This window comes from Chaetodon auriga, chromosome 11 (genome assembly GCF_051107435.1).
Source record: "Chaetodon auriga isolate fChaAug3 chromosome 11, fChaAug3.hap1, whole genome shotgun sequence".
Classification (NCBI taxonomy): domain Eukaryota; kingdom Metazoa; phylum Chordata; class Actinopteri; order Chaetodontiformes; family Chaetodontidae; genus Chaetodon; species Chaetodon auriga.
In genome coordinates this window covers 25,580,962-25,724,847 of record NC_135084.1, presented here as the reverse complement: position 1 = coordinate 25,724,847, position 143,886 = coordinate 25,580,962, and the positions used below count along the sequence as shown (strand labels likewise).

General features: G+C 42.6%; 6 protein-coding genes across 6 annotated transcripts; 5 read left to right on the top strand and 1 right to left on the bottom strand.

The window, feature by feature from the left end:
• Positions 1-36,174: 36,174 nt before the first annotated feature.
• kif20ba (kinesin family member 20Ba) lies at positions 36,175-82,349 on the bottom strand. Its single transcript, XM_076743927.1, has 35 exons — positions 82,276-82,349; positions 81,573-81,678; positions 80,618-80,707; positions 80,161-80,283; positions 79,241-79,379; positions 77,419-77,603; positions 76,846-76,900; positions 76,316-76,522; positions 75,853-75,964; positions 75,462-75,533; positions 75,115-75,261; positions 74,396-74,558; positions 73,819-73,968; positions 73,622-73,720; positions 72,712-72,851; positions 72,496-72,616; positions 71,811-72,009; positions 70,928-71,112; positions 68,847-69,323; positions 67,403-68,595; positions 65,827-65,965; positions 65,254-65,376; positions 64,992-65,052; positions 64,729-64,854; positions 64,043-64,173; positions 63,615-63,770; positions 62,939-63,115; positions 60,725-60,850; positions 59,587-59,694; positions 58,952-59,161; positions 46,490-46,531; positions 41,029-41,103; positions 40,791-40,908; positions 38,173-38,330; positions 36,175-37,695 (listed from the first exon to the last, which is right to left on the bottom strand). The coding sequence occupies exons 2-35, from the start codon at positions 81,675-81,677 to the stop codon at positions 37,615-37,617; spliced, it is 5,793 nt and encodes a 1,930-aa protein (XP_076600042.1). The 5' UTR covers position 81,678; positions 82,276-82,349; the 3' UTR covers positions 36,175-37,614.
• Positions 82,350-88,296: 5,947 nt separating this feature from the next.
• LOC143328460 (high-affinity choline transporter 1-like) lies at positions 88,297-93,439 on the top strand. The gene is made up of 8 exons (XM_076743608.1): positions 88,297-88,480; positions 88,726-88,842; positions 89,173-89,328; positions 90,809-90,957; positions 91,068-91,211; positions 91,553-91,706; positions 92,461-92,678; positions 92,879-93,439. The coding sequence occupies exons 1-8, from the start codon at positions 88,297-88,299 to the stop codon at positions 93,437-93,439; spliced, it is 1,683 nt and encodes a 560-aa protein (XP_076599723.1).
• Positions 93,440-96,684: 3,245 nt separating this feature from the next.
• Positions 96,685-101,272, top strand: LOC143328470 (high-affinity choline transporter 1-like). The gene is made up of 8 exons (XM_076743621.1): positions 96,685-96,868; positions 97,876-97,992; positions 98,318-98,473; positions 98,666-98,814; positions 98,924-99,067; positions 99,408-99,561; positions 100,294-100,511; positions 100,712-101,272. The coding sequence occupies exons 1-8, from the start codon at positions 96,685-96,687 to the stop codon at positions 101,270-101,272; spliced, it is 1,683 nt and encodes a 560-aa protein (XP_076599736.1).
• A 5,433-nt stretch (positions 101,273-106,705) lies between these two features.
• Positions 106,706-114,850, top strand: LOC143328400 (high-affinity choline transporter 1-like). Its single transcript, XM_076743515.1, has 8 exons — positions 106,706-106,889; positions 108,209-108,325; positions 108,653-108,808; positions 109,009-109,157; positions 112,548-112,691; positions 113,065-113,218; positions 113,871-114,088; positions 114,290-114,850. The coding sequence occupies exons 1-8, from the start codon at positions 106,706-106,708 to the stop codon at positions 114,848-114,850; spliced, it is 1,683 nt and encodes a 560-aa protein (XP_076599630.1).
• Positions 114,851-117,760: 2,910 nt separating this feature from the next.
• On the top strand, positions 117,761-123,195 carry LOC143328469 (high-affinity choline transporter 1-like). Its single transcript, XM_076743620.1, has 8 exons — positions 117,761-117,944; positions 120,087-120,203; positions 120,311-120,466; positions 120,668-120,816; positions 120,927-121,070; positions 121,412-121,565; positions 122,218-122,435; positions 122,635-123,195. Exons 1-8 carry the CDS (start codon positions 117,761-117,763, stop codon positions 123,193-123,195), a joined length of 1,683 nt encoding a protein of 560 aa, XP_076599735.1.
• Positions 123,196-129,085: 5,890 nt separating this feature from the next.
• LOC143328500 (high-affinity choline transporter 1-like) lies at positions 129,086-133,667 on the top strand. The gene is made up of 8 exons (XM_076743674.1): positions 129,086-129,269; positions 129,946-130,062; positions 130,170-130,325; positions 130,527-130,675; positions 130,786-130,929; positions 131,403-131,556; positions 132,691-132,908; positions 133,107-133,667. Exons 1-8 carry the CDS (start codon positions 129,086-129,088, stop codon positions 133,665-133,667), a joined length of 1,683 nt encoding a protein of 560 aa, XP_076599789.1.
• Positions 133,668-143,886: the final 10,219 nt, after the last annotated feature.

Genomic DNA, 143,886 nt, shown 5'->3' with positions numbered 1-143,886 from the left:
TGTGGGATCATGCACGATGAAGAATGAAGGGGTATCCAGTCCTTCAAAAGTGACGCCGAAGGGTCCTGATCGAGCATAAGTGGGGACCAGTGCAGGTGCTGTGGGCGGAAGACGTTTTGTCGACTATATGTGACGATAATTTTATAATTTGTTGACAGATTTTAATGTCATTTAAGGGAAAGTTAGCACACACAGGGGAAAAGAGATTAGCTTCAGGTGTAATCCTGGTCTGGATGTATTTAAAGGTTTAGTGTTCGCTCATGAGTCTGGACCATTTCCTCCAAGGATTAGTGCCGTGAAGTGATTGATGAATGCAGTGAGTGATTGATTTAATGGCTGCCAGACATAATTATTGTATTACAGGCATTACGTACTTGTTTGCTGCTGTCACATCATGTCACACTGAGCTACAGAGTTTTGATTTTAAGGGCTTTTGTAGCTGAAGGAATTTCAGACTGAAGCTGAAAGCTGACAGAGTTCCATGAGCAGACGAAGCAATAATTTGGAAAACATACATAATTAATTATGTGCTTTGAAAGACAGCCCAGCACAAATTACCCACAGTGTCCCGTGATGTCTGCTGGGGGGGGGGGGTTCACGCACAAATTAAACATCAGCCATCATTTATTTTCAGTTTCTTTTCCTTCTGAACGGGATTCCCACCTTCTCCGCTGTCATCAGAAATCTTGACAGCAGCAGAAGGAGTGAAGGAAGCTTTTGTGTGAACTCAGCTGCTGCATCACAAAGTCACAAACTGTGAGATCCGGATGTCTCGAGGCCCACGTTAACACGTCCTGTCTGGATGAGCCTGAGCTCACCTGCAGACCTTTCACCTGCTGCTTACGGAAAGTGAACAGCAAACTCACTTGCTCATTACTCTTTCCAAAAATAATTGTTGCTTTCCACGTGACGGTGTGAGAGCAGAGATTTGTTCCATTCCTTGTAGCGTCAGGGTCCGTGCTCCATGCGCTTCACAGGCTGACAATTTATTCCATGCATTTCCATCCAACTCAGTGCAGCTATTTCATGGTGGCTTCTGCTGCGCTGATGGATTCACACCTGTACTGCTTCCAGCTACTGCATGAACACAACCTGAATACATATCATGGGGAAAATATAGGTGTGGAAGGAACAGAGTCCTTAGACTGCACATGAAGTTGAACTATGCCTCTGTCATGAGACGCACCTCTGATTGCGGCTTGAAAACTCCAAATCTTCAGATTTTTTTCAGGATATTTGAATTGTCCCCACTTAAAGAGCCGCGGGGCGATCAAATGAGGCAATTCCACAGAGCTACTCAGATGCTTTAGATTGCTTTGCTAGTTTGGGATGTAAACTGAGCCGTGGGGTGGTTTCTGGTAACGATGACAAGAGTGATGGCTCTTAATGAGCGTGGGCCGCAGGGCTGGACTAAAGACGCACAAACAGCCCCCGAGCTCAGGGACTCTAAGAACCTTTGAAAAGCTGGAAAATAACATTGTGCAGTTTGAAGGGTTGTTTGACACTGAGACAACACACCAAACTCATTTTAGCCTTCAAAGATTGAGCCTTTATTGTCTGCAGTGAAAGAAAAACAGAGCTACTGATCCTGAGCTGGAGCCTCACGGTCACACTGCAAAAGAAAAACCTGCAGCGAGCAAGAAAACAGCTCAAGTTGAGTTGGATTTTCTGGTTTCACTCACGCTCACTCATTAAATCCTCCGTAGATGCTCCATAGTTTAGTCAGTGAACAGTAAATTTCATTCATGACTCGTCCGAATTTTGTGGGTGACTGAAGTTTTAAATGCTGGTATTAAAACCCCACACGGGCATTTAGAGCCTTTTCCCTCCGTCTTGTCCATCTCTCCCTTTTCTCACCGTCTTTATCCGTCTCTCTCTTTCTCTCAGGCTAAATCAAATGGGCATCCGGATTACTGGATCTAATGACTGCTGCTGACTCCATCCAGGGGGGAAATGGAGGCTGAAACTCCCTCAGAAAGTCTGTTTTCTCATCAACTAGAATCAATCACCAGCTGACATCTGTAGCTGCTCTGCATGACGGAGATTTACAGCTAAATTTCAAATGTGAAAGCACTTAAGTAGCTGGCATTTGATGTTTTGTCCATTTCTGTCCTTAAGTGAGATTTTTTTATTCTACTACTACTCATACAAAAAGGCAGTATTGACCACTGATGGGTCAGAGCGCCAACATGTTGACCAGCGTTTCTCTGTGTTTAACGTTCCTGCGACTGCTTCCCCATGAACTCCACCTCGTGTTGCGCCAGTTAGGTTAAAAGCTTTTAGCATCAGTAGGAAATGTTGTTCACAGGCTGCCTGTGAACCGTAGTCCGTGAACCCCTCGTGAAGCCACACTTGGTGATTTTGGCTGATTTCAGCAGCGTTAACATTGTGCTGTGGGACGCCGCGGTGAAAAACTACCCGGCTGAGAGAAGCTGGCAGAGTCACAGAAACGCTGAGATGAGCTGTCCCTGTTCAAATAAACTCGATGAAGGAGGCCTAAAGTGGTGAAAATGTAAAAATATAATGACCCGGGCGTAGAGGAGTCTTCATCATCTGTCTGCTCTCTTCCTCTCTCCTGTTCATTATTCTACACTTCTTTCTCCACGTCCTCTCTTTCACTCACTCCCTCATTATTCAGCCGGAGCGATATCACAGCCTCTCATCTCCTCCTTTCCACTCCCCCCCCGGCCTCCCCTCTCCTGTTGCCGGGATTATTTTGGGATGACAGGAAGCTCGATGGGACGTCGGGGGGTTTAGGCTCAGAGTCCAGCTGAGAATGAGAAAGAGAAGAAGAGCGTGAGGACGAGGAAGAGGACGAGCATGAGGAGGCGGGGATGGACTGGATAATGAGATTGATGCCATGAGAAGAGGATGCAGTTGGCCTAATGGGATGATCAGTGAGCTAAAGGAAAAGGAGGACGAGCTAATGATGAGAAATGGTGTTAATTCAATCTGGATGGAAGGGGAGGAGACAGAAAAAGCGTCTGTTGCTTCATGACGGTGTTTCCTCTCTGTGTCTGAGGCTCTCTCACTGACACCAAATCAGAGACTCTTCTGCAGTATTTTCCTCTTCTAATATGTTAATATGAGCTTTTTAAACCAGAACATAAAGAATATTTCACCAACAAGCAAAAATGATTTCAACATTTGAGCATCAGGCGGCGCTCACAGTGGGCCAGTACACGCAGTACTTCTACACCTCTTCTCACGAGCTGCTGGTAGTCTCGCCTGCTCCCTCCTCATCAGCCTCTCTGGGCGATTCATTACATCCCTGAATAAACTGCACTACCAGAGGGCACCAGGTGACGCTCACCTGTTCCCGCTCTCACCTGCCTGCTTTTCTCTGTCGGTGCTTGAGGTGTTTTCGTTTTGTGTGACACTAAAACAGAGAGAAGAAAATGTACTGAGGCATTTAAATCGAGGCAGAATACAAGGAACTACACACGAGGACGGCTAAAGCTAATTATTTTTGAGTCCCCCCGGTTAAATAAATGCATGTTGTGAACATCAGCAGCATTCCTAATGTCTTTTATTCATTGTGGAAATTCAGAAATTGAGCTAATACTTAATGATTTGCATACCGGCCTATGCCAGCGTGGTCTCCTCGGCCCACCGGCACGCCAACACGTGACTGAAGGGAGAACTGCCACTTGTTTTTTTCCACTTCAAGCGCTGCAGGCAGGCAAACAGTGAGGTCTGGCAAATCCAGAGGTAAACTGGGGCAGAGGTCAGAGGTCAAACCCAGGAAGGAGTGAAGCCAGAGAGCAGCTGGCAGAACACAGACAATGTGACCAGACGCCATTTTATCATCTTTTTGAACAGAATATGTTATATTCAGAGCTACATTATTAGCTTGGATCCAGCAGGGCTCGGTGAAGCTAAATTTCCTGGTAAATGTAATAAATCCCTCAGACTGGAGCTGTAGCTGCTCACTGACCATTAGCAGTCAGTGGTCAGCTCCAATGACTGTATGCGACACCGTAGAAGTCCCATGTTCACTGTGAAACTTCAGTTGCTCAAGAGGTCCGGTAGGCGGTACCGACACCTGTAAACAGGCCTATGAGTGAAATCAGTGTGGCTCCTCTTCAGGTAACATTTACATAACGTGGTGTTTGTTAACTTTGTACATAAGAGGTGATAAAAATGATCTGTCGTCATTTTTAGTAAAAAGGTTTTAACAAACATAGATTTCTCTTTTTTGGTTGGCTGTGTGTGTGTGTGTGTGTGTGTGTGTGTGTGTGTGTGTGTGTGTGTGTGTGTGTGGGAAGCACACATCCAAGCTCTCAGTTCACAGCAGCATGTGTGTCGCATCACTGGGATCCAGCTGAGAGATTAGGGGAGCCCACACAAGGCAGACTGCCCGCTGTGGTAGCACACACACACACACACGCACACACACGTACACACGCGCACACACGCACACACACACACACACACACACACACACACACACACACACAAATAAAAGGAGGATTTTTTTTTTGTGTTTCATGTGTGAGTGAACAATGCAGCTGTGGGCTTCTGAGGAACAAATCAAGAGAAGACTTTGTTGTTGTTTGTTTGTTGTTGTTGTTGGTGTGTGTGTGTGTGTGGGGGGGGGTGCGCGCCCACTTGTATTTGCTACATGATGAGGACCGTTTTCTAACAAACAGAATGGGGACATTATAGGAACATGAGGACATTTTGGCCGTCCTCACAATTTCAAAGGGCTGTTCGATGGTTGGTTGCGAGGGTTAGGTCAGGGTTAGGGTTTGAAATATGTCAACGAGGGTCCTCCTAAGGATAGAAATACATATATTGTGCGTGCATGCATGCAGCTCGCTGACTGGATGGCACCATGCTTGGCAGTGACTACATTAAGGCGTTCACACACACGTTGTTCCTGAGATAATGAAGCAATCCTCATCATCATGTTCAGGGTACAAACATGGCAGGTGAATCCAGCAGCCCGTTATCTTCATTCTGTCGGTTCAAAGAAGTAATATCAGTGAGGATAAGGAAGCCTGAGTGTCTGACGAAGATTAATTAGCCTACTGATAAAAGATGATGTTTTTGGTTGGGTTTAATTTTAGTCAAGTAGAGCAAAACTCAAGAACACACTGTGCCTTAATGTATTATTAGTGCTTCAGCTGATTATTGAGCTGTTGGACAAATTTAATTAATCACAGTTCGGCTTCAACAGCATGTGATGAGCAAAGCTTTTTTCTGTGCAGGCCAACTAATTGTGTAACTGTAGAAATGGCACTTCCATCCATTGATAACAGCTCTCTGGATAACTGGCTGTGCTCCCTCCTGTGTTTAGCATGCGGTAACACACTCCTCAAGGAACCTACCCAACCTTCATCCTCTTCATTCAAGAGGAGTTAGACCCACTTCTCAATTACCAGTTTTATCAAAAGTTTAAGAGAAGGTTGTTTACTCAAAGTTGTACTTCTTTAATGAATAATTAGAATATCTTTGATGACTGTGCATTGGGTTTCTGTTCACATCATAGCACTGAACGTGCTCTCATTAAAAGTAGCGTCAGCTGTAAGACTTTTAGCTCACAGCTGATTGAGTTGTTTGATTTTAATTATTATTGATCTCAGCTCAGCATTTGACTCAGCTGATCATTTCTATTCTACTGAGCGGGCTCGAAAAGCGGGCGGCCATCAGAAATACTGCGTTTAACTCTTTTTTATCAATTCCAGAAGTGAAGGGTCATGATTCTTCTTCTGCAGCCCCTCTGAGCAGCGGCGTTCCCCAAGGCGACATCTTTGGCCTCCTGTCGTTCTGTGTATACATGCTGCCACTGGGACATGTCATACATACATAATGTATGTAATGTATTAATAAAGTCTCTGAATATCTTGTAGTATTGTAGTATCCCTTTGATTCCTTTGTGCTTTGAGATCGAATGTTTGTTTAATGTGACTTTCACCTTTTTTGTATTAATATCAGTTGTCCTCCATTTATAATTCAAAACAAACAAATTTGGTGATTAAAAGGTTCAAATAACAAAAATATGGCTTGCATGTTCTTCCAGGTTAGCTACTTTGTTAGCTGATGGATTAATAAGGTCACCACCATCTAAAATGTAATTATACTTTGAGCAGAGTTCCTTTCATGTTGCTCAGGTTTGCCAGGTGTCCACGTTGGCCGAGATTCAACGAACTCTGTCTAATGAGGTCTAACTCAGGTAATTGATTTCTGCCTCCAGAGCCGCTCTGCTGCTTCGGAGAACTGTTCAACTAAAACTCCTCGTGACGTCGCCCGATGTCAAGGATCTGAAGAGGAGAGCGACGACCATTACCTGATTTATTTAAACGTAATTTGAATAATCATTAACAACAACAAGCTCCACGGAAAACAAACTCCAAAGGGAGCAGAATCGACTAATCTGCCGCAGTAGACAGTGAAAGCAGGTGCAATTTGACTTTCACGTGTCACTTTAATCTGTTTGTTTATCGGTGTGTTGTTGGACAGATGAGTCATCTGTCGCCCTGATCTGCAGTGAAAGAGTGCATCCGTGGCACTCGCCAAGAGAAGTCAACAGACCTGAGCTCTTGTTTCCCGCAGAGAGGAGATCTGGCAGCGCCGTCGTGATCCCGGCTGTGTTTTCTTGGCGTGGTTCAGGTCAGAGAAGAGCACGCTGGGTTTCATTCCAACCAAACGCTGCACTGATTAACAGCCCTCTGGTTCAGCTGCTGCAGTGTTTCCCCATCACGAGTTAGGGCCAGCAGCCGGATGATGATAATGAAAATGGTGTAATGCATGAAGGGATCATTTCAGCAGTTGTGGGAAATGTCAGTCAGGCCTCAAAGGAACATCTGTGTGTATTTCACCTGGGTCTTATTCTAAGATTGGGAACGTTCTGACTAAAGGTTATCTGAACTAAACAAGCCCCCTGGATTCAGTGCTGCTGCTGCTGCATAGGGATCAATTCACAGGGCGGGATATTTGGCTGTCATTCAACCTGAACCAGCATTTCCCTTAACCCCGTCATTCTTGTGCCACTTTAACCACAGCGTTCTCACATCAGAACTAAAACTGGTTCATTTTTATGATCTGTAAAGGTTTTAGGAAGGCACAGACAAAATGATGTCACCCTGCAGATAGTGGTGTCAATCAATTCTTGCTTCAAAGGACATGGTCATTTAATTTGATGGACTTTTTGTCTCAGTTATTTTTGGTCAGGTGAGACACTTCAGCTGAGAGTCTTTGCTGTAAGGTTTTCCTCCTTGGTTGGCTTTGGAAAGCAGCACTGTGTTCCTGATGTACGCTGCTTTGCAGGATGATTCACTTGATGATATAAAAAAAAAAAAACTCCTACTTGAAACTGCTGTTTTGGTGAAGGCAGAGGTCCCCTGAGCTCCTCTGCGAATGAAACCTAGATTTCAGGTGTAATTCTGCACATTTTTTGCTTCATTTATTTCTTCCTCCCTCCATAAAACCCAGAGGCAGACTCTCTCATGTATAGCGGAGGGTGTTAAAGGAAGTTCCGGTGCTGACTTCAGGTTTTGCTGAGGTAAATCAGGAGATTGTAAAAATCTTGACCTTTTAAAATTGTATCTGGCTTACCAGCGACTTCGCTGATCCTCAGCTCTCCTCTAATATCAGATATCATTTTCAGGGCGCTGCCGTCAGAACGCGCTCCTCCTCTGCCTCATCTCTGCAGCGGAGTTATGGAGTGAAGACGGGGTGTATTAATGCCTTTAAATCCTTTTCATTCCATATCAGCCAGTTCCAGTGGAGAATAGAAAGTGTGACCTGAGTGATCGAGGTGAAGCTGAAATTGAAATTAATTTCGTATAATCCATTTCAAGTTAAGCTTTTTCTGAAAGAGTCTGCAGAGTTTCCTGATCTGCTCTACGTGGGGGGTGAAAGCAGTGCTGTATGTGTTTACATGCATGCTGATGTCGGATGGATTTCTGCATGTGCGACCTCTCAGCTCCGGCTCAGCAGTGTTTCTGTTATTTTGGACGGTGTGAAAATCCTGATCAGGACCTTGTGGTCTGAACCCCCGCGGGCTCCTAACTGGCACAGAGATGGTGGTCGTCCTGTTTTTCTCTGTTCGACTTCCCGTTTGCTTTTGTTTGTTCTTCCCACTCGCAGGGCAACGCCGAGGGTCTCCATGTAATTTCTAAGCAAACTTCTTCCCGTGAACCAGATGACCCAGTGCTAGCAACACGAGCTGTGTGTACGCTGCTACAGTTTCTTCAAGAAAATTAATTTTCATTCATCCCGAGGCCCAAAATCCCTTTTCAAGCCACTGAAAGCTTCAAATCAAAGGTGTTTTTCTATAACATCACTAAAGATTCACACAGGACCACATGGTTCATCGAAAGCTGACCCGCCTTGCTGTTTTATCACTGCAGATCTAACTGGATAGAAGAAGAAATCTCGTGATTTACAGACGTTTCTTGATTGTCAGTTTGTTTGCATTAGTGTAGGTGACGTCGCTGACGCTGAAATGAGCCAAACAGCCTTGTTGGAATGAACAAATTCCACCAACCCGGCTCGTGTGCTCTGAAATACAGTGAAGAAAAGTGATGTGACAATTTCAGGTATTTACAGGAGATTCGGTCACATCAGGGTTTAGATGGAGGATACTTAAAGGAACCATTCAACAGTTTGGAAACGCACTTATTTGCTTTCTGGTTAAGAATTTGATGAGAATTGACTGATACACCTCTCAGGTCTGAAATAGGTATCGATGTTCTCATTGAACTCTCCCCCAGAAAGCATATTTCCCAAAATGTCAAGCTATTCCTTTAACAGGGGTTAAACTGAGGGTTCGTTATCCCACTTTGGAGATTTCAAAAATCTTCATCTCTACGCTCTAAAAAGTAGAAACACGAGTATTGATGTAGTTTTCTCTTCAGTGAATCAATGATGGGGGAACATCGCTGGACAGAATTTTAAGCAGCAAATTTGTGATTTGGGGCTGTGTGTGTAAAACGGACTTGACGCCTCAGCCAAGCTCCGGTTTAGTGAATGCATTTCACGCCTTGTCCATAGACTGCTGTACTGCACTGCACTTTCTACTGTCTGAATATGGCATGTTCATCGACACGGCATACAAACACATACTCTTTTAATTTTTCCCTCATCTAACTGAGGCTGTAAAAGGTAACTTCAAAAGAAAAGTGCAGCGTTTGGTCTCAAATGAAGACGCGTGGCAGCACTGAGGCAGCAGCTCTGTGTGCACAGGATCTCTGCAGAAACCATATTTATACATCAACTTTCTCATCACAGTGTGGCTGCAGGCGGTGTGACTTGCAACAGAGTTCACTGCACCAGCAAACTGTGAAGGAGTTGCAATGTGCCAAAAACACACACTGGGAGTTAGTGATGAAGACCGAAGTGAGGAGCAGTATCCGGAGTGTGAAATTGTTATTCAACATCGACAGGACATTTGTTCCGGGACTAAAGATAAGCTTCGTCCTGGCAAATAAAACTCAAATTTATATGTAAATCCACTTCCTCAGTGGAAATTAAAGTGATTCCTTCGTGAACGCTCTGAAGTTTACTGAAATTTATCTCATTAATGTTCCACGTTGGGTGTTTTTAGCTGACACTCGTGCTATCGTAGACAAGCTGAGGGGTTTTTCTGATGTAGTTTTTAATTGTATCTGTTTGAATTATTTTATAGTGAGAACAATAACTTTATTATAGCTGTCAGTGTGAAATGAATGCTTACTGCTGCTTATTGTCCAGTTCTGTTCCTGGCTGTAATTATCTCATTATTCAATTAGTCTTTCTGGGAACAGAGTGGGAAGGGCCCACTCACTCGTCTAATGTATAATTATTGATGTATTATTTGGTGTTTTCCTTGCCATTTCTCATATCCTGCAAAAATTTCATGGAGTGAAATTTCCTCTGCTGATTGGATCTCATCTCACAGTTCATTAACTGAGTCTTGTCGAGATAGCGATGAAAACATAGAAAGAGGGGAACAACTTTAATCCTGTTTGTGCAGGTTAAGATTAAAAACGCCAAAGCTTCTGATCAAAACAGCACCGCGAGCAAATGCAAGAAAGAAAGAAAGAAAGAAAGAAAGGAAAAAACTGCATTAAGATAAAATGAGAAGCATAAAATCAAATGACAATAGGGGACATTAGGGTGAAAACAGAGCAATGAACGAGGAGGAAAGAGGATCAGCAGATACTTAAAATCCGACTGCAGTGAAGGATCGACTGTATCAGCAGATGGTTCTGTCCTGCGTGAGTAAAAATTTAGGGACACATTCCAGATGTGACCAGATGTTCGAGTGTGTCACAAGATCACTGTCTTTCCTCTCAACACATAAAGTCATGAAGCTGTGCTGACTGTCCTCACACGACCTTTCTGTTCTTCGCTGTCCGTCATTTCATGTGTTCAGAGAGAGAAAAATCAGCCATCCTTAACAGTGTTTTCTCTTTTTTTGTATGAGCGACAAAGGGGAGGCAGGCCCTACGGACCAAATACAAGAGTGTTTAATTCAGGCAACAAACAGCTGATGACCTGCATCAAACAATCCTCGTGGTTTTCCCTTCCCTCCCCTGAGCTGCACAGCCAAGACAAATGCAAAATAAATTAACTAATAAATCTCATAAAGTGCTGTGACAGCTCTTTACCGCGCTTACATCCACAATCACTGAAATGAGCTGCATCTTACTTCACTATATGCTTCAGTTTAAAGCCCACAGTTTATTTAAGTCTTACTCAAAACGAAGTGTGTGCCGCACATACTGTAAACTCTTGGGAAAAGTGTTGTTCAAGCAATTAACCTGAGCTGAAAACAGCTGAGGGGTATTATCTCCAGCTTCCCGTGAGTGGCTGACTGCTGAATGGAAACGATGATGATGTATTTAAATCTGTGAGCATCAAGCTGCCAGCAGGTTTCTATCATCTGAGAACGGAACCGAGGCTCAGGCTGCGTCGCAGACATGCAGCATCACATCTTCTTCCCCCAGTCTGTTTTTCTGCCTCTACTTTCATCCCTGACTTGACATGTGTCCGTCATTCAGCCGCTGCATTTCTGCTCCGGATACCTGAGTCATTTTCGCTCCACAGGCTCGCCTCCTATGGAGCGCAGCTCTGCGGTAGGTGTGATGTGGCTTAAGCTGTTACGGCATGAATAAGGGTGCTCTGGAGAGTGTCTGTGCTGTGATAAGGCTGTAACTGGCACACGGACTACCTTGTAATCAAAATCTGAGGAGCTTGAGATGAAGGCGCTGGATCCTGGCTGGCAGCTCATCTAATGCTTTCGGTTTGTTAAGTCAGGAGTGGCTTAAGATCTGCCTCACGAGGGAAAAGTAGAAATGTTAAAAACAAGTCGTCTCTCACACAGCTGCTTTCGGCTTTGGCCTCTTTTTCTCTGCGCTTTATCTCCATTATCTCTGTGGTTAAGCATGACTCTCTAGATAAAGGAGAGGGAATCTCCTTTAATCTTGTGCTTCTATACTATGCCCACAAAATGGCTAATACACGTCAGCTAAAGTCCCAGTTTGTCCACACAGCGCTGCAGACAGCTGGTCTGTTGCTGTCAGGTCCCAAATTGTGGTTATTTGGAGTAGACTGAAAAGTACACCCCCACAATTCATGCAGTTCCACTCACATCACTGTGTATATATCAGTGTCTTTTGGTTCAGTGGACACATCAGGCAGCAAATTCTAATCAGCAGCTACAAGCCTCTTAAACCAGGTAAAAACACCAGCATGGTGCCAGGAAACGGCTCTATAAACAGCAGAATTCACCGCCAAGGCTTCTAAAATAAAGATGTTTGGAATAACAAATCCTATCAGAGCAAGATGGCGCGTACGGCGAACAGCTCCTGCATCCCAGAGGGTCGCGGGATCAGCGCCGCGGACAGCGGCCATGACACACAGCTGCAGTGCTGTCAGGAGGAGGGTCCACGCTCAGCTGGTCCGCCGTAACACAACCGTCCTGCAACGAATCCTCCCGTCATGAGGGGTGCAGCGTTCAGAGAGGTGATGATTCAACTTTATGGCTCTTTGAGAGTCCGTAGTTTGTTGTGCTGTTCAATTGAATTGTGTTACACTGAGGAGTGTCACTGATACAAAGGGGCTTTTACACACTTTGGTAAGTCGTAACGCTGCTGGACTACATGTCTATCAACAATGCACACAAAAATCAAGTGATTTTAGTCCTAAGAACTTCACTTTGGATGCACATTTAGGTTTGATGACGCTGCACGAGATCTGAGCTGCATTTCCTGCAGTTTTATGTATATAAAGAGCAGAAGTGAACATTTAAAATCATGTTATTGCTCTGTTGTACAGAAGCCAAGCGTCGGCTTGGCGGCAGCATGTTTAACTTCATAACACTGTTCACTTTCAGATTTTCTTCTGCTGCAGAGGCGCGCCATCAGACTAAAGGGATTTGTTCTTATTTGCTCCATTTAGTAAATTTCCACAGGGTTTGGAGGTGCCTGTGATGAGCTTTAATGTCTGACAACCTTAAGAAAGTGCAGCATATCTTTCATAGTTTTAGGCAACTGGATTTTGGAGAGTAAAATCTGGAACGGAAAGCCTTCGCTCACCTTTCATCTTCTTCCTCGTTCATCACTCCCTCTGCTGCTAAGCTACACCTCTGGCTGATTGCCCTCCCTGCTTTATTATAATTCAAATAATATCCTCCAATTTCAATCATCCAATCAGTAAGCCAAGTATTTCCCAGCATATTGTCTCTTGTACCTGGGATTCAATCACTTGTTTGTCCGCTCTCATGCTAATCGTCTCATTTGTTCCCACATTTGCTCCCCGACAGCAGCGACCAAACCTTTTGTGTTCTTCATGCCACTGAGGGTCTGGATATGTGTAAATATTTAACACATCACTCTCACGTTTGCGTATTAGATGGATGCTCTCTTCTGTTTGCCTGTTTGCCTTTTTCCACTGTTTCCTGTGGATCTTTACTCTCTCTAGCCAGTGATATTAATATTAATATAAGCTACTCATCCACCCACTTCCATCCCCACCACTAGCAGCACGGCTCAGATGATGATGGGGGCGTATATGTTTTGCTTTCCAAACTGTTTTTTCACCCATAGTCACGCATTAGGCTGTGATAGGGTGTAAGACAAAGTCTGCTCAGGAAACTTTAAATTCACAAACTTTGTGATTTAAACTCCTCTTTGGCCCTGACCTGATGAAGCCTCTTCAGTGCTTCTCTCCGTCTGCGGAGCCGTCAACATCGTGTTGTTGACGGCTCCTCCACTCTACACGACACCTTACACCTCGCGGCCCATCTGAGAGCGATGACACCTGACTTTGGAAATCTTCAGGTCTTGATGATTTTCCTAAAGGGAGAACATTAAAGCGGCGCTTGCCAAATGGGGTCAGAACAGCGCAGACCAATCAGAGCTGGCGTCTGCCAACAAACCTTCGCAAGCACCTTGCGAGTGAACACCTTTGAACCACTCGACTGTGCCAACAATGGTTCTGCTGAGTCATGTTCCCGACACACAGCGCAATTTCACTTTGTTGTGTCTGCAGATCGTCTGTTGTTGCTGCAGGGCACTGGCACCACGCATACGCAATCTTCTCCCCCTTTCTGTTTAGTCTTCACTTTTCTTCAGCTCGTCCTTTAGTTTGTCTCAAGGCGGAATGAGGATTCCTCTCCAAGCAGCTTTGTCTTTCATCTCTGTCTTATAATCCGTCTTTGGAGCACTGACTGCTGCTTTAGCCGCTGTTTTAACCAGATACATGCTAACAACACGGAGCAGGTTTTGCTCCTCTGCAGCAGATAAGTTCAACTTGGCCAGTTTCTGTATAACATACAGTAGTTTGCTGTCTTCCAACTGCACACAGAGCGTTTCATCATACATCATGTCCATTCAAGACAGAGGGTGTGGATGGAAAAAGGATGCTGACACCGTGCACCATGACGTTATAGACCCGTTAAAACTCACACAACTCGTACTTCTTCACAACGGTTAGAAGAGAAACAGCAGCGACAGCACTTTCTAATAATCACAATCCTGATGAATTATTAGCTCCAGAGCAAAAGGAACTTGGCTTGATCCACTGTAATCACTATATCTTTAGAAAAAAAAAATCATAATTCATCACAACGAAAAGATGAACAAATTTACATTAAGAAAATAGTCGGTCGCACTTTAATATTTCTAAATATTTCCAACACATTATGACACACTATAGTGTAGCAGAGATTTTATTATACATTCATGGATTTGTCAAAGCTGTTTTAATAAATACCTCAAGGGGGTTAAATTAAGGGTTCAGCCAAACTGATTGAAAAAAAAAACACAAAAGTTATAGGATGGAAGCACAAACTAAAAAAAGGAAATCAAAGTAAATAAAATAAAACCTGTGTCCCTGCTGTCCGTCAGGCACTTTAACTGTGACACAGAAACAGGCATCAATAATGTCGTCGGCGTCTGGAGTTAACGCTGCTTCGAGTGAAAAGAGGGAAAAAAGACGGCTGAGAGACGAGCTGAGGAGGATGAACTCATCATCCCACACGGAGCACATCTCAGCCCTGCATGCCACCAGCCGCAGCGACATTTTGGAATCGATGTGAACTTTTTAGATCAGAAGGACACTCTCTAATAAACTGGTGGTAAGTTATTAGCTCTGATTTCCATACTGAACCTCCCATACGCTGCTGCTTCCTGTGGCTGAGACTGTCCATGCCCTGTGCAGGTAACCCCTCTCAATCAATATTCCACTATAACTCTATTCTGTGGATCTCCCTCCGGTCCCACAATCATATTACCACACAGGAGCGATTACGTCATCAATGCCTCAGGTCCATTTGATGGGCATGGACCCTGTCATGACATCAATTTTGTTCCAAATGGCTTTTCTAAGAATCAAGCTAATGACGTGTTCAACATGTCTACCTCCATCCAAAGAGAAAATCCTCTCCAAACAGACACCAGGAGAATAAGCACAGCCGGATTCCTGTGAAGGTGACACCTGTTTGTCTGAAAATCACCTTTATTAGCAGGAGATCAGAAGCTCCAAAGCACTTTCACTTCATGATCTAATCCTCAAACACGTCTTTAACATCTGTGGACTAAACCTGTGAAACCTGGTCGTCCACAGATAACACATTGTCTCAAGCTGAAGTCTCACTGCCGAATTTTCTGTATTCCTGTATCATCCGTGGCAACAGAAAAAGTGTCCGTTGTTTTTATTTACGATGTTTTCTTCTCATCCCAGAGCTAACTTTCCCTTTCCATCATTTGAAGTGCTTTTACTTCTCTTTGCCCTCTCCCAACACACACTCACCATCTTTCTTCACTGCTCTTATATCATCGTCCACTTCCTGGATGAGTTTATCTCAGACCTTTGACCGGCTGCATCACTATAATTAACGATTTTAATATCAGTTTTAACGCCACAGTCAACGCACTGGACTGAGCCTTCAAAACAATGAGACTTTTGTTTTTCTCAGGCTGCCTCTGAACGCAGACACCACAGCATTCGAACCATCGCTCTGCTTTGCTTTTCTCTCGCTGACCTTTTCGTCATTATCCGACCTCTCTCTGATCTACTTTAATGTTCATGTGCTGTCCATATCTCAGTGCTGCACCCTTATTAATATGCCAAGCAGAGCAGCTCTGGAAACATCCCTTCCTGACGCTCTCACAAAACTGAGTAATTACCCTGACTCTCCGGAGAGCTTCACAAATACACTAAATATCACCTTACTGGGTGCACTCAACTCTGAAGCCCCCTTCAGGTTAGAAAACGCTGCTCACCCAACTTCACCCAATGATTCAATGATTCTACTCAGGCACTCTGCTTAAGTACAAATACGCCCTCCAGCAAGCTAAATCTAATTGTTACTCTGATCTGATTTATAGCAACAGATACAGCCCCAGACTTTCTTTCAATACAATGGATAAGCTCACAAAAACAGCCTCGCCTACACGCTTTAGCAGCTCTGCTGCTGAGGTTTTTCACAACTACTTCACTGAAAAGACTGAGCTGATCAGAAATGATGTCACTGGCTGGTAAGGCAGTGTCCCTCCCACCCCCTGCCTCTTTGTCATGCTGATCTCCAAACTACCAGCCACCCTCTTCAGTTTGACCCAGTCAATTCAAACACTGATTTCCTCGAGCTCCGAACCAACCACGTGTTCTGGATCCCTTTCCTGGCGACCTCGTGAAGGACCCGTTCACTGTGATGGGAAACCCTCTGCTTAACATCATCAATAAATCCCTCACTTGTGGCCCTGCTCCCACTGCTTTTAAAACAGCCGTGGTTACACCATCGTTAAAAAGACCCAACTCTGACCCACAAACTCTTAACAGTTATGGACTCATTTCAAAACTCCCATTCGTGTCCAAACTGTTGAAAAGGTGGTTGCCAGCCAACCCACCGCCCATCTATCTCTTCATGACCGTCCTGATGAGTTTCAGGCTGGTTTCAGACCCAAAACACTCTGAAGAAACTGCACTATGAAGTAGCTAATGACCTGTTAATTGTGATGCACTCTGCTCTTTTATCTGTCTTGCTGTTCCTGGATTTAAGTACGTTTTTGACACTGTGGACCTCGACATCTTCCTACAACATCTTCAGAACCTGACTGGTCTCAAGCAGCAAGTACTTGATCAAAATCAGATGCAGAAATCGTCAGCCATGCCTCCAAAACATCTAGAATAGTCTATTGTGATGCATTTCTCTGTGGCTCACCTAAGACAGAGACAAATGGTCTCCAACTGGTGCAGAACACAGCTGACACCAGTACTGATGTCTCTGCCAGTTCACACAAGAGCTGACTTCAAAATCCTCCTTCTTACCAAAGACTTGGTCCTGCCATCACATCCTTTATGTTCCTGTGATGCCGGTTTCTTAACTATTCCTACTCAGAGCTCTTTCGGTGGTGGAGTCATCTACTCTTGTCCACTGGGGAGGTGGCCTCTGTTGGCCTCTTTCAAATCCAGCTTGAAACGTCCTTTTTTCTGTTCACTCTGATCTCTGCTGATTTCAACGTGAGCCAGTCCACTGACTGTCCACTGACTGGCTCACGACCTCAGTTCTGTTACTTTTGTCACACTAACATTGTGACCTGTGCATGTGTGTGTGTCTATGTGTGTGTTTTCAGAGTAATATCTTGCATTTTGTTCCGCTGTTGTTTTTTACTGATTTGTAAAGTGCACAGAGACTCTGGGTGATGTTCACTTTAAGTTAAGTGAAGTTGACGTTGAAGTTAATGTCTATTGATGGACACCGTCCAGTGTCGTTCGTTCAGCTTCTCTTCATCACTCAACCCTGACTCTGATCGGCCTCATTTACCCTCCAGATGCTTTCTTTTTTTTTGTCTTGCTCAAAAGCTCTCTCATTAAGTAGGTTCTCAGCTCGAGTGCTTTCATTTCCTGAATGCAGATCTTCCTAAAACGTGTTTTGATATACTTGTGTTGTCAGGTACCGTCAGAGCCGGATTCATTGATCACTTCATTGACCCATTCATCTCTTAGTTTCTTCCCTTGGAATATTAGACGGAGCCTACAACATAAATGCCCTTTATTTAACCTTTTCTGATTACTCTCAAGCGTCTACACCACTGTCCACTACTACATTTAGCAAAAGTGTTTCCCTGTTGAGTGCTAAAGCAACATACAGCATCTTTCCAATCCTTTTGATCCGTGTTGATGAACCTGTTGGTCAGCTTGTGAGCAGTTAATATTTCCAGTGAATTCAAGGGGAAAGATCAAAAGATCAAACAGATGACTTTTGGCATCTGTGATGTTGTGATGGGCAGAAAAGGAAAATAATTCAGTTTAGCAAGTAAATCATCTCAGAGACTGTTATCTCTAAGTCTGAAGATTTGACACTTTTACAGCATTGACAGTAAATCTAAGTGTCTAAATGGCGCAGAAGTCAAAATGATGGAAATCTGTTCGGTATTCATATCCTGCGCTGCAACTGCAGCCCTTAATCCTTTTCACACACTGGGACTCAGCAGTGGGAATGAGATGACTCCCTAATGGGAAAGGATCCCCGTCTCCAGGGGAGAAAGTGAAATGTAAGGAGGAGAAATGTGGAGGAGAGGAAAGTTCAGCACTGTGGCTTTGACACGTCATTTCTCGGCTTGTAAAAACACATCAGCTGAAGCTTAAAGGAGCTCTGTGGAGGTCTGTGTGGCCTCCAGAGTCTAAGAAATTCACAATCAACTTTATCTGTGTTGCACCTTTCGCACGAGAAATGCAGCTCAACATCTTTGTAGCAAAGACATCACATACACCAAGTGCTTCACAGAAAAAACACCGAATGAACATGAAAATGTAAAATAAGATGGAGAACAAAACCCACCAAAAGAGATTGCATCAGATGGAAAATACAAGCACTGAATATTACTTTCATTTCAAAAGAGGCACAGCAGTGTAGAAGTATGAGCTTCAGGCCTGCATCAGGAAGTCACAGCTCGCTAAAGGTTAAAGTTAAGAGACGTGTTTTTAGCTTTCTTCTAGAAATCTGTCGGTAGTGTGTTCCAGAGCTTTGGGGCGTAATGGACAAAGGCTGCGTGCCCCGTTCTCTGTTGGTTGTTGCTGTAAACCTCCAATAAGCAGATGATCACATTGTTCTCGAAGCCAAATAGTGAAGAAAGGATTTAGGGATGTAGCTCGGTCCTAGCCCACGAAGAGCTTTGTATGCAAGGAGAAATGAAAAAAATCAATCCTGGATGTTACAGGAAGTCAGTGCAGAGCAGCTAAAGCTGGACTGATGTGCTCTCTGCTCCTGGTTCTGGTTCAGAGCTGAGCTGCAGAGTTTTGAATCTTAATGAGTTTAAATAGAAATTGTTGCACTTTAGCTGTTTGAGGTGGAAAAATGAAGCTTTGTCATGTTGGTGATGTGGTTCTGATCTGAATCTAGGCCAAAACCAAGGTTTGTAGCCCCAGATTTAATCCAGAGACGTAATTTCCCCAGATTGTTTCAGGCCGACTACAAGGATTTCAGTTTTGTCCTCATTTAACTTCAAGAAATGATGTCTCACCGTTGATTTATTGAGTAAAGACTAAAGCTGCAGCATCTTTTAGCTCAGCAGAGATCTGCAGCTCTTTGTCAGGCACATAAGAAGGGAAACATACATTGTGCACACATCAGAATTTAGTGTGATGTCAGGGATTATTTTAGAAGAGCAGTTTCACCACATAAACCACAGCTAAGACCTCTGACCTGGAACACTTTGACAAAACGGCCTTGCTACACTGACAAAGGTCCAGACGATGTTTAGTTAAAAATTGCAGTCAGCGTGCACACAATATGACAATATTTAGGTTTCAAATGACCGCAGCGCTCTGACCTTTGAAGGAACTGCCCCGTCTCCTCATTCGTGACAAACAATAAGGATGTGCTGCTCCAGTAGGAGGAAGGAGTTCAGTGCAAATGTTACAGTGAGTTTGAGAAATTGTTGGATGTGTAAATAGGGAACTGTTTTCTAACACATGGGACACAATAACTTTAAAGACATTAATGAGTCAGTGATGTGTTGACAGCTGCTTTTAAAGATAACTTAGGAAGAAAAATGGAGGAGGCGTGTCGTGAAAGCTACTCTGATAACATGAAGCCTGACTGAAGCATTTCATTCAAACTCTGCTGTTTACTTACTCCTCTGCTTGAAACTCGCCTCCCAGCTGTAATATGTTAGAGAACTGCAATGTGATTCTTCATCACAATCCAAACCAACGAGAAGAAACAACCCTAAAACGCACAGTCTGGGATTATGGGTTATGAACAAACAGCTGTTTTGATCTGATAGGCAGCAGCTGCTCATGCATGTAAAGCTGAGCACAATGAAGTGAAATCTGGCCTAACGCTCAGATTTCACAAAAAAATCTAATCCTTAATGTCCTCTCAACCGGCGGTGTGAACACCAAAGAGGGCCAATTACAAGAAATGTGAAACATGTCTCCTTCTCAAGCTTCGCCGGCCTAAAATCTTGAATGACAGATCAGCAAACATAGCCGGTAACAAGCATGCAGAAGCGCATCAAATTAAACTTTTCCACTCGGGCTCAGATCAAAGAAAATGTGCTGAACTGTACCTGCGACTGCAAACTGATTATACTGCCACACTAAGTCACTCTGGATAAGCGCTTCAGCTGCACGACGTGGATTGGTGGCAGAGAGGAAGTCGGGAGGAGTGACAGACAAAGGAAGTGACAGACAAAGAGGAAGAAAGACAGCAAAGCGGAAGAAACGAGGGAAGAAAGAGAGGAGCGACAGGGCGAAGAAGATATGAAGAAGAATGGCCGGTGGGAACGAATGAGAGCTGTGAGGATGTTTCCGGAAGCTGTTTAAGAATTAATCCAGCAGCGAGCGGTAAACAGAGCACAAATACATCCCACCCAGCCGCAGAGCGCCCTGTGCTGAGGCAGCTAAAAGGGAATATTAGAAAGATGCAAATGTGGCCCATTTACTGCAGTGCAAAGGCTCAGATTGAAATTTTGGATGTGTGTGTGTGTGTGTTTATACACACAAAACCAGAGACAAGGACAGGGAGACGGATGCACACGCCTCCGTTTAGACAGATAAACACAGACACTTTGTATTTCTATACTTGTCAGGACCGTCATTACCCTAACATCACACTATGCTGAATTCTAGACATAATTCTGGTTTCTTCGGGTCTTATTCTCGTGGTTTTGAACATTTTTCCTGTTGGTTTGATAACAAACAGTTGACGTGGGAACGCAGCGACATCAAAGTCAAGAAATTCAAGCCGTACGGTGATCAAACAGAACTGTATTTGGATGAAAACTGAAAGTGAGAGAGGCTGAAGTTGGTAATCCGGTAATCCCCCGGTAATCCCTGAGTGCACAGGTAAACTGCATGAACACACCTATGTGGGTCAAACTGAGCAGAGCTGAAGAGAGAAGCTACGACGCTTTAATCTCCTCCTCAGAATAACCTGTTGGTTTGTTAAAAATCCGTGTGATCATGAGAGAAATGATGCACTAAACTGGAATAATTACAGGCCACTATACTCTAGATTAGATTAGATTATATGGTTTTGTTAGTCACATGCACTTCTTCAGTTGATGGGTTGAGTAAACTTTTTTTGGCTTGTGTTGATCAAGTTTTGCCTTGTGAGGACGAGGCAAAATCCCCTCATTTGTGTTACATTATATTTATCTACTGCAAAACACTGCACTTAATCATCCGTACCTTAAAAAAAAACGTGCCATTTCCAATTTCCCCGGCGGGGATGAATAAAGTTGTATCTTATCTTATCTTATCTTATCTTACTTTACAAACTCTCCAGCATGGTTCCAGACTTTTGTAAATAAGTAATTTTCTTTCCATAGAAAGATGAAGGAATGAACCATCCAACTCTGCCTCTGATTGGCTCGTACTCGTTTCCTTTGTTCGTATGAGCCAATCAGAGGCAGAGCAGGGCAGGTTATTAAGTCAACTGCTCCTGACGATGGCCTCCATATAAAATGAAAATGGCGTGGCAGATACATGACTCAACATGATTGATTAGGTCAAAGAAAACAAAAATGACCCTGCTCCCAAACATAAATCCACCAGCATGAACACAACGTCAGGCTGAATGAGGTGAAACGAAAAAGTAATTCAGTTTTATTATCAGGCGATTCAGTCCCAAGGTCTGAACCTCAAACAGTCCTCGCTAAGATAGAAACACACACGCACCCTCACACGCTCAGACACACATCCCTAATTCAGGCCGCTCTGAATAGATTACCCCTCCTATATTTAGAGGCTCCAGGCGTTAGCCATTAGCTCTCCGCAGCCAAACACCAAACCCTGAAGGAATCCCAACATTATAACAGCCGCAAAGGAACAAAAGAGCCGTGGGGAACAAAACGTCTGCCCACAGGAAAACGTCTTCGCGAAGGCTCCCACCTATTTTCACAGTGAGCTCATTTTCCGGGCGAGCGTTCGGTTCCACCGAACCTTCAGGGCGCCGCCTGAACAAACGCTCGTTAAAGGGTTTCAGTCAAACGGGGAAACTTCAGCTGTGCTGCTCAATGAGAGAGGAGGACTTGAAAACAAGTCACCTTCTCCCGGCTCCGCATTGTGTTGCTGTCCTTTGTGTGCGCTGATTGCTAAGCAACGATGAAATTATGGGAATCAGAAATGCCAGCTTATTCTGCTGCTGTAATTATTTTAGCTTTTAAGTGTTGCTGTCTCACAGTGACAGCTTAACGCCTCCATTATAATTATAATTAGTGTGAGAGGGCGTCCCATCACCAGAAGGTCACCAGTTTGATTCCAGGAAGAGCCAACGTGTCCGGCGCCATCAGAGCGTCAGTGAAGCTCAAACACTCATTAAACTTACTCTAATTTGAAGATCACTTTGCAGATTATCGACGTTCTCTCTGCTCATTTGTTCGAGCTTGACACACCTGAAAATACACACTCTGTATTTATCTGTTTGTATCGTTCAATAACGCAGCGGACGAACACGTTTCTGAGGTGAGATTCAGCGTCATTGCGTTGATGAGGAAATGGAGGATCAAACATTTTGTTTTCAGTTTATGTTTTCATGACCTGTTTAATTCTCGTGTTACAGCTCAACTCATTCAAATAATACTTTTCCTCTAATTATCTTCTTCAATCCTCTTCTTACAACATACCTGGTAAGTACCTGAAGTCCTTCAAATTACGTGGCAGAAAATGGGAGTGTTTCCTGATGTGACGCCCGTGTTGACGGGACGACACCGGGTGACATTTTGGACTCTGAGGTCAGGCCTGTTTTGGAAAAGTGGGTCTGACATCAGAGCTGTGAGCTGCAGAAGAACAGATAGAAGCATCCTCTGATCTGACGCCACAGTCAGCAGGATCATATCACACATCTGCCGCTCTGTCGCTGGAACATGAACGTTTGTCTTTGGGGGACGCTTCCTGATATGACTGATGCTGCAGCCTTTGTCAGTGATACACTGTCTATAGATCTGAGGGAGGACAGCTCATACTTATAAAAGTAATCTGACGACTTCAGCCTTTCGCTGACTTTCCTCATACGGCCGGAAACGCTTGCACGGCTGCACTGCTTTTAAAATGCTCTGCTTCACTGGATTTCATGCATAACATGTTCTCTTATGTTTTATTTTTATCGTAAAGTGGGTTTTATGCTCCAGTTTATTTTGCATTAATGTTCCATCCCTGCTTTTATGTCCATTCTGTGTCATTTTTATGTGAGCACTTTGGTGCATGTGGTTTCATTGTTGCAAAGCACTTTCAGCTGCATTTCTTCTGTGAAAGGCACTTAACAAATAAAGTTTCTCATTATTATAGTCTGGTTTTGCATCCTTTTGGGAGGACAGCCTCTCATCCTTGATGCTGCACAGAGGACTCCAACAGTGTTGGACGCCTACAAAGCCTTGAACACTTTTCATGGAGCTACGTCACTGCTCCTCGCACTTCTATTCGCTCTTTAATCACTCAGCCATCGCGCTCAGTTCTCCCTCATTAGTGAGTCTGAAGCTCGAGCTCACTGTGAGGAAACGACGGCACAGTTCAGCACCACACGCACCTCCCCGAGCTTTTCCAGCCCACTTCAACAACAAAGCTTTAAATTACCTCCTGAATGAGTCAAATAGATTCAGCTGGATGATGATGTGGAGGAGAACTTCGTATCGACGCCGTAATGGATCGCCTCAAACTGCGACTTCATCGTGCTACTTTGCATTTTCTCTCATTCACACATTCATTAAACTACTTAAACTTGGAACCCGCCCCCTCACAAAGGTGTCAGTCATTCTCAGAAAGGACTCAACTGCTGAATATTACTCAGAATAATAAAAGTACATCATTGCTCATGTGTCCTTCCTTATCTTTGCAGTGAATTTGATTGTGCTTCACTTCTGTGCCCACTGTCAGTCACAGAGGAAACGAGAGAGGCAAGGTCATTTAATATGAGAGGCGCAGAGATCTTAATTAGCCGTTTGACAGTCGAGCAGCGTGCGGCAGACTTCAGCTGTCATCTAAACTTTGCTCTGGTGTCACTAAGATTGATTGTGATGGTGTAATTAATTTTTGAACCAGGTTACTCAGACGGCGTTTTATGGAAGGCATGTCTGCTGCCCACAGATGGAATGAGGGTCAACTTCACTGCCTCTGCTTTCGTAAGAGTTCAGACTGAACTTTATATCACAGAGAGCAGTTCTGCCAGTCCATTATGCATTGTTGTTGTTTTTATTAGATTTTACAACATCTGATTCTCTTCTGCTGTGTCAGGAGTCAGTCAGAAGTGGAGGTTTTATGCTTTTGTTAAGATTACGAGAAGCTCGGAGGAGTAGATATCCGTCCTGATATTTAGGCATCGTCACCTTCAGCACAACGTTCTGACCTTTCTCATTCTTGGAAAAGTAAGCGAATGTTGTAGAGACTCACTGGGAAGCGCAGAGAGAGTTGGAGTTATGTACTTTAGGATTTAAATGGATTTGAAAGTGTCCGCATCATAAAGGGGCTTTGGATTTTAATTTAATGTCGCTGCTGTGGCAGGAAATTGAGTTGTGGGGACCAGAACTGACACTGATTCAAATTTAATCCAGGTCTGAATATAAAGCAGTCTCAGCGGAAGGTTTAACGAGGTTTGATTTCATTGTACGACGTGCTTCTTGAGTGGAAAGCTATAATTCAAATAAACCCATTCAACATCGGTACATTTACAGCTTCTGTGTCGTGTGCTATGACCAACATGCTGCCTGCTGAGTGTGTGTGACTCTCACTTTCTTACCTGGAGACTCAAGTCAGGTCTCCTCCTCGGTCTGTTTTTGTCACGCTCCGCTGTGATTGGTTGATCTGTGGAAAAGGTGAGAGATGAGTAAGTTAATGATTCACCGCTGCACCATCCTATTTATGCTTCACTACACTCATTATTTTGCTCAAACATAAGTGAACACATATTACTGAAAATTGCGAGTGGTGCAGCACAGACGCCGTGTTCACACATTAACCACAGGAACATTATTTCCTTCCTTCACAACGTGGTTTGTGTGAGAGTGACACAACTTATGACTTGAAAGGTTTGGTAACAAATTCAACCAAAAGGACAAAATGTTCTGAAAGGTTTGTTGGAGGTTTTGGCCTCTTTAAAAAACACGAATACGTGCAACTGAAAACACAACTCAGTAGAAACCTTATTGTTATCATGATGTCAGCGTATCTGCTCTTTGACCTCTACGTACAGCTGGACTTCCACTGCACTGCTCCAGGATCAGACTGAAGCCTGGGCCAAACAGGTTCCTGCAGACGTGGGGCATTAATGAAAGTTGTCTGCAGGCTGTCCTGCAGGAGCAAACAACAGAGGCTGCATCTATTATTTACAGAACACAGCAGCTCAGTGTCCCTCCAAACTCCATCTGAATGCTGAAGATCTACAAAAGGGCAGGTGACAGAAGATTTTCCTCCTGACGCAGTAAGAAAACACTGCATGTCCTGTGGTCGCACAGAGGGCAAACATCACAAATGAATGATATACACAGGAGTCACACGGTGCACAGCAAGACGGCAGAAAGCAAAGATCTGGAGTAAATCTGTGAACCTTTGATGCATCTAATTATCTGAAAGAGGCAGAAAGATTCAAAGTTCTTCTTAAGAAGAACGTGTGATCCAAAGCTTGTACAGGACTTGCAGTAAAACGCACCAAACCAGCAGTGCTTAATGTTCTTTAAAGGATAAATTATTCGGTGTTTTCAGTCTCCGTCCCGTCTGTGGCCTCACGCTTCCTTCTTAAATCTCTACAAACAGTCTCATTTTTTAAAAAGACAAAGTCATTTCCTGTGACAGCCGAGCTTTCAACAAACACTCCTCAAACACCTCCTCCTCAAACACCTCCTCTGCTTCTTTACTCCTTCGAGTGTGAATGTTGTGCTCGAGTTTTGCCTCTTGTGTGTTTGTGTAGCGTGTCCTCCTCAGGCCTCCGTAGTGGAGGAAGCTGTCCTCCATTCCTTCTTTGTGTGCAGCTCATTGATGTGTTTTTAATAGTTTTTGAACAACAATGGAGGAATAAAACACACAAACAATACTTCATCCATTACAGCAGGTTTTAGCCTTTGACTTTTGTTAACTGTTGGTGAAACTGTTTGGTCGGGCCTCCTGCGGGCCCTTTACGTTCATATTATATGACGTTGGAAAGGTCAAATTCTCATGAATAAACTGATGTAAACCATCTCAACATACAATCCCAACAGGAGGCGCAATAAACACCAGCAGACAAACAGCTGGTTTTAAAATCAACACAGAATAGAGGAAACTCACCGCTGACGTCTCTCATTGATCACAGATCAAAAACACTCCGACAAACATCCACAAAGGTCTAGAAGATCCACTGCAGTGAAGGTATTTAGTCCAAAACATGAAAACAATCCACAGAGAGATGTTTTCTCCTTCAAACCAGCAGCGTTGTGCTCGTCTTCTGTGTTTCCCACACTTAGAACTTCCGGAAACATTCACAGATTGGCGCCATCTTGTCTCCAGTTACTCAGTTCAAATGACACCTGACTCAACCAATCACGATCTGCCATTGGAAGCCTACCCACCAGAGAAGCCAATAACAGTTGACCAGAAGGGCCAAGCCAATCACAGCCAACTTTGCAGATGATTGACACTTTGATTAGCCAGTGAAATTCTGAACATGCCAGTGTGTCCACTTCAGGGACCTAATTACAGCTCCGGCAGCTCAATTCAAAATAAAGATAAATAGCAAATATATAAGTATAAATAGCTTAAAAATGAATGTAGATACAAAAATTTAGATTTCAGGAATATAAATATAGATATTTATGTAGATAAATATATAGTAAATGGCCTTTTGGGAGGAGGCCTAGATAAACACGTAGAGAGACATGAAAATATTCATTTCTGTGTTATTGTTATCAGGTTTTATTGAAGTTGTAGAGTTCAAACTTCTATTACTCAGCAGCACTGACAGTGATTCTGACTGCTGGAGATCAAAGTTCAGCCTCGAAGACGCTTTGGGCTCATTTTTACTGGGGAAAATCACCAGACTTACTCTTCTCCAAACCCTCTTTGTATTCTTGTTTGAGGGCAGCAGTAAACGCCGTTACGTTAGGCGACATGCGATCCCACAGCGCTGCTGCTCAAACATTTATGTGACAACGACGGAAGAGACACTGAGACGACGGCGAGCTGTGTTGTGGACATGTCACATGACACGACATGTCGTGTTGGTTCTGTGTTATTTAAGTGTTGGGTGGCATTGCCTCTCTTTGCATCTCTCTGTGGTGTACACACACACACACACACACACACACACACACACACACACACACACACACTCTCTGCCAGCCATTCAGTGCAGCCAGAATGCAGGTCTGGATGGTGGAAGAGAAACAACCATCTGGATTCACTGCTGTCCTACATTCAGCTCTTACCTCCTATTTTATCATCTGAGAGCATGAATAATGCAAGAGGGTAAAAGTTTGTTGCTTGAATGGAGGAGATTTCCCTGTTTAAAAAGGAGAAACTCACACACACACACACACACACACACACACACACACACACACACGGTCACTGTCTGTGGAAGGTGCTGTAGGTGAAATATCTTTCTGCTGAGTATGATCTTATTTGCAAACACGATGGAAAAAAATGAAGAAGTGACACATACTTCTGTGTGATTGATAGCACAATTTGCTTTTTAGCAGAGAGAAATGGCTGTTTGAGTGACAGCTGGAAACTATCCAGCGAGGGAAACATTTGAGTCAAATCTCTGACATTGTTTTTGAAAAATGTCAGAAATAATTGGATTGTAATGGGATTGTCAAGCACCTCTCCCTCCAGCTCCATGCAGCCCATCAGCGCTGCTGGAGGAGGCTGTTCAGCCTCCCTCAGGCTGCCCACACAGACGGTGCGTTCAAACTCAGCCTGTTTTTTCCTCTGCTGTGGTATTATTTGAACTGTGGCACCAACACAGGATACCTGAAAATCAAAGTGATGGGGACGCCTCGATTAGTCCACATTTCCACAAACCAAGGACGTGGTGATGCTTCAACAAGGCCTGCTTCTCTAAAGCAAACATCCCTGAAGTGTGAGGACGAATCAGGTGTGTCCTCGACCGCTGTCTGTATCCCATCATCCATTCTGCAGGTTGTACCTCTTATCAGAACCTTCATGACAGTCGTGTCTCTCTGGTTGCTCACTGTGTGGGATTATGTGAACATCGTGTCTTCATTTCCTGTCGTGACTCTGCTGAGAGACTTGTCAGACTACATGTTGAACCCTGACCAACGCAGCTTGAGCTCTGTCACAACCTGCCATTATATGCACAAGTGATGGAGGTGGAGAGGCCAGAGGGAGCCGTCCAGGATCAGGAATATCAGGAGCCAGAGCACAGACGCTGTCCGAGGCAAACGAGGTGAGACATTCATTCTGAGACGTTTGTCTTTGCATTGAGGCCTCGTCAGGTGTGAGATAAATGCAGATTAATATATATATTATTTGGCTGTAGCTCAGGAGGTCGTCCACTGATTCACAGCTCCTCCTGTCCACATTTTGAAACGTCCCTGTGCAAAATGAGCTTATTATAATATTCACGACGGCTGCATTTATTGCAGGACTGTTGTGTTTGACTGCATTTGTTTTAGCTAGGTGTACCTAATAAATTGGCAACGTACATGTGAATGCATGACTGTCAATGCAAAGCAAACACTTCTGGCGATGTGGTCCTCCAGCGGTTTTCCTGGTTAGAAAAAAATCAGCCAATCCGAGCTTTGCATGCTGGACTCATTGGTGACATCACTCCACCTGAACACGCTGCCATGTTTACAGAGATGCTTTTAAGTGTTTGATGGATACGACGACATGAAAATAATGAACAGGAAACGGACTCATCCGTCAGCACCGCTGTCAGCTCCTCGCTGCACGAAAATGAAAAATGAACATGACGTCAGACTGAATAAGGAAGTGAAGTGAAACGGCCGTTCAGCGTGATTATCGGCCGAGCTCAGTGTTCGTCCTCAGCCCTGATGCGTTTGCTGGATCGGGACATTTTGGCACCGACATGGTGCAGTCAGAAGGTGTTCAGACCGATTTTAGTTCTGTTGTGCTGTTTCTGCACTCTGCTTTGATTGGCTGGTTTTTACAGTGACATCAGATAAACAGCTCGAGTCCTCTGATTTTTCTGGACAGAAAGTTACTGGAAAGGAATCTTCCTCCTGCTGAAATGTCCTAAATTCAGAAACTGTGTGTGAAAAGGGCTGCGAGTCCTGCACTGTTTACCCAATAGGATGCGAACAGCCTCGAGCTCCCTTAAAGCCACTTTCATGTTTCTGTGTTTTTTTGGGCTCTATCCTGTTACTGCTGCTGTATGCATCCATTCTGCCTTCACGGCGGGGGGGGGGGGGGGGGGGGGTGTAACGTCTCTCTCTGAAGATAAAAGGTATTTGTGGGACATTGAGGTTTTGGGGCAATTTGATCCAGATGGGAGTTTCGGCTGTTTGTCTGGGTCTTTTAATACATCCATGCTGGTGTGTGTGTGTGTGTTCAACCACCTGTGCATTGTGTGTGTGTGTGTGTGTGTGTGTGTGTGTGTGTGTGTGTGTGTGTGTGTGTGTGTGTTCATGCCTGTTTTAATCACATTTGATGCCAGATGGATGAAGTTTCATCAGAGTGGATTTAAGCTTCTACAAATATTTTCTCTAAGACGCAGATTAACTCTGCAGGCAGTTTATTAATTGATGTAATTAATGTCTTAAAGATCGTGGCAGAAATAGAAAACGTACATGACAATAATTTGGAAAGGATTATCTTTTCATAGAAATGTTCTGCAAATCAGTTTTACAAGAGATTTACTGAAACGGCTGAAAGGAAACAAATCGAAAAGCTGATGTTTTGCTTTTCAGCGCCGATGTCAAATAAATCATTCTGCAGTTTAAGAGATGAAATATGAAAAACAAACCAGCATGGTGCACTGAATGTCAGCTTACACAAAGATCAACAAGCAGCAGCAACAACGCAACAAACTATTCTGTATTTGAAAAGACAACTTTTAGTCTTCACATGAAGAATAACCCAAAATACTGTGTCACACTCATAATAGTGTCTCGACTGGTTTGGTGATACGAGTGGTTCTAATATATTTACTTATATTATCATTAATAAAATTATTTCAAACAGTATGCAGTTTTCTCTCCAGACAGAGAGAACACACTGCCCCTTGTGGCGGGTTAGATGTAGAGCAGGAAAACCAGTGTGTTTGCAAGTTTGTGCTTCATAACTACAAATTGATTGATCGAAACTTTGCTGTTTTAAAAGGTGATGTGTGAGCCAGCAGCCTGCTGTAGCTTCATATTCATCATGAACGCTATCAGTGTTCTCATAATAATAATAATAAGCATATTTCCTTAAATGTGGAACTGTTCCTTTAAGATTACATCTGTTTTCCTTTGAGGGCTAAAGACGAGTTTAGCTTTCTGCTTCCTTTTGACATCTGACTGCCATCGGAGCCGGTCTCACGTCCTTTTCATTTGGATTTATGTCTTTGGCGTCTGTAAAACCACTTTGTGACGGACCTTTTAGCTGCGAAGCTATAAATAAGTCTGCATTGGCACAAACGCTCAGTGTGTCAAACCACTTTAAAATGCCTCCGTGGGGTCGTTCACTTCTCCAAAAGCTTTTGACATTGTGAGGAACGGCCTCCCTCCTTCCTCTCTGCAGGCTGTGAGAACGAACACAGGTCACCTCAGGAAACAGGTGACACGCTTCGTGACGTCAGAGCACATTCAGCCGAACTGAAGTTTACCTTATTCCTTATTTGAAAGGCAAATTCATTAAATTGCAGGAAATTATACCGGAGTTTCAAAGACAGGTGAAGTGAGTTGAGTCTGAGGTTTGGAAGGACCTGGCAGCCTGAAACACATGAATGAAGGTGTGTGAAAGGTTTTAGAATAGAAAATCCAACAGTGGTAATCATCACTGTGCAAATAATTATTTATCCCGGAGTCCACGTTTCTGGTGCTCAGTGCTTTGGTGTCGGAGAGATGTGATGTCTTTTTCCTGGGTTTTCTGCCTTTTTTCAGCCGCTGGCACCATGATATCCGAACAAACCCAAAACATAAACCACATCACTTCTAAAAAGACGATTCTTCAGAAGAAAGAGGCTCAAGATGTGAATTCACACGCTCTGTGTGTGTTAAATCCTGATTTATACCAAAAACTACAAAGGGGTGTTGATTTTCAGTCGGTGTGTTAATTCTTTATGTTTTGAGTTGGTATTGTGGAGATCTGGAGATGCACAGGCCTCCTCCAGCTTTCCAAACCACATAAATCTGAAAGAAAACATCGCAAACAAAGCGTAGTCTGGAAATCCTGCTGCTGCTGAAGCGAGCTGCACTGCTGTAGAGTCATTAGCCATAACTTGAGCACCACAGTGTGAATCTTTGTTTCTGCAGTTTGTTTTTGCTGTTGGTGCGTCAGTCCAGTATGTGGAGTAGATACCGTTCATTATCGATCAGTCTGCCAGCTGTTTTCTTAATTAATCCGTCTGTTAATCACTGTTAGAACTTCCCTGAATACCCACCCCCCACAAATTTTATTATTCGAGGTGATTTGGGCTTGATTCCACTGGGACTTTGAGGAAGACGCCCAAAGCTTTTGACCCAAGAACATCTGGACTCAGACGTGGATCTGCTGCACTACAGTTCACTATAACAGGCTGGAGGATTTACGCCGGACTCTCTGCGTCTGTTACGCTTCAGTTGGTCCTTGGCTGACTAATGCTGGTCTTGCTGAAGTCTTCTTTTCCCAAATCTTTACAACAAAGCTGTGGAGTAAAATGTAATCACGACCAAAAATAAGGGAATAAAACCAATGATGATGAATGCTGGAATTTCCTTTTTTTAAAGACATAAAAAAAGACCAAACCTGTAGTTTTGATCCTTAAATTAGCCTAAAAACACACTGTGCCTCATATCTCTCTGTGCTTTTGTTTCCATCTTTACTCCTTTATCTACAGCTCAGAGTAAGATCTGAGTACTGGACTAAACGACTTGTAAACTGGACTCACGCACACACGCAGTGGTGTTGCTGTGTGTGTGGACTGTGAGCAGGAAGGCAGGGCTGTTCAGACAGCACAAAGGGCCCAGCTGTGTGGGAAGTGATTGCTAAAATTGCATCATGGCAGCCTCTCCATCATTCACACAACACATGACTGCTTTTCCTTTCTCTGTGTTCTCTGAAAGAGTTCGTGAAACGGAGGGAGAAGAGCTCGAGCTGCAGATGGATGTGTCCTCATTTGAATTCTCACCTTCGCTGCCATCCTCGCTCACCCTCATCCTCTTGTCTCATTTATTCTTTGTTCTGTAAGCTCTCTGTCATCCTGCTCTCCCTGATATATTTTTTTCACCGTCTCTTGTATTTTCTCTGCATTTACCGACTCCGGCTGTCATTTTCTCCCTCTCTCTGTTGTATGGTGATTATGAGGCTTCCTTCTAATGATGTCTTTGGATTAAAGTCTTTCTGACGCTCGTAAAGCGTCTGCACTCTGCTGCACGGAGGGCTTGTAGCAGCATTCATGTGACACAGAGGCCGAAAAATGCATCTGCAGCCATTTCAAAACCATATATTCACACCTTAACGATCATAATTTAACCATCGAGCAGACCACATGCAAATAAGTCTCTGCTGCCCCGCCGACAGTCTCCACAATCAGGTCTGTGCTTGAAGTCTCGGCTCAGTTCGATTCATCGCTCCGCTGTTTAAAGTTAAAGCTGCAGTGTGTGACGGCGTTTTGGAAGCTCCACCTCCTCCTCCTCCTCCTCCTCCTCCTCCATCATTTCATGCTCCAACACCTGTCACTCCTCCTGATGAGCTATCGAATGAACTCATGTAGTACTGAAATGGTTGATCAGACATATGTCGGTCCTCTTTAAATAGTCCAGCCTCAGTTTCTGCTGGTTATGATACCAGTGTCATAATCTGGGAGCAAACTGGGTCTCAGGCTAGAACCACCCGAGTCTGCGAGCCAAAACACTGCTTTAGAAAATGTGGCTCAACCTTGACAACCTGTGTGATCGTCTCGTCAGCTAAAACTGGCTGATTTTGGTTTATCGAGACTGCTGGTGAATCTGGACTTTGGGAGACTCTGTTCTGCTTGTTTGCTTCAGAGGTGGTGACTGAAGTGTGTATACAGGGCAAAATACTTTGAGTTCTTGCCTATTAAGACTCAAACGCTGACGGCCATTGTATTAAAGGGGTAGTGGAACCTTTGATGTTGTATTTTCATCCTTTCTTTTATCTTGTTTTTATTTTCAGTAATATTTCCTGCCCTGTTGGTCTCTGGAGCTTCACCGCAGGTGTTGCTGCCGCTGAGTGAAATATAACCGTAACTGTCAGGAATAAAGGACGAAACTTCGAGAATAAGATATAAATTGATTAAAAAATTTCCTTGGACAGTTTGTTTTTCTCTTCCCAGCCAATCAGAGTCAGCCGTGCTGCTCGTCACCTGCTGTCTCAGCTCAGCTCCACTCAAACTTCCTCCTGTTTGCTTCCAGTTGGATTCTCTGGCTCCAGTAAGTGATGAAGCTGGTGGTCAGCGGTAAGTCCAGAGTCCAGGTTTCACATCATCCCTTCAGAACCTGGTCGTTGACGTCATCAGTGCTACGTCCTGTTCCCTACGTCAGCGGACTGGATCTCGGTGTGTTTGCAGTCGATGCACAACTTACAGCATCAACAGTGTTGCACATTGCAGCTTAAAATAAGAACACAGGTGCTTGTGTCTCATTCCTTTGTGCTTGTGTCTGCACACTCAGCATGTTCGGAGTGATCAGGGCTCGTTAAAGGATTTCTCTTTAAATATAGCTCCATTAGGCTTTGTTCACACAGAATTCTTGATTGTGTGTTTGAAAAAGTGCTGAGTCTTTTTTTGTCACGGGAAACAGCCCACAGTGCACATCGTTTCATAACAGAGGAGAAAAGATCGGCGCTAATTATTAAACTGGTAAACAACCAGTCCATGTGTGTTGGTGGGGGAAACACAGGCCGGAGCTGACAGGTCACTCTGATCTGAAGAACTGAAGATACTGACGGTGCAGAGGACTCCAAAAAAAGAAGAAGAAGAAGAAGATTACAAAACTGAGGAAGAAAATGAAAGCGGGCTCAGTTCTGGAGCCTGTCCTGACGATCACAGCCTGCTGCTTGAACTTCTTGCTGCGCTCCACTCAATAAAAGCCTGTGGGTGCAGAGCCGCTCAAAACACACAAAAACACACCCACAGATAATCTGCCCCCGCCACCTCCCTGCGGGGAGGAACAGTGTGAGTGAGAAACACTGTCGCTGTTTGGACGAATGGCCTGAACGTCTGTGACGTCAGCAACAGCAGATATGACAAAGACACCAGAAACACACACACATCAGACTTATCTGTGTGTGTGTGTGTGTGTGTGTATGAACGACACCTCCCATCGCTACCACACTCATTTCACAGCTAGCACCCCCCCCCCCCCCACACACACACATTTAGCACTGAATTAATACACTCTGGGCCTTTAGCTCACAGTTCTCCACAGCAAATGAACCTCAGAGTCCATCCTTGATTCCTGAAGCGTCAGCGAGCTCAGAGCCTCGGTGTCCAGACTGTGCATGAAACAACTCAAACGAAAGCTCCTGGAAAGCAAAGAGGGCAACAGGTCAGACAGTAATAAAGATAATTTGCTTACAGTGAAGTGGTGCTGATTCTTTGACCTGAATTGTCTGAAAATTACAGCCCAGAGAAAAAGCAGCTGTGCAGCGAGGGAGGGCTGTCGCAGACGAAGGCGCCGTCACTCAGACACAAAGTGCTCATGCTGTGAAAACCAAATCAAAGCCTCCAAGTAAAAGAACAGCTTACGTGAGTCTGAACAAAGCGAGGGCTTTAATCTCAGACACGTAATTTATTATTATTATTTTGATCAGTCTGGCTCGGATGATTCAAGCAGAGTGTTTTTTTTCTGATCTATTTCTGTGTGCTGTTCGTGGGGAGTCCTCGGAGCAGACATGCTGGTCGATGGTCCATACAGAGGAAGACAGCTGACGGCCAGACTGCCGTAACATGACGTCTTTACTTTGACCTTTCCTCTGATTCAGTCATCAGGTCAAAACTTGAATGACCAGTGTGCAGTTCGCACTCCCCAGAGGATGAAACCTTTTCATTTTTGAGCTTTCCTTTAGCGCCACCTTCAGGACAACATGTTAACTTTGTACACAAGAGAGCAACCGTTGAAAGTGTGCTGGAGTACAAGCACCGAGGGCAAACTGATACGGAACGATCACACCAAGTTTTCAAAGGCTCCACACGTCTTCAGGAAAGTGGACGGAGCCACACGGACCCTGTTTTACAAGACGCCGACTCAGAGCACATTCACCTTTGTATTCAGTTGAGGGGGAGCATTGTCAGGGTTGCCAACCTGGGTGGCAAGATAACAGGAGAACCAATGAGCAGTGTCACACGACAGACCCTGAATTTAGCTCACAAAGATCACGGCTGATCCTCGGCAGCCTCCGTGGGCTGAACATGCACGTCTGCCTTCAGGGCGAAGGTATGGATGCAGACTCAAAGAGGCGTGACATCCTTCGTCCCACGCAGCATCCAGCTGCTTAATCAGCTCTGGTCACATGGTCTGAACGTGGGACTTTCTCTAATCTGCACTCGATGTTCTTTATCAGTTCCCAGATGACGCTTTTGTTCCATGTTATCCTGTGCGGTCATGTTTGGTGCTTGATTGATGTCCTTTGATGCTCTTTGTGCAAAGCGAATTCCCCCCGAGGCAGCAACGCTTTCCTTCATTCTTCTTTACTTGTGCCCACATGCGACAGCGACTCGGGAACAGTCCACCTCCAACACCGGCCACCTGGGGGGCTCGCCGTCACCGACAGCTCTCAAACTTGTTTTTCACACTTCTTAGTGAGTGCAAACATAAAAACTGCTTCTTAGAGCTCAAGTGCCTGAATGCAGAGTTATGAACTTGTCTGTTATTGTGTAGGTGAAGCAGGTGATTGAAATATCGCTTAGTCATTAGTGTTGACACCAGGCTTTCAGAGCGATGGAGGCCCGCAGAGGCAACATGTGACTGCGGGTCTAAAACCAGGAAATCAACCAAAAACAAGACAAGTGGCTGTAGAATAACATGTGGAACAGCTAATTATGTAATATTTTAGAAATAAAAAGGTCGAAATAGTAATAAATTTCAACAGTATTCGAAGAGATTTAAGAGTATTTAAAAGAAAAACAGCAGATCTGCATATGAGAAGCAAATGTTTTGTGTTTTTAATTGGTAAATGACAAATTCAACCTGAAGAACTCAGGTATGAAAGAGGAGAACAAACATGATGGTGTGATATATAGATATATAGAAAAGTGCACAATTTCTGAAGAGAAACAATCAGGAATGGAACAACAAACGTTTCTCAGGCAGCTTTAACAAAATTTTACTGCACGGAAGAAAAATACTCAGCAGTCCTTCATCTGGAAGCGAACACTGTGAAGAGCTCAACGTCCACCGTGGTCCAGTCAGACCAACCTCCGAACAACACGCTGGTCATGTGATCAGGCAGCACCTACACTTAGTGTCATATTTCGCTCCTTTTCTTTAAGTTGAGGAAAGAGGTAAAGTGCAGAGGGAGTTTAGTGAGCATATCTGAACTGTTTCACAGGTAATGTGGGAAAAAACAAGTTTCTCAGAACAATGTGAGACGCTCTGTTAGCAGCTGCGTTGGAATCACTTTCAGAAAATAAATGTTTCTGGAGCTTCTGCTTCTGCCTCTATTGCAGATATTAGAAAATGGTACTAAATGTGTTTTTTTTTAACGGTTGTAGCTTGTTCATATAAAGTAAAAGTAAACATAAAAATACCAACCAAACTCCAGCACAGTCCAGAACTTTCAGATCAGATTGCACATCAAAGTAAATGAAAAATAACAAATACAAGAATAAGCATAAAAAAAAAATCAGCATCTTTGTCTATAAAGTGTAGTGAACAGATACATAAATACTTACTATGTGAAATATATGCAGTAACTCTGGAGTTATTTGATGGTAAATGTGAACAAAAAAGTGAGACATACAGACTATTTACCAGCCAAAAGTTGATTAAATGATTTTGGGAAGCGTGCTGATTGACTCACGTCTGAGCATTAAGCCCGGAAGCAGCTGGGCTGCGCCGGCCCGGCTAACGTACCGCAGAAGAGCACTTTGGTGGAGAGACACTGTGAACTGCTGCTCGTCGAGAAATAGTTCCAGCGTGCACTTCACCGCTAAACCAAACTTTGTTAAACTTCTGTTAGTTTGGATTAAATGAAATGCGTCGTGTCAGTGAGCTTCTGAGGTGCTGCGAGGTGTTGTTTGAACTTTGCACTGAGCCAGCTTAGCCGTTTCCAGTCTTTGTGGTAAGCTAAGCTAACTCTTGAGTGAATAAGTGTCATTACTTTACTGCCACCTTGCCACTAAGCCAGCTTTATATTAGTGACTTTGCTACTGTAAAAATCGATTTGAATAATTAAATATTAGATTTCAAATTAAGTAAGACTACTAAGAAGACATTTTTTCTGTTTTGGGGCTTTCCAGCCATCAGGACACAGAAAAATGTTTGTGTGCTTGTTAGTGTCTGAATGGTCCCTTCATTTGTTCGGACAGCGTTAAGCTAAAAAAAAAAAAAAAAAAGATGTACAGTACTATACGAAGACTAATTATTTATCCATTCGAGAGCGAAGGCGCCACTTAATGACCTGGTGGTCGCTCTCTCTCTCCTCGGGCTCTCTGTTGATGATCTGAAACGAGAACAGAAACAACAAACTGTTAAAGTTGACTCACAGGTTTCGTGCGAATGACCGTCGCCTGCCTAACAAAGTCCACCAAAGCTGGCCTGGACTCTCCATCTGTCAATCTTTTTGTTGTGTTTGGAGCCGAGTGTGCCGCCATGAACTGACTCTTCATTGTTCTCTGACAGCTGTTCTGCTGGTTCTGCTGGTTCTGGCTCTGCTGAAGCGTTCGGTGCTTTGCTGCTTCATTAGTTTCTCGTCTCTCGTTGCAGGAAGTTCGTCACATCGCACACGAACAATTTTTACCACTAAAACTCCAGTCAGGCAGCTGAAGTGTATCACCAGCAAGCGTGATGATGTATTTCATGATATTTCAAACAGAAATCTTACATGAATATCATATATGAGCGATGAGGAGCCGTGTGTGTGTGTGTGTGTGTGTGTGTGTGTGTGTGTAATGGGCTCAGACTTGTGTGTGAGACTCACTGGGTGTGAGGGCATGTCCATGGGGGAGGAGATCTCAGGTGGCCTGTACAGTTTCCTTTTGTTCTTCTTTGCCCTCAGACTGAGGGAGGAAGAGGAGGAAGAGGAGGCTGCTGAGTCTGCACCACCCCGACCGCTCACCAGACTCATCATCTTCTTGGCTGCAGAGACGGAGACAATTTAAGACAAGAGGAAGAAGCTGACTGGACGAGAGAACTTTTAACTGATTGCTTCATTTTATGGTGGTGATGGTTAAATGTAATGTGAATAAATCATCTGAATTGTAGATTTATGGCATTTCTATAAGTACTGTCACCGGGACATCAGTGGACTGGACGTCTCTGATCTGCTCTTGTTAGGAGGATAAATTCATTGCTGGTTTTGGCCTTTTCAGAAAATGCTCACACTGAAAACAATGTCCTTTAATCACTGACACATTTATATGAAAAAACAATCGAGCATCTGTAAAGCCAACAATGTCACGACTGTAATTAGCAACTGTTCAGATAAAAAAGAGAAAGGAGCAATCAGAGGAGACTGCAGGGTGTAGGAGAGAAAGGAGGGGAATCAGCATGGGAGGAAGAGAAAGATACGGCAAGGGGAGGAGGCGAGAGGAAAGGACATGAGTGATGAAAGGGATGGAGGAAGGAGAAAAGGAAGGAGTCATGAGAGAAAGACAAAGATGAAGGAAGACAGAGTGAGGTGACGGAGGAAGTGAAATAACAAAGCTAAAAGACAAGCGAAGGTGAGAGATGAAGGGTCGAGGGACAGGAGGAGGAGGAGGAGGAGGAGGAGGAGAAAGACAGAGAGGGATGGAGGAAGGATCAGATGGCGGCAGAAGACAGCACCCTTGTGTTGGAACCCTGCGGCGACAATTAATTGACCGAGTGAAAGCGTCCGTCCCCGAGGACAAAACGCAGAGATGACTCCGGTTGATTCCAATATGCTCCCTGTCTCCGCTCTCTCCTCTAAGCCATCATTAGCGTCCCAAACGCGCTGCCCTTGCCCCGTTGCTTCGTCAAACCTGTGTTATCCTTCGCCAAACGACTCCGGCAGGAACTGCGAGGTTTGTCCTTGTGAGTCCTACGCCGCGTTTCTGCAAACAGGCTTTCGACTGTGAAATGTAACAATTCTAAAACCCTCCGCGGACCGCGTGATCGCCCCCTGGAGTCGGTCAGTACATGACTGGAGGTGAACGGTGTGAGGCATCACAGCGCAGTGGCCAGAGGGGTATGCTGCATATATAAGCATGCTTTGGTGTGTTTATGTGTGTGTGTGTGTGTGTGTGTGTGTGTGTGTGTGTGTGTGTGTGTGTGGTTATGAAGAGCCATCAGTGAGTAACCTTGGTGTTCTTTTTGATCATGCTTGGAATACTGAAGCTCACTAAATACCACCCAAACTGATTTTCAGTATTTCAGAAATATTGCATCAGTAAAGCAATTTGTGTAAAGGGCAGATACTGATTGGCTGATGCAGACTTTCATCATTAACGGGCTTGATTACTGGAGTCTTGGCGGTTTCTTCCAGGATACCTTCAGATTGTTTAAAATGCAGCAGCTCACCAGGATTAAAAACGTTGCACTTCTAATGACACATTACTGGTCGCTTGTTGGTTTGAAACTAGACCTCAGGTCGTGTTACTGGTCCCGTTAATACTGAAATAAACCAACGGTGTGCTGACTTCCCAGCAACGAGCTCCGAGCCCACTCGGAGACGCACATCTTTACAAACTGCTCAAAAACATGGTTTCATTGTAAAAAAAGACTGTTTGCTGGCAGATCCCTCCACACTCGGTGCTCTCGTGAGTATTTGGGGAAGCACGACGGTGTGTGTGGGGTTGATTCAAAATAAACCAGCGTGTGTGTTTATGGTAATGATGGAACGCTCCCAGTGGCACCGAGGAATGAGACGCACCACGCTTTGGATTCTGGCCTTCTCATGAGATGTTTTGACAAGGAGAAAAATACGGAGTTCTCCTCCTTTAGGAGGCGTTCTTTAAAAAATGTCTCCAGACGCTGACCTTTCAGTTGTTCCACAGACAACAGCTGCGGGTTCTTACCTTCACACTGCATTAAAAGCATCGAGGACGCCGTGTCAGGCCGAACGACCGGCGGCGCCTGAGGCTGTCTGACCCCAGTGTGACATTGACAGGTGGTGCGACTGTCTGAAGCAGCGAAAAGTTGAAGGTATTTAGAACAATTTTGTCTGGAAATTGAAAAGAGTCACCGGAGAGAACTGCATGGCAGGCCTGTGCCGACAAGAGGACAGCAGGAGTTTGAGTTCTGACCTGATGAAGTCAGACTGGATCACCATTTCAAGTCTTTTTGGCAGCGTTTCTTCATGATTATCAACATGTTTTTGTTTGAGAGTTGACATCTTTCTTTGTTTTTGTACATATATTTACTTAATCGAGAAGTTCTACGTCTTGTTTAGCTCTAGCTGTTTCTAATTGTTGTTTTTTAACTGCTTTAAGAACTAAAATGACTTCTGTATCTCCACAGTTTGCAGACGGATTTCCACTGATCTGTTCTGCCTTCAACCTGTATTCCTTTCTTCTACAGAGCAGCAGACTGAAAGTTAAATATCTCCCACAGTGAAGAGCCACACACTGACACACTAACCTTTCGTGCCGAGCAGTGTGGGGGAGCTCTGCAGGAAGTCTCCGATCTTCTGCAGCGTTCCCTCCTTTCTGCTGTGGATGCTGCTCTGAGAGTCATGGCGACCCGCCGGGGAAGAGGTCTGATCACAGACGACAAACAGGGGTTAGTCTGTCGCCATGTGCGGTGTACTGATGTACATGTATGATGTGTGATTGTACATGTTCTTGTGTCTGCATGTGTGTTTGCTTCTGGTCGTCACCTCCTCTTGGTGTGGGGTCAGCTTTGCCGTCAGCTTGGTCCTCGTGTTCCTTCTGTTCTCTGCCTCCACCTCTTCCTATCGACACGCATGAGAAGGAAATGCACAAGCAAAATCAAGACACACAAACAAACTGAGTGTGCACTGAGTCATCTGTACCAGACGATTAGTAAGAGGCAGGCGAGCAGGGGTTACACAGAGGCAAGGGGCTAAAAACCACCACAAGATGTTTGGTGATGGCAGGACGGTTCGGAGGAGATGGGGCCGGTCATGAATACCAGGCAGAAAAACACTCAGACAATCTGCGCATCAGTCAATTCCACTTTCACCATTTTACCAGCCGGAATAATTTTCAAGGACAGAAAACAAGCTCCAATTTAGGGTTATTTACCTGCCAGAGGGGCTCGAGGAGTTGACAAGCTCAACTGCTACCAGTCAAAATATATTGTCTGTGTGTCTCAGAAACACCCAATTAATCTGCAGCGTTCACTTTGGAACAAGATTCTGATGTCAGTGACAAACACTGTTGTCAGCCACGTGTAGAAAAGCATTCATTAAGAGTAGACAAAGAAAACAAAATGTGCTCTATGATGCTCTCTTCTGCCGCTGGCCAACACAAATTTGGAAGGAAGCCTTTTCACTTTCAGGACTGAAGTCAAGGAAAATATCTTCTCATGGTTTAATGCTTGTTTTTCTTTTTCGAGGATGACCAGCCCGCCTGCAGCTACTTTCTCATCAAGCGAAGCAATCTGACATTTTCCTCCCTGGTCTGCTGCTTCAGAGCTGATGAGGTGAATGACACGATGTTAATGGCGTATGAGTAAATGGAGAGTGATGACATAAAAACTGTGATTTCAGACCTTTGCATTTTTCACGTTTTCATTGGAGAAACCTTCAGTTCACAGGTTAAAAATTCACATGTCACATGTCTGCTCTTGCTATAGTGTTATTTCACCTAAAAGAGAAGAATAAAGACCTGTACCTGTACCTGTACCTGTACCTGAACACTTTATGCCCTTTGGATGACTTGCCACGGAGCTGAAAGGCTTCAGTTTTGTATTGCAATCTGACGCTTCACTGCAACATATTGTTGAAGGACAATGAATGCTGCAAAGTGCCGCTGCCTTTTCACTAAACCTCTACTGTTTCATGAACATTCAGTAACCTCAGACATTATCCAACCTTAAAATCTGCTGGATGTTGTTGTGGTGCGGCTACAAATGAAACTTATTTTGTTACAAGTTACACAAAGTCGACATAGTGGGAAACCTTCAAAAAGAACATTTACATTCCTACTTGTTTCGTTAGCATCATGAACAACGACCACATTTAGAAACAAGACTTAGATGAATGTGGTTAACTCTGCACTGCTCCGAGCTTTATGTGTTCAAACACAACTGTCATAGTTAAAGGGTTTGGAAGCCAGCGAGGGACCACGTCCATATCACTGCGTTAATGGGCCAACATGTTGTTCAAGGCCTCAATTCTACACCTTAACCAGGCTAACAGCGGTTAGTCAGAGTCAGTGACCAAGACCACACAGGAACTGGCCATCCCAGACTGGGAAAGAAAAGCGTCAAAAATCAATGCAGTAATTGTTAAAAAACAGAAAAAAACCTAATAAAACCAACACACTCAGAGATGTGATGTGTCGATATATTCCTGCAGCAGTTTCTGGATGTGTTTTGCTGCTCGAGCGGGTGAAACGATTGTGACTCACGACTAGTCGTTGGGGGTGAGGCTGACCTGAGGGGGTGACTCAGCAGCCAGGCAGAGGAGTGGGCGTGGTGGATGCCGTAAACATGTTCCACTTTGAAAAGCAGGAAGAAGGTCAAAACATGTGGAGCTGTCAGTGACTCAGTGGACGTTTATAGAAATAATCCGAGGAAGGAAGGAAGGAAGAAGAAGAGAAAATGTGAAGAACGAAGCATAACGGAGCTGGAGTGTGTGACAGAGTGAGGAAGAAAGAAGTGGAAAGATACAGATGAGGAGTGATAAGTTAAAGCGATAAACCGTAATTGGAGTGTGCGGAGAAAGTAAACAAGATAAAACGTGTGTGTGTGTGTGTGTATGTGTGTGTGTGTGTGTGTATGTATGTGTGTGTGTGAGAGAGAGAGAGAGAGAGATGAGATGATAGAACGAGCGTGTGGAGAAAGTAAATGAGACATGAGATAATGCGAATCAAGACTGGGGACAAAGACGGATGCAGAGAAGGCAGAGAAAGGCTGAGATGTGCGGCGAGTTGATGCTTTCTGAGTAGATTTAGAAGAATAACGCATTCAGATTCGTTTGTTAAATAACAAAAACATGCTCATATTCTCCAAGTGAGGCATCAAAAATGTTCCCATGTCAGCACAAACGACAGTGCATTTAGTTGTCTCTAAATTAGCTCAAGCATATCTTTCAGAGACGTCCCGAGCTGATACTCTGGATCGTATCTGAGCTGATCTGGGACCATATTTTAATGGATCACTATGGGCTCAAATGAAGCCAGTGGAAATCCGGTCCTTTCTTTCCTGAGCTGTGTCGGCCAGCTCAGCCTGCTTTCAGACGTGACTGAAGATTAAATATGAGAAACATTATTTAGGCCACCCTGAGGGTCTCTGAGGGCCAAATAAACAGACTTGCAAAGCTGTGATGCTAATTACCGTTAGCGAAAGGGTCGAGAACGACTTCTCAGTTTATTTGGTATCAATGTCACTTTCACCAGTTAAAATGACAAACATCATTATACCAAAAATACCAGTTATACAGCTCATCAGTGTGTGTGACAGATCGACTCCACGGCGCTCAGCGTTCTGTTGACAGGGCCACAAAAATCAGAAAAGCTAAGAATTCAGATAAAGATTTTCTGGGACAGCTGTGATGTCTCTCTTTTGAAGAAAAGCCACACCGTCGTCAATAAATCATCAGGAGCTCATCTGCAGAGCAGACAGACGGGGCTGGCTGGGAGACGAGAGGCATCATGAGAGGCCGAGAGGAGGACGGACGAACGCCTGAAAGAGGTTTAAAGGACAGACAGACGAGAGGAGAGCGAGAGCGACGACAGAGGAGAAAACAATTGTGTGCAAAGAATTAAAGGTGAAGCAGTTTGTTTGCTCGAGTGTGTTCACGTCGTGTCGGTTTGCATGTCCCAGCCTGCCAACACTCTATTATCTCCGAGGAGAACTGAACAGTGCTGCAGTCTGGATGGCTGATGAAATCGGCGGCGGTATCAGTGCTGGGTCTCTGCCTACAGTTGTCACACCCATCAGATAAGAAGCCGCTTTACCACACAGCTCTCGGCCGGGGTGTCACGGATGAAACAAGAGCGCTCCATTTAAGTGGCGGCCACTACATTTAAATTATTCCACTGATTTTGAGAGAGAATACTGGAAGCTACTTTGTTTTAATAGGGCCTCTATGACATTCCCTCTTTTCTGTTTTAATATTTCTAAATTCTGTGTTTTACGATTTTTTTAAAAAAGGAATCCTCGTCAGGAATATTAGTAAGAAGAAAAACATGAATAGAAATTACATGAAAGTTGATATACATACAGTGCGTCAGGCTCAACATGTTTAACTAGGCTTAACACTAACACTGGCACTGAGCAGACTAACACTTATTTCCACCATTTGATGGCAGTAATTCTGCAAAGACCAACAATTTCATGAAGCAGAAGCCGAGAGGGTTCCACTGAATAATTGGAGCATGAAAACTGCCAGTCTGAGCATTTCATTTCTCTATTTTTAAAGCGAGAAAGGGATGTTTTTATGGTTTCAATGAAATGGTGTTCAGGGCATGGATTCCGCATAGCACAGCTATCATCCAGAAAGTTGTGAAAATCAGTTTTTCCAGCAGAAAAAACTGTAAACATTAGGAGCGTTCCCATTGGACTGCGCGGCCTCACCTTTATTACATTTCACCGAGTTGTAATTGGTTAAAAAAATGTTGTAAGTGCAGTCGCACAGGAGGAAGCGAGTCCAGCAGAGACTCCGCCGGGAGCAGAGGGGGCCTGTGGTCATACAAGCGACCCGCTAATAATAACTTTATACTTCGACCCCGAGTTATCCGCTCAAGTGTCCTTGAACAAGCAACTGAATCCCAACAAATTCCAGGAGCACTGCCCTGTGGCTCAACCACAACCCTGACCTCCCTGTAGGAGGGGGAGCAGGCTACAGCGAGACTGCTCTCCCCCAAAGACATCAAGAGTCCGTGGCAACATGAGCAGCCCAAAGCTCTGCTTTCCCTCCTAAATATTCTCCGGTCAGCTTGCTCATTTACCTTTGTTACAAAGAGCACAGTCAGAGAGAGAGTGAGTGTATTCCTATGGAGTTGAATGACAGACGGCCATTTTAACATCTCATCCAACTATGACCAAGTGTCAGTTTTTAAATCACATTTTGCAGCACACACAGCAATCTGACTGCAAACTGAGAGCAACTGAAAATCATTTCTCTCCTTTCCAGAAACAACCATCCCCTGTGCACGTGTCACAGCCACCGTGAGAAGCTTTTGATATCACCCTGCACTGCTGCGTGCCATGTTGTCTTGAAGGCGTCATCAGATTTTGAAATTTTCCAATTCTTTGCAGAGTGGTTTTTATAAAAAGCAACATTATGATTCACTATTCACCCTCCTAAAAGCAGAGAAACAGAGATACGTCACTGACTTCAGTAACGTCTAATCTTCTTGTTCAGTTCCGTATTTACAGCCACAGTTGAGCCTAACACAGGCTCTTATTTGCATATATGAAAGGTCATTCTCTGCTGACCTTAAAATCACATTAAATATATCTCTCACCTTTCAACATCTGTGCTCAGTCCCACAGGATACCAGCATGCTGCAGCCCTGTACTGCACAGCAAGGTTATAATGGCAGAAATTTGTTTCTGAGGGTGAAAACTGGAGGGAATCTGTGACGCTGCCATTTAATGTGAAAGTCGTCAGCCATTAGTTACACTTCGCTCTGTAGCATGGAAATGGGTAAATGAATGGAACGCGCCAACAAGCTACCCAATGTAAACATCCTCATGGTGTGATGCCTCACTATGGTTATTGGCTTAATTAGATTATGTGCAAATCAATATATCCTCACTCTCCCTACTGTAGCGAGAAAAAGACAGTTAGAGCATCTGTTTTCAAACCTTTACTGATGCGGGATGGATGGATGCACACATACAGTTTTCTGCATCATATCCTCACTCTTTTTCATCCATTCCTGCATGTAGTGTTGGAGCCAATGAAGAAACCAGAGGTGGAAAGGTCTGTTTAAGGACAACAATCCAGCATCTCTCCAGAGAAAGAAGGTTTTCCCAAGACTCTGCTGAGATTTGTGAGGACAGTTAGGCAGTATGGGACGGAGTGAAAACTAAACTAATGCAGTAAATGATGATGAAATGTGTGATGAGGAATGTTTCTCTGCTTGTGAGTTTGGAACGATGGGCGCATGGTGCTGTTTAGTAAGAGGAAGAAATTAAGTTACCTGTCGTGTTGTTCGTCTTTTACTCCCCCTGAAAATACGAGACTTCAGAAAAGAAAGAACTTGGTTAAAAACAAGCTGGTACTGCAGTCAATCTTCTACAGCTGAACAACAAACTAAATACTCTAACAGAACACTCTGCAGTGCAAGTGCTAATATGCAAAAGCACAAACTGAAAGCTGAGTGAAGCGCGTTCATGTCATGAAAAGTGTTAGCATTGTTGCTTTTTGTACTTTTTACTTGCAGTCTAACACAAGCTGAGCACTGATTTAGAGTGACGATGAAACTGTTCCCTGGAACCACGTTCCAGGCGTCATGTGGCAGCGGTGCAGGCCAATAAATTGCTTTGGCTCTGATGGTAAGGACAACTATTTCCCACTCAGAGACTGGAGAAGAAACAGGATGCCAGCACCACCCACTGAGGCTCACAGAGCGCCCAGCGGCACAATGTGGGGAAGGTGACTTCTTTGTGCAAACTTCTTCTGACGTGCATGAGTGACAACCAATCATGATGTTTTATTCCCCGGAGAAACAGAAGCACATACGTGCTTTCTCCTCCACTCCACTACATAAAGGAGCTTCAAACAAAGTGGAGAAGTTGATTGTCACGGTCATCAGCCTCCCATTCCTCCACCATATAACTGAAATGAGGCACCAGGACTTAAATAAAAAAAACATGCATGAAAACATGTCGTCTGAAAATGAACCACTGATAAAATTGCAATGTCAAAAAATAACTTCAGTCTGAGCCGAGTATGTTCAATGACAAGCTCAGTGGTAAACACGGCTGAGAGCTCCAGGCTGATGAGACACAGGAGACCACCTACCTCTTAGCATCTCTGTGATGTGCTGGAGTTTGTAGTCTCTGAACTTTAGAGCATCAAACAGGTCAGGGAACTATTTCAGGTTGTGCTGAAAGTATTTTCATGAAGGGACGCTGACTGTTTCCCCTTGTTCCCAGTATTTCCAGTAAGCTACGCTAAACTGGCTGCTGGCTTTAGCTTCATATTGCCTGGACGGAAATGACAACGGCTTTGATCTTGTAATCCAACAACTGAAATGAAAGCAATTAAGCGGATTTCCCAAAATGTGAAACTATTACGTTAAGATCTGTTTCAAAGTATTTCGTTTTTTCTGTTAAATGAGGTTTGATCAGAGTTATTCATGCATTACACGCCTGCCTGTTTGATCATACATGTACTTTATTTGTTCAGAGTGTCTTTTGCACGGCGCTGTGAGGAGAACTCACGCATCTATTCAGTTAGATTTTGAGTTTGTCGTAACCGATTCAGAAACTAATGAGACGAAAGTACTGACAGAGTTTAATGCTTCGTGTTGTTTTGAAAGGAAGCATTAAAAGTTTATAGTGTTTAGGTCCTGATGGGATTAGATACAAAGTGCCACTGGTGCCACCTTGAGTCTCTTCGTCTGGCTCTGTTGGACCCAGAAGTATCTGCATTCATGTGAAATGTTCAAAGCAGCATGCTCTCCGTGTGTTTGGAGATTCATGTTGCTTGTATAAATGCTGTGCCGTTCACAGAGGGAGGACATTAATATGCATGTCTCTACGGTATGTGTTTACATCACCGTTTGCTCGTGTCTGTATATGCATGTGTGCACACTCTGCTGCCGTCTGTGACGAAGCCACAAGACGCAGCTACTGAAGAGTCGTGAGGAACATATTGAAGGGAAAAACACAAACAATCAAAACGGAAGCAGTGGAAGCATTGTTACAGACTTAAGTGCTGGCGTGGCTCCCAGGAGCTCTGTGTCTCTGAGACCACAAGAGTTTTTCAGTTATGCTCCATTAGTGCTGAAGGGATTATTTGTGCTGAAAATGTAGTATTTTTTTTTTGTAGAATTACAGTCATTGTAATACTGTCCTCTTACAGTGCACACCTTACAATGTGATCCAAGTCAAAAGACGTCACCACAGCCTGAAGAACTATGAAGAGGTTAAAGGGCAACTTAACCTGAAACAGTGAATCTGTTCTTTGTCTAAGTATTGTCTATGTAGCCACATGCTATCATGCACTCCTCATCTCTAGAGCATATTAAAAACCACAAAGCTCCATGCGCTTCCACTCTAAAACTCCAGGCAGATGGTCTGGGGACACATGAACACCTCCACACTAACCTGCTTAAAACTCGCCTTCACATTCACTTCCCTGAATGAGATGAGCAAGAATAAATGACAAAAGGACATGTACCTGCAGCAGCCTGACTCTTAGATGAAAGGCTTTGCTGAAGGATTCATTTGGATTTTGTCCTAATTGATGTTGCGGGATGTCCAACAGTCCAGCCCATATGGTCTCATATTCAAAGAGCTTATACTCAGATAATTAATCAACAGCTGATGCAGCAGCAGATTCACCACATCTCCTCTGTAACTGCTTAGTCAAAGCTACTGAAGATAATTCATTTGAGCGCCGTAACAGCAGAAGTTCTTTTGGTTTACTCTCCTCAATCACTCCCCCCTCTCCTCCACATTTGTTTTGATGCATCACGACTGCAGCCAAACAGAAACTCGCACACAGTAAACATTCCTCCAATTAATAAAGAGCGGGACTGAGTGAGATGGATGCGTTGTTGTTTCTGCATTCTGGATGAAAGCTCTGAGGACATCAGCGTCTGTCTGTCTGTGTGTGTCTCTCACTCTGTCCCTGACCTCCTCGCGGTCCTGTTTAGTGTTGTCCCATTAATCAGCGGTGAACCTGCTCTCTGCCTGTGCTCCTGCTGCCTCTCGGCTGGATAAAGGATAGGCCAAGATCCTGCTGGCAGACAGACCTGCAGTGAGGGAGATGGAGTGAAGGGATGTGGCAGAGATGTGCTTCATGGGTCAATTTCAGATGATCTAAAATGGCCTCTGGCGAATGTACTGCGTGTCTCTGAGCCTGAAGCAACACTGGGGATTTGTGCAGTGGCCTAACATACTCTACGGCAGGTTCAGAAGAATCCAATAAAAGTGTATACAAAACTTTCTGAGAGGAGGTCATGGGAATCATGCTTGTGGTTCCAATCCACACCTTTTTTAACATTTTTACACCATGGGGGTGGGGCCTGGTCTTCCAACCACAACAGCAACATGACATTTGCAAATGTTGCAATTGCATTAAGCTCGGGGGCTATTACTGGTATTACACATGCAGCAAATGGAAAGTCAGATGATCATGTTTGAGTCCATGTGATCAATCCAAGTCCAACTTTCACACTCCTTTGTGTTTACTTAAAAAAGGTTCAGGGGTATTCTTATTCTGTCAAAATGGTCCACTACAGCTGGTGATGCAATTAAAAACTACAGAACTTCCCAGCGTAAATCTTAGTCAGCAGAATAGTGTTTTGTCTTGCTGGGTTGTTTCAGTATATGTTCAGCAGTTATTTCTCCACAGGGCCTTTGTGATGACGGCTGATGCAGAAAGCCTCTATTACAGGCTGTGTAAACTGGAGTGTGAGAGGGACAGTGAGAGCTCGCTGTGATCAATTACACGCTGTGTGAATGGGGATGGTAAATTTCAGTAAGTATAGCCTGTGTCACTTCATACTGCGTGGCTGTCTGCATGCACGTGACGATGCAAACAGACAACATATGTGCAGACTTTAGATTTTGGAAGGTTTTCTGTGGTGCAATAATTACAGGCGATGCCACATTAGAGAGTGTATAAATCCATGACTGAGCAAGTAATCAGCACATCCGTGTCTTTATTCTTAATGGTAAGGTAACTTAACGTGGCACCACGTATCTGAGAGTTAATAATTACAGGCTATATAAGACGAGTCGACGGGTCTGTGGTGGCACAGTAAGTACACACATCTTCATTTCAAAAGGTGACAAGTGAAGGAGAAGTGGTGTTAATGGATGTGTGCATTAAGAACAGGCTGCAGTTAGACTCAGATCTAAACTCTCAGCAGTAACTGTCACCGCCGTGTCAGCTTCCTCTGCTCTCTTCTTACCCTCCTCCATTGCTTTTTATTCTCTCTGCTCCTATTCCAACCACCCTACGCGAAATCCCTCCTCTTTCATCTTGCCATCTCACTTCCCTCCACAACCCCCCCATCTTTGCTTCAACTCTGTCTGCCTGCCACTTTTATGTTTCCTTCCCCTCTTTCCACTCTGCTCTTTCCTCTTTTCCTACACTCCACTGCTGTATTCTCTCCACCATCTTTCTCTGCCTGTCCTTCCTCTCTGTCTTGTTTCATTTCACTTTCTTCCTAGCCGGCTGGCATTTCCCCCCTCTAACCCTCAGCCAATCTCTCTCAATTTATTCTTTCTGTGCTGCCTCCACCTCCCTCTGCACCCTTTTCCTCAATTTATTTTGGCCGATTTCTCTCTCGGTTTGAACTCATCTTCCTCCTTTTGTTTTCTCTATACCTTATCCTCTACCTCTTTCTGCTGTTACACACAAAACTCTACTTCAGCCTCCTTTTTTTGGCCGGCCACCGTATGAAGGCTGACAGGGTCATTTATGTGTTGACACTCTCATGACCCTTATGGCCCTTGACACTTCAAACAGCCGCTATCATCATCGTCATATGTTCAGACGGAGGTAGACTCCATTACTTTCCAAGTGGAAACTGGGTCACTGCAGCAGCATGAACAGAGATATTGGTTAGAGAACAAAGTGTACGAAAAGGAGGGAAAAAACAACCAAACCACAGACCATCACTATGAGGATTTTTTCAAGGTTTAAAAAAAAATGTCATGAACAATAATCCAATTTTTAGATTTTACTTTAATTCCACTATTTGGAGATTGTTGAAACAGTTGGGATTTTGCATGCAAAGGTTTTTCATGTAATTGTCGTGCAGTTACGGACGACAAAATGTATCTATGTACCCACAGAATCAGTCTGCTTCCTTCCCGCCTCACTCGTTTTATCACTGCCTTTTTAAAAGGGATGTGTTCATGTTCATAAATGTTGACTGAAGTGCCCAAAATCCCAGAATAAAATGTGATGTAACATCACATCACTTTGGATGTGCTGTAGAACCGCTCCCCAACACAAACGCCTACATCTTTTTGTGGGCTTTTCATTACACCTCCCTCTCCTTGGTTTCTGTTCCAGTTCTCTCTCTTTAACCCAGCTCAGTCAGCAGTACTGCAGTCATTAGTGGAATTACTTTGGGGTTTCATCTCAGAGCTTTCGCCCCTGTCTAAGTACTCCCACTGCTATCAAAAGAGAAAGTGTCGTCATACCAGCAGGGTCCAAAGAGACAGTCAAAAGAGGCTAGTTACACCGAGGAAGTACTCGTAACACGAACGTCACCGAAAATGTGCCAGCTAATGATCTTTAGTTAGAGCATGTAGGCACATTGCTAACACGTCTTCACGCAGCTCTCGCGACAGCTGGTTTTATAATATTCAGGAGGGAGATGTGCAGTATCACTTGTCCTTCCTTTCACTGCTTTACGTCTCTTGAGAATCCATCAAAATTCTGGAAAACAACAAAACCAACTTCAGGTTTGGCACATTCACAAACCTGTTTTCGTTTCTCCACTTTCTCTGTCACAGTGGTCTTTGTTGACTCATTCTCTCAAACAAAACAGCTATTCCTAAATGCAAGAGGAGGCCACTCAAAACTAAATGACATGAACATCCTTTGACTCAATACTAACCTGAATATTATGACCAAATTGTGTCTGTAGCCCCAAGTTTCAATAACTGCCAGGGCACTGAATGAACATTGAAAGTCTAGTTATATTGTTTACTTAAATCAAGTAACATCTTATCCTTCCATTTTCTTTAATCTGATATTTACACATTTAAATGAGTTTTGCAGATTTTAGATGATTTCAGTTAGACAAAGTTCTTCTATAGCTGCTTGTGTTCAGACAACATTTTAGATTTGAGAGCTTCACTTCGGTTTGTTAAATGAAAAAAGGGCACAAAAACAATTCTTCCTTAAAGTACGATATCAAATAAAAGTATTATCAGAACCAGCACTGCAAAATGTCACATGATTCTCTGCCCTGTTTATGCAAAGACTTCCTTCTTTTACCTCTTCTTTACAAACTGCTGATCAAAAACTTGAGCGATCAACATATTTTAAGTTGCCGCATCTCAAAGTTGCCTCATTCATCTTCTAAATAGTTTTCCTCTTGGTGCCACCTTAAAATGATCTTCATCTTTTATTCAGCAAGGTTCACTTTCTGTGGAATGAAGATGACTGTAGTGTCAGAAGGCATCTGGGAAAACTGAGTCTCAAGAACATTTCCATAAAATCAGTCAGTACAACTTTGGTTACTTTATACATTAAGCGACATTCGCTGACTGCTGCAATGAAAACGCACGTGTTTCACTATTTGTACTCTTTAATGGTCACACCAGAATTGTTAATATTAATAAAATGTAGAATTATTTATCTGTAAATTAACACATTTTAAGTGTTAAGGCCATCAGACTGTACATACTGCTCCAGAGGGCAGTGCTGTAGGAAAAACATCTTGTTGTGGAACAAAGGTGGTCGGCGGTTTAACTCTCAATGAAGCACAAAGCTTGTTTAGATTTAGTCTAGAAAAAACAGAACGAAGCTGCTGCTATGATACATTTTGGCTACATTTTTCCCTGTGATGTGATGACATGTATGAGCATCTGCTAAATCACTGCAAACAACATTTTCCTCTACAAGAAAAGTAGTCAGCTCTGTCAGTTTGACTATTTTCAACATGGTAACCCACAGTCTGATAGCATCTGCACAGCATTCATACCCTTGCCGTTGGCAACAAAAAGTTATTCAGGGAAGTTTGTTGTTGTCAACGAAGGTGTGAAAATTGGTGTCAAAATATTGCCAACAAGTCCCTGAGCGAGGGTGTCAAACTGATTTGTATCTGTCAACCTGCAATAAGACGAGCTGGGGCTGCAACCACCAAAAGTGAAAGTAAACAGTGCAATCAAACTGAGGCGCTAAAGTAAGTGTCATCCATTGTGCTGCACTGCGTTACATTAGTGTGTGTAAAACACACATTTCAATAACTGCTTTGGCTTTTTTGTGTTTCAATTGTAGCTTACATGGACTCCCACAAATTTCCCAAAAGGATAACAATAAAAATCATCACAGTATGAGCTGACTGGAGGTCAATAAATTATTCAACACTGACAAAAATAAATGTCACACTGTGTTTTGTTGGCTAATATAAGAAAGCAGCTGCTTCTGTAGGTGTTGCATCGGTGCTGCATTTAAGATCGCTGATGTGTTTTGAGTGCTAGATGATGTTATATCATATAAAAAAGAAATGCGCAAGACAAAACCTTGTTTCCAAATGAACCACATGCACAGCTGTTCATCGACACCACATGAAATGACGAGCTCCGGCCCGTGGACGGCAGCGTTTGCCGTCACCACTTGTAAGCTGCTAAACTCATCGAAGATCATCTCATCCATGACTACAGAGTCCTTTTTGAGATCATCTTTATATCATCACTTTGTTGTTCTGGTTTGCCATGCACTAAAGTTGTTATTAAAGTACCGTTATCAGTAGTAAACTTAAAACACCTGTCATAAGCTATTTTCATGCCTTAGAAATCAGAAAATATGAGCAATTCCCAAGCACATGGCCACCTTGCAAACAAGGGAAATTCTATGTTTACAGCCAAAATGATTATATAAATAGCAGATTAGTGTCCAAGCAAAACTGTTTTATTGTAGATTTGGAAACATAGAGTGGAAGGATTTAATGATGATTTAGAAAGTCCATAATCTAGAGAGCTAAATGAAAGAAGCATCAGGAAAACACTGAGTGGCCTCATCTGCTATTTGCTCAGAGATACCTCAGTTTTTATGGATTTGGACATTCAACATTCTGAATTCATAAAGCCAGCGAGAAGACATAATGAGTTTTCCACACAAAAGATGTAGTCGTTTGTCAAAGACACAAAAAGAAGAAGAAAAAGTGAATCATTTTTGATACAGAGGAGCCGTACGAGCTGCAGCCAGCGTTAACCTTTGCAGACAGTGAACGGTGATGTGACAAGTGAACTGTACTCGACCTCGTGTTCCTCTGATGCTTGTTCAATGTGCTCTGAGGGGTGTGTGTGTGTGTGTGTGTGTGTGTGTGTGTGTGTGTGTGTATATGCATGTGCTATCACTTAAGTGAGTGCATGTGTGTTTGTGCTTGTAACTGGTGTTTTTTTGATTAACGAGAATGTTTTCTATCACCCATAAAGAGATGATGCATGTGTGCTTTTACTATCTATATTGTAGGGTTTATACTATATCTACTGGATAGACTGTACACACTGGAATAACTTGTGGTGTAATGTTAACACCATTAAAGGCAATTTTGAACAATAACTTTGAAAATATGCTTTATATCTTGTTTATTTAAAGGCCAAAGATCTTAAGTTGCACAATTGCTCCACTGACTGATGTTAGCACACTGAAATATGTTCAGGACACTAATGCAGCTGCATGATTGGTAGAGGTCACATTTCTTTTCTATCTATGATGATTTAATAATTTTGTTGTAAACATAAAGGCTGCTTTCTGTAAACAAGATGTAACCACATTATATTACAGCATTTGACACGACTGACCATGCAATCTTAATCAACTGACTTGAACAGTTGGTTGGTTTGTCTGACTGGTTGTCTGACTTGAACTGGTTCAAACATACGTCATAGTTATGAAGATGACACACAACTATACATGTGTGCTGAACCAAATGATGCTGCAGCTATAGACTCCCGAGACTTCAGCTCATTCAAGAGTGAGCACGTTAGCCCAGTTTTAGGTGCTCTGCAGTGGCTTCCTGTAACATTTAGAATTGATTTTAAGGTCCTGTTCCTTCTACACAAAACCCTTAATGGGGAAGGAACAAGCTACATTGCTAAATCCCTAGTTCACTATATGCCTTTAGGAACAATGCCGCTGGTATACTGGGGGTTTCCAGCAACAGCTGAAAGAAAATTAGGGATGCAGCCTTTGTCAATTATGTCCCAAAGCTTTGGAGCAAACTACCAATAGACAGCGAAGCAGCTCGCTGAATATTCTTAAAGGAAAGCTAAAAACTTATGTCTTTAATTTAGCCTTTAACTTGTAGGCCTGAAACTTTTGTGCTTTTCCTTGTTCTTATGCACTGCTGTGCTTCCTTTGAGGCTGCGAAGGCTGTGCCTGACCCAGATGATACCCACAGTGAGGTTAAATCCATGGTAAAATAATCCAGGGTAGCTAAAATTGGCTTATTTCAGCTAATAAAGACCAGGAGTGAATCTGTGTCTGTCGGGAAACTGGGAGACTCCGTTATGCTCGTTCGCTTCAGAGGTGCTGATTGCTAGAGTGTGCACATAAGTTCCTGCCTGTAAGTCTCAAATTACTGACTGCCACAGTAGCAAAAGACGAAAAGAGTTTGATTTCATCATATTTCATCCTTACTTTTTATCTTATTTCTCATTTTACATACATTTTCGATGAAGCACTTGGTGCATGTGATCTCTTTGTTGTAAAACACTTTGAGTAGTAATTCTTGTATGAAAGCTGCTATAAAAATGAAGTTCATTAACTTTATTGATGTATGATATTGATGTTTTCTAAACCCATGGCGGCTGGACAGAGTATGCATGACAATAAAAAAAACATGTCTATCACACTGTATATGCACTGTAATAGTGACATATAGTGTCACAATTATGATTATAGAGACAATTTAAGGGCTAAAACACTGGAGTGTATTTTCTAAAGTACTGTAAATGGGATGTGGGAATGTGTACATGTACATAGGCTTTGTATAGTAAAATGTATGTTTCTCTCAGAGTTGTGCATATGTACATGTTAGCGTCACAAGCCACTGGGAGGAGGCATTAGCCTAGTTCCCTTGCATTACACAAAACAGCGCAGCTCCTCCCTGCATTTAATCAAATTCCAGTGCGAAGGTGTCCTAAAAACTCCCTTTAGTCTGATCACCCTACAGTGCAGCTTCTGTACAAGTATCACAGCCTGCTCTCGTTTCCATGGAGCCAGTTTGGTTTGCTCTGCGATTACTTTTCAAGACAATGTGTGACTTGCAATTTGTTTCACAGAACAGCTGTGGTATCGACCAGTTCACAAGATGAAGACTCCGTAATCCGTTTCCAAATGGCGCAGATGGGATTGGCTCGTTGACCTTGTTACTTGTACTAGTCACACATTGCCTACGCATGAATCAAACTGCATTTGTTGAGCTTCTGGCAACTGCATAATGCTGCTGGTGAGGACAATAGTACGAGGAAAAAAAATGAATGTTTCTCAACTTTCTTATGTAGCTGTGCAGTAAATAAAACTGTATGCATTCTCTGTTGTACATGTTTTGCATGTCTTTTATCATATGTCTGACATTTAGCGATGTGCCTTTCTAAAGAAACCTTTCTTCCCTCTTACTTTGGGCTTCATGGTCAATTAAATACAACTCAGGTCTCTCCGTGATCTCATGGATGTGAAAAAACAGGGAGCACAGGGAGAGCAGCAGGACATGTAAATGAATCTCAATTACGATTAAAAGCAACAACGTTACATTGCAAGCAGGGTTCGAAATTAACACCTGCCAAACCCCAAATCTGGGTCAATGTACCATTTGACGAGTAAATGTCAGATGGCTATCCAGCACACTGGTGGGTTGATGCTTGTACCAAATAGCCATGTCATAAAAAAACTGAGCTGAGAGTCTCTGCACAGCTTTAGCGTTACTTCGTCTCTGATGTCATCCAAATCTGCACGTATGCATCAATTCTTTTCTCAGCTTTAGAGACCCGAATCCTCTCCTGGTCCCCGTAGGCCGTACAGCCTTTTAAATTATGTCCAGCAGCGCAAGCTTTCCAGGTGATGACTGTGTGTTTTAGAATTTTTTAACAATTTGTTGATTAGAGAGGCTGCTTTCAGTCACTTTAGACACTGTGTGCAGTAACACCACTGCAAGATATGTGGAACATTTAAGCAGCAATGCTTAAAAAATGCAGTTATACACTTGACAGGAGAGAGGAAACTCTCCAGAGGAAACAGAATTAAACTTTTAGCTTTGGAGATAAATTTTTCAGACAGCGCTGATGGAGCTCAGGATTCATCAGGAGGACAGCTGCTGTATTCCAAACAATGTCACTGTATGAACCTGGACTGTGTGTGACCTTTCAGAAGTGCAGAAAAACAACATTAACTGACATTAGATCCTGACCATCCTGTCGGTGTGTCAGGAGACTTAATCAGAATGTTAGCTATTATGACCCAGGCCGCCCGATCATAGATCATCCAGGGAGCCTGCAGATAAAACTGCAATCCACACATCTCCCTCTCTCTCACACTCACACTCAATACCAGATGTGTTTTTTACGAGCGTCTTGACGGTACCACTAAACTGAAACTGTCTTGAGCGCACCTAGTTTTGCGCCACCGTTTACTGTCTGGCACATCTGCTCTTCCACTAACTCTCACTTGCTGCAGATCTTTTGCTAGTAGAGAGTGAGGAGTCTGAGGAGACGTTTTCAGTTTACAGCTGTACGAAACCTTCAAACTTGTGACTCCTGTCCATCATGCAGTCCATTCAACGCAGTGGCCCAGGCCCACTCGAGAATAGCTGCTGCAGTAGTGCTGCTTTTTTCCACAATCGAACATCTGTCTTTTTTATTATTCAGTTATATATTTGAATTTTCACTATTCTGCCCAAAATGAACAAGTCTAGAGAGTATGTTTCCCTTCAGGAGTCTGGATGTGGAACAACAGTTTGCTAACAACAGATCAAACATTATGAAAGCAGCCTCCTGCCATCACTGGACCAGGTGTTAAATCTGGCTACAAGTGATGAGAACACACTCAAGAAAACCTTTTTCTGACGTGCTCTGCAGAGTAGACGACACACTTGGCTGATTGTTGTTGAATTTAGTGTGTCATGCATGGCAAGACAACAGAAACAGACAACAGAAGGATGGAAAGAGAAAGACAAAGGAGGAATCACAAGAAATTAGGGTCTCCTGCCAGATTCAGAACCAAAGATCCTGAAGTCCCATGGTTCCTACACAGTGACAGCCTCAGTGCATCCATTTTTAATAGCTGCAGTTGGAATACAACTGCTGTTGCTCCATTCACAGAACAGAGGTAACTGGTAAGACAACCCTGTACTACCGGTGCTGGATTGATAGGGGCTGAGGAAAAGGTTTCATGGTGACATTTTCTGCACTGAATGTGTGAAAGATGAACTCTGAAAAAGCCCATCTCATATTGCACAGCTGTTTTTTCTTCTCTAGGAAGGATTTATTTTTAGGGAACCTCGAGGGGAACGTGGTGTACAAATGTAGATTCAGACAGAGGGATGTTGTCACATACACCGTTATTCTGTTTTTGGGCACACATGGTGGGAAGTGTATCCACAAAGACATGAGAAAGTGAAAAATCAATCCAAAACTACCACAATGATGAATTTGCTAATGATTAGTTTTTCTTTAGCTTAGTTTAAATACAAAAACTGGTGAATTAGTGGACAAGCTGCTTGTGTTTGATTGGTTCTTACCTTCTCCATCTCCCCGCTCTTCCTCTTGCGTGCTGAGCGGGTGATTTTGACGGTGACAGCGTTCTCCTCTCCCTGGCGGCGCAGAGCCATCCGATTTGGCTGCAGAGGGCTGAAGGAGATCTCCAGCTCTGGTTGGGGGAAGCGGCTCGTCCTGCCGTTCTCTGTGGAAATCTCAGAGGAGTCCAGCACTGACGGACAGCCGGCTGATCCCTGTGGGGCCACACATGATTTTCGGGTTAAGGGTCACGTCATGGTCGTTCAAGAGCTAAATGTGTCTCGGTCTGTGGATACAGGCTGGTCTGCCTGTTCATATGAGGTGCTTGGGCCAGTTGCCACAACAGTCAAAGTATCTGCACCTATGTAACTGTTGCTGAGCAACACAGCATCCGAAAGGGTTCAGGTTGCCAAATGTTGACTGCCCACTCATCACTGGCAACCTCTGAAATGCTTATGTGCTAATGTGTCTTGTAAAAGAATGTTAAAAAAAGAAAAACTGAGATCTGCATGACACACAGCCTTCATCACATAATCAAGTGTAAAAAACATGTCTGCAAGAAAGAAGACAAGAAAACATAGCAAAGGTCTTGACATAGACTAACGGATATGCAAAATTGCCTGGTGCAGGTTTGTCTTACCTGACTGCTGACCGACGCTCTGGTATCCCTTGTTTCTCGTGACTTCCCTTTAATGGCTTCAGTCTTGGGTTTCCCCACCAATGCAGCAGGGCTCTCATCGCTTTCGGTCTGTCACAGCAAGAGTGAGAAATCGAATCATCAATATAAGTAAAATATCCAAAACACGTTGATAAATTTCATGTATTACTTGATGCTACATATCTCTGCCAGGTGCAACCAAAGGCACTGTGGGGGATTTCAGATTGGCCGTGCAAAACAGATGGAACACCATCACATACATTTTAAAGTGCCTCTCCTGTTTCTTACTTGCAAATGCTGTTAAATTGACAAAGGTTAAAGACGAGCAATGTCAACACACAGTGAGAGACAAGCAATCCTTGTTCTACCTTGTGGTTAAGCTGTACTCAAGTTCAAAACAACAAACTCAAAAAGATCCAAGTCAAAGTAAAGTCTGCGGTCTGCTGTCCACAGTTGTGTTCACTTTGAAGACAGAGAACACCTGAGGACAAACTATGAATAAATAAAGTGAAGGTGATTGCCCGGCGGGCTATCACATTTTCCGTGTCACTGACATATAACTTTGTGCTTTGAGTGTAATCCATGAATTCTGTTCCTCTCTTATTATATTCACAGTCACATTCTCACTGCATGAATAAACACAAACACAGAAGCTTTAAAAGAAAATGGAAAACAAGGATTCAAACTAAAACACCAAGCAACAACTGTACTTCAAGCACATCTATCCTGCGCTCTGACCTGTTCACTCTTCACCTGAGCACAAATGGAAAAACAAACATCAGTAATAAGAAATTTAAATATAAAAGAGAGAAAAGCTAAAAGTGCCTGCCATCCTGCAAACCACAGGCATCCTTCGAAACAAATAATACAATCACGTTCGGGATAATCTCTTTGCTGTTCTTTGGAATACAGCAACAATTTGGACTGATTATAATGCAGGAGCAGTTTTAAGAAACTTGGCATAGAAAAAATAAATAGAACATCATTGTGTTCTGATAGAAAACTATTTTTGAAGGATGAATAATCAACACTTTTAACAGCGACCTCTACAAGCAAGCAGGGATTGCTCTTTGATACTAAGGAGATCATATTTTGGATGCAGCCTTCCTTAAAGACAGACCTGTGCCACCGCGTCCTCCCGTTCGGCTGCCGAGGCCTTGAGCTCTTCCTTCAGCCGCAGGATCTCAGCCTCCCTGTCGGACAGAGCAGCCTGCATCTCGGCCACGCTGACACCACTTCCACCGCTCTGTAACAGGAAGTTCATGAGCACTGAGGACGACGTCTGTCAAAATGCTATCCAGAGTCCAAACCATTCATGCAACAGAAACCAACAGTAAGGAATCTTAAATGATTGTTTTTGGGCTAGAACACCAGCTGCATGACTGATATTTATTGGTAAACATCAACAAAATTGAAAGAAATATTCATCTAATTCAATTAAAGAGAAAGCGCTCATTATTCTTCCACACTTCCTGGTGCATATTGGATGTACAAACACAGCGTAATCATAATCTACACGAAGCTGGCTGAAAACATGACATGCATTAGCTTGGACAGACGACAGTATAAAATATAGAATATAGTGTTGGCACCGAGCGACTTATGGATAAAACAGATGAATAAAATGACAACTCTGCCGTAGCTGCTATGAAACTTTGAAAGGTTTCCAAAAGTGTTCAATCATGAACATCAGCCGTCCTCAGATGTGGACACAGTTGGCTTCAAATCTCGAAGGAGATGTGTGGTGATAAGCATGTCCTCTGAACTGACCCGTGAGGCTGGGGTAATACACTTTGTTCATCACTCCAGAAAGCAAGGCCCCATTTACATAAATGAGGAGAAGAGAATAACAGAAACAACTCTCTGTACAGCCTAATTCAATACATACATATTTAACTGGCCAGCAGTTCAACAGCTTACGCCATCTTTGTCTACAATATGAATAATCAGTGTGAAATATTATGCAGTGTGATGAATTGCTGGTTGTAAAAAGGAATCTTTGCATGAATCGGAGTCAAACGACTTTCAGATTTAGAACGAATGTTGAGGACCATGACAGCATCCTATCTGAACTCTTACTTGTTGATAAAATCGTATGATTCACACTGTAGTTTGGACACTTCTGCTGCAGCCGGAGTGTCTTTCATGTCATTTGTGGCTTTGCAGATAGAAACACCTGCATTAAATTAGCTGCAATTCTCACCCAAATTCTGTCTTATACAAATTTTTAAATCAATGCGGTCCTATGAGACATTGAGCGTGGCATCAGTTTAATGTGGTGACTCATTCCAGCCTGCCCTTCATGCTGCCTGTTCTGCAGTTATCCAAGGGAGGCTGTCTGGTCACAATGCAAGAAATTATGTTATTTTGAAAACCACACAAAAGCTCTGAGAGGACAAAATGTGAGAGAGCAAAGTGCCAAATACTGAAATGTGGAACAGAGATATGGCTCCGCGTTAGCAGTCCAAAATGGAACTAATCAAACTACAAACCCAAAATCTCTGCAACTGCGACAAAACTGAGAGAATCTCTGCACCAAGACTCGTCTGCTGGGTAACATCACAGAACCTCATTCATAAAAAGAATAAGGAATTCTTATGCATCTTTATCTGAGGAATTTTTAGACAAACTGCATTTGAGCAGTGACCCTTCCTTCCCTCCCTCCCCGCCTTCTTGAGGGATTCGGTAATGTTGCTGGCTGACAGATGCTTTTCAGCCTCCATCCCTGCACAACAATAGGTTTCTGCTGTCCCAGTAAATCCCATCTAAAAGGTAAATCAACAGTGAATGAAATGGGGCAGAAAACTGTTGATGCAGTGCACTCTGCGGGTTCAACCTTTCACTAAAGTTTCACCTCTGGCTAAAGCCCGATCAATAACGTCACAGCAGGTGTTTTGCCCTGACAGATGATGAGAACCAATTGCTCTAACATCACTGATTGGAGTGTCTGCACAGGTTAAACATACCAGGACATTTCACACAGAGGAGAGCAGCTATGTTTTTTCAGGTTTTGTTACAGACGGTTGAATAATCCATTAAAGCCAAAGGACTTTATTCACAAGACGAATGTTATCTGACTAAGAGATTAGAGACAACACTTTTCCTGCTCATCCATTGTCTGAAATAGTCACTTGTGCTTTAAAGAACCTTCTTTAACCTTCGTCTTCCACCTCATCTCCAGCTCCCCTTCAACTCAACTCAGATCTAACGTTTTAAGATGTTTCACCCAAATTCTTGTGGTCAGTCTCTTCGATGTGAAAAGCAGCCACTTGTGACAGCTTACATCTTCAGTGTGTGGTCCCCGTGCCTCTGATCATCTCGATGCCATACTGACCTCTTGTGGCGTCTGTGTGGTATTTTGGCGTAGCTGCTGGATGAGTTTGTCTTTCTCCGCTTGGCTGGTGAGAAGCTTCTGCAGCTGGACCTCCAAAGCCGAGACCAGAGTGTCTCTCTCCTTCCTCCACTTCTCCATGGTCTGCTCCTTCTCAGCCAGCTGGGATGACAAGGACTCCTGACAAAGAGGAAAATGTACATGAAAATATACGGTGTAAAATACTGGTACTGCATGTGTGTGTGAGTAAAAAACTGTAAAATGACAATATCAGAGCTCTAGAGCAGGGTGGGAAATCAGTGCCAGCCACCAGCCAAATGCTGGTAAATGAGAGTGGCTGGTTCATTTCAGACACAAAATAATGGTTTACTACTGAGCAGCTGATGAATTTGGACATTTTTCTGTTCACATTTTAAAAAGCTCATTTCCCACCCTGCTGCCGGTATCGTACCAATGAGGCTGAAATGATCAACAGATCAAAAAATAAATCTGCTGGATGAGTATAAAACGAGAAATGTTCTTTTCTTACGCCGTTAACACAAGTGGGGCAAAAAACATAACTGAACCGAATCAGATCGTTCGTCCTCTGTGCAGCCTCAGCCCTCCGCTCTGAGACCTGGTGCCACGTTCTGGAAGCTGCCAACATGTTTATCATGTTTGCATTTCATCCCTTTCTTACCAGCTGGCTTTGCTGACGGGTGTAGCGTTCTCGGTCTTCGACAAATCTCCTCATTTCCTGGTTCCTCTTGTCCTCCGCCTCTTTAGCTTGGCCGATCAGGGACAGCTTCTCCTCCAGCCACCTTTTGCGTTCGGCCTGGTGTTTCTCTGCACACAGCTGGACACACACAAATGATACAAACTGAAAATTTTCCGTTCTCATTTTACGCAACTAATCAACAGCAGAGGTCTGTCTGAATAACGTAAGTAGATTATCAATTGTTCAACACAGGAAAATATTCTTGATATATATTTGAGATTAATTATCTGTTAATCATCAATACTCCGATTGGAATGAGACCTTGCGTGATTCAGTCAAATTACAAAAATTGACTTCATATCCAGTCCTGCCATCGAGCACACCATTTGCGAGTAACTTCCCGTCATTACCTTCAAGCTTTCCTGAGCCTGGGCAGCTTCCCGTTTGGCCACTTTCATTTCATCTGACAGGACGCTGTCTCGACGGTCTGAGGCGTGTCCATGGTCCTGATGCAACAACATTCCTCTCAATTTCTCCACCTCTGCAATGGTCAAAACCAGAAAATTAAAACCAGAAAATTGTTCAAAGATGAAAAAAGCACTTTTAGTCTAACTCTTTTAATTAGGGCCATGGCAGCTGCATGGCGTTATCTGCCCTATGAGGGTTTGTCTTTCCTCTTATTGCTCCAGTAAGTAATCACAGTGGAGTAAAGTCGCGTTTTTCCGTTTTCTTCGCCTCTTGGTTCATGTGTGTATCTTGCTGTGGTGTAACATAGTGTCTCATTCTTCACCCTCTGTGTTTCTGTCCTGATAGTGAAGCAACACTGTTGACTCAAGCACTTGACTTGACTTAAGCATCCAATTAAAATGTCTTGTGGCCATGAGAAAATACAAGTTTCCTCCAGACTCCGTGTCCAGTCGGTTTCATTTACTGTCTTTTATAAACATTCTTGTTTTCCTGCAGTTTGCGGGGATAAGAGGATTACACTAAGCTGTCCATGTGCCAAACCTCTTTCTGATTCAAAACAATGAAATCCACAGTCTTTTCAAAACACCTGTTTGCTTTCTTTCTTTATTTTTCACATCTCATGACTTACCACTGGAGAGCTCCTGGATGAGGTTAAGTTTCTCCTCCAAGACCTGCTCCATCTGGTCCTGCGTCTCCTCCTGCTCCGTCAGAGCCAAACGCATGTCCTCCATCACGCGCTCCTTGGCTTCAAGGTCTATGATTGATAAAAGGTGAAGGGACTTCTTACTTCTTCCCTTACATTTTTTTAAAGACCAAACGACAATCATTAGCTGCATCCCCACAAAACAGTGGCCTCGCAGATCTCTTTCCACAAAGACACCCATCATTTACCTTTACAGGCCTTCTGATAGAGCGGGAGTGTCTGGTCAGACTTGGTGTCAGGTGATTGTTCCTAAAGGGCAGGAGGAGGTGGGGATGAAGAGAAGAGGAAAGACAACACAACATACCAGTATGGAGGCAGTCTTAGGGAAATCTGTTGGATTGCTTATTGGCACACAACAGGAAGATGGTGCTTCTCTTGCCGGGCAAACGGAGCTAAAGCCTTCAGAGACGTGGTACGGTAAAGGGAAAAGTGAAAGTCAGATTATCTCACCACTCTGAGCTGCTGGATGGTTCTGTCTCTATTGGCGAGGTCAGACTGAAGCTGCTTCTTGGCCTTTTCCATGTCAGACAGCTTCTGCCTCAAAACCCTTTCCTCTTCTCTCATGGCTGAGATCTTGAGAAAAGAAAGGCTGCTGTTTACATGAGTGTCCAATCAGTATCCGGTGAAGTGGAAAGTTTTGTGTTCTCTGAACTGAACTGTAGTCTTTTTCTGGGCTTTGGAATATTTTTAAGCAAGCATGAAAATGTTAGAACGTGTGAGACCTTTAGAAACAGAAAAAGATAAGTCAAATCTGGAGAGTGCAGCACAGTTGAAACCATGTAAGTGTCCACCATGTGCAGCTGTGTCCCGTTTGGGCTCCATCACTGCTGCCATTCTGCACAGTGCAGCAAAGTGTGTCGTGTGCCTCAGCTCATGTCTCTGCTCTCTTAACACACTGGATCTGTCTTTGCCAGAGAGGCTTCTGTCTCTGAAGCTGAAATCTATCTGCAAATGTATCAGAACACCCATTTTTACCGGCAGTTCACTTTCTTATTTTGTCATAAGACAACGTTTTGTTTCTACCTCCTTCTGGACTTGCTGGATCTGCTTCTTGTAGTCAGCTAGTTTCTCTTTGAGGTCTGAAGTGTCGTCTTCTTTCCTCTGAAGGTCGAGGCTGAGGCTCTTGGCTTTGTCTGACTCCTGCTTGGCAGTTTCCTTTAGTCTGGGAGGGTGAGACAAGATAACAATGACATGCTACCATTGTGTCCAGAGCACCACCAGTGCTGACGCCCAATGCGTTGTTCTCTGCAGTAACACCAGGGGGCGAACAATCAAAACATTCTGTGAGGAAGCACATCATGATTCTTTTACAATGGAAATGTTTTGATGTCAAATATTCTTCATTTATTGTGAAGCCTATAATTCTAAATAAATTAATGAGGGTCTGTTTCAATGAGTTAGACAGAGATTTCTTAAGTGCCTTTGACTGAATCAGAAAAAGGGATATAACGCAAAATGAAAATGTCTGAATTTTAACAAAGCAAGACTTGTCTCTGACTGTTGAGACACTTATTTTACTGATGAGTCTTGTTTATACAGAAGGATAAAGAACAAGCAAGAGACAAAATCTCATTTTGAAACTGTTTCAGAGTATTACCTGTCTCATGAAGGGATTTGGAGAGGAAAATCATCAAATATACAGGTGTGTTATTACTGCTATCCTCTGTAGTTCAGGTTTCATTTCATATTGCTTATCAGACACTTTATGAAGCCCTAAAGGTTAAGCAGGTAAGCAGAGACCTACCATTAACAAAAACTAAGGGAACTGAACGCCTCTAATTCTGTCGAAGAATGACTTCAATACTGGGGCTCGCAGCTTGGGAAAAGAGCATCAACACCAACTGGACTTGGTGAAAGAAACTAAGCGGCTTCTTCAGCTCTAACTGGCTGGTAGACCTCGTCCTCTTCTACACCACTGATCCCCACTACAACGCTGTCCTTTCAGTCATTCTCAGGAGATTTAACAACGTTTTACACATGTGACACAGCCAGCCACACCCAAGTGCTTTCAACGACCGTGATAGTGACCCCACAGAGGTTAAATAGTGGGAATGCTAAACCAGAGAGAGATTTATTTCCTACTTAAATATCATCACAGTAATATTCTCAGCTCCAGGCTGACCTGAACTGCTTAACTACATGTAAAGCTTGCATTTGTTACCCCAGGATAAATCATAAGTCCTGGGATACATACAAAAATCCGAGCCCAAGTTTAAGATCATCAGATGGTCTGAGTGGGCATGTGGATGTTGAGATTTGACTATATGTCAGAGCAGAGGGTCTAAGGATAGATCGTATGCTGCAAAGATTGTAAAGCCGCTTGAGGCAAATTTGCAATATTGAGTTATATCAATAAAATTGATTTTGACCTCAAAGAAGCACAACATCATGAGGTGATCCAGAATGTCAGGGACAGACCTCGCAGAGCTGTAACCCTAGACTAAACGTAGTGTGAACGGTACAGTGCAAAGTAAGTATACCCACTTTGAGTATTTTTAAAGTAAAACTCAAGTTCTCTGATGAGACATCTCACTGTAAACAGGGGTGGGCTCATTGTAAACAGATGTAATTTCCTGACTGAAAGAAAATAGCTGCTTACCTGCTGATCTCCTCAGCTTTCTTCTCCAGCTCGGCGTCCTTCTGAGCGATGGCTTCGTGTGCCACAGCCAGCAGCTCCCTGCGCCTTTCCACCTCCCTGCGCCGCGCCTCATGGACTGCCTGGCTCTCCTCGTCCTCCCGCTGCTCCTGCGCCTCGCGCAAGCTCTTCTCCAGTGATGTTACCTGTGCCTCCTTTTCCTGCAGTTTTCTCTGCAGCTCTGCCTCTCTCTCTTTCGCTTTCTCCAACTCAGCCAGCCTCTCCTCCACCTGTCTGTCCTTTTCTTTAAGCATCCTCTCCTCCTCTGAAGAGGCTTGTTGAGCTTCAGTTTTGCTGGGAGACTTCTTTGCTTCTTCTATGTTGGAGACCATTGCTCTCAGGGATGCAACCTCAGTCTGAAGATCAGAGTTCAACCTCTTGAGAGCTTCTTCAGCAGCAGAGCTAGAGGAACTGTTTGAAACTTGAATCCTAGCCTCTTCGGTTTCTGCCTTGAGCAGCTCAGCAGTTTGCTCGCGCTTGCTGAGCTTTTGCTTTAGATCATCTAAAAGTTTGCCGGAGGTTGCTTTTTCTTCACTCAGTTTGGATTTTAACTCCTCCAACTGCTGTTGTGATATCACTTCTTGTTCATTGAGAACCTCTACCTGCTTCTCAAAGGTCTGCCTTTGTTCTTCAAGTTCTGCTCTCAGTTGCTCTACTTCCTCTTTGGAAGCAAGCTCCTGGCACTCGAGCTTGGATCTGAGCTCATCCAGTGGCTGCTGCGATATCTCTTCTTGCTCCCGAAGCTTCTGTCTCAGCTCTTCAGCTTGCCGTTTTGAAGCAGCTTCTTGCTGATTCAGCTTCTCGGTAAACTGCTCCAGCTGCTGGTCAGAGATCAGCTGTCGGTGTGCCAACTGTTCTTTTACTTGCTCTAGCTCCTGCTCCAGCTCCAGCATTTGTTTGTGTTTGCTCTCATTTTTCTCCTTTTCTTCAGCCAGACTCTTCCTAAGCTCTGACACTTCATCTCTCAGCCGATCACTGTCACCGCCGGATGATGCTGCTGAAGTCTGCACTTCCTGTTTCAGGCTCTGAACTTCACTCGTCAGGGCGTGGATCTGGGAAGTTTTCTCCAGGATCTTCTTGGACTGTTCGTCCAGTTGTGCCTGAGCAGCTTTGAGTTGGACAAACGCTTGTTCAGCTTCCTCTGTCTCTGCAGTCACCTGTGGTAATTTCCACAAATATCACTTATTTTACTCTCTTAGGAGTAACAAGACAAAAAAAGATTATTATAACATTATTCTACAATTATTATTCTTATTATGTCAGACCCCGAACAGCCAAGAACTGAACTATCATGTTATCGGCATGAAATTTTCCCGCCAGTAGCATTTTCAGTAATATCTTCCCTACTCTGGGGCAGTGGATTTACTGTTAAATTTGGCCACATAGTTAAAATCATACCGTAGCCTACCTGGCACTCTGTAGCTTCTAGTTTGGCGGTCAGCTCTCTGACTTCTTGTCGAAGTGCATCACTCTCCTGTTGCCTCTCTTCTCTCTCCTCAACCAGCGTGCTGACCTCCTTCCTGGTGACCTCCAGCGCAGACTGAGCTGCCTCTTTGCCACAGCTCTCTTCACCAAGAGCAGCACGTAGGTCCTCTTTGCTCTGCTTCTCTTCTTCAAGGGCTGCAATGGCCTCCTCCTTGGCTTTCCTCTCAGCTTCAAGGGCTGCCATGGCCTTCACGTTGCCTGTTTTCTCTTCTTTGAGGGATGCTAGCACCTCCTCCTTGCTTCTCTTCAGCTCCCCAAGTGCGGCAAGGGCCTCCTCCCTAGCTTTCCTCTCCTCCTCTAAGGATGCCAGTGCCTCCTCTTTTCCCATAGTCTGATATCCCAAAGCAGCGAGGGCATCTTCTCTCCCTCTCTTCTCCTTCTCAAGGGCAGCCAATGCCTCCTGGGTGGGAGGAGTATTGATTAATTCCTATTTTAAAGTTTAAACAGCATTCAATGGACTTAGCAAGGGTGGGGAGCGTCACTGAAAACAGAGATGTCTTGCAGCATGTTGTTTTAAAGAGGCTTTTCATGTTTTAAGTCATTACTTCAAAAGATAGGGGTGTAACGGTATGTGTATTCGTTCCAAACCACTGAGCACAGGACGTTTGGTTCACACCCCGTGACCCAAACAATTACTATGAAATTATTCTATCTATGCCTATTACCCGCACATGCAAAAGAGCAATTCTACAGCACAAGGTTTACCCTGAAAGGCAGTGTACTAGTTGTAGTCTACCAAGCTGATACAAGCTTGGCTAAGCCAACTAGCATGCTATATGTGGTAGTACTGGCATCTGAATGGCAAACACAAATGAGAGACCAGAGCTAGAGGATCCTCCCATGACACTCAGATCTGTTTGTATGGGAGCATTACGGCTTCCTAGTTAGTTGGAGTGACGATCATTGGTAGGATGAAAGCTGTATGCGGACATCAGTCTACTGAAGTCAGGAAACACTTCAAACATGCGATTTACAACAACATCATCGAATGTCAATCAATAAGCAGAATGAGACAAACAGACTGGAAGGCGAGTCCTCCCTACAGCGTTCAGGCAGCCTCTCACTGGAGATTCGGACCGTGCCAAAGAAACAACTAACGCTATGGGAGTCTTTGTCGCTGCAACCATACACGGTGTGCATGTCATCAGCCTGTTGTGTTTGTCCTGCAGTCCAGGAATGACCAAAAGGGAAGACTCTCACTATGGATTACTGACATTTTTGTTATATATTTTTTCTTAGTGATGATATATTATAATTGAGTACCTTTACTGTTGCAGTAAGACTTACGGTCAATGAGCCGTTAGATATGAATGAGCCTCAGACATACATGCTTGGCGGGTACTATGTAGGCCAGTGACAGCCTGGGGAAGAAAGCCAAGTTTGTGAACAGGTCATTGGTTTAAAAGTGGGATGAGTCACTCTGGAGAAAGACTGATATTGACATTTCTCCTCTTTCACAATGCGACTGCACATAAGCAGAGGGCTGGGCGATCTCCAAAGGGGATCCTGATAAAATTTACATAGATAATGGTGATAAGCTTCAGATATTTTTAATCAATATGTACAGACCTAAATAAACAGCCAATCACACAGAAATAAACACAACAACAGTTGGTCAGTCTGCACTTTTTTGGCCAATGCCAATGTACTGGTGCACAGCATTGTTTGAGCAGCTGCTGAAGAAAGTGGATGTAAATGTGGATGTCCTTTCACATCTCTCTACCCCTTGTCCTGTGCACAAGCGCCACCTGTTGCACCACCTAACGTGATTTAGTGGAAATGCTCATTGGTCAATATCACAGGTCTGTGGCAGCATACATTAACAGAGCTGCAAAACAGTGCATACATCTTTCTCTGGACAAAACAAACCATAATCCAAACAGTGTAAGAGATGAGATCATGCTCGACCAGCTCGACTGGCTTGACTAACAGCTGTGAGGACAATGACGGCATTGCTTTTCTTTCTGGACATTGAGTACCTCCGCCTGATTATGCGCTCCTTACCTGCAACTGCTCTCTTTCACATGAGCGCCCGTCCTCGACCAGCAAGGAGTGGCCCTGTGAGCCCAGCTGGACAGCCTTCTGCAGGTCTCCCAGCTGTTTCTCCAGGTGAGAAACCTCTAATGACTTCTCCTGTAGCTGAAGCAGAAGCCTCCTTTTCTCTCCATTCTCTCCTCCACTGGCCTCACCTGGGAAATAACACAAAACAGGACGTGAAAAGTAGGCTGGAGGTGATGCACTGTCACTGTATCCAACTGTCAAAGCGATAGTTTTATACTGGTTGTATGAAGGTGATTCAATTATTGACATTTGGATTCTAAAACATGACATTTCTAAATAAAATGTTATTATGTAAATGTTATTGTTATTATTGTCAAGCAAACAGTCTAATGCCTTCTTTCATTTGGCTGTCTCACTGAAATGTACTGCACAGCCATCATGCCTGTGGATAACTTGTCTTCAAGTCAGTTCAGCCAAATGACAAAATAACCTGTTTCCCCCATAGCATTACTGACACCTAGCCATGCAAAAAAGTTCTGCTTTTATTCAAACAAACACTGAAAATGTACATGTCAGTTTCTGTACCTTGGGACAACCCACAGGCTGCACTGGGAGCAGCTGTCTTTACAGCTGCTTTCTAATGAACTTTTCTGAGAAACATAAGTGGGACACGTGTGAACTGGTCCGTAAATGTGTGCTGGATCTCAGAAAACACGCACAGAGGCCATGAACTTATGCCTTTGGATGCTGGGAATATTTACAAATTTGCATCAGTCCTCTAAAATCCACAAACTATAACTGAAGGGAGAACAGCTCAGTTTGTAATTTCCTCTTTCATTTGCCTTTCTGACAGATTAATGGATGGATTCAGATGTTTTTTTTTTACCATTGTGTTTGTGAGCCATCTGCTCTTGGACTTTCTGCTGGGGCTCATTAAGTTCCAGCACCTTCCCCTCCAGCTCCTCTACAGCGTCTCTTCTGTCTCCCTGAGCTCCTGCTCGGCCTGAGCCCAGACATTTATGAGCAGCCTCTGTGGCCATCTCCATGCCTGCCAAATCAGAGGAGTGGGAGTCCAGAGATTTGTCCTGTAGCGGCAAGCAAACATCAGAAAAACTAGGCTGTGATTTTAGTGAGCACAGTCAGAGCATTGAGGTTTCAGCCACACCAGTCAGAGTATCCTCAAACACGATACCTGCTCGAGTGGCTGCGAATCAATTTCTATGGTTAATTAAAATAGGATGTCAAAAAGATCAAACAGCCCGTCGAAACCTTGCAATTCCTTTTGCTCTCACAGCGAATGAAGTCGCTCCAACGGGAATCATTATTATTTCAATGGCAGGCTGTAGGCGGACGCAGGTCAAAGACAGGTCAAACTCAATAATTAAAGCGACTCTGTTAGTGAGAACAGGGTGAGTGCAGCACACAAATCATGTCACTAAGATGCAACTGCATGCGCATCTAATCCAGCCTTTCCAGTTCATCAAAAATCTGCATTCATAATATTTAAACAGCCATTAAGTACACAAAACACTGTTTTATTTATGATCCAAGGAAAAGAGAGATGATGTTACCATGGCGTGTGTATCTGGACCGGGTCCAGCAGTGGCCATTTTGTCAATGAGGTTCTTGAAGATCTCCAGCCTCCTCTCTGCTCGCTCCTCTAATACTTCTCTCTCCCTCACGAGGCGTTCACTGACACAAGCACACACACACATTTGTATGACTTGAAAATCAGACTCAAAACTTTCCTAGACACCCACAAACGCACACAAACAAAAATGCCTCACTCGTAGTCATTCTGCATCTCAGAGAAGAGCTCTGAGAACTCCCTGCTGATTTCCTCCCGGACTCGCGCCTCCATGAGGAGGCTCTCTGCTCGCTCCTTCTTCAGCTGTACCTTCAGCTGTTTCAGCAGCGCCACCTGCCTCTGAGGAACACACGACAAAAAGTTTTAAAATTGAAAAAGTTATGCTTTACACACTCATCGGCCACTTTATTAGGAACCCAGATTTACACATTTACACACATCCATTATCCCAAAGGTGCTCGGCTGAATTGACCTGGTGACTCTGGAGGCCTTCGAGGACAGTGACCGGCTTAAAGTGGTGATACAAGGCATGATGGATCCATGTTAACGAGTTGTTTAGGTCAAATTCTGACCCTACCACTTGATTGCCACAGCAGAAATCACAATTTCATCAGGCCAAGCCACATTTTTCCTGTGTTGTATTGTCCAAACTTGGGTAATTTTAGTGCAAATTGTAGCCTCAGTTTCTGGTTCATTGCCTACAGGAGCGGCACCCGGTATGGTCCTCTGCTGCTGTAACCTATCTGCTGCAAGGTTTGATGTGTTCAGAGATGCTGTCACACGATTGGCAGATCTGATGTTTGCATTAATGAGCAGTTGAACAGTTGTCCCTATTAAAGTAGCCAGTTTTCTTTGCACTGACAATTACATTCGTGGAGAGCCATTCACACATAACTCATGAAATACATTTGTGAGTCCTAAGCGTTCATTAATACTGAGACTCATCTGATTCTTTAGCATGTGTCCCATTTCTATAAACAGTGTGCCTTAATTACACTAGGTTTCAATCTGTCTTAAACTAAACGTATTCTTACCCCCTGATGTCTCATCGGTGATTTTGCTCTCTGTGCTAATTTTCAGTGTATGAAATTAAAAAGTAAGGAACTTACCCGGTGTGTTGCTTTCGCAATGACAATTTTATCTTCTTCACTGTCGGTCTGATCCATCGTGTCCTCCATCTGGCTCTCTTCTTCCTCTTCCTCATCCTCCTGGACAAATGATTTTAATAACAACATAGTGAAGATTTATCTAGCGATAAAATATTAAATATTAAGGAAGGCATTAGCGGGAATCCCTTCCACCTCACCTGTACATCCTCCAGGCTACTATCCCAGCCAATCAAGGAGCTCCGCCTGCTGCCGCAAAGAGCCTTCCTCTCGGTACTGTTGATGAAAGGTACCTCACTGTTGGACTTCTGGGGCATGATGGGAAGGTGCTTGGTGGACAGAACCACAACCTGGAAACAGACAATTTCTTTTAGTCAGTTCCTAAATCTGATGTGGTCGTCTGGTTAGTCACATGATATCCACGTATGGATAATATGATATACGGACAAATTCAGTCTTACTGCACAGCTTACCACAAAAAATAAAGAGGAGGGACTTCGACTGTTCAAACTGTGCATGCACGTTTCCCGCTGTGAGTGTCTGCGTTTGTGTATGTGTGCGTACCTGCACAGCTATCTTTGAATCATTTCTGGAGAAAAAACATCTGCTATCACACAATATAACATCCTGCCTATCTTACCCATGACGTGAAAAGCATAACAGCCATAATCATTTGAATATATTTTGCAAAATTCTGCAGCTGAAAGAAAGATGGAACCCCCAGAGAGAAAAGCACAGTAAGACATAATGAATAGGATAGAGAAAATGTGTACGCACCTTCTGTGCCACAGCAGAGAATTTGAGGACATTGAGCGTCTCATCGTACACGGAGGCACACTGGTTGATGTTGACGATCATACAGGCTTTACCTCGACCATAGAAAAAGCCCTGCAGGTAGTGGGTCAGCTTGCTTTCCCTGAAGGGAACATGCTGAAGCAGCCTGAGGGAGGAAGCAGGCAAACAAGCAGCTTAGTTGGTATTGATATCGTGCTTGCGGTGCTGTAAACTTACACAGAACTTTCTTTTAATGAGCTAAAGCTGCATTAGTCCTTTCTTGGCCACTAGAGGGTACAAAAACAACAATATAAGCTGGGAGACACTCACAGCACCAGCTTATTAAATTGTTTCTGCAAACATGTCAACATGTCAGCAAACAAGTTTCCTATTTATACATCCAGCAGACACTGCAACTGTGTAATCCTACTGGGTTTGTGTCCACTTGATTAATGTAAGTCCAATATTCCCTTTGCTTTTAGTTTTGGTCCCTTTCAGTCCTGGTCTCCAGAGGAAAATATCTGTCACCTTAGCTGCTACATTTTAACTTTCTTCCTCAGTTAATCTCAAAATGTGTTTCTCTGTCGTTGACAGTGGAGGTTGAGCAGAGCTATAATGCAGCCACACTGAAGACCAAATCAGTGAGAAAGAAGAACGATAAAAAAGTCTTTCATGTGACATGAAAAAACACAGAGAGAATGACGGACAGGTAATGATCTCACTTGGCCTGCTGATTGTGTCTCAGTGCATTGATGCATTTTCCCAGGATGAGCAGTGACGTGTTTATGTTTCCGGCTTCTTTCAGGCGCTCTCCTCTATTCTGGGTCTTGGCGCATCGCTCTGAGCCAGCCAGGTCACACAGACTCAACCTGACGACAAACAGTTTTCCACATAAAGATGACTCGAGGGCAAAAAGCAGATGCTGTACATTCATAACTTTGTCGACGCTGCCTCGTTTCATAAACAAAACGTTACACACCTAAAACTAGAGGTGGGCAACACCTTCTACCTTTCCATGGTATATGACAACACGTTCTTATATGCCATTTAAAAGTAAGGTTTCACTCACTCGCTTACTGTGTGGACCCTCGGGCTCCCAGCATCCTCAATTCTCATTATGCGAATGGAGAAAATACTGTGACTACAGAAAGAGAAAGAAAGTTGAACACGGATTTCAGCAACTTTGTATTAAGATGGAATAAAAACAGTCTTCACAGAGAAATTACACCAGAAAACACCTGTGATTTAAAGATTAACATGATTTTTGTAGTAAATATGTTACTGACATCCCTGTTAATGAAACTTGCCCACAAATGGAGCAGAAAGAACAAACTTGGGAAATGTTGGGATGCTGACTATGTTAATGACCGAGGAGTTAATGATTATTTGACTGCTGCACTTAGTGTTAAACTGCTGTTTGAATGAAAACATATGTAAATGCTCTTGGCTCTTGTCCTCACCTCCTGCTGGAGAGCTGGTTGAGCCGGGTGGAGGAGAAGCTCTGGTTCTTCTTGCCCAGCTTCATCACCATGTAAGCCTCTTCTGCACTGTTTACCTGAACCCAACGCAGATCTACATACAAACGCACAAAAACAGGATATTCATATAAACTGACTGGAATGGGTGTCCACTTGACTGAGTTGAAGAATTCCTGACATATCAATCGCCCCGATATATTGAGCAACATGGCTGCTCATGTATCAACATTCCCTCGGAAATGTCCCACACAGGGTTCATGAGGACAAGAAAGCAAAGTACACTCATAAATGAGTGTACTGAGTGCATGGAGAAAGTGCAGCTCATTTCACATGAAACATATGAGAACTGTCACTCATTCTCACTCCAAAGCACTTCACGATGTCAAAACACAAACACACACGAACATCTTTGAAGGTTAACTTCAGAGAAACGCCGAACTCAAACCTTTGACAAAGGCGTTGCCCTTGACGTCCTGTGACAGGCGCAGGGCAGTCCTCCTCAAGGTCCCGCTGGGAACCACCTCCAGGAGGTCATGAATGTTCTCATTGTAGATTTCACAGAAAGAAACCCAAACAGAGAATTTTGTGTGCGTTTCCACCTCCAGGCTGATTTTGTCCTCTGCTGCGACAGTCGTCCCCAGCATAGAAGAGTCTGCGATGGAGACATTATATAAGACACAACATTAGAAACCTCTGTGGTAACACACAGTTGCAGTAGAAGTATAGTATAGTAGCAGTGGTTTCGAATTACTATTGAAACACAGGATGAGACTTTCTAAAATGCATTCCTGCCCTTGGGCTCAACATTGAAGTTTAGAAATCCAGGCCGTGCTGTCAATCAGAATTATTAGTACAACATTATCACAGTGCACAGATGCTTTCTGTGTCAGATTTGCAGCTGCAGTGCAAAAAAAAATAGCAGAAAAACAACCGATGAGTAATTAGGAGATAACAGAGTAAAAGAGCAAATCTTGCCTTCAAGGAGAGTCTTATTGGTCGAGTTCAACAGGCTGGCATTGCTCTTTTCACTCTACGAGGAAAGGAGTAAAGATGTTAAAAAGGCAAAGACACTTACTTAAATTCTTTAATTTAAGATTAATTATAGACAAGTGTGTTTATCTTTTGCAGCAATGTCACAAAGTGCTTCACAAGAGCGGAAACCAAACACCTCTGAACCGATCAAACAACTGGCAACTCGAAACAGGCAGGTCACCCTGAGCTGCATGCTGCTCAGCAGGTGGGCAGGGGGATGGAGGGTCCTCTTTTACTACACTGGCCTTAAAAAAGGATAATCAAAAACTTCCAGGCCTACTAGAGGCATGAAGTACATATTATGGAAGAACATTTAAGTGTATGCGGCTTTCTGACCTTTTTGAGCTCCAAAGGCAAACTGAACCCTCGTAAGATGATCACAAGAATCAATGAGCTTTAAGCTGCAGTAATGCCTGAACAAGTCATGTGTAGACACTGATGCAGGACAGCAGCTGTCACTCTAAATGCTGCCTTGCTTGTCTGAAGTACCGCCACAGCCTTGAGCAGACAGGTCACCTCTTTAAGTTGACTGAGGAGGTTTCTCTTGAACAACGCCTCCTCCGCCTGCTGCGCCCTGGTGAGCCTTGTGAACTCTCGGCAGCGGTGAGGTTTGATGCTCATCCCAGTGAAAACCTTTTCATCGATGCTGTTGAAAATGACATGGAGAGACCTGGGCAGGATACCAGCATCAGCATCGGGACCTGAATCGAGAAGAGCATTAGGCTTAGAACAACTAATCAATTAAAATCAATTAGAAAAATAGCTGGTGACAAATTTCCTCACTGATTATTTGGGTCTATGTTATGATGCACAGGAACAATGCTAATGTCTGATAAAGCTAACTGCCCTGAAAAATTCTGATCAACAAGAAAACTGAGAGAAAACAGATGAACCGTAATTTAAATCAACCTGCAGCCGTGAGTTTGTCCGTCAAAATGGACACAAATCCGACAGAGACGGCAGATTTAGATAACACTGATCAGTTGAAATCAGGTCAGAAAGACACTGCGGTATAACCTAATGCCAATGAGTTTGGAACTGGGAGGAACTGGACTTAGACTATTTCATCCATTAGAGACAGTCTGGAGTGACAGCTGTCCATTTATGTGACTTCATTTTCTCGCTGTAGTGGCCTTGTCTGCACTTAACTTGCCAAGATCTTGAGAGAGCACTGTGCAAGAAGATGAAGAATGACTTTTGGTTTTTGAATAAAATGCTGGAAGTTAAATTTAGCAGCTTGTTTTATCAGATGAATAGTTGATGAATCGAAATAATACTGGACAGATTCATCGATTCAAAAAGATCACACATCTGGGAAGCACTCAGAACGCAGAACGTGTGGCTACCCAAACTGGACCTTCATCAAAAAAAAAAAAAAAAGACACAGAACAGAAAGAAGGAAAGGACCATTAACAGAACAACACTGTCATTCCCTACATCGCAGGGGTATCTGAAAAACTCAGCAAACGGCAAATCCCTGTTCACATCAAGTCCAAACACCTTTAGGCAGAAGCTTGTCCACCCTGAGGACAAAACACAGAGACACAAGCAGAACAATGCAGTGTATGCAGTGCAATGCAGCAAGTAATGCACAGACTTGTACACTGGGGAAACAAAGCAACCGCTTCTCAAGCACGTGGCACAACACAGGAGAGCCAACGCCTCAGGTCAAGACTCAGCTGTCCACCTACACCTCAAGGACAAGAGACTTTCCTTTGAAGACAATAATGTACATATTTTGGCCAGGGAAGACAGGTGGTTTGAAATTGGAGTGAAAGAAGCCATCCATGTCAAACTGGAAACAAGAAGGACAAAATGCCTGAGACTCCCCACCAGTCAGATAGAACTGAAGAAGCTTTTGGATGAGAGGCGAACCGTCTTCTAGAACCACAAACATGTCCAGTTGCCTTTGGAAGCACTTAGAAGCAACACTTCATATTTTTAGTAATCGTTGTTAGATGGAAAATAACTAGGTCTGTACCAAACGGCATCTTTTTGCATTCAAAGCTTCCACAGAGGTTTTCAGCTGCTCCTGTGTTTCCAAGATTATGCAGCAGATATGGTGACAATTATCGACGTTGGTTTAGAATTCAAATGTCAGCGCTGTGAATGAAGCTTCTTACTCTTAAGTGCGGCCCTAGAAACATCACACTGAGATCTCCTGACAGCTAACCAGGTTGCTACACAAGCTCGGTGTGCGGTACAAACAGGGCCAGGGCCCTCCTGAGAAAAACATTCCAAACTGCAGCGTGCCATTTTTGACCCAATTTAATCAAGAAGTCATTTTTGAATTAGTTTAAATGGCAGATACATGTAAATGTATGAGAATGAAACAGACCCAAGAATGTGAAGGTCTTCCCAGCGTTGGTGACTCCATAAGTGAAAATCAGAGAGTTCCCTCCTTCTAAAACATCTTTCACCAACTCCTTTGATGTGCCTTGAAAGAGCTCTCTCTGGCTTGTCTCAGGACCATATACCTAATAAGCAGAAACAAATTATTAAAAAAATAATGAAAACACTCCATCTTCTAGATCGGGATTTGTCAACCTGTCCAGACTTTAAAGGTACAATGTGTAAGATATGGACAGAATTTAAAACGTTCAAAAAATGACAATTATCAACTGGATGAAGTAGCACTTTCGACGTTATGTCAAAAATGTCGAGGTGTTGTGTTGCAGAGATATCTCACAAAGTTAGCATGCTAACCAGCAAGCCCATCTGATCTGCCCAATCTGTCTGTAATACTGCTTTGTACCTCATGAGGTGATAGCATCGCCCCACATAGTTTCAAATGGGAGACAAATGTGAGTAACGAGTTTGCTACATTTCACAAGCCCCTTTATGATTTTTTTATTCTCATAAATAAAAAAAAAAGTCAGTCAGAAAATGTCAAGAAAGGAAACATTCTTAAATCTATTTTCAATTAATACTTACTCTGGTTTGGGTGAAATAAACCTTTATGTTAGATGTGAAAATACTGTGGCTACATGACGTGTCAAACTGGCCTTCCTAGGTTACTCTGGTGATATGCTGCCCTGTATTTCTTTGGAGTGACCTTTGACAATTCACCAATTCTTACACATTGTACCTTTAAAGGAGGGAAACACAAATGGATCATATAAAAGTGACAATAGATTCAAAAGCATTTCTTTATTAAAATACAATGAGCAAATATCAGGTCTTAGAAGAGAAGAGAAAGCTTTATGAGGCCAGAGGACGTTCACTCTTTGACTTTCCTATCAGCCAGGAAACACCAACCTGAGAGAACTGGAAGCGTTGTCCAGTCTGCGGAAGGGATTTCTCAGCGCTAAGCCTCGCGGAGAGGGACAAACTGGGAGGCTTCAGCAGAACTGTGTCAGGGGGCTCGATAGTAACACACTCCTGTATGTGAAAAACAAAAGAAGAGAGGGAGACAGACAAGATGACATGATTTATCTGTCTTTCACAGTTATTCTGTTTTTGTTTACATCTGTTTAAATTACCGCAGCAGCATCAACAAAATTATCAAGGGAAATCAGTCATGTCTGATTTTTTACACCTGAAAATCTGGACTTTAACGCAACCACTGGTTTTAGGTCAGCATTTTCGAGTAAGCTCTGAGTAAATATCATAAAGAGTTCTCAAAACCACAAGACCAAGCAGTTACGAAGAACACCAGTATTACTTTCTGACTGAGTGCCTGCAAATGAAGCTTGTTATTTCTCTTTCTTTTTACCTGCGACTCTCCATTACTGCTCTCTGCTGAGGTGAAGGGTCGGATACGGAGGTAGACCTGAAGGTGTTCCTTCTCCTCAATCCTGGAATACTGCACAGCACATGAGGGTTTCATCAAAAATACCAAGAGGAAAGCGAAAGATTACATGTTTTTGGTATTACGTTGAAGCTCTTATCTGGATTAGATCGATGAGAAATGATCTATATTTCTATATGACAATATAACGAGCAGACATCAATTCAAATCCTAAAGACAGGGTCTGAATAACTGGACATATTTTAAAAAGCATGCATTTTTTCTGTCAGGTTAAGAAATTCAGAAGGAATTAGACTTTTTAATTTAGGCTTTTAGAAAATGATCTAAAACCACTTACGACACAAAAGCACAGATTTCAAAATTTTTAGCATTAGCGTGGACGTGGCCTGACTTTCCAGTCCTTGACTGAAAGCATCAAAATGGTGGACTCGCTTTCATTGCTTTACACCTCGTGCGCACTGGAAGAAGCTGGAGGTCACTGTGGCCTAAACTTCAGGTTCACTGTTTTTCAAGTCTCTTACAATAAGTTGGGTGCTCATACAAACAGTGAGACAGGCTGTCCTTGCTGAAACCAGTTTTCAGCTATCCGTTGTCTTTTCAACTACAGATCAACCTGGAAGCACTCAAAGTTACTTGAAGAAAGTTTATGAGACACTGACACCAATAGCACAATAATCTCTCCCAATAATGGAGCAGAGGACCTTTCTTTCTTTCATCATATGAATTGAGGAGTCAGTGTCTGCCCATTTATAGCTGCATGCATGTGCAGCAGTTTCTCAAAAATTTGTGAACACTTTATAATGTTGTTAATACAGATATATTATCCCCATATTCATCTGTATGTTGACACCATTACAATTATTCTGGACAAAAGTATTGATAGTATCATTATGAAATACCCTGTCATTACCAGGTTTACCTGTGAGTCCAGTAAGGTGCTGAATTCTGAGAGATCTCTCCTCAAATCGTCCACCTCTACCTGTTCCCGTTTGTCAGCCTTGTTGCTCAGGCTTGATTCCATCATACTGCAGCAAATAAGGACAAAAGAGGTTACCGAGGAGTTTCAGCTTTCTATGGACAGTAATTTAACAGTACGCCTCGCCTTTCAAAAAGCTGTCTTTTTGTATTCACTGGATACGCACACACGTACAAATCCTCAGGGGCTTACCGTCAATTCGGAATACAACTGTTTCAGCTAACGCTGTTAAATCCGCTTTGTTAACAGATAGCTGGTGAACATAGCGCAACGATGAAGCAGAAAATGTTCTGCTAACTTTAGGTCAATGTTACGGCTTCAGAGGAAAGTGCTGCCAGGATGTGTGGGTGATATTCTTGAGCTCAAAGCAAATGTTTCCCTTACTGAAGATTCAGTCAATATAAGAGCCTTTAAACGTTAGTTCGCCAGATTTAATCGTTTATTACGTTCACGCGACACTACAGCTACGTTAACAAACAATGTTTCTGGGTCAGCCTAGCTAACGAGAAAAGGCTAGCTAGTTAGCTAACTAGCAGACCCACCTGTCAAATGATATTTTTAACATAGTCACGCATACTCGCTAACTTTTATGAAAATAACTCAACCGTGGCAGTTCAACTGCGATATTAGTCAACAAAACACTTACCTGGCAGTTTTATTTGGGACATTAGGTACAGGAACTGACACAGAAAAGTTTGCTGAGTGCTAACGTTAACTAACGTTAGGCTAAGGAACCACAACAACACGCCGCGGTCTGAGTTTGAAACGGACCAATCAGATTAATGAAAAACTTGCACATGCGTCCTTTCCGTGCTGCGTTCAGAAGTGCCTCTTGTGGTTGGAAATTAGAGATCCACAATGCGTCTTCTTCTTCTTCTTCTTCTTCTTCTTCTTCTTCTTCTTCTTCTTCTTCTTCTTCGACGATTGGCAGTGATGTGGCTGGAACACTGACTGTAAATTTTAGCACCAAATAAAGTTTGACATTGATATTGACATGAAATGGTGTTGCACATGTTTTATAGTTTTATACAAAATACTTGCACTACCAACACATACCTCATACTGTTCATGCCTCATGCCAATTGTACAAGCATGTATTTATATTTTGGATATTATGACTATTTGTACTTTTGGTTAGATGCTGAACTGCATTCCATTGTCTCTGTGTACAATAAAGTTGAATCAAAAAAAAAATCTAGTCTAAATATATTATATTTGAAACACTTAATGCTTTAGCAGTGAAAGAAGTATTGGCACTGTAAAAAGATTAGCTAAAAACATATTAAAAGTATTTCATGTTATTTTGATATACTTTTCATTTTGATGCCTCTCAAAAACAGTCTTCTGATTTTTCAAAAAACAGGAATTACTACACATTAGAAAGGACTAATAATGACCGCAGCTAGGTTATCACTTGACATTAATGGAAAAAAAAATCATGTTAATGTTGACATGACATGCTCCAAGTCACCAGTTCGCCAATTGTATTCACCTGTTTAAACAGTGAAGCTGCTCATCTGCAGAATATAATTAGCCTCTAGAGCGAGACTTCTGAATCAGTGGCTCTGATGTCTCTATTGGTCATGGATCTCTTTGTGGAGGGGCAAAATTTCCTCTGAGGCATCAGTAACCCAGTAAAAAACCAATCAACAATTGAGAATTGTCACGAAAAACTACAAAACTTGCCAGATTAATGGTTATCTGCAGAATTCAGACACACTTACGTTCACCTGTGTGGGGTGCCACAAGGGTCCATTCTCGGACCACTTCTTTTCAATATCTACATGTTGCCCCTAGCTCAGATCATGGAGCAACATAATATTTCTTATCATACTTATGCAGATGATACACAACTCTATATTTCTGTGTCATCACATGACTACAGTCCCTTACTTTCACTGAGTGACTGTATTCATCAAATCAATGAGTGGATGTGCCAGAATTTTCTTCAGCTTAATGCAGATAAGACAGAAGTGATTGTATTTGGCCCCAAAAATGAAAGGTCAAAGATCAGTGCTCACCTTAATTCCATGTCACTGACAACAACAGATAAAGCCAGAAATCTTGGTGTAATTATTGATTCTGACCTGAATTTTAACAGCCAGTTAAAGCTCATTACCAAATCAGCCTATTACCACCTGAAAAATATAACCAGAATTAAGGGATGTCTGTCCAAAGAAGACATGGAAAAACTGGTTCATGCATTTATTTTCAGTAGGTTGGACTATTGCAATGGAGTCTTTACTGGTCTAAACAAAAAATCAATTAGGCAACTACAGCTGATTCAAAATGCTGCTGCACGAGTCCTTACAAACACCAGAAAAATGGACCATATTACACCAGTCCTCAGATCACTACATTGGCTTCCTGTGAATCAAAGAATAGACTTCAAAATCTTACTGTTGGTCTACAAAGCATTAAATGGTCTAGGACCGAAATATATTGTAGATTTATTAACTCCATATGAAGTATCCAGACCTCTCAGGTCATCAGGGACAGGTCTATTGTGTGTTCCCAGAATGAGAACCAAACAAAGTGAAGCAGCTTTCAGTTATTATGCTCCTCACCTGTGGAACACTCTCCCTGCACACCTGAGGTCTGCACCAACTGTCAGCTCATTTAAATCAGAGTTGAAAACATTATTATTCGCTACAGCTTTTACTTAAAGTAATCATTTTAAATGCTAGATTATTGTCTTAAACACTAAATTATTGTCTTTTACTGGCTTCCTTTAATTGTATTTTATTTTTATTTTTCTATTCTCTTCTAATCTCTTTCTTTCTTTCTTTCTTTGAAATGTATGATTTTAATGTATTTTTATGCTTCTGTAAAGCACTTTGAATTGCCTGGTGTATGAATTGTGCTATACAAATAAATTTGCCTTGCCTTGCCTTGCCTTACCTGAAAATGAAAGAAAGTATTTAAAGAAATAATGGGGCTCTCCTCTTTGTTTGTGATCCAAACTGTGTTCCAAGCTTAACACAGAAGTTGTAGTTTTTATGTGTTTAAAATTTAAAATAGTATCATCTGCATAAAGATGAACATGATGAATGGCAGAGATGAAACACTACTAAATGTGAAAGGGAGAGGGCCAAAAACTGAATCCCTGCAGCACAGCCTGAGTAATGGCCATAATTAACAGTGAAAGTCCCAACCCTTATGTACTGATGTCTGTCTATTAAACAGCTTTTAGACCAGCTGTAGGTAATCCTCCTTCTAATCATTAACAAAGGCAAGAGTCCACAGCCATGTTAGAGCACAGTACTTCTTGAAGATGAATGACTGTTCCCTTAGCCCTCAGTAGTAATGACTTCATGAGCTTCTTTAAGAATAAAATTCTTACTATAGAGACAGAATTGATCATGTAATACATACTGATTTATTTTCAAACACAGAGACCATAGAAATAGATCTTAAACCTGTCATAGTTTTAGACTGTTTTTCACCTGTCGAATATTTTCAGTAATTTCATCATCATAAATGGCACTGCGCTGGCCTCCAGCACCACTGTAAAAAATCTGGGAGTTATCTTTGATCAGGACAAGTCCTTTAACTCCCATGTAAAACAACTTTCAAAGACTGCCTTTTTTTTTTTCTTTTTTTTACCTATGTAACATTGCAACAATCAGGCACATCCTGTCTCAAAATGATGCTAAAAAACGAGTCCATGCATTCATAGCTTCCAGGTTGGATTATTGCAATTCCCTACTATCAGGCTGCCCAAATTTGTTGCTAAATATTCTCCAGTTGCTCCTGAACACTGCAGCATGTGTTCTGACAAAAACGAGGAAGAGAGATCATATTTCTCCGATATTAGCCACTCGGCACTGGCTCCCTCCCTCCCTCCCCATTGAAAATCCTTATCCTTACTTACAAAACCATAAATGGTCAGGCACAATCTTATATTAAAGAGCTCATAGTACCGTATTACCCCACTAGAACACTGTGTTCCCAGAATGCAGGCTTTCTTATGGTTCCTAAAGTCTCCAAAAGCAGAATTGGAGCCAGACCATTTAGCTATCCAGCTCCTCTCATGTGGAACCATCTCCCAGAGGCAGACACCATCTTGACATTTAAGAGTAGGCTTAAAACTTTCCTTTTTGATAAAGCTTATAGTTAGGGCTGGCTCAGGCTTGCCTTGGATTTGCCCTTAGTTATGCTGCTATAGGATCAGACTGTCAGGGGACTTCCAAAGATGCACAGAGCTCCTCTGTTCATCTCTCAATCTCCATCGGCACACTTTCATGTCCTACCAAGGCCTGTTACTATCTTAGCTTTGTCCCCAGTCTTTGTGCTTTGTCATCTTGCAGGTTCTCTGTCTGAACCTGGATTGTGGGTGAAAGCTACAGCTCCTGCCCTGGCCCTGCCTGCCATCCACTGCAACTGCTAGTCGAATCATACTTCCATTATTAATACATCCATCGTGCTGTTTAACACACATTTACTTTCAGTTCCCAATACGTACATGTATCACATACATATATACATATTTGTATACACTATGCTGTATGTGCTACATATAGTTAAGAGTCTATTATTAAGAACTGTCACTGTTACTGTGATTACATTCCTGTCTGTCTCTCTCCTTCTCTCTGTACCTCTCTGTCTGTCTGTCTGTCTGTCTCTCTCTCTCTCTCTCTCTCTAACCCAATCAGTTGAGGCAGGTGGCTACCCTCCCAGAGCTGGTTCTGCCTGAGGTTTCTGTGCTTGCTCATGAGGGAATTGTTGGGTCTCTGTAGATAAAGAGTTTGGTCTGTAACAGCTATACGGAAAGTGTCCTGAGGCAACATCTGTTGTGATTTAGTGCTACACACATAAAACTGAGTTTAATTGAATCGAATTGAATTGAATTATCGAGCTCACACTGATAATAGTGACATGCTGATGTTTCACAGATCATTTTTACTATGTTCAGCACCTTAGTGTTAGAACGCGAATGTTTCACCACACCACATTTTGATATTGTGAAGGTGTGATGTTTATTTTGAAAGAAAGGCAATGGAGTGCAGGAAAGTATCAATGGTATAAAGTGACATGATGGAGAAACAAAGTACGAAGAGTGAAGAAGATTAGAGAGAGGTATCTGAAAGCAGGACAGTCTCAGTCTGTTAACCTCTTCTTCCTCTCTTATCTCTTCATCAGGCATCAGACAGAGAGAGTCAGTGGGTGATCCGTGCTTCTGTGGTGGTCGTGGGCTTGGTTGCTACATCACTGACCAGCATGAAAAACAGCATCATACTGTTCTGGTTCCTTACTGCTGGAATGGCCTACATCATCGTCTTCCCTCAACTGTGTCTCTGTGTCCTCTTCATCAACATCTCCAATGGTTACAGGGCTATTATGGGCTGCCTGGTGGGAGTTGTATTAAGACTGCTCAGTGGAGACCCATCTCTAGGGATAGCACCAGTCATACACTTCCCAGGATGCACTCTTGAGGACGGGGTTTATGTCCAGTACTCTCCAGTTAAGACCATCTCCATGCTGTCTGCCATTGCTGCCATCTTGTTGTTCTCCTACCTGGCTTCTGTGCTCTTCAACAAAGGCATGCTTTCTGAGAAGTGGGATGTGTTCAACGTGAAAGCCCACCAATCACCACAACCACTGACACCAACAGATGCTGCCACAGGACAGATGAGAATGAGACATTGAACAGAAACGACTCTGAGATGGAGGCATCAGAGCCAATGATTAGCACAAAATGTTAGTGTTCCTGTGTGTACAGTAGTATCTGTTGTCTCAAAATAAAATATAGACCAGTAAATATTAGTGCATCACACAAATTTCTGTATCAAATCAAATCAAATTAAAGAAGAAGAGAAGAAGAAGAAACATACTTTTATTATCACACACATAATTAGTTGCACACTACACGCCATGCTTCCGTGAAAATATTTTGTCATTATTATCTTCGCATTTAACCCATCCTTGGTCCATGCTTCCTCCGCGGCAGACCAGGAGCGGTGGACTGCCAGCTGACAGCAGCGCCCAGGGACCCAACTGTCTTCGTCACCATTGGTCAGTTTTGCATGTTTTTAGTGGGGGTATATTTTATAGAGGATACCCCAGGTGAACATGGGAGAACATGCAAACTGCACACAGAAAGGCCCCTTTCCTCGACCAGCAGGCACCGAAGGCATGGTGGCGCCCACAGCAAGAATCGAACCCAGGACCTTCTAGCTGTGAGGCGACAGTGTTACCACCGTGCCACCAAAGCTGCAGTAGGCAACAAATGTTGGATTTCTGTATGTTAAAGCATTTGGTCTCGATCTGCTCTACATGGAAAGTGTCATGAGACAACCTTTGTTGTGATGTGGTGTTATTTAAATACATTGAACTGAACTGAAATTAATTTTATGGTTAAATTCAAGCTTATTTGTCATAAAGCTGAAATTATATTGTTTCTCATGGGGCCAGTTTTTAAAAACCAACAAAACATTAGACAACATAAAAAATGCTCAAAATGCAGGATGGTTTCTTTTTGTTTGTCAAGTCACTGAACCTGAAACCAGCTATTTTCACCAGAGGGCATCAACGTATCATCAAAGTGGAGGAGGTTTTTCTTTCCTGTCTGTCTGGAATTCCACAGCTCTTTTCAAAAACACTCAGCCAGTTGGTCGTTTAGTCAGTTAGACATCAGCAAGAGGGGAAGCCAGTCCACTAGTCCATCATGGCCGTCAACATCCCAGGAGTGATCGTCATGGTGCTTTTCTACCTGCTGGTCCTCGGGACCGGCATCTGGGCTTCTTTCAAGTCCAAAAGGGAACAGAAGAAAAGTGCAGCCACTGGAATGGATATGGCCATACTGGGAAATCGTAACATTAGCTGGGTGGTGGGAGTCTTCACAATGACCGGTGAGGAGAGCGCAGTTGAGTTTCAATTCAAATCAATTTTATGTAACAAAAGTTGTCTCAGGACACTTTCCATATAGAGGCTCTGGGTAGGTAGCCATTTGCCTCCACCGGTTGGTTTGAGAGAGAAAGAGAGAGAGAAACAGAAATGCAATCACAGTAACAATGACAGTTGTAATAATAGACACAAGTGAGAAAACTGCTGTCTGTCCACTAAATGACTTGCTGTGTGTTCATCCATCCTGTAGCTACGTGGGTTGGAGGAGGCCTCATTGTTGGCACAGTTGAGATGGTGTACACGCCCTCCATGGGACTAATCTGGACAATTGTGATGTTGATGGCATACAGCTCGTCTTTTATTATCAGTAAGAGTTTCAAATTACATCTGACAGGATACTGCATGTCTGCATGTGTAATAAAACAAATGTAGCCTGTTAATCTAAATACAAAAAACAAAAAAAACTGCATCCAATTGTTGCATTTAAGTTTGGTGACTTTACAGATTAACTAACGAACTGAAACTCAGGGGGGTGTATAATTTTACGTTTCATGTTTAATGTTAAAAACAAAAGAAAAGAAATAGATATACAAAGTAAACTTGTTGCTGGATGTGATCTTTTTCACCTTCACTTGATTGATTGATTTTTTTTAATTTCTTAATTTTCTAAATGTGATCTGTCCTTTCATAAATCAAGCTGGCTTGGTGTTTGTTAAGCCATTGAGAGAAAGAAACTGTGTGACAATGATGGACCCTTTCCATATCAAGTACGGAAAAGTACTAACAGCTGGACTGAGCCTGGCATCACTTATTATTGATGTGGTCTGGGTGCCCTCAACACTACTTGGTTTAGGTACAGTATATATGAATGCCTTTCATATACATATATTGCATATACATATGTTTGTGTATTTGATGTATACACTGCCTGGCCAACAAAAAATTTGCCACCAAAAAAAAAGGTCACACACTAATATTTCGTTGGACAGCCTTTAGCTTTGATTATGGCAGATATTTGCTGTGTCATTGTTTTGATAAGCTTCTGCAGTGTCACAAGATTTATTTCCGTCCAGTGTCGCATTAATTTTTCACCAAGATCTTGTATTGATGATTGGAGAGTAGGACCACTGCGCACAGCCTTCTCCAGCACATCCCAAAGATTCTCAATGGGGTTAAAGTCTGGACTCTGTGGCAGTCAATCCATGTGTGAAAATGATGTCTCATGCTCCCTGAACCTCTCTTTCTCAATGTGAGCCCGATAAATCCTGGCATTGTCATCTTGGAATATGCCCGTGCCATCAGGGAGGAAAAAAATCCATTGATGGAATACCCTGGTCATTCAGTACATTCAGGTAGTCAGCTGAGCTCATTCTTTGGGCACACAATGTTTTTGAACCGAGACCTGGCCAACCAGCATCATAGCACTGCCCTCACAGGCTTGTACAGTAAGTACTAGGCACGATGGGTACATCACTTTATCTGCCTCTCTTCTTACCCTGATGTGCCCATCACCCTGGAACAGGATAAATCTGGACTCATCAGACCACATGGCCTTCGTCCATTGCTCCAGAGTCCAATCTTTATGCTCCCTAGCAAATTGAAGCCTTTTATTCTGATTAGCCTCACTGATGAGTGGTTTTCTTGAGGCTACACAGCTGTTCAGTCCCAATTCCTTGAGTTCCCTTTGCATTGTGTGTGTGGAAACGCTCTTACTGTCACAATTAAACATAGCTCTGAGCTCTACTATTGTTTTTCTACAATTTGATTTCACCAAACGTTTAAGTGATCGCCGATCATGATCAATCAGGATTTTTTCTGACCATATTTCTTCCTTGAAGACGATGATTCCCTAATATCCTTCCAGTTTTTAATAATGCCTTGGACAGTTCTTACCCCAATTTAAGTAGTTTCTGCAATATCCAAGATATTTTCTTTGCTTGATGCATGCCAATGATTTGACCCTTCTCAAACAGAGTAACATCTTTTCCACGACCACGGGATGTGTCTTTCGACATGGTTGTTTAAGAAATGAGAAGCTACTCATTGCATCAGTTGGGGTTAAATAACTTGTTGCAGGCTGAAAGATAATTGCCCATGCAGTAATTATCCAATAGGAGGCTCTAACCTATTTGCTTTGTTAAATCCAGGTGGTGACTTTTTATTTTTGGGCCAGGCAGTGGACTTTTTCATTTCAGTACAGTAAATGTATACATGGATGTAAATTCGCCTCTACACAATGTCGATGTGACTTGCTATCATGAACATGAACATGTAACTCTGACAGAAAGACATGGTGAGGTCATAAAATGTCCCTGATGGAATGTGTTTGACAGGAGGAACCATGAGTGTGGTCCTGGATTTGTCCAACACTGTGTGCATCTGGATCTCCGCTGCAGTCGCCATTATCTACACGCTGCTGGGAGGCCTCTACTCTGTGGCCTACACAGATATTATACAGCTTGTCCTCATATTTGTCAGCTTGGTGAGTTTGGCTTTTTGTTTGAAAGAACTTACACAAGGCACCAAAATCTCCAAAGGATGCTTTTTAAAGATGTGTGTGTTCATCATTTACCTTTTCATTTGTCTCTGCAGTGGCTCTGTGTTCCCTTTGTTATGATGAGTCCTTCCACCATGGACATTAGCCAGACACTGATGAACAACACCTTACACGCTCCCTGGATTGGTGAACCAGCGCTGAAAAAGACCTGGATCATGATTGATAACTTCTTATTCTTTGTAAGGAAGCAACAATACAGCCTACATCAAACACAGTTCAGTCTGGTTTTGATGGATATCTTCAGAGTGATGATAAAAAACATAAAGATTTAAATAGTAGACTGTTTTTCATTGTAACTAAATAATTAGAGTGGCTGTAATTAAAGACTATTATCTGAAACAGCATGTCTGTCAATGTCAAAGTTAAATTAACCATCCTATGACTGGAATTTAACGTTCAACAGACGATCCCTTTCATTTGAATGAATGCTTCAGTGATAATAGCAGGCAGACATTTTTTCAGCATTTAATTGATGTGGACGTCACATTCGTGATTAAATTAACAACTGTCTGTTTTTCAGGCTCTGGGGTCTCTGGGATACCAGCCCATCCATCAGAGGACCTTGTCAGCTTCTACCCCAACAACAGCCAAGCTCACATGCTTTGCTGCAGCTTTCATCTTACATGTATTTGGGATACCTCTTATACTGCTGGGGGCAGCATCTGCATCCACAGGTATTAACAGTTTCTACATACTGGGGTAAACTGTGAAAACTCAAGTCTATATTTTGATCGTATACACGCATGAATGACTTAACATTTCCATTACAAGTCAAGGAAGACCGTCCATCTAGAAAGTCTGTGAACAGCTTTTATGGCAGCCACCATTCCTTCCACTGAAATGTTTTTGAGCAAGGTTTAGAACCAGTAGCTGTAATTTCTCTATTGGTCTCAGATCTCTTTGTGGAGGGGCAAGAATTTGCTCTGAGACATCAGACAACCAGTGATCAACAAGTCAGGAATTGATAATTCTCACGGAAAATTAAGAAGCTCACCAAATCTGCAGCAATTCAGACAAATTTCAGTTCACCTGAAAATAAAAATCTCTCCTCTTTGTTGGTGACCCAAACTCTGTTTAAACCTTAACATACAGAAGAAATGGTCAGTTCTCTTTTACTTCATGATGTTGTTTTCATGAAAGAACAAGACCTTTACATAACAAAGAGTGAAACAACAGAAAAAGAAATATTGAGAGCTGCATAGAGTATTGCAGAGTAGAAGAGGGAACACGTCTTTGGGGTTGTCCTCACGAGACCTAGTTTGCTCAGAGTGCAGCATTTGATGATACTGATGATACTTGAAATTTTATCTTAAAGTAATGATGATAGTCATTTTTCCTTGAGTATTTACAGTAGGCCCTTCTTAAAATCAGTCAGACAGATAACTGGAGCATTTTTCAGTCTTTCTTTCTTCTGTGTCCATGACTCAGACTGGAACCAGACTACTTATGGTTCTCCATCTCCATATGAACGTGGGGAAGCAGCGATCGTTCTGCCCATCGCCCTGCAGCACCTCACCCCACCCTTCATCTCCATTATTGGCATTGGATGTGTGGCTGCCGCCGTGATGTCATCAGCTGACTCTGCTTTGCTTTCTGCAGCTTCTGTCTTCACTGCTAACATCTACAAGAGCATCCTGAGACCTCAGGTGAGAGAGTTTGCTATTGTGAAGGTGTGATGTTTATTTTGAATGAAAGGCAATGGAGTGCAGGAAAGTATCAATGGTATAAAGTGACATGATGGAGAAACAAAGTAGGAAGAAGTGAAGAAGATTAGAGAGAGGTATCTGAAAGCAGGATAGTCTCAGTCTGTTGAACTGTTCTTCATCGTCTCTTATCTCTTCTTCAGGCATCAGACAGAGAGAGTCAGTGGGTGATCCGTGCTTCTGTGGTGGTCGTGGGCTTGGTTGCTACATCACTGACCAGCATAAAAAACAGCGTCATACTGTTCTGGTTCCTTACTGGTGAAGTGGCCTACATCATCGTCTTCCCTCAACTCGTCTGTGTCCTCTTCTTTAACATCTCCAATGGTTACGGGGCTATTATGGGCTGCCTGGTGGGAGTTGTTTTAAGACTGCTCAGTGGAGACCCATCTCTAGGAATAGCACCAGTCATCCACTTCCCAGGATGCACTCTTGAGGACGGGGTTTATGTCCAGTACTCTCCAGTTAAGACCATCTCCATGCTGTCTGCCATTGCTGCCATCTTGTCGTTCTCCTACCTGGCTTCTGTGGTCTTCAACAAAGGCATGCTTCCTGAGAAGTGGGATGTGTTCAAAGTGAAAGCCCACCAATCACCACAACCACTGACACCAACAGATGCTGCCACAGGACAGAATGAGAATGAGAAATTGAACAGAAACGACGCTGAGATGGAGGCATCAGAGCCAATGATTAGCACAAAATGTTAGTGTCCCTGTGTGTACAGTAGTATCTGTTGTCTCAAAATAAAATATAGACCAGTAAATATAAGTGCATCACACAAATATCTGGATCCAAAACTTAAACGTATTGTGAAACATGTATAATGTGTTTCAAGGCGGTGCCTTCCTTCATCAAAGTTGCTCTCACAGCACATTCGTACTGATTAGGAATTCTCTGTCTCTGTGATGTGTGCTTCATTTCACACATGAGCATTAGTTTTTTGTCAATTCTGAAAATGTCTTATAAATATCATTTATACAAGACACAATGACAGAATAATACTTGACTTTTGTTTGCATTCTGGTGTCCTGCCTTGTATTTGCTAGATGGGGAACATTCTGTTGTGCTGCAGGGTATTTTTTCCCTCTTTTTTCTGGCAAGGTGTCATAAATATTAAAATTTTCCAATCCCATAACACCTGGGGCCTTGATTGATCATTACATATATTTTATGAAATCAAGAAATTTGAATTGAATAGCTTGAATGAAGCCAACCATCAATCCATCTATTCATTGTGGTGGCGGCAAGGTGAGCAAGTAGTAAAGACGTTCCTCTCCCCATGAATGTTTTCCAGCTCATAGTTGAGGCAACATTTAGCATGAGAGAAACAGAATATAAAAACAATGGAACGTTTCTCCTCTTTCCTGCCTGTCTTCCTCTCACATGCTCCCTTTTCTTCTTCTCATATCTTTCACTGGGCTGTTCAAGCTTTAAGTGGAAAGGTACAGAGCGGTGGATGGTCGACTCTGTTTTCAGAAATGATCCTTGGGTGCTAGACACTACATTTCACAGATAAAACAATGCAGACACCTTCTGACACATGGAAAGTTACAGAGGGAAAAGAAATGTGGACATTGTCAAGCAAAGGTGACACACTGTACCTTAAACTGAGAGAAGACTGGAGTTAGACATTGTGATGACCCATGTTTTACCAGTCCTGACTCTTTGATGTTGAGGACAACGTGAAAATTTCAGTCCAAAAATACCTTTAATCCGAGAAAGAAATGTACAACTTAATTAAATGAATTAACAAGGATGGAGTGTGGAAATATGGATGTAGTCAGTATTGTCAAGCATGTATGGATGAATGACAATATATGAGTGAGTGTTCTAAAACACCCAGATGACACTAAAAAGGTGTGTAGAACATTGTGACGAAGGCCTCGTCACACGACAAAGGTGGCACATGGTGAAGCTAACACGCAGTCTTTCATACATTCCCGGTTCAGAAAACACATAGTTCCCCCCTGTTCCTGTGGTGAGTGCATGCACCACATTGGCCCTAAGGTTTAAACATCACATACACATTCCCTACAAAGGTATAAACGAATTAAACCACACATCAGGCTAGTTATCTTCAGTTTATTCACTCATGGGTTACCAGTGCTGCTGCTGCCATGCTGGTGCTCTCTTCCTCTGTGCCTGGGGTGGGAACCAGAGCAGCTGAAGCAGCCGCCTTATATGGTGGGGAAATGGTGCTGGCCATACCATGTTCCTCTGAGTGGAGGGGAGATTTGGGGTCAGCAGGAATATCAGGTTGTGCTGTGGTCAAATGGAGCCAGGTACGCTGATTTTTTTTTTTTGCTGTGATGATTTGGGTGTGTGTATTGTATTAGTGGGGTTAAAGGGGAACCTGTTTATGAATGTGTGGTGGTCAGAAATAGCAGTTTGGGGTGATAATTGGAAATTGGTTGGGCTTGGGGAGGGGCTTAGTCCTTTTAATGCTCTGGCCAACAAGGCACTCGAGGAGAGAGGTGATGGGATGCCACACAGAAAGAATGTGAAGGGTGCTGCAGTGCCGCACGGGTCAGTTTTTTTTGTTTTTGTTTTTCACTGTAAATAAAAACATGGCGCTTCACTCATTGCGACTCCAGCCATCCTTTTTTGTGTAATGTAAGAATCCCACATTTTGTGACAAACATGAAGACATGTTGATTGACAGTGGCAGTGATTGATGAACATACAAGTTAAAAACTCTGCATCTTTGGTCAATAAATGGCCATTCAGTAGATGTTCTGGTGTCAGAGGTTGGTATCAGATCCGTGATTGCTGGTGAGGAGTCAGTGGGGACAGGTGAGAGGGGTGAGGGGGGTGTGAATAGCGAGTACTAACAAAAACCCTGCACCTACTGGTGATGAGGAGGGCCGGATAATACCTGCAGCCAAGGATTCCTGAATATAGATCTCCACCTCATCTCTTCCTGGGCATGAACGGTGATAGAGTCTGCCTTCCTTGGTGGTGGTGGCATGGGGGCACAGTGGAAACACTGTCGCCTCACAGCTAGAAGGCCCCAGGTTTGATTCCCACCTGGGACGCTGTGGGCGCTGAGGGCATGTCCTCCACCATGCCCTCAGTGCCTGCTGCCCTTATCTCGAGGGGCCTTTCTGTGTGGAGTTAGCATGTTCTCCCCGTGCTCACCTGGGGTATCCTCCATAAAATGAATCCCCCCCCTCTAAAAACATGCTTGAAGATCACCACCTGACCAACGGTGACGATAAGGAAACTGGGTCCCATTGGCAGCCCACTGCTCCTGCTCTGCCGCAGAGGAAGGACTGACCAAGTATGGGTCAAAAGTGGAGAAGAATTTCGCCAAGCATGGCGTGTGTGTTTGCATGCACTGTGTGGCGTGACTAATAAAGCATGTCATTCCTTCTGTCTGAGAAAATCTTCATTGTTCACATTACAACTGTAAAGAGCTTGAATTTCACACTCTTATGACATGACTTGATTAAAAAGAACAGAGGCACAAGATTGTTGTTTATTTAACCTGAAGAAAATCAAATTAAAGCTGCAGTAGGCAACAAATGTTGGATTTCTGTACGTTAAAGCATTTGGTCTTGATCTGCTCTACATGGAAAGTGTCATGAGACAACCTTTGTTGTGATGTGGTGTTATTTAAATACATTGAACTGAACTGAAATTAATTTTATGGTTAAATTCAAGCTTATTTGTCATAAAGCTGAAATTATATTGTTTCTCCTGGGGCCAGTTTTTAAAAACCAACAAAACATTAGACAACATAAAAATGCAGGATGGTTTCTGTTTGCTTGTCAAGTCACTGAACCTGAAATCAGCTATTTTCACCAGAGGGCATCAACGTATCATCAAAGTGGAGGAGGTTTTTCTTTTCTGTCTGTCTGGAATTCCACGGCTCTTTTCAAAAACACTCAGCCAGTTAGTCGTTTAATCAGTCAGACATCAGTAAGAGGAGAATCCAGTCCACTAGTCCATCATGGCCGTCAACATCCCAGGAGTGATCGTCATGGTGTTTTTCTACCTGCTGGTCCTCGGGACCGGCATCTGGGCTTCTTTCAAGTCCAAAAGGGAACAGAAGAAAAGTGCAGCCACTGGAATGGATATGGCCATACTGGGAAATCGTAACATTAGCTGGGTGGTGGGAGTCTTCACAATGACCGGTGAGGAGAGCGCAGTTCAGTTTCAATTCAAATCAATTTTATGTAACAAAAGTTGTCTCAGGACACTTTCCATATAGAGGCTCTGGGTAGGTGGCCATTTGCCTCCACCGGTTGGTTTGAGAGAGAAAGAGAGAGAGAAACAGAAATGTAATCACAGTAACAATGACAGTTGTAATAATAGACACAAGTGAGAAAACTAGGATTGAAACTGTATTACTGTAAATTCCAAGAAGTCCTAATAATTAAGGAAATTATTTAGAGAAATATAAATATAGGATGAGTTCTTTATGGGATAGGTTTTCCATCTGTTGGCTGCAACTTTACAGAGAAAGTTTGAGAAGCAAGATGTTTTGAATAAAGTAACATGTCTATGCATGTCAAAAATAATCATTAATTCAATTACTAGTTGTAATTTTCTAGTTGTGTACCCAGGGGCTGAGAACGGTCGGAGAACTCCCAGCCTGTAATCACTGGCCAAAAGAAATGTTTTCCAGAGAAGTTTCACCAGGTACTCTTGGGTAATTTGCAGAGTCACCTGAGTGTCGTTAAGATGAAATCAGTCAGTCATCTGAGTTCTACAGTTTCTTTGCCAAGTTAAAGGAACAAGTCATCACTTTATGGCTGCTGCTCCAGAGTTGTAAAATTCTGTCTCTTAATCAGGGCTGGACATCAACCGGGAAAAGTGGCCAACTGTCCTGGGGCCCCAGACCCTAAGGCTCCTGGCTCACTGCGTGACACTTAATTAACTGTAATTTAATAATTGCAAATTTCCAACAAGCCCATCAGAATAAGATAAAGCAATAAGGGCTACGAGGTGGCTCCTGCTTTATTATGTTGTTATTGAGTGGCCCAGTGTCAAAATCTAGTTTTAATACCTTGATTTTTTTTCAGTTGATGATGATCCCACTGAAAGTTTATTAAAGGTGATGAAATTTCACCCAAACTTTTGCCCAAATATCTGCTGTCTGTCCACTCAATGACTTGCTGTGTGTTCATCCATCCTGTAGCTACGTGGGTCGGAGGAGGCCTCATTGTTGGCACAGTTGAGGTGGTGTACACGCCCTCCATGGGACTAATCTGGACAATCGTGATGTTGATGGCATACAGCTCGTCTTTTATTATCAGTAAGAGTTTCAAATACATCTGACAGGATACTGCATGTCTGCATGTGTAATAAAACAAATGTAGCCTGTTAATCTAAAAACAAAAAACAAAAAAACTGCATCCAATTGTTGCATTTAAGTTTGGTGACTTTACAGATTAACTAAATAACTGAAACTCAGGGGGGTGTAAAATTTTACGTTTTATGTTTAATGTTAAAAACAAAAGAGAAGAAATAGATATACAAAGTAAACTTGTTGCTGGATGTGATCTTTTTCACCTTCACTTGATTGATTGATTGATTTTTTTGTTCTAATTGTGATGTGATCGGTCCTTTCATAAATCAAGCTGGCTTGGTGTTTGTCAAGCCAATGAGAGAAAGAAACTGTGTGACGATGCTGGACCCTTTCCATATCAAGTACGGAAAAGTACTAACAGCTGGACTGAGCCTGGCATCACTTATTATTGATGTGGTCTGGGTGCCCGCAACGCTACTTGGTTTAGGTACAATATATATGAATGCACATATATTTGTATATTTGATATATACTTTGTCATATCAGTACAGTAAATGTATACATGGATGTAAATTTGCACCTTCACTATGTCGATGTGACTTGCTACAATGAACATGAACATGTAACTCTGACAGAAAGACATGGTCACAAAATGTCCCTGTTGGAATGTGTTTGACAGGAGGAACCATGAGTGTGGTCCTGGATTTGTCCAACACTGTGTGCATCTGGATATCTGCTGCGGTCGCCATTATCTACACGCTGCTGGGAGGCCTCTACTCTGTGGCCTACACAGATATTATACAGCTTGTCCTCATATTTGTCAGCTTGGTGAGTTTGGCTTTTTGTTTGAAAGAACTTACACAAGGCACCAAATCCCCAAAGGATGCTTTTTAAAGATGTGTGTGTTTATCATTTACCTTTTCATTTGTCTCTGCAGTGGCTCTGTGTTCCCTTTGTTATGATGAGTCCTTCCACCATGGACATTAGCCAGACACTGATGAACAACACCTTACACGCTCCCTGGATTGGTGAACCAGAGCTGAAAAAGACCTGGATCATGATTGATAACTTCTTATTCTTTGTAAGGAAGCAACAATACAGCCTACATCCAACACAGTTCAGTCTGGTTTTGATGGATATCTTCAGAGTGATGATAAATAACATAAAGATTTAAATAGTAGACTGTTTTTCATTGTAACTAAATAATTAGAGTGGCTGTAATTAAAGACTATTATCTGAAACAGCATGTCTGTCAATGTCAAAGTTAAATTAACCATCCTATGACTGGAATTTAATGTTTAAGAGACGATCCCTTTCATTTGAATGAATGCTTCAGTGATAATAGCAGGCAGACATTTTTCAGCATTTAATTGATGTGGACGTCACATTCGTGATTAAATTAACAACTGTCTGTTTTTCAGGCTCTGGGGTCTCTGGGATACCAGGCCATCCATCAGAGGACCTTGTCAGCTTCTACCCCAACAACAGCCAAGCTCACATGCTTTGCTGCAGCTTTCACTTTTCTTGTGTTTGGGATACCTATTATACTGCTGGGGGCAGCATCTGCATCCACAGGTATTAACAGTTTCTACATACTGGGGTAAACTGTGAAAACTCAAGTCTATATTTTGATCGTATAAACGCATGAATGACTTAATATTTCCATTACAAGTCAAGGAAGACCGTCCATCTAGAAAGTCTGTGAACAGCTTTTATGGCAGCCACCATTCCTTCCACTGAAATGTTTTTGAGCAAGGTTTAGAACCAGTAGCTGTAATTTCTCTATTGGTCTCAGATCTCTTTGTGGAGGGGCAAGAATTTGCTCTGAGACATCAGACAACCAGTGATCAACAAGTCAGGAATTGATAATTCTCACGGAAAAATAAGAAGCTCACCAAATCTGCAGCAATTCAGACAAATTTCAGTTCACCTGAAAATAAAAATCTCTCCTCTTTGTTGGTGACCCAAACTCTGTTTAAACCTTAACATACAGAAGAAATGGTCAGTTCTCTTTTACTTCATGATGTTGTTTTCATGAAAGAACAAGACCTTTACATAACAAAGAATGAAACAACAGAAAAAGAAATATTGAGAGTTGCATAGAGTATTGCAGAGTAGAAGAGGGAACACGTCTTTGGTATAGTTTGCTCAGAGTGCAGCATTTGATGATACTTCTTGAAATTTTATCTTAAAGTAATGATGATAGTCATTTTTCCTTGAGTATTTACAGTAGGCCCTTCTTAAAATCAGTCAGACAGATAACTGGAGCATTTTTCAGTCTTTCCTTCTTCTGTGTCCATGACTCAGACTGGAACCAGACTACTTATGGTTCTCCATCTCCATATGAACGTGGGGAAGCAGCTTTCGTTCTGCCCATCGCCCTGCAGCACCTCACCCCACCCTTCATCTCCATTATTGGCATTGGATGTGTGGCTGCCGCCGTGATGTCATCAGCTGACTCTGCTTTGCTTTCTGCAGCTTCTGTCTTCACTGCTAACATCTACAAGAGCATCCTGAGACCTCAGGTGAGAGAGTTTGCTATTGTGAAGGTGTGATGTTTATTTTGAAAGAAAGGCAATGGAGTGCAGGAAAGTATCAATGGTATAAAGTGACATGATGGAGAAACAAAGTAGGAAGAAGTGAAGAAGATTAGAGAGAGATATCTGAAAGCAGGATAGTCTCAGTCTGTTGAACTGTTCTTCATCGTCTCTTATCTCTTCTTCAGGCATCAGACAGAGAGAGTCAGTGGGTGATCCGTGCTTCTGTGGTGGTCGCGGGCTTGGTTGGTACATCACTGACCAGCATGAAGAACAGCGTCATACTGTTCTGGTTCCTTAGTAGTGAAGTGGCCTACATCATCGTCTTCCCTCAACTCGTCTGTGTCCTCTTCTTCAACATCTCCAATGGTTACGGGGCTATTATGGGCTGCCTGGTGGGAGTTGTTTTAAGACTGCTCAGTGGAGACCCATCTCTAGGAATAGCACCAGTCATCCACTTCCCAGGATGCACTCTTGAGGACGGGGTTTATGTCCAGTACTCTCCAGTTAGGACCATCTCCATGCTGTCTGCCATTGCTGCTATCTTGTCGTTCTCCTACCTGGCTTCTGTGCTCTTCAACAAAGGCATGCTTCCTGAGAAGTGGGATGTGTTCAAAGTGAAAGCCCATCAATCACCACAACCACTGACACCAACAGATGCTGCCACAGGACAGAATGAGAATGAGACATTCAACAGAAACGACTCTGAGATGGAGGCATCAGAGCCAATGATTAGCACAAAATGTTAGTGTTCCTGTGTGTACAGTAGTATCTGTTGTCTCAAATAAAATAAAGACCATTAAACATTATTGCATCACACAAATTTCTGCATCCAAAACATAATTGTACTGTATTGTTAGCACTTGGTTCTTTGTTGGAAGCCCAAGAACAGTCCGAAGCAATCTTCAGTTCACAGTCAAAGTATTTATTGAGGTCACATATAAAGTAATACAGCGCTGGTCTCAGAAAGTCAGAGTTCCCTGAGGATCTCAGCCAGAATGAGCCCAGTTGTCATACAAAAGTTCACATTTATCATGTTGGGTTTGACCAACCCAGTACAATAATCAGATATACGTTACAGAATATAATTGGTCAAGGCGTGAATGCCAGATCTAAATGCAATAGACATCACAAAAAGAGAAGAGGAGACGAGACTGTCAACAACCAGAGTGCCACCTGCCTTTTGTTCTGAGAAGTGGCTCTCACCAGCCATGTTATCCTAACGGCTCTAGGCTATGAAGGACATCCATGTAGGCTAAAGATCAGAGCATGAGAACACATGAAATGACCAAAAAGGGCCTGATCATTACAGTATTATGAAACATGTATAATGTGTTTCAAGGTGGTGCCCATTCCATCATCAAAGTTGCTCTCACAGCACATTCGTACTGATTTGGAATTCTCTGTCTCTGATTGGCGTCTGTGATGTGTGCTTCATTGCACACATCACAGATCGTGAACCACGATATTTTGATTTCTAAATTACAGTGAATGGGTTTTAGCAGCTCAGCACTTAAATCAGACATCAGAAATCAGAAAAAGCTTTATTGTCAAGTATGGTTTTACACATACAAGGAATTTGTTGTGGTGAAGCTGGTGTATGACACATCTACTAAAAATAAGAGTAGGACAAAATTTAACAATATAAATATATATACACAAATCTGTTTTTTGTTTGTTTGTTTTTTCCTGTTCTTTCCTTCTTTCCTAACAGATAGGACACAAGTATGCGATGTTGAGGGGACCCTCTCTGATCCACAGAGTATAGTATGCGGGGTGCCACAAGGCTTGATCCTGGGGCTCCTGTTATTTTTATTGTACATAAATGACATGTCAGCTGTGGTACAGTGCAAATTGTTAATATATGCCGATGATTCTGCTTTACTTGTCCCAGGGTATAATGTTAAAGACATTGAAAATACTCTTGGTATTGAGCTTGAGTCTGTCAACCAGTGACTTGTGGACAATAAGCTCTCTATGCATCTGGGCAAGACTTAATCAATCTTGTTTGGTACAAAATGGAGTTGGCAAAATCAAATACTTTAAAAATGATGTGTAATGGGTCTGAAATTATGTCTAAATCAAGTGTCACATATCTGGGTCTAACACTGGATCACTCACTTATTGGTGAATCTATTGCAGCCAAAGTTTTAGCCAAATTTGCCTGTAAGTTGAGGTTTTTATATCGCAAGACAAAGCTTTTAGATTTTTCTGTAATGAAATTATTGGTACTAACTCTGATTCAATGTCATGTGGATTTTGCTTGCTCTGCATGGTTTTCCGGGTTGACTGTGAAACTTAAAAACAAATTCAAAATGGTGCAAAACAATGTTATTTGGGATCTATTAAAAGCACCCCCTGTACTCATATTGGTCTGGTCTCCTACCTGTACATCTAAGAGTTGAACAACTTAAGCTGAACCATATGTTTAACATTGTTTATGGTCAGGCCCCCAAATATTTAAGCACTAATGTAACCATGGTCCACACACAGCATAGTCATAACACCAGGGCTAGCATCCGCTCCTGCATAGTACCTAGAGCTAATAACGCAGGTAAAAATTCTTTCTTTTACACTGGTATCATGGCTTGGAATAGTTTGCTGACTGCTACACAACTTCTATCATCACGAGGGATTTTTAAAAGACAAGTCAAGCAGAATTTATGGAACAAGGTGGATATTTATTGATAAATTGGATAGTTTTTACATGCAGTTATGTTTTCTTATTTATTTTGTTTTATGTTATGTGTCCACCCCCCTGATTACTGTATGTATTTTTAGTCTGAGTTTTGTCTGCTCCTTGTCTGTTTGTTTCTAGTGTGTAACACCAAGGACCATGCTGGAAATAAGTATTGTACTTTTGCATGTCATCCTTTGGATTGCTGTGTTTTTATTGTCTTGATCCAGAAATAAATCAAATCAAACACATTAGGTTTTTGTCAATTCTCCTTAAAATTTTCCAATCCCATTTCAGTGTGCTGTATGTCAATATTGTATTCTTATAGTCTCAGAATGTCATTAAAAAAGTCATTAGAGAATTTAAGGATTTGGAATAATAGATGCAGAAATATTTTGTCATCTGAACTAGGAATTTAGACTGAAAGATGTAATCTTTCATATTTATTAAATATTTTATTTAAAGTATCCACCAAAGATGTGTATGCCCATAGTGAAACCAGAAAGCTCAGAGTGACACCCGGGGCCTTGATTGATCATTATATATGTTTTATGAAATCAAGACATTTGAATTGAATAGCTTGAATGAAGCCAACCATCAATCCATCTATTCATTGTGGTGGCGGCAAGGTGAGCAAGTAGTAAAGACGTTCCTCTCCCCATGAATGTTTTCCAGCTCACATTGACTGTAAACTGCTACTGTACATGATGAAGGTCACGATCTGACAAAGCCAACAGAACCACATTATCTGTAACTGGTCCCAGTGGACCTCAGGGCATTTTGGACTGCTGACTCCTTCAAGAAGACTGAGATACCATCATTCAACCAGGCAGGTGCTCGCTGTGATATGGTTTGACTTGGTCTCTGCCTCCATTGAAGAGATATTCATCCAAAATAAAACAGTATTTATTTCAATAAGAGAGAGGACATTTTACAGACCTTGAGGCAACATTTAGCATGAGAGTAACAGAATATAAAAACAATGGAAAGTTTCTCCTCTTTCCTGCCTGTCTTCCTCTCACATGCTCCCTTTTCTTCTTCTCATATCTTTCACTGGGCTGTTCAAGCTTTGAGTGGAAAGGTACAGAGCGGTGGATGGTCGACTCTGTTTTCAGAAATGATCCTTGGGTGCTAGACACTACATTTCACAGATAAAACAATGGACATTGTCAAGCAAAGGTGACACACTGTACCTTAAACTGAGAGAAGACTGGAGTTAGACATTGTGATGACCCATGTTTTACCAGTCCTGACTCATTGATGTTGAGGACAATGTGAAAATCCAAGAAAGAAAAGTGCTCTGTGGTTTTAATTGAGTGCTTCTACCACATCTGTGTTACACACATGCACACAACTAAATTAATTAACTGAATTAACAAGGATGGAGTGTTGAAATATGGATGTAGTCAGTGAGTGAGTGTTCTGCAACACCCAGATGACACTAAAAAGGTGTGTAGAACATGAAGACATGTTGATTGACAGTGAGAGTGAGTGATGAACATACAAGTTAAAAACTCTGCATCTTTGGTCAATAAATGGCCATTCAGTGGATGTTCTGGTGTCAGAGGTTGGTATCAGATCCTGATTACTGGCGAGGGGTCAGTGGGGACAGGTGAGAGGGATGAGGGGGGTGTGAATAGCGAGTACTAACAACAATTCTGTACCTACTGGTGGTGAGGAGGGCCGGATAACACCTGCAGCCAAGGATTCCTGAATATAGATCTCCACCACATCTGTTCCTGGGCGTGACCGGTGATAGAGACTCTTCCTTCCTTCTGTCTGACAATATCTTCATTGTTAACTATGCAACTGTAAAGAGCTTGAATTTCACACTCTTATGACATGACTGGATTAAAAAGAAGAATCAAATTAAAGCTGCAGTAGGCAACAAATGTTGGATTTCTGTACGTTAAAGCATTTGGTCTCGATCTGCTCTACATGGAAAGTGTCATGAGACAACCTTTGTTGTGATGTGGTGTTATTTAAATACATTGAACTGAACTGAACTGAATCTTATGGTTAAATTCAAGCTTATTTGTCTTAAAGCTGAAATTATATTGTTTCTCCTGGGGCCAGTTTTTAAAAACCAACAAAACATTAGACAGCATAAAAATGCAGGATGGTTTCTGTTTGCTTGTCAAGTCACTGAACCTGAAATCAGCTATTTTCACCAGAGGGCATCAACGTATCATCAAAGTGGAGGAGGATTTTCTTTTCTGTCTGTCTGGAATTCCACGGCTCTTTTTAAAAACACTCAGCCAGTTAGTCGTTTAGTCAGTCAGACATCAGCAAGAGGAGAATCCAGTCCACTAGTCCATTAATTAATTGTTAATAATTAGGCTCCATTTTACTCACTGTGAATTATTTCCTTTTTGTTTGTATTCATGTATTTTCTGTCCTCATGTAACCTGCAAATCATCTGACTATGTACTCATGTGAACCTGCAAATCATACTCCTTAGTTTGAACACTGTGGCATTCTACTTGATGAAACGGACACCAGATGTGCCCACAGAATCCTCTCTTATCTGGCAAGTTAAACCTGTCTTGTTAGATACACTCCTTGAAACCAACACGCACACACACATCTTTTGTATTATATTTCAGTTAGTCCACGTGAATTTTGGTTGGCCTGATCACGTCAGAGATAATAAACCAGCCCAAGAAGATAAAATGTGTTGTAGCGTAGCAGCTTCTCAAAATATGAAATAATGTTGGGCGCCAGACAGGAGAATACTCAAAAAATCAACCTGCCAATATTTTAAAACACATACTACTGTTTATTTGAGAAATACCCCAACAGCTGGCTTCTTAGCTACAAAACGCCACAATAAAACACAACCAATCGATGCAGTTAGTTAGTTTTCTTTGTTCAATCAAATATTAATCAAAACATATCAGGTCAATAATCAAACTCAAATGTCTCTCAATTCATAAATGTCCATTCATAAAACCAAAATTCAAATGAGATATTCAGAGAGTAATCACCAAAAAATCAAAGGTTCTTCCATAAATAATAACAGATCAAATCAGTTGGTGATGAATGCAAATTGTGTGTATGTGTATGTGTATGTGTGGGTGCGTGTGTATCGTTTGTGTGTCTTTCAGTTCAGCTCAGAGAGATGAATGTGTGTGTGTGTGGGGGGGGCATGAATGAAATTCAGTTCGGTTCAGAGGAATGATTTCAGTCCTCCTTCAAGCCTCTTTTGTTTGATTTCCCTCCTTTTCTGAGCTCTCAGGTGTGACTGATTTATCATCTCCCTCCCCCTTCCTTTCCAGCTCAGGTGGAAGAGGCTGTTTTGTAATTTCCTTTTCCCCTTCCTGCTAGAGTGTATACACCCGGAAATCTGTGCTTACCCTGACTGAGATCCTGCAAGAGCTCTGTCACTTCGAGCCCAGCGCTGGCTTGTTTTACCTGTGACCTAGATAAACTTCACATCTGTGAACTAAAGATTTCTCCTGTCTTCTTCTAGGGCTTCCAACAAAAGAATTGGGCTAACACCATCATGGCCGTCAACATCCCAGGAGTGATCGTCATGGTGCTTTTCTACCTGCTGGTCCTCGGGACCGGCATCTGGGCTTCTTTCAAGTCCAAAAGGGAACAGAAGAAAAGTGCAGCCACTGGAATGGATATGGCCATACTGGGAAATCGTAACATTAGCTGGGTGGTGGGAGTCTTCACAATGACAGGTGAGGAGAGCGCAGTTCAATTTCAATTCAAGGAGGAGGAATATGAATACAGGAAAAGTTCTTTATGGGATAGGTTTTCCATCTGTTGGCTGCAACTTTACAGAGAAAGTTTGAGCAGCAAGATGTTTTGAATAAATTAACGTGTCTATGAACACAAATGTAAATATCTGTGAATAAATTCTGTGTGCAGCTGTATCATTAGGTTCTTATGCAAACATCCCACAAAAGCCTAATGAAATACAGCTATGAAATGCTGGAGTTTAATAAGCGGCTGTAGGTTATTATGGGGAATGTGGAAATGCTCTACTCTTGAGGTTGTTTGTTGCTTGTTTGTTTTGTGTTCTTAACCAGAGTTAAAAAACTCAAGAAAGGCAGAATCATGTCATAAATTAATTAGTTATTAATGTTATTAATGTTATTATTAATTAATTAGTTCTCTTGCGCAATTTAGATAAAAAAATTACACCAGTTTGTCAGAAAAACTGCACTACAACTCAAGAGAAGCATGAGACAAGCAACATATACAGATTATGTTTAAAGTAAAAAAAACTTTCTTATTATGCAATGTGTCGAATTAATTCAATTACTCAAGCCCCTTTTCAGTGAAGTCCCTATTGATATCTTTTATTTTGAGTTTTGGTTTCACTCAATTGCCTTAATGTGGGGACAAAAAAGTTTTGGGTTTAATTATTTGACAGTGTTTCATAATATCTTGTGCAATCGCAGACTGTTGACATCCTTGTCTAGTTGTGTACCCAGGGGCTGAGAACTGCCAGCCTGTAACCACTGGCCAAAAGAAATGTTTCATCAATGGTTTCATCAGGTACTCTTGAGTAACCTGAGTGTCGTTAAGATGAAATCAGTCAGTCGTCTGAGTTCTACAGTTTCTTTGCCAAGTTAAAGGAACAAGTCATCACTTTATGGCTGCTGCTCCAGAGTTGTAAAATTCTGTCTCTTAATCAGGGCTGGACATCAACCGGGAAAAGTGGCCAACTGTCCTGGGGCCCCAGACCCTAAGGCTCCTGGCTCACTGCGTGACACTTAATTAACTGTAATTTAATTAACTGCAAATTTCGAACAAACCCATCTTAAGCTCAGAGTAAAATAAAGCAATAAGGGCTACGAGGTGGCTCCTGCTTTATTATGTTGTTATTGAGTGGCCCAGTGTCAAAATCTAGTTTTAATACCTTGATTATTTTTCAGTTGATGATGATCCCACTGAAAGTTTATTAAAGGTGATGAAATTTCACCCAAACTTTTGCCCAAATATCTGCTGTTTGTCCACTAAATGACTTGCTGTGTGTTCATCCATCCTGTAGCTACGTGGGTTGGAGGAGCCTTCATTGTTGGCACAGTTGAGATGGTGTACACGCCCTCCATGGGACTAATCTGGACAATCGTGATGTTGATGGCATACAGCTCGTCTTTTATTATCAGTAAGAGTTTCAAATTACATCTGACAGGATACTGCATGTCTGCATGTGTAATAAAACAAATGTAGCCTGTTAATCTAAAAACAAAAAACAAAAAAAACTGCATCCAATTGTTGCATTTAAGTTTGGTGACTTTACAGATTAACTAACGAACTGAAACTCAGGGGGGTGTAAAATTTTACGTTTCATGTTTAATGTTAAAAACAAAAGAAAAGAAATAGATATACAAAGTAAACTTGTTGCTGGATGTGATCTTTTTCACCTTCACTTGATTGATAGATTGATTTTTTTGTTCTAATTGTGATGTGATCGGTCCTTTCGTAAATCAAGCTGGCTTGGTGTTTGTCAAGCCAATGAGAGAAAGAAACTGTGTGACGATGCTGGACCCTTTCCATATCAAGTACGGAAAAGTACTAACAGCTGGACTGAGCCTGGCATCACTTATTATTGATGTGGTCTGGGTGCCCTCAACACTACTTGCTTTAGGTACAGTACATACAAATGCACTTTATATACATTTATTGTATATTTGATATATGCTTTATCATTTCAGTACAGTAAATGTATACATGGATGTAAATTTGCACCTTCACTATGTTGATGTGACTTGCTACAATGAACATGAACATGTAACTCTGACAGAAAGACATGGTCATAAAATGTCCCTGATGGAATGTGTTTGACAGGAGGAACCATGAGTGTGGTCCTGGATTTGTCCAACACTGTGTGCATCTGGATCTCTGCTGCGGTCGCCATTATCTACACGCTGCTGGGAGGCCTCTACTCTGTGGCCTACACAGATGTTATACAGCTTGTCCTCATATTTGTCAGCTTGGTGAGTTAGCTTAGTTAGTTGAGACCATACCGTTACTTCCGGTTGAGTGAACGCTGTGCAAGGCTAGCTGCCACTGCTCTCTGGTTTCTTTTATCGTTTTATTGTGCTGCTCAAGCTATCTCTCACTGACACTGAAATTGACTGATTACTAATGACATCTGCAACGTATTAATCCACCTTGACCATATTATCTACAGTCTGTTTGTCCGGTGTTTGTGTGTGCTCGACCTGGGCCACACCTTGCTGCTTCAGCTACCAGTGGCCTCTTTTGGGTTTCTCTGTGGCAATGATCATGTAGATTAATAAGATGATCACTTGGTCTGTACTTGCCTGGACTGTGCTGTCCCTCATGCTCCATCCATCGGCTGCAGTGCTTTGGTACTCCGTGGCAGAGCTCCTCCGGCTTCTGCACCACCACAGGTGCTGCTGCTCCACTCGGACATCTCTTATCAGCCCTGCCGGAGATATGTCCACTGTGGATTGCCTCGGAGCCTCCACTTCGACAACTCCGGGTCCATCCGGTCCATCTGGTCGTCGGCTCGTCTTCCACTGAGAAACCCCCGAGGCCAGCCTGCCTCGCTCGGCTAACGGTGATGACATCCCGCCTTCACTAATGTCAACTTTGGCCTCTTCAACATCCGTTCGCTCAGGAACAAGGGTAATCTCCTCCAAGATCTCCTGACTGACTGTAAGTTTGACTTTTTATGCTTGGCTGAAACATGGCATCAACCAAATGACTGTTCAACGCTGAATGAATCTACACCACCTGGTTTTGTGTCCATCTCTCCGGGGCAGAGGCGCGAGAGTTTGAAAGTCTCACACATTGCTTCACCTGCCTCTGCTTCTTTTGAATTTGTCATCGCACGACTGAATGGACCTACTCCTGTCGTTGTTGTCACTGTTTATCGCCCTCCAAAGCTAAATAATGACTTCATCAGTGAATTTGGTTCTTCTCTCACCCATCTCTGCACACTCTCCCCCAACATAATCCTGCTGGAAGGTTTTAATATCCACATGGACAATACCAGCAATGCACTCACCAGAGACTTTATATCCTGTCTGGACAGTTTTTGTTTACAACATGTTGATTTTCTGACCCGCTGCAAAGGTCACATTTGGGTTTAATCTGCTGTTCTGGTATCACTTCCTCTGACTGCTCTGCAACTGATCTTCCAATCTCTGACAACTCTTTAATTTCTTTTAATGTCAACCTAACATTATCCAAAACCATTTCACCACATGTCATCACTTATCACAACATCAAGGACATTAATACAACTGCTCTGGTACATTGTATAAACTGCCTCCCCAGCACTGACTCTTCATCCACCCCCGATCATCTTATCCTTCATTATAATACTGATCTTCACAATATCCTAGATACCCTTGCCCCTCTGAAAACCCAGTCTGTCTCCTTCTCCCATTCTGCCCCTTCGGTTCACTCATGCTTTATGCCAACTCAAAGCTAAAGGTCACCACCTTGAACTCCTTCAAAAGAAATCTGGACTTGTGCACAAAGAAATGTATAGAAATCATATTCTTCAATATAAGGACACCCTCTCTACAGCAAAATCTTCAGACTGTTATGGTATGAGCTATGAAAAACACGGCCAGAACCCAGATTGCAGAGAACGAGGAACAGAGTTAATTTCTACAAAAAACAAAGTACAAACAAAGGCAACAAAAAATCACTGCAAGGGGAAAAAAGGCAACGAGGACTGCAAAAAGGCAAAAACACAAAATCACCACAATGGGGAAAAACTAGAAACTCTCTAGAACAAAAAATCACCTTCTCTCTAAGGGAAAACAAAGAACTGCAATTAACTAGTGAAGATGCTGGAGCGAGGAAGGAGGCAAGGCAGACAACGTGGCAAGACACGTGTGAGCAGACCAAGAAATCTTCCAGCACTGAGCAGGTGGGAAGGCTGGTTGAAGTAGCCAGCGGCTGATGAGCTGATGCCGTTCAGGTGTGTCTCCAAAGTGGCCAGGAGATCGACCCCGCCTCCTTCCACACTCCAGCGCTGCAGAGAGGGAGAGCAAGAGGGGAAGGGAGAAACAGAGGGAAGAGGACAAACACAGGCAGGGCAAGAAACAAAAACAGTGCACAAATCGAGACCACGACACATACTTTAATAACCTCAGGTGAAGGAAACACAAGGTCACTTATCTCACTAGTTAACAAACTCCTTCGTCCACCTGACTATCTGGCCCCTCACATGTACTCCACTACCTTCTGTAACTCCTTAATAACCTTCTTTACTGCCAAGGTAGACAAGATCCATCAGCAGCTGTCTCCAAACACTTCCAACAGCCCTCGCTCCCGTTTCTTCTTACCCCTCTTTCTCATATTCTATCAAGTTTTGCTCTCCCCTCTGTATCAGAAATATCAGACCTAATTCACAAATCAAAGCCATCTACTTGTCAACTAGACCCTCTCCCCACCATCCTGGTTAAAGCCTGCCTTCCCTCTGTAGCTCCCCTGATCATTTCCATCATCCTTTCCTCACTTTCCACTGGTGTTGTTCCCTCATCTCTAATAATCAGCTTCCATAACCCCTATTCTCAAGAAAGCTGCTTCAGATCCCAATGATTTCAATAGCCTTCGTCCTATCTCCAACCTTCCTTTTCTTTTCAAAATCCTTGAGAAAACTGTTGCATCTCAGCTCCATGCCCACCTTACTGACAAAAACCTGTATGAACAACTCCAGTCTGGTTTCCGCTCATCTTGACTATTGTAACTCCTTCTTCTTTGGTCTCCCTCACAAAACACACCATAAACTTCAACTAGTCCAGAATTTTGCTGCTGGCATCATCTCCAGAACCCCTTCCACGAACCACATCACTGTTCTTCAACAACTCCACTGGCTCCCGGTCCACTATCGCATCGATTTTAAGATTCTGTTTCTCTCATTTAAAGCCATCCACAGCCTTGCTCCTTCATTTATCTCTGAACGCCATCATATCAACACACCTTCTCACATACTCAGACCTTCTACCTCGATTCACCTCACTGTTCCCTCTGCCTGTCTGTCTACCTTTGGATTCAGAGCCTTCAGCCGCTCTGCCCCCCGCCTCTGGAACCCTCTCCCACCAGACATCTGTAATACTGACTGCCCATCTTGTCTTAAAACCCATGTTTTTAAAACTGGCATTTTTATTTTCCCTTTAATATCTTGATGTTCCATTTGTTGTTTTTAATCCTTTGCTGTAAAGTGACCTTGAGTGCTTTGAAAGGAGCTTATAAATAAAATGCATTTTTATTATTATTATTCTTATTAGCTGTCATTTTTTGTTTTTGTTTGAAGGAACTTACACAAGGCACCAAATCTCCAAAGGATGCTTTTTAAAGTTGTTTGTGTTTATCATTTACGTTTTCATTTGTCTCTGCAGTGGCTCTGTGTTCCCTTTGTTATGATGAGTCCTTCCACCATGGACATTAGCCAGACACTGATGAACAACACCTTACACGCTCCCTGGATTGGTGAACCAGAGCTGAAAAAGACCTGGATCATGATTGATAACTTCTTATACTTTGTAAGGAAGCAACAATGACCAGACTGAACTGTGTTTGATGTAGGCTGTCTACATCAAACACAGTTCAGTCTGGTTTTGATGGATATCTTCAGAATGATGGTAAAAAACATAAAGATTTAAATAGTAGACTGTTTTTCACTGTGACTAAATAATCAGAGTGGCTGTAATTAAAGACTATTATCTGAAACAGCATGTCTGTCAATGTCAAAGTTAAATTAACCATCCTATGACTGGAATTTAATGTTTAAGAGACGATCCCTTTCATTTGAATGAATGCTTCAGTGATAATAGCAGGCAGACATTTTGCCACATTTACCTGATGTGGACGTCACATTCGTGATTAAATTAATCAACTGTCTGTTTTCGGCTTCAGGCTCTGGGATCTCTGGGATACCAGTGTCTCCATCAGAGGACCTTGTCAGCGTCTTCCACAACAACAGCCAAGCTCACATGCTTTGTTGCTGCTTTCATCCTTCTTGTATTTATGATACCTCTTATACTGCTCGGGGCATCCACTGCATCCACAGGTATTAACAGTTTCTACATACTGGGGTAAACTGTGAAACCTGAAGTCGATACTTTGATCATATCAATGACATGATGAATGAATTAACATTTGCATTAAAAGTCAAGGAAGATGGTCCGTCTAGAAAATCTGTGTTCAACATTTACAGCAGCCACCATTCCCTCCAAAAATAATAAAGACATGATGCTGTAAGTGATAGACTGACTGACTGACTGACAGGGCCATCCCCAGATCCACTCCTGTTGTATGACTAAAAAAGTACATAATGATCAGCTGTACCAAAGACATTAAATGTGATGCGCACTCGGAAATCTTACGTGTCCCACAACGTAGCATTACGCCACACTTTTAACAAGAGGATCATTGTGTTTACGATGTTTTCATGTTTGCTTCACTCACTGATTGATATTTCAAGCTCTTCAGGCGAATATTCTTAGATTCCATGTGGAGTTGAGACCAAATTATCAAAGGTAGCCTTGATATTAGTGCCAACCGTGCAAAAGGTCAATCAACTCGGCCCACTGTGCTCCTCATATCTTATCACACAGTACTTAGTTCACACCTTAGTATATACAGTAGGCCCATCTTAAAATCAGTCAAACAGATAACTGGAGCATTTTTCAATATTCCCTTCTTCTGTGTCCATGACTCAGACTGGAACCAGACTACTTATGGTTCTCCATCTCCATATGAACGTGGGGAAGCAGCGATCGTTCTGCCCATCGCCCTGCAGCACCTCACCCCACCCTTCATCTCCATTATTGGCATTGGATGTGTGGCTGCCGCCGTGATGTCATCAGCTGACTCTGCTTTGCTTTCTGCAGCTTCTGTCTTCACTGCTAACATCTACAAGAGCATCCTGAGACCTCAGGTGAGAGAGTTTGCTATTGTGAAGGTGTGATATTTATTTTGAAAGAAAGGCAATGGAGTGCAGGAAAGTATCAATGGTATAAAGTGACATGATGGAGAAACAAAGTACGACAATAAGTGAAGAAGATTAGAGAGAGATATCTGAAGCAGGATAGTCTCAGTCTGTTAAACTGTTCTTCATCGTCTCTTATCTCTTCTTCAGGCATCAGACAGAGAGAGTCAGTGGGTGATCCGTGCTTCTGTGGTGGTCGTGGGCTTGGTTGCTACATCACTGACCAGCATGAAAAACAGCGTCATACTGTTCTGGTTTCTTGCTGCTGAAGTGGCCTACATCATCATCTTCCCTCAACTCGTCTGTGTCCTCTTCTTCAACATCTCCAATGGTTATGGGGCTATTATGGGCTGCCTGGTGGGAGTTGTATTAAGACTGCTCAGTGGAGACCCATCTCTAGGAATAGCACCAGTCATACACTTCCCAGGATGCACTCTTGAGGACGGGGTTTACGTCCAGTACTCTCCAGTTAGGACCATCTCCATGCTGTCTGCCATTGCTGCCATCTTGTCGTTCTCCTACCTGGCTTCTGTGGTCTTCAACAAAGGCATGCTTCCTGAGAAGTGGGATGTGTTCAACATGAAAGCCCACCAATCACCACAACCACTGACACCAACAGATGCTGCCACAGGACAGAATGAGAATGAGACCTTGAACAGAAATGACTCTGAGATGGAGGCATCAGAGCCAATGATCAGCACAAAATGTTAGTGTTCCTGTGTGTACAGTAGTATCTGTTGTCTCAAAATAAAATGTAGACCAGTAAATATAAGTGCATCACACAAATATCTGGATCCAAAACTTAAACGTATTGTGAAACATGTATAATGTGTTTCAAGGTGGTGCCTTCCTTCATCAAAGTTGCTCTCACAGCACATTCGTACTGATTAGGAATTCAATGTCTCTGATTGGCGTCTGTGATGTGTGCTTCATTGCACATGCACATTAGTTTTTTTGTCAATTCTGAAAATGTCTTATAAATATTATATACACAAGACACAATAATAGAATAATATTTGACTTTTGTTTGCATTCTGGTGTCCTGCTTCATATTTGCTATTTGGGGAACATTCTGTTGTACTGCAGGGTATTTTTTTCTGGTAGAGGCAAGGTGTCATAAATATTAAAATTTTCCAATCCCATTTCAGTGTGCTGTATTTCAATATTGTATTCTTATAATCTCAGAATATCATTAAAAAGATATTAGAGATTTTATGCATTTGTTACAATAGATGCAGAAATATTCTGTTATCTAAACTAGGAATTTAGACTGAAAGATGTAATCTTTCATAAAAATATATGCATACACACACAGATAGATAGATAGATAGATAGTGAAACCAGAAAGCTCAGAGTGACACCTGGGGCCTTGATTGATCATTACATATATTTTATGAAATCAAGAAATTTGAATTGAATAGCTTGAATGAAGCCAACCATCAATCCATCTATTCATTGTGGTGGCGGCAAGGTGAGCAAGTAGTAAAGACGTTCCTCTCCCCATGAATGTTTTCCAGCTCATAGTTGAGGCAACATTTAGCACGAGAGAAACAGAATATAAAAACAATGGAAAGTTTCTCCTCTTTCCTGCTTGTCTTCCTCTCACATGCTCCCTTTTCTTCTTCTCATATCTTTCACTGGGCTGTTCAAGCTTTGAGTGGAAAGGTACAGAGCGGTGGATGGTCGACTCTGTTTTCAGAAATGATCCTTGGGTGCTAGACACTACATTTCACAGATAAGACGTTGTCAAGCAAAGGTGACACTGTACCTTAAACTGAGAGAAGACTGGAGTTAGACATTGTGATGACCCATGTTTTACCAGTCCTGACTCTTTGATGTTGAGGACAATGTGAAAATTTCAGTCCAAAAACACCTTTAATCCGAGAAAGAAAAGTGCTCTGTGGTTTTAATTGAGTGCTTCTACCACATCAGTGTTACACACATGCACACAACCAAATTAATTAATTGAATTAACAAGGATGGAGTGTGGAAATATGGATGTAGTCAGTATTGTCAAGCATGTATGACAGATAGATAGATAGATAGATAGATAGATAGATAGATAGATAAAAACAGAAAAAACACACATTACCATTAAAAAATAGTAAATAAGATAATAAATTAATGAATTAATGATGTGCACAGTTTAACAGTTCAACAGGAGCTGTTATACAGTCTTATGGCAGCAGGAATGAATGATCTCCTGAACCTCTCAGTTCGACAGTGCAGGGAGAGAAGACTGTTACTGCGACTGCTTCTCTGAGCTTCCAGAGTCTCATGAAGAGGATGACTTTTGTTGTTGAGGATGGCGTGCACCATACTACTCATCCTCCTTTCTACCATGGACCCCACTGATTCCACCCTCCCACCCATCACAGAGGCACACCTACTGATCAGCTTATCCAGCCTGTTATGGAGTACTGATTAGGAGTAATAGCCTCTCAAAGGGCTTCATAATGACGGACATGAGGGTCACTGGTCTGTAGTCCTTAACCCCTGCCGGCATCCCTACTTTAGGAACTGGCACAAGGCAAGATTTTTTCCACTGGACAGGAACCTGCCCAGTTTGAAGACTCCAGTTAAAAATGTTATGCAGAGGCACAGCCAATTCAGATGCACGCTCTTTGAGAAGCCTAGGTGATATTCCATCAGGACCCAATGACTTAGCAGGATGCAGCCTCCTCAGCTCAGCACGCACCTCATCCACAGAGAAGTGGAAGTAAGGGGGTGCCCCAGCAGCAAAGGTGGAGAAGCCGCAAGGTGCAGCAGAGCAGGAGGTCTCAGCAGCCGAGTTGGAGGAGCTGCTGGGTGCAGCAGAGCAGGATGACAGTATATGAGTGAATATTCTGCAACACCAAGATGACACTTAAAAGGTGTGTAGAACATGAAGACATGTTGATTGACATTGACAGTGAGAGATGAACATACAAGTTAAAAACTCTGCATCTTTGGTTGATAAATGGCCATTCAGTGGATGTTTTGGTGTCAGAGGTTGGTATGAGCTCTAGATTCCCTGAATAATTTAGTTCAAACATAAATCCTCAGGCTACTCAAAATCTTCATTGTTAACCATGCAACTGTAAAGAGTTTGAATTTCACACTCTTATGACATGACTTGATGACTTGATGACTAAAAAGAAGAGAGACACATGATTGTTGTTTATTTAAACTGAAGAAAATCAAATTAAAGCTGCAGTAGGCAACAATTGTTGGATTTCTGTACGTTAAAGCATTTGGTCTCAACCTACTCTACATGGAAAGTGTCATGAGACAACCTCTGTTGTGATGTGGTGTTATTTAAATACATTGAACTGAATTTTATGGTAAATTCAAGCTTATTTGTCATAAAGCTGAAATTATATTGTTTCTCCTGGGACCAGTTATTAAAAACCAACAACATAAAAAATGCTCAAAATGCAGGATGGTTTCTTTTTGCTTGTCAAGTCACTGAACCTGAAATCAGCTATTTTCACCAGAGGGCATCAACGTATCATCAAAGTGGAGGAGGTTTTTCTTTCCTGTCTGTCTGGAATTCCACAGCTCTTTTCAAAAACACTCAGCCAGTTAGTCGTTTAATCAGTCCGACATCAGTAAGAGGAGAAGCCAGTCCACTAGTCCATCATGGCCGTCAACATCCCAGGAGTGATCGTCATGGTGCTTTTCTACCTGCTGGTCCTCGGGACCGGCATCTGGGCTTCTTTCAAGTCCAAAAGGGAACAGAAGAAAAGTGCAGCCACTGGAATGGATATGGCCGTACTGGGAAATCGTAACATTAGCTGGGTGGTGGGAGTCTTCACAATGACCGGTGAGGAGAGCGCAGTTCAGTTTCAATTCAAATCAATTTTATGTAACAAAAGTTGTCTCAGGACACTTTCCATATAGAGGCTCTGGGTAGGTGGCCATTTGCCTCCACCAGTTGGTTTGAGAGAGAAAGAGAGAGAGAAACAGAAATGTAATCACAGTAACAATGACAGTTGTAATAATAGACACAAGTGAGAAAACTAAGATGGAAACTGTATTACTGTAAATTCCAAGAAGTCCTGATAAGTAAGGAAATTATTTAGAGGAATATAAATACAGGAAAAGTTCTTTATGGGATAGGTTTTCCATCTGTTGGCTGCAACTTTACAGAGAAAATTTGAGCAGCAAGATGTTTTGAATAAATTAACATGTCTATGAACACAAATGTAAATATCTGTGAATAAATTCTGTGTGCAGCTGTGTCATTAGGTTCTTATGCAAACATCCCACAAAAGTCTAATGAAATACAGCTATGAAATGCTGGAGTTTAATAAGCGGCTGTAGGTTATTATGGGGAATGTGGAAATGCTCTACCCTTGAGGTTGTTGGTTGCTTGTTTGTTTTGTGTTCTTAACCAGAGTTAAACTCAAAAGCAGAATCGTGTCATAAATATCATTAATTCAATTAGCGCTCTTGCACAAGTAAGACAAAATCCTGATAATTATATTTCTATATAATATTTCTATACCAGTTAGTCAGAAAAACTGCACTACAACTCAAGAGTGTTCGGCTTTTGCCTAGTAAATTTGTTTGGACCCAAGGATGCAGACCCAAGACAGTAAAATATGGTTAAACAGTATTTATTAATACAAAAATTGCAACAGGAGACGCACTCAAAAGGTGTGGGGAGAAACCAAACAAAAGGCACACTCAAAAGGAGAGGGAGAGAACAAAGGGAGCTCCAACGAAGCGGGTTTGAGGCAAGGCATGCGCTGAAGCGGCAGTTAGACACTGTAACACAGGAGCACACTATTAGTGTTAGTTTAAAGACAGTTAGCATTAGCAAACTTCACGAGGAGAGGAGAGTAGAGAATGAAGCGCAGTACTCACAATGGGATGACAAGACACCGCCATGGATTCAGGATAATCTGGCACAGGTAGGAGAGAGCTCTCTCCTTAAGTACTGTGCCTAATCAGGCAAATGCGTGTAAGGTGAACCCCTGAGGAGGCGGAGCTGACTGGGTGCAGGGGAACACCCAGCTGCACAGACAGGGGAGAACAGACAGGCAACAATAACACCAGGAAAAGGACAAGGAGACACACTACGAGAGAGCAGGTCAGATCGTGATGAAGAGAAGCATGAGATAAGCAACATTAGATTAGAATAGATTATGTTTAAAGTAAAAAAAAAATCTTATTATGCAATGTGTCAAATTAATTAAATTACTTGAGCCCCTTTTCAGTGAAGTCCCTCTTGATTGATATCTTTTATTTTGTGTTTTGGCTTCACTGTTAAATCAACTGCTTTAATATGGGGACCAAAAAGTTTTGGGTTTAATTATTTGACAGTGTTTCATAATATCTTGTGCAATCGCAGACTGCTGACATCCTTGTCTAGTTGTGTACCCAGGGGCTGAGAACTGCCAGCCTGTAATCACTGGCCAAAAGAAATGTTTTCCAGAGAAGTTTCACCAGGTACTCTTGGGTAATTTGCAGAGTCACCTGAGTGTCGTTAAGATGAAATCAGTCAGTCGTCTGAGTTCTACAGTTTCTTTGCCAAGTTAAAGGAACAAGTCATCACTTTATGGCTGCTGCTCCAGAGTTGTAAAATTCTGTCTCTTAATCAGGGCTGGACATCAACCGGGAAAAGTGGCCAACTGTCCTGGGGCCCCAGACCCTAAGGCTCCTGGCTCACTGCGTGACACTTAATTAACTGTAATTTAATTAACTGCAAATTTCAAACAAACCCATCTTAAGCTCAGAGTAAAATAAAGCAATAAGGGCTACGAGGTGGCTCCTGCTTTATTATGTTGTTATTGAGTGGCCCAGTGTCAAAATCTAGTTTTAATACCTTGATTATTTTCAGTTGATGATGATCCCACTGATCCCACTTTTATTAAAGGTGATGAAATTTCACCCAAACTTTTGCCTAAATATCTGCTGTTTGTCCACTAAATGACTTGCTGTGTGTTCATCCATCCTGTAGCTACGTGGGTCGGAGGAGCCTTCATTGTTGGCACAGTTGAGATGGTGTACACGCCCTCCATGGGACTAATCTGGACAATCGTGATGTTGATGGCATACAGCTCGTCTTTTATTATCAGTAAGAGTTTCAAATACATCTGACAGGATACTGCATGTCTGCATGTGTAATAAAACAAATGTAGCCTGTTAATCTTTTGTCCTTTTGTTGTCCTTTTTTAAATCAAGCTGGCTTGGTGTTTGTTAAGCCATTGAGAGAAAGAAACTGTGTGACGATGCTGGACCCTTTCCATATCAAGTACGGAAAAGTACTAACAACTGGACTGAGCCTGGTTTCACTTATTATTGATGTGGTCTGGGTGCCCGCAACACTAATTGGTTTAGGTACAGTATATATGAATTCACTGAATGCACATATATTTGTATATTTGATATATACTTTATCATTTCAGTACAGTAAATGTATACATGGATGTAAATTTGCACCTTCACTATGTCGATGTGACTTGCTACAATGAACATGAACATGTAACTCTGACAGAAAGACATGGTCACAAAATGTCCCTGATGGAATGTGTTTGACAGGAGGAACCATGAGTGTGGTCCTGGATTTGTCCAACACTGTGTGCATCTGGATCTCTGCTGCGGTCGCCATTATCTACACGCTGCTGGGAGGCCTCTACTCTGTGGCCTACACAGATATTATACAGCTTGTCCTCATATTTGTCAGCTTGGTGAGTTTGGCTTTTTGTTTGAAGGAACTTACACAAAGCACCAAAATCTCCAAAGGATGCTTTTTAAAGATGTGTGTGTTTATCATTTACGTTTTCATTTGTCTCTGCAGTGGCTCTGTGTTCCCTTTGTTATGATGAGTCCTTCCACCATGGACATTAGCCAGACACTGATGAACAACACCTTACACGCTCCCTGGATTGGTGAACCAGAGCTGAAAAAGACCTGGATCATGATTGATAACTTCTTATTCTTTGTAAGGAAGCAACAATACAGCCTACATCAAACACAGTTCAGTCTGGTTTTGATGGATATCTTCAGAATGATGATAAATAACATAAAGATTTAAATAGTAGACTGTTTTTCATTGTAACTAAAGAATTAGAGTGGCTGTAATTAAAGACTATTATCTGAAACAGCATGTCTGTCAATGTCAAGGTGAACTATCCGATGACTGGAATTTAATGTTTAAGAGACGATCCCTTTCATTTGAATGAATGCTTCAGTGATAATAGCAGGCAGACATTTTTCAGCATTTAATTGATGTGGACGTCACATTCGTGATTAAATTAACAAGCTATCTGTTTTTCGCTTCAGGCTCTGGGATCTCTGGGATTCCAGTGTCTCCATCAGAGGACCTTGTCAGCGTCTTCCACAACAACAGCCAAGCTCACATGCTTTGTTGCAGCTTTCATCCTTCTTGTATTTATGATACCTCTTATACTGCTCGGGGCAGCCACTGCATCCACAGGTATTAACAGTTTCTACATACTGGGGTAAACTGTGAAACCTGAAGTCGATACTTTGATCATATCAATGACATGATGAATGAATTAACATTTGCATTAAAAGTCAAGGAAGATGGTCCGTCTAGAAAATCTGTGTTCAACATTTACAGCAGCCACCATTCCCTCCAAAAATAATAAAGACATGATGCTGTAAGTGATAGACTGACTGACTGACTGACAGGGCCATCCCCAGATCCACTCCTGTTGTATGACTAAAAAAGTACATAATGATCAGCTGTACCAAAGACATTAAATGTGATGCGCACTCGGAAATCTTACGTGTCCCACAACGTAGCATTACGCCACACTTTTAACAAGAGGATCATTGTGTTTCCGATGTTTTCATGTTTGCTTCACTCACTGATTGATATTTCAAGCTCTTCAGGCGAATATTCTTAGATTCCATGTGGAGTTGAGACCAAATTATCAAAGGTAGCCTTGATATTAGTGCCAACCGTGCAAAAGGTCAATCAACTCGGCCCACTGTGCTCCTCATATCTTATCACGCAGTGCTTAGTTCACACCTTAGTATTTACAGTAGGCCCATCTTAAAATCAGTCAAACAGATAACTGGAGCATTTTTCAATATTCCCTTCTTCTGTGTCCATGACTCAGACTGGAACCAGACTACTTATGGTTCTCCATCTCCATATGAACGTGGGGAAGCAGCTCTCGTTCTGCCCATCGCCCTGCAGCACCTCACCCCACCCTTCATCTCCATTATTGGTATTGGATGTGTGGCTGCCGCCGTGATGTCATCAGCTGACTCTGCTTTGCTTTCTGCAGCTTCTGTCTTCACTGCTAACATCTACAAGAGCATCCTGAGACCTCAGGTGAGAGAGTTTGCTATTGTGAAGGTGTGATGTTTATTTTGAATGAAAGGCAATGGAGTGCAGGAAAGTATCAATGGTATAAAGTGACATGATGGAGAAACAAAGTATGAAGAGTGAAGAAGATTAGAGAGAGATATCTGAAAGCAGGATAGTCTCAGTCTGTTAAACTGTTCTTCATCGTCTCTTATCTCTTCTTCAGGCATCAGACAGAGAGAGTCAGTGGGTGATCCGTGCTTCTGTGGTGGTCGCGGGCTTGGTTGGTACATCACTGACCAGCATGAAGAACAGCGTCATACTGTTCTGGTTCCTTAGTAGTGAAGTGGCCTACATCATCGTCTTCCCTCAACTCGTCTGTGTCCTCTTCTTCAACATCTCCAATGGTTACGGGGCTATTATGGGCTGCCTGGTGGGAGTTGTATTAAGACTGCTCAGTGGAGACCCATCTCTAGGAATAGCACCAGTCATACACTTCCCAGGATGCACTCTTGAGGACGGGGTTTACGTCCAGTACTCTCCAGTTAAGGCCATCTCCATGCTGTCTGCCATTGCTGCCATCTTGTCGTTCTCCTACCTGGCTTCTGTGGTCTTCAACAAAGGCATGCTTCCTGAGAAGTGGGATGTATTCAAAGTGAAATCCCACCAATCACCACAACCACTGACACCAACAGATGCTGCCACAGGACAGAATGAGAATGAGACATTGAACAGAAACGACGCTGAGATCGAGGCATCAGAGCCAATGATTAGCACAAAATGTTAGTGTCCCTGTGTGTACAGTAGTATCTGTTGTCTCAAAATAAAATATAGACCAGTAAATATTAGTGCATCACACAAATATCTGTATCCAACACATAAACGTACTGTGAAAACTGTATAATATGTTTCAAGGTGGTGCCCATTCCTTCATCAAAGTTGCTCTCACAGCACATGTGTACTGATTAGGAATTCAATGTCTCTGGTGTCTGTGATGTGTGCTTCATTGCACATGCACATTAGTTTTTTGTCAATTCTGAAAATGTATCATAATATTAAATATGTAAGACACAATAAAAGAATAACATTTGACTTTGCCATTGTTGAGGCGAAGTTGTCTTGCGTATGCAATGGACGCGATTGTAGACATACACAAGGAATCTCTTGGACTCATTGTGTATATAACCAATCACAACTTTGTGTCACAGTAAAACTTCACTGCGTCTGGTTTGTGGTCAAGCTTATCGATGATCAGTTCGGCCAACTCAACTGCCAGCACTGCTCCACACAGTTCGAGGGATGCTGGGCTCTGGCTGAGGAGCCAGCTTTGCTTTTCCGAGCACAAAGCAAACTCTGAACTGTCCGTCTGTCATGACAGCCCTCAGGTAGGCTACTGCCTCTATGGCCCAGTTAGAAGCGTCGGAAAAAAGACATAACTCTGTGCATGTGGCACTGGAGAGAGAATGCTGGATGTAAGAACAGGGAAGATGGAGGCTGCTCAGATCCTTTAGTGACTCTTTCCAGGTTTCCCGCTTGTTTAACTTCGACGTCCCACTTGTGAATGTCAACAGAAAGTTCTCTGAGCAATGCTCGCCCTTTGATGGTCACAGGTGTGAACAAGCCCAGTGGTTCAAAGAGGCTATTGACAGTGGACAGCACTCCGTGGCGGGTGAATGGTTTGACTCTAAAGTTGAAGGTGTCAGAGTTTATGTTCTAGCACAAGCCGAGACATTTTTGCACCGGTAGCACTTCCTCTTTGAGGCCCAAGTCTTTTAGGCCTGCAGCCAAGTCTCCAGATGCAAAGGCTTGCATGACTGTAACACTGTTTGAGGCTATTTTATGCAGTTTGAGTTTGGATTCTGCGAGCGAAGCTTGAGTTCTCTAGAGCAGATCAGTGACTTCAGCTTCGGTTGGGAGGGAGATGAGCCTCTCATGCACGTAAAAGTGTCGCTCAACGAACTGGCGAGAATCGGAGCCGTACTTCTGCTCACCTACTTGGGAGGCTCTTCAGAGACCATATGTAGCAACTGCAGGGGAAGGGCTGGTCCCAAAGCACCTGCATTCTGAACTCCATGACTTCTTTCGTTCGATCATTGTCTTTGTGCCAGAGGAATCCTATGTAGTTTCTATGGTCTTCTCTTACCAAGAATCCATAGAACATTTGTTGGATGTCAGCGGTCAGTGCAACAAGCTCCTTTCTGAACCGGAGCAGTACTCCAAGGAGGGAGTCATTTAAGTCTGGGCCCGAAAGCAGGACGTTGTCGAGAGAGATGCCCCCTTCTTGTGTGCTCGAATCAAACGAGTGGAATTATTTTATCTGACCCAGATTTTGGGGATGGTACACAAATGGGTAAGTACCAGCACTCTGCATTCTCAGGAAGAAGGGGAGCTTCCTCTACATGTCCATTTTCCAAAAGCTTCTCTGTAAAGGCAACAAACTGTTCTTTCATTTCAGGATCTTTGTTCAATGTGCATTGCAAGGACTGCAGACGGGAAAGGGCTTGAGCTCGGTTATTTGGAAGCCGTGGTCTGAGTGATCTGAATGGTAGAGGAGCAATCCATCCATTCTTTTCATCACTGCAGAACTCCTCCTCCATGACTTCTAGAAATGTTTCATCCTCGAAAGACAAGGCAGGTTTGTCATCGTTCTCTGTTCTCATGAACACACTTGTGGCAGGTTGAGTTTCACTCTCCCCTCCTCCAGCCTGCTTAGTTGTCCGCAGTCTGTGTTTAGTTTTCCCGCTGCGCTTTGATTGCGGGGCGGCACCGTCACTCTGAGCACTCTCCTCGACCTCCTCCAGAGCCTGGTGTCCTGGTATCTAGTGTGCGGCGGTTTGGCGTGTGACATGTGTGCTGATCTCCCTGTAGCACAAGGTGGGCACTTGTGCTATTTGTTGGTGCTTCAGGTTATGCGTTATTGTTGCTTTACCTGCTGGTTTCCTCGCTCTGTAGCGCTGACTTTCTCCGGCGGCTTTGAATGCTGAGCCATATGGTGGCAGGGCTCGCTCCAAGCCTGCGCTTCACCAAAACCCTGTGTTGAGCTGGGAACGTGGGCAGCGGCCGTGGGTCTTCCCTCTTCTCATCCACGCTGGGTGGAATCCGTGCTCGCTTTGCGGTACGTATACCTGCGGTGACACCGCGGTTTATTTCTGTACTTTTCCCCAAATTGTAAATAATATTGTTTTTATATTTTACTTCATAGGAAGTTGGGCCAAGCTGCGCACTGAGTGTAGTGTGTGTGTGTGTTTGTGTGTGTGTGCGCGCTGTGTGTCAGCGTCATCAGCCTCTGGCCTCTGGTGTGCGCTGCTGTTCTGTCTCCTACTGAATTTTATCTACACTAAACTTTCTGTGACCCTGTGGCCGGAACAAGACTCTTCCGTTTCTGTGGCATTGGGATGCCTGGAGCCTAGCGTCGGATTTTATTGATCAAGCTGACTATAATTGACATTTACTCCTGTGAAAATCGCACACTGTTCATCGTAATATTTTGCTGATTTATACAATTAATGTAAGTGTGGGCAGGAGCGGTGGGCTGTGAGCCGGTGGTGGGCCGACCTCCTGGTGGTGGTGTCCCTTCACTCGTCCCTTTGTGTGCAATGTTTTTCTTGATTTCTTTTACCTCACATGTGGTGTGGAGTTTGTTTTGTTCTGGACCCTGGCCCGCCCCCTTTTTGGTTTGGTGTGTCCTCCCCGGTAGGCCCCCAGCCTGGCTCCACCTGCCTCTAGGTAACTCACACAGTGACATTTAATTATGATCGCTTGTCCTTTATGACTGTCATTTTAAGAAAAGAACATAACAATTATTGAATAAACTTTTTGTATACTGTGGATCAGTCTCTGTCATTGTTTAGTTGAATCTGTGGGTCCTTATGTTTAGAGGGTTGAGTCTAATAATTTCCTGGAGGCCAAATTCCCCCAGGTGGCATTGTCACATCATTAGGCTGCCAAGTAGTTCCACTCACCACACATTGTATCCAAGTTTGTTTTTGTTCAGCAGCCCCACTGGACAGGTGAGTAGAGGCGCCAAGTTTGGGCTCCCCGCTGTAACCCATTTTTTCTTTGATGCTGATGTGTTTCTGACATGGCATTAGATAGGATGGGCGTCCATTTTGCAGGACACCGGTCTTGAAGACGGTGACAGTGGGCTTGTGGGTGCTATTGATGCAAACTTTGCCCACTATCACCCACCCCAAATCCAAATGCTGGGCAAAAGGTGCATTGTACGGCCCATTGATTTGCTGTCTCACCTTGTGAACATGTATGAGGTCTCTCTCCAGTAAGATCAGGATCTGGGCCTCTTGGGATGGAAGGTGCCACAGGTCTCAAGTGAGCATGGGAAAGAGCGACCTCCGGTGAGGGAATTTCTGACCGATTACTCCCGATCTCATTACATTCAATGAGTGGTGGTAAGTCTAAACACACTTCAACATTTATTGTCTGTATCTTGAAACCGACTGCCTTCCTTCCAGCCATTTCAACAGTACCAGCACAAGTTCTCATCGGGTAGGGTGAAGGAGTGCCTTCGATGTCAAGAAACTGGAAAAACTCAGTGCACCAGACATATCTTTGCACATGAACGTGCTGGGAGGCTTTGTCCACAGACCTCAGTGCACCTTGAAGTTACCTCTGGAGGGGGGTTGTTTGGCTGTTCTGTGTCTGGCTCAGTTGCAGATGATGCTGCTGGTGAGAGGTTAATGTCTGGATCCATGGCTGTGCAGTGTTGGTCGCTCTCACAATCATTGCATTTCAGCTCCACAGGACACTCTTTAGCCATGTGAGTAGGAGAGCAGCACCTGAAACACCTTCTGTGATCTTTTAGTAATTTCTTGCATTCTGTCAGCAGCCTCATTTTAAAGGCCCTCTACTTTCCCAGAGGATGAGATTTATTGTGAAGTGTACAGTATTTAGCTGGATCACCACTGCTTTTCTTCTCCATCTCTGCTCAATGCATCGAGTTTAAGCCTGATGCTGCTGACAAGTCTATCTTATGGACAGATATAGAAAATTGTCATTGTTAGCGATGCAACTGTGAAGAGTTTGAATTTCACACTCTTATGACATGACTTGATTAAAAAGAACAGAGGCAGAATTCACCTTATTGGGTGTACCTATGTGTTTCAGGGAGGAAGAAAAGAAAAAGAATAGAGATGAGAAATGATGGCTCAGATGCTAACTCTTCCAAGAGTAGTCCTCAATAAATTGTGAACTTATCCAGTCCAAAAGGATGAATGTAGCTGAACTCCTGAATGAACTTTGAACTCTGTGTATGTATGCTTGAGAGAGAAAGAGAGAGAGAGATTTAATTATTGGTCAATTTTCAAGATAAAAATAGCAGTGTAGAAACTGAAAACTTAAGAGGGATGATGACACATGAATGAGGGAGAGAGATTACATTAACTGAGGGCTACATACACAATGTCTTATAAATACCTGCGTATACAGATATTACAAACTAACTAGAATGCAAACTAACCTGGCTATAGAACATTAGCCAAAAACATGTTATTGACGTTTTATCATTATCAGATTTACCAAGGGGGTTGGGTTGCTTTACTCATTATAAGTGTTCTGAAAGCAGTCCAGCTTACCGCAGGTTTGACTGCACGTCCCTGTTCAATGTCGCCACGACCACCACCACCACTGTCATCGGCCACGGGAGCTGATGAAGGCCCTGTCGTGGCAAACATATCAGAAATTTTTGCACATTTGGCAGCGTTGGCTTGAAGAGCCAGCTTCTTCTTGTCTCGCAGTTTCTCTGCACCTCTTTTTCGTTTTCTCTCCATTTTCGAAGATCCTAACAGATTACTTTACCGATGCAAAAGAGGGAAAGTGTTTCATAATATGATTGGGCGAGATTAGCTCCGTCACGTGTCAGTGAAGAAAATAACCTATGGGCAGCAGACCAGCGTGTGTCGAGGGCCGGTCGGTGGTTATGAACAAACTCTTGCGCTGACTTTTTTTGCCGAATGCATTACGCTGGCAGGACCAAAGCAAAAGGGGTTGGTGTTTAACGATGTGATTGGGCCAGTCCAACTTCATTGGGCCGCTGATCAACTGTCTGGTATTATGGGCCGGTCAGACCAATATTTAAAATAAAAAAAGTGGCTGACTGTCAGCCCAAATAGCACGTCGGCCCACCAGGAAAGTTCCCGCTATGCCAGATTGTCAGTCTGTCCCTGCACACGATTGTTGTTTATTTAAACTGAAGAAAATCACATTAAAGCTGCAGTAGGCAACAAATGTTGGATTCCTGTATGTTAAAGCATTTGGTCTCGACCTGCTCTACATGGAAAGTGTCATGAGACAACCTTTGTTGTGATTTGGTGTTATTTAAATACACTGAACTGAACTGAAATGAATTTTATGGTTAAATTCAAGCTTATTTGTCATAAAGCTGAAATGATATTGTTTCTCCTGGGGCCAGTTTTTAAAAACCAACAAAACATTAGACAACATAAAAAATGCTCAAAATGCAGGATGGTTTCTTTTTGCTTGTCAAGTCACTGGACCTGAAACCAGCTATTTTCACCAGAGGGCATCAACGTATCATCAAAGTGGAGGAAGTTTTTCTTTCCTGTCTGTCTGGAATTCCACAGCTCTTTTCAAAAACACTCAGCCAGTTAGTCGTTTAGTCAGTCCGACATCAGCAAGAGGAGAAGTCAGTCCACTAGTCCATCATGGCCGTCAACATCCCAGGAGTGATCGTCATGGTGCTTTTCTACCTGCTGGTCCTCGGGACCGGCATCTGGGCTTCTTTCAAGTCCAAAAGGGAACAGAAGAAAAGTGCAGCCACTGGAATGGATATGGCCATACTGGGAAATCGTAACATTAGCTGGGTGGTGGGAGTCTTCACAATGACAGGTGAGGAGAGCGCAGTTCAGTTTCAATTCAAATCAATTTTATGTAACAAAAGTTGTCTCAGGACACTTTCCATATAGAGCTGGTTCACACCAAACTCTTTATGTATAGAGACCCAACAATTCCCTCATGAGCAAGAACTTGGCAGCAGTGGTGAGGAAAAACTTCCTTTTAACAGGCAGAAACCTCAGTTAGAACCAGGCTCTGGGTGGGTGGCCATTTGCCTCCACTGTTTGGGTTTGAGAGAGAAAGAGAGACAGAGAGACAGAACTGCAATCACAGTAACAGTTCTAATAATAGACACAAGTGAGAAAACTAAGATGGAAACTGTATTACTTTAAATTCCAAGAAGTCCTGATAAGTAAGGAAATTATTTAGAGGAATATAAATACATGAAAAGTTCTTTATGGGATAGGTTTTCCATCTGTTGGCTGCAACTTTACAGAGAAAGTTTGAACAGCAAGATGTTTTGAATAAATTAACACGTCTATGAACACAAATGTAAATATCTGTGAACAAATTTTGTGTGCAGCCTAATGAAATACAGCTATGAAATGTTGGAGTTTAATAAGTGGCTGTAGGTTATTATGGGGAATGTGATGAATTTCACCCAACCTTTTGCCCAAATATCTGCTGTTTGTCCACTAAATGACTTGCTGTGTGTTCATCCATCCTGTAGCTACGTGGGTTGGAGGAGGCCTCATTGTTGGCACAGTTGAGATGGTGTACACGCCCTCCATGGGACTAATCTGGACAATCGTGATGTTGATGGCATACAGCTCGTCTTTTATTATCAGTAAGAGTTTCAAATACATCTGACAGGATACTGCATGTCTGCATGTGTAATAAAACAAATGTAGCCTGTTAATCTTTTGTCCTTTTGTTGTCCTTTCATAAATCAAGCTGGCTTGGTGTTTGTTAAGCCATTGAGAGAAAGAAACTGTGTGACGATGCTGGACCCTTTCCATATCAAGTACGGAAAAGTACTAACAACTGGACTGAGCCTGGTTTCACTTATTATTGATGTGGTCTGGGTGCCCGCAACACTTCTTGCTTTAGGTACAGTATATATGAATGCACTTCATATACATATGCTTGTATATTTGATATATACTTTATCATTTCAGTACAGTAAATGTATACATGGATGTAAATTTGCACCTTCACTATGTTGATGTGACTTGCTACAATGAACATGAACATGTAACTCTGACAGAAAGACATGGTCATAAAATGTCCCTGATGGAATGTGTTTGACAGGAGGAACCATGAGTGTGGTCCTGGATTTGTCCAACACTGTGTGCATCTGGATCTCTGCTGCGGTCGCCATTATCTACACGCTGCTGGGAGGCCTCTACTCTGTGGCCTACACAGATATTATACAGCTTGTCCTCATATTTGTCAGCTTGGTGAGTTTGGCTTTTTGTTTGAAGGAACTTACACAAAGCACCAAAATCTCCAAAGGATGCTTTTTAAAGATGTGTGTGTTTATCATTTACCTTTTCATTTGTCTCTGCAGTGGCTCTGTGTTCCCTTTGTTATGATGAGTCCTTCCACCATGGACATTAGCCAGACACTGATGAACAACACCTTACACGCTCCCTGGATTGGTGAACCAGCGCTGAAAAAGACCTGGATCATGATTGATAACTTCTTATTCTTCGTAAGGAAGCAACAATACAGCCTACATCCAACACAGTTCAGTCTGGTTTTGATGGATATCTTAAGAATGGTGATAAATAAGAAGAAAGAAGAAGACATCTTTTATTTGTCACACACACAACATGCATAGTTAGGGAGGGAAACTGCACACGCCATGCTTCTTGTGAAATTTTTCTCTGCATTTGACCCATCCTTGGTCAGTCCTTCCTCCGCGGCAGACCAGGAGTGGTGGGCTGCCAGCGACCGGCGCCCGGGGACCCAGTTTCTTTTGTCACCATTGGTCAGGTGGTGATCTTCTTGCATGTTTTTCTTTAAATTAACCATCCTATGACTGGAATTTAACATTTAAGAGACGATCCCTTTCATTTGAATGAATGCTTCAGTGATAATAGCAGGCAGACATTTTTCAGCATTTAATTGATGTGGATGTCACATTCGTGATTAAACTAACAAACTATCTGTTTTCCGCTTCAGGCTCTGGGGCCTCTGGGATACCAGCCCATCCATCAGAGAACCTTGTCAGCTTCTACCCCAACAACAGCCAAGCTCACATGCTTTGCTGCAGCTTTCATCTTACATGTATTTGGGATACCTCTTATACTGCTGGGGGCAGCATCTGCATCCACAGGTATTAAGAGTTTCTACATACTGGGGTAAACTGTGAAAACTCAAGTCTATATTTTTGATCGTATAAACGCATGAATGACTTAATATTTCCATTACAAGTCAAGGAAGACCGTCCATCTAGAAAGTCAATGAACAGCTTTTATGGCAGCCACCATTCCTTCCACTGAAATGTTCTTGAGCAAGGTTTAGAACCAGTAGCTGTAATTTCTCTATTGGTCTCAGATCTCTTTGTGGAGAGACAAGAATTTGCTCTGAGACATCAGACAAACAGTGATCAACAAGTCAAGAATTGATAATTCTCACGGAAAATTAAGAAGCTCACCAAATCTGCAGCAATTCAGACAAATTTCAGTTCACCTGAAAATAAAAATCTCTTCTCTTTGTTGGTGACCCAAACTCTGTTTATGTTACACTTTTAAGAATGACGCTGTGGTCGATCCTTTGTGTCACACATTAATTTTTTTTTATTCCTGCAGAAATGGTAACAAACAGTTTTAACGTCTGTGTTGCTCGCGTTACTTGCACTGTCTGACGCCTCACTCGATTAGTGACTGGCGTCCGCTACTGATGCTTATTGCACACAGTTCCACCAACTGGCCAGATACTGCAGCTATATAACACGTAACCAGAACTGCTAGAAAATGAATAAAATCCTACCGAGGATACTAATACAGTAGTTTATAACGTGTTTTAAAGTCCTTATCTGTTCTTTTATAAAACCAGATTTTAAATGGGGGGTGCAAGAGATTTTAATCATGTCTTAGTGCACTTAGTGCCACATTTAAACCTTAACATACAGGAGAAATGGTCAGTTCTCTTTTACTTCATGATGTTGTTTTCATGAAAGAACAAGGCCTTCACATAATAAAGAGTGAAGCAACAGAGAAATATATATTATAGAAAAGAGTTGCATAGAGTATTGCAGAGTAGAAGAGGGAACACGTCTTTGGGGTTGTCCTCACGAGACCTAGTTTGCTCAGAGTGCAGCATTTGATGATACTTCTTGAAATTTTATCTTAAAGTAATGATGATAGTCATTTTTCCTTGAGTATTTACAGTAGGCCCTTCTTAAAATCAGTCAGACAGATAACTGGAGCATATTTCAGTCTTTCTTTCTTCTGTGTCCATGACTCAGACTGGAACCAGACTACTTATGGTTCTCCATCTCCATATGAACGTGGGGAAGCAGCTTTCGTTCTGCCCATCGCCCTGCAGCACCTCACCCCACCCTTCATCTCCATTATTGGTATTGGATGTGTGGCTGCCGCCGTGATGTCATCAGCTGACTCTGCTTTGCTTTCTGCAGCTTCTGTCTTCACTGCTAACATCTACAAGAGCATCCTGAGACCTCAGGTGAGAGAGTTTGCTATTGTGAAGGTGTGATATTTATTTTGAATGAAAGGCAATGGAGTGCAGGAAAGTATCAATGGTATAAAGTGACATGATGGAGAAACAAAGTACGAAGAGTGAAGAAGATTAGAGAGAGATATCTGAAGCAGGATAGTCTCAGTCTGTTAAACTGTTCTTCATCGTCTCTTATCTCTTCTTCAGGCATCAGACAGAGAGAGTCAGTGGGTGATCCGTGCTTCTGTGGTGGTCGCGGGCTTGGTTGGTACATCACTGACCAGCTTGAGAAACAGCGTCATACTGTTCTGGTTCCTTGCTGCTGAAGTGGCCTACATCATCGTCTTCCCTCAACTCGTCTGTGTCCTCTTCTTCAACATCTCCAATGGTTATGGAGCTATTATGGGCTGCCTGGTGGGAGTTGTATTAAGACTGCTCAGTGGAGACCCATCTCTAGGAATAGCACCAGTCATACACTTCCCAGGATGCACTCTTGAGGACGGGGTTTATGTCCAGTACTCTCCAGTTAAGACCATCTCCATGCTGTCTGCCATTGCTGCCATCTTGTTGTTCTCCTACCTGGCTTCTGTGGTCTTCAACAAAGGCATGCTTCCTGAGAAGTGGGATGTGTTTAAAGTGAAATCCCACCAATCACCACAACCACTGACACCAACAGATGCTGCCACAGGACAGAATGAGAATGAGACCTTGAACAGAAACGACTCTGAGATCAAGTCATCAGAGCCAATGATCAGCACAAAATGTTAGTGTTCCTGTGTGCACAGTAGTATCTGTTGTCTCAAATAAAATAAAGACCAGTAAATATTAGTGCATCACACAAATTTCTGCATCCAAAACATAAAGGTATTATGAAAAGTGTATAATGTGTTTCAAGGTGGTGCCCATTCCTTCATCAAAGTTGCTCTCACAGCACATGTGTACTGATTAGGATTTTTCTCTCTCTGATTGGCTTCTCTGATATGTGGTTAATTAGTTTTTCTTGGTTTTGTAAATGTCTTATAAGTATTAAATATGCAAAACATAATAGAAATACACAATACAATGATACAAAAAAAGAGTTTTTTTTTTAATTTTGTCCTCTTTTTATGATTGTGATTTTTAATGAATGCTGCTGTGTTGCTAGGTAATTTTGTTTTTTATTCTTTTTCGGTTGCAGTACTGCACTTGTCCAGTTTGACAAAAATGATGCAAGTCTGTAGTAAAGTGGCAGACAAGTGTTGTCAATGCTCCATTTTATCCAAAAAGACCCTGAGATACATGAACTCCTTCACTTGGAGCAACAACTGACTCCCAACCATGGCCTGAGAACAGGAGGTGCCGACTCTCATCCTGACTGCTTCACAGTCGACTGTAAACTGCTCCAGTGCACAATGAAGGTCACAATCTTCCAAAGCCTACAGAACTACATCATCTGTAACTGGTCCCAGTGGACCTCAGGACATGTAGGACTGCTGACTCCTTCAAGTAGACTGAGATATCTTCTTCTGCAGAGAAACACAGTACATCCAGTACTTCTCAGGCCTTTGCATTTGTGATTTTATGAAGCACCTTTATCTTCGCTGTTTGTGTTTTCTCTGTTGTATGGATACATTTTTTTAGGTTTTTTTTTTTTTTTCTGTTTTATCATTGCATTTAAGCTATGTGCTCATTTTGTCAAAATCAGGTCTATTCTGGCTTCAAATTCTGCAAGACTCACTTCCATTTTACTAAAAACCATGTTATCTCTTTCAGCTTTAGTGGTCACAGTCTTGTTTCCCCTCTGCTCCATCCTCCTCTGCTTTCTCACTATTTGACCATAAGATTGTAAAGGCACATAACATATAAAAGTGGTGAAAAAACAGAAATGGCAAATGCTTCCATAATGACCGACTATGCCATATGTTGTCCTCATCAACCACAATAAAGGTTTTAGTTTGGCAGGGCAGAATCAAATTCTCAGTCTATTTTAACCATTTTGAAACAGATATTCTGTCTGAGCCTGTCCAACCAGACAGGTGTTCGCTGTGATATGGTTTGACCGGCTTTCTGTCTCCATTGAACAGATAGTTATCCAAAATAAAGTAAGATTTCAAAAGAGAGAGAACATTTTACAGACCTTGAGGCAACATTTAGCATGAGAGCAACAGAAGACAAAACAATGGAAAGTTTCTCCTCTCTTTCTTGCTCGTCTTCCTCTCACATGCTGCCTCTTCTTCTTCTTCTTCTCAAATCTTTCACTAGGCTGCCCAAGCTGTGGGTGTAAAGTTACAGAGAGGTGGACGGTCGACTCCATTTTCTAAAATTATCCTTGAATGCTAGCCACTACATTTCACAGATACAGCAATGTGACGTCATGTAATGATAAATAGCTTCTGACCTTTTAGCAGAGCAACCTTTGGAGCAGTAGATAGGATTAACCTCACTGACAGTCAGTTTTACCGATTTAACCATATTTTCTTCTTAGTTTGTATTCATATGTTGGTTGCTGTTGTAATTTGTCTATACACGATGCAAATACAACATTCTGGATATATCTGGCCATTCTTCTACTTCTTCATCTGTGAATGTGCAGGGTGTGAATGGTGAGTACTAAAGAGTACAGCACCGAGGCCATATGGCGCCATCTTGATGATCAAACATGAAAAATTAGTATCAAATGTTGGTATAACTTCTTTGAATTTTCTGAAAGAAACCCTGACGGGTCTGTTAATTGTAGCAAAGCTTCTAGAAGCCCAGCAGGCTACTGTTATGTGTGGATGAATTTGTAGGATTCATGTACAAAACCTCAAAATATTTCCAATTGATGTGCATTCCCAATTCCAAAAAGGACAAAGACAGTACATTTAAGGTTTCATGTCTGACCTTGTCAGTGTATTTGACTGTTGTAAATATATGGTTATTCTGAATTTTATGCAGTTGGGAAAAGAGCAACCAAAAACTGGGACAGTTGTGGAAGGATCAAAAATACCTGATCAAGCTTATTTGCCTTAAAGCTGAAATGATATTGTTTCTCCTGGCTTCAATTTTTAAAAGCCAACATAAATCAGGCAACATAAACAAAATGCTCAAAATGCAGGATGGTTTCTTTTTGCTTGTCAAGTCACTGAACCTGAAACCAGCTATTTTCACCAGAGGGCATCAACGTATCATCAAAGTGGAGGAGGTTTTTCTTTCCTGTCTGTCTGGAATTCCACAGCTCTTTTCGAAAACACTCAGCCAGTTGGTCGTTTAATCAGTCCGACATCAGCAAGAGGAGAAGCCAGTCCACTAGTCCATCATGGCCGTCAACATCCCAGGAGTGATCGTCATGGTGCTTTTCTACCTGCTGGTCCTCGGGACCGGCATCTGGGCTTCTTTCAAGTCCAAAAGGGAACAGAAGAAAAGTGCAGCCACTGGAATGGATATGGCCATACTGGGAAACCGGGGCATTGGCTTGGTGGTGGGAGTCACAGCTGACAAAACTACGAAGGAAACTGTATCACAGTATCACTGTGTGAAGCACTTGGTGCATGTGGTTACCTTGTTGGAACGCACAATATGTAGCCCCTCACATGTAAGAAAAAAATGCATTGAAACAATCTATTGAGAAGTATGTTTCGAAAGTTTTTTGACTGAGCTGCACTCAGCTCCTGATGGTTAGCAGTCCAGCCAACACCCCTGCCTTATTCTCCATCTTTTTTAACATTCATTCTATGCTTTTCTGCATAAAGCACTGAGTCCGACTAAAGATTGATCAGTTCCAATTGCAGCTCCTGTTGTGCTGTTTCAGGATCTTGTGACAAGGGGCAAGACACCAGCTGAAGTGACTTGTCAATTTTTCAAAATCAGTGAACTGATGGGAGAATTCTCCATGCAGGTCGTCCAGTGATTTGCTGTATTTCTTCACATTTCGGGTGGCCTCTTTCTGCATGGCTAGTGTGGGAAAATGAGCAAAAGATTTGTTTGAAATTTGTCTGGAGAATAAAGTCAGCTTGGATTTGAAGGCTCTCACATTTGTGTACATGTTGTGCACAAACTGATCTTACCCCTGCAGCTTCACGTTCAGCTCATTCATGTGTGAAAATATGTCCACAGCAAATGCAAAGTCACAAAGCCACTTCTAGTTGCTCAGCTCAGGAAATTTGTTGGATTTCCCCATTAACTTCAAAAATGCACTAATCTCCTCTTTGAGCTCCCAAACTCATTGAAACACTTTTCCCAAACTTAACCAGCGGACACAAGAGTGGTCAAGTAAGTCCTGATGATTCGAATCGGTTTCCTCCAGGAACGTAACAAACTGACGGTGCTGAAGTCTCCTTGCTCATATAAAGTTAACAATTTTTACAGCTGGATTCATGACATGATTCACTTTATCCTGGATTCTTTTCTTTATTAAACACTTGGCGCTCATTGTCTTTTCTTTCGTCTGCTCATTTTCACAGAAGGGCTCAAAGGGCAAAGCGAAAATGGGAAGTAGAGAGTAATACACCTCACCTCTGGAGTGCGCCATCTATTGGGGAAATGCGGACATTGCAGGGAAAAGGCAAAAATGAATGAGGTATAATAATAATATAACTCAGTGATGTGGTCGGCGGGCCGTAGTTTGCCCATGCCTGTATTAAGCTCATAATCAGTTTAAGCTTAATCGCATTAAGACGCCTGGAGTTCTGTGATTTTACTCGCATCATTGAGGAATGTATACACCTTAATCGGATTTCTTTCCCTCTGAGCACATTGCTCATGTACAGGAAGTAACATGCATCATAACTGTCATGTGAAGGACTAAAAAAAACGTCTTCACCCTTTTCGCTGATAACGGAAGTATAACTTGGTGCCGACGGATGTTAAAACTAATGGCACCAACAATTCCACACAAAGCCAAATAACAACAAGTAGCATGTAAACAGGATTTCAAAGAACTGCCAAATCATGTGAACACCTTAATCGGAGTAATGCCTTGATGGCATTATTAGTGTCCATGTAAATGTGGCCACTGTCACTGGTTCTAATTGCACTGCAAGTACAAGACAGATATACTGGAGTTTTCACTAAATGCTGAATGTTAATGAGACAGAAAAACATAAAAAACAAATGTTTGCCATGTCATGCAAAACAGCTGCACTGAAACTTAAGATAAGTTGACACATGGCAGGAACCAGAGGAACCTCACTCCGACTGGGTGAACAGAGGGATTGCCGAGACAACAACAGTTTGGCAACTCTTTGTAAAGCGATGCATGTTAACTGCAAATTTTGTACAAGCCCAATATGGAAGATATACTGTGTGCAAAATGATAAAAAGTATTTCAGTTGATGCAGTGACCTCTCTTCAGCCCCACTGTTGGGTATTACATCACACAGATAATTTCAACAACAAAACATGCAATAAGCACTTTTTTTTTTTTTTTTTTTTTTTACTAAGAATCTTCTTTGAGGTATTAATTTGGACAACAGAACTTTCTAAACTGACATTAGGGTATGATTGTGACATCATGAGCTGGTCCTCATGAAAGTTTATTAATGATGGTGAATTATCACCCAAGCTTTTGTCTTCTGTCCAAATATCTGCTGTCTGTCCACTCAATGTCTTGCTGTGTGTTAATCCATCCTGCAGCTACGTGGGTCGGAGGAGGCCTCATTGTTGGCACAGCTGAGATGGTGTACACGCCCTCCATGGGACTAACCTGGACAATCGTGATGTTGATGGCATACAGCTCGTGTTTTATTATCAGTAAGAGCTTCAAATTACATCTGACAGGATACTGTATGTCTGCATGTGTAATAAAAAAAATATAGCCTGATAATCTCAAAAAACATGAATTACTGCACATTAGAAAGGATTAATAATGCCCTGAGCTACCTCATAACTTGACAGAAATTAAAAAAATAAAAAATAAATAAATCTCATTAACGTTGACATGAAGTGCTCCAAGTCACCAGTTCACCAATTTAATTCACCTGTTTAAACAGTGAAGCTGCTCATTTGCAGAATATAAGCCGCTGTTGCTCAAAGGCTGAAGAGCTCCAATATGGCTGCTATATCAAAAAAAAAAAAAAATGAATCTTCACACCTTTGATCCAGATTTTAACCTCTAACAATCCACTTTGAATTTTTAAAGTGACCTGTGGAAGTGAAGGAATGTTTTAACGAGAAGTCATCTAAAACTTAGCTGTGTCGAGCAAACATCAGCAAATTATTATTGCTGCACATACTGACCCACAAAATTGTCGGCATATCTGTTATGTTACCAACAAACATGGGAGTCAAATTGTACTGTGGAGGATGAAGTATGACACTTTCACACATGGTGATGTAGCGCAAGAGGGATCAGACCCAAATACAGACATATATAATGATTGAATAGAACTTTCTACGATTTTACAAGTTAAAAGGCTTTAAAGAAATGGATTTAAAAATTCAACTTGTTGCCGGACGTGTTCCTTTTCAACTTCATTTGACCATTTTCCGAATTGTGATCTGTCTTTATTTCAATCAAGCTGGACTGGTGTTTGCGACGCCAATGAGAGAGAAGAACTATGTGACGATGATGGACCCTTTCCATATCAAGTATGGAAAAGTTCTATCAGCTGGACTGAGCCTGGCTTCAGTTATTATTGATGTGGTCAGTTCAGCAGCAACACTAATTGCTTCAGGTGAAGTATATATGAATGCACTTTATATACATATGTTGCATAGACATTCATTTGAAAGTGTGTGTTTACACTTTCTTCATCAGTTCAGAACAACAAATCTACACATTGATGTTAATTCCTACACTGTCGATATGACTTAACTACAATGAATGTAAACTGGTTATATTGAAAGACTGGTCATAAAATTTCACTGAAAAAATGTGTTTTACAGGAGGAACCATGAATGTGGTCCTGGATTTGCCCTTTGCTGTGTGCATGTGGATCTCTGCTGCAGTCGCCATTATCTACACGCTGCTGGGAGGCCTCTACTCTGTGGCCTACACAGATGTTATACAGCTTGTCTTCATCTCAACATACAGTCAGAGATTTGTGGAATTTGAATGGGGAATTTCAAGCCAACCAGCCCTCGATTTATCCACCCACCCATTTGTTCTTCCATCCATTGTTCCATTCATCCATCCATCCATTAGTCCAGTCATTCCTCTCTCCGTTAACCTTTTCCAGGTCTTGTTGGGGGAGTGAGACGCACTTATCTCTCAAGTGTGTTCTCAGTCTACCCTAGGGCTTCTTAAAAGCTGAAAGTAGCCCAGGAGGAATCCTGATCAGCTGCCCAAACCACCTCATACCTCAACTGACTCCATTCAACATGAAGGAACAGTAACTCTACTCTGAGCTCCCTCTGGATGTCTGAGTTCCTTCATCTATCTCTGGAGCTGAGCCATTCTGAAGAGCAAACTTATTTCAGACTTTTGTATCCAAGATTGTTTCAGTCTTTCGGTCACAGGTAAGGGCTCAAATCTCGACTAATTGGTAAATTGAAAGCCCAGCTCAGCTCCCTCTTCACCACAGTGATGCACACTCAACCATATTCCTGCTGATGAGGACACCTATAAATGTCTGTGGTAAAGCAGCAGACAAGTGTTATCAATGCTCCATTTTATCCAAAAAGACCCTGAGATACATGAACTCCTTCACTTGGAGCAACAACTGACTCCCAACCATGGCCTGAGAACAGGAGGTGCTGACTCTCATCCTGACTGCTTCACAGTCGACTGTAAACTGCTCCAGTGCACAATGAAGGTCACAATCTTCCAAAGCCTACAGAACTACATCATCTGTAACTGGTCCCAGTGGACCTCAGGACATGTAGGACTGCTGACTCCTTCAAGTAGACTGAGATATCTTCTTCTGCAGAGAAACACAGTACATCCAGTACTTCTCTGGCCTTTTACGGGGCACCTTTACGTTTGTTGTTTGCGTTCTCTCTGTTATGTTGTAGTGATGGATTTTTTGAATTTCCATTATGTTTTAGGTGTTTTTAAGCGATGTGCTCAGATTGCCCAAAATGTACCTTTTCTGGCTTCAAATTCTGTAAAACTCACTTCCATTTTAATGACAGCAGTGTTACCTCCTTCAGCTTTAGCAGCCACCATCTTTTTTGCCCCACCTGCAACATCTTCTCTCACTTCATCACTGTGAAAGAATAAGATTGAACATACACATTAAAGTGGTCATAAAACAAAATGACAAATGCTTCCATAATGACCAACTATGCCCAATGTTGTCCTCATCAACCACAATAAAGCTTTTAGTTCAGCAGGGCAGACTCTTATTCTCAGTTTATTTTAACCATTTTGAAACAGATATTCTGTATTAGCCCGTTCAACCAGGCAGGTGTTTGCTGTGATATGGTTTGACCTGCTTTCTGTCGCCACTGGGAAGATATTTAGCCAAAATAAAATGGTATTTCAAAAAGAGAGAGGACATTTTACAGACCTTGAGGCAACATTTCAGATGAGAGTAACAGAATATAAAAACAATGGAAAGTTTCTCCTCTCTTTCCTGCCTGTCTTCCTCTCACATGCTCCCTTTTCTTCTTCTCATATCTTTCACTGGGCTGTTCAAGCTTTGAGTGGAAAGGTACAGAGCAGTGGATGGTTGACTCTGTTTTCAGAAATGATCCTTGGGTGCTAGACACTACATTTCACAGATAAAACAATGTGATGATGCAGACACCTTCTGACCTTTAAACAGAGGAACCTTTGGAGCAGTAGACAGGATTAACCTCACCAGCTGTTAGTTTTACTGACTTTATCAGATGTTCTTATTTTGGATTCATATGTTGGTTGCTGTTCTGTGAGAATAGTGTGAAATATGAATTTTTGTATATAAAATGGAAATACAACATTCTGGATATGTCTTCATTGTTGGTTCTTGTTGGAGCCTGACAGATGGAAAGTTACAGAAGGAAAAGAAATGTGGATACTGTCAAGTAAAGGCAACACATTGCACCTTAAACTGAGAGAAGACTGGAGACATTGTAATGACCCGTGTTTTATCAGTCCCGGCTCACTGATGTTGAGAACAATATGAAAATTTCAGTACAAAACAATTTTAATCCAAGAAAGAAAAGTGCTCTGTGGTGTCATGTGAGTGTTTCTGCCACGTCTGTGTTACAATCTTGAAAAAAAAGTAGTACACGCGTTCACACATTTTGTGTGAATGTGTGTACTACTTTTTTTTTTTTTTCACATGAAACCACAGAGCACTTTTCATTCTTGGATTAAAATTGTTTTTAAAAAAATTTAATTATTACTTAATAAGAATGGAGTGTGAGGATACGGATGTAGTCAGTATTGTGAAGCATGTATAGATGAATGTCAGTGTATGTGTGAGTGTTGTGCAAAACCCAGACAAAGCTAAAAAGTTGTGGGGAACATGAAGACATGCTGATGCTAACAGAGCACAGACTGGGAGAGCAGCCCTTTGGTGCAGTTGGCACCCTCTCACCTCTCACTCAAGGGTTGTTTGTTGTGATATGATGGAGTTCTACGATGATTTCTGGGATTCATTTTCAGAAAGATTTTGAAAAAGGATGTTTAAAGTATCAAACTATCCGCAAAGTACAATATCTATCGGAAGTGTTAATCAATACCATTGTCATTACATATCCAATTCCATAATATTAATTGCAAATGATACCTATAATAAAGCAGTGACCATACAAATCATTATGAGTTAAATACCAACATTCACGTGACATCAGTTTATATTTAGGAGTCTTAGGTGTCCACCTAGTGGCAAAAATTATATATTACAGCAATGACCTTGACTGCAGGGGTGTCAGCAGAGATCCATCATGACTGACTCTTTGAACAGTGTGAGAGACAACATTATTAGAGAGTGTATCCTTAGTCATTGCTAATATGGAAAATGTAACTCACTGATACAGCACAATAACCCTCATGTGCATTTCCATCATCTACCTGCTCAACTGTGTCTACGCCCACCTGGACAAGCCGGCGAGCACTGTGAGGGTTATGTTTTTTGACTTTAACACCATTCGTCTGGCTCTACTGGGTGACAAACTGACAGCTACACAGGTGGATGTCCCCTAGTGTCCTGGATAGTGGACTACCTGACTGGCAGACCACAGTACGTGCACCTGCAACACTGTGTGTCAGACAGACTGGTCAGCAACACTGGGGCCCCGCAGGGGACTGTTCTCACTCCCTTCCTCTTCACCCTCTACACCACGGACTTCAACTATTGCACAGAGACCTGCCATCTTCAGAAGTTTTCTGATGACTCTGCGATAGTTGGATGTACCAGTAAGGCCATTGTTCCATTCATCCATCCATCCATTAGTCCAGTCATTCCTCTCTCCCTTACCCTTTTCCAGGTCTCGTTGGGGGAGTGTGATGCACTTATCTGTCAAGTGTGTTCTCGGTCTACTCTAGGGCTACTTGCTGAAAGCTGAAAGTAGCCCAGGAGGAATCCTGATCAGCTGCCCAAACCACCTCATACCTGAACTGACTCCTTTCAACGTGAAGGAACAGTAGCTCTACTCTGAGCTCCCTCTGGATGTCTGAGTTCCTTCATCTATCTCTGGAGCTGAGCCATTCTGCAGAGCAAACTTATTTCAGACACTTCCATTTTAATGACAGCAGTGTTACCTTGTTCAGCTTTAGTGGCCACCATCTTTTTTCCCCCCACCTGCAACATCTTCTGCTTCTTCATCACTGTTAAAGGATAAGATTGAACATACACATTAAAGTGGTTTGACCATTCTTCTACTTCTTCATCTGTGAATGTGCAAGGTGTGAATGATGAGTACTAAAGAGTACAGTACCGAGGCCATATGGCGCCATCTTGATGATCAAGCATTAAACGTGAGTATCAAATGTCAGCATAACTTCTTTTATTTTTAATTTTCTGAAAGAAACCCTGACGGGTCTATTAATCGTCACAAAACCTCCAGAAGCCCAGCAGGCTACTGTTATGTGTGGATGAATTTGTGGGATTCATGTACAAAACTTCAAAATATTTCCAATTGATGTGCATTCCCAATTCCA

Excerpts from the sequence above, each read along its gene's own strand:
- kif20ba (XM_076743927.1), bottom strand. The coding sequence starts at position 81,677 with ATGATGGAATCAAGCCTGAGCAACAAGGCTGACAAACGGGAACAGGTA. Across the intron at positions 75,534-75,852 it reads AACCAGCTCTCCAGCAGGAG|TCACAGTATTTTCTCCATTC; the intron begins GTGAGGACAAGA and ends CTCTTTCTGTAG. Across the intron at positions 74,559-75,114 it reads AGACACAATCAGCAGGCCAA|GCTGCTTCAGCATGTTCCCT; the intron begins GTGAGATCATTA and ends TTCCTCCCTCAG.
- LOC143328460 (XM_076743608.1), top strand. The coding sequence starts at position 88,297 with ATGGCCGTCAACATCCCAGGAGTGATCGTCATGGTGCTTTTCTACCTG. Across the intron at positions 89,329-90,808 it reads CTCAACACTACTTGGTTTAG|GAGGAACCATGAGTGTGGTC; the intron begins GTACAGTATATA and ends TGTGTTTGACAG. Across the intron at positions 91,212-91,552 it reads TTGATAACTTCTTATTCTTT|GCTCTGGGGTCTCTGGGATA; the intron begins GTAAGGAAGCAA and ends TCTGTTTTTCAG.
- LOC143328470 (XM_076743621.1), top strand. The coding sequence starts at position 96,685 with ATGGCCGTCAACATCCCAGGAGTGATCGTCATGGTGTTTTTCTACCTG. Across the intron at positions 98,815-98,923 it reads TCCTCATATTTGTCAGCTTG|TGGCTCTGTGTTCCCTTTGT; the intron begins GTGAGTTTGGCT and ends TTGTCTCTGCAG. Across the intron at positions 99,562-100,293 it reads GGCAGCATCTGCATCCACAG|ACTGGAACCAGACTACTTAT; the intron begins GTATTAACAGTT and ends TCCATGACTCAG.
- LOC143328400 (XM_076743515.1), top strand. The coding sequence starts at position 106,706 with ATGGCCGTCAACATCCCAGGAGTGATCGTCATGGTGCTTTTCTACCTG. Across the intron at positions 109,158-112,547 it reads TCCTCATATTTGTCAGCTTG|TGGCTCTGTGTTCCCTTTGT; the intron begins GTGAGTTAGCTT and ends TTGTCTCTGCAG. Across the intron at positions 114,089-114,289 it reads AGAGCATCCTGAGACCTCAG|GCATCAGACAGAGAGAGTCA; the intron begins GTGAGAGAGTTT and ends TCTCTTCTTCAG.
- LOC143328469 (XM_076743620.1), top strand. The coding sequence starts at position 117,761 with ATGGCCGTCAACATCCCAGGAGTGATCGTCATGGTGCTTTTCTACCTG. Across the intron at positions 120,817-120,926 it reads TCCTCATATTTGTCAGCTTG|TGGCTCTGTGTTCCCTTTGT; the intron begins GTGAGTTTGGCT and ends TTGTCTCTGCAG. Across the intron at positions 121,566-122,217 it reads GGCAGCCACTGCATCCACAG|ACTGGAACCAGACTACTTAT; the intron begins GTATTAACAGTT and ends TCCATGACTCAG.
- LOC143328500 (XM_076743674.1), top strand. The coding sequence starts at position 129,086 with ATGGCCGTCAACATCCCAGGAGTGATCGTCATGGTGCTTTTCTACCTG. Across the intron at positions 130,326-130,526 it reads CGCAACACTTCTTGCTTTAG|GAGGAACCATGAGTGTGGTC; the intron begins GTACAGTATATA and ends TGTGTTTGACAG. Across the intron at positions 130,676-130,785 it reads TCCTCATATTTGTCAGCTTG|TGGCTCTGTGTTCCCTTTGT; the intron begins GTGAGTTTGGCT and ends TTGTCTCTGCAG.